Source organism: Alternaria incomplexa (assembly GCF_024043165.1).
Source record: "Alternaria incomplexa strain BMP 0042 chromosome Unknown scaffold_1, whole genome shotgun sequence".
In the NCBI taxonomy this organism is placed as follows: domain Eukaryota; kingdom Fungi; phylum Ascomycota; class Dothideomycetes; order Pleosporales; family Pleosporaceae; genus Alternaria; species Alternaria incomplexa.
The window spans coordinates 1-134,602 of NW_026249850.1; the positions used below are offsets into that span (position 1 = coordinate 1).

Here is a 134,602-nt window from a genome sequence, read left to right on the forward strand (position 1 = left end):
CGAGAGCGAGGAGGACCCTGTTGCAGGCCACCACTAGAGGCGAGGCAGACGGAGGAGAAGCTATAGTGCTGGGCAGGATGCACACGAGACGGAAGACGAAGAAGAAGTTGCGCATAACAACAGGGCCAAGGAGGAGAGTGCTTATAACAATAAGGAAGATAACGTTACACCCCCTCTTTATACTAGCCGCGTCTCTAACAACAATTGCAAAGCAAAGGTAGCACGCAAGAAGAAACAGGCGGCAGTTACAGCAAAGCGGAGAGAAGAACGCGGGCTTGTAGCTCTAAAACCAAATGCTGCTGCTGCTAAGCAGCTAGCGTATTATGCAATAAGCGACAGTAACGTGCCTAATATCGCCTAGATTCTAGGGCAGAGGATAGGCTAGCTTAACTTCTTTTGTACTGCGCGGCTCCCCTACGTCACTGCTATAACAATGCTTCGCAATGCCTAGCAGCTTAGCAGCCCTACAGCAAGACGCGATGCAACGCAGTTTATGCAGAACTAGTAACAATTAGGTCAACTAGTTTGTATTGCCTTGCCATTAAACACAGCAGGTCAGACAAGGTCTCTCTTTAACCTTATCTAAGACGCAGTAACGCAGGCCGAAAACGTAAAGTCCACCGCAGCTATTGTTGTTCAATAGGGTTTAGCTAGCATTAGTTAGAGATACTAGCAGACAGTTAACATGCTAGAGAAAGCGGATCTTCGAAAGGGCTAGGGTAAAAGCTAGCAAGAGGGAGAGGGCCATGTGCGTGCCTAAGCCAAGCAGATCCTCTAGGAACAAGAACAACCTTCTGGTACGTGGGTAGCGTACAACAACTAGCTAAAGCGATCTCGTTAATAGTACGAAGCCGCTTAGGTGCTAGGTTGGGGCTGTCTCTTGCTTATGCCGGCAGATACAGTAACATTCTGTTAGGTAGAGCAGACGCTGCGAGTCGCGGAGTAGACAGTATAGCTACAACTTATGCAGCGTGTTAATGCGCCTACAGTGCAGCTTAGCCGCGAGTTTAATGCCTGGTTAGGTCCTAGTAGTCTTAGCGGCGGCCTAATTCTATGCGCAGAGCGATCTAGCATAGAGGCAAGTCAAGCCTTGCGCATCTATGCGATTCCTAACTCGGACAAGAAGAGCAATAAGAGCAACGAGTTAGAAAACGTTAAGAAGGTCGATTTAGCAGTAGCAGCCAAGGACAAGCGCTAGCTAACTCTACTAGAGCTTAGATGCTGCAGAACAAAAGACTACGTTAAACCTGCTCGTTGCGATAAGGACCTATTACCGTGAAGTACAATGCAAATAGAAAGAGTAGTAAGTAGATAGAATTGTAATCAAATAAGTACCATCTCTTGTCTATCCTAACTTAACAAGTGTCTTCTTCGTAGCTCTCTTTCCCTCCAACTCCTAGCATCCCTTAGAAGCAGCCTCCTTATCTGCCTTTTGCTATTCGCATGCTACACTAGCAGCGAAGCAGTTTGTACAGGTTAGAGCACTAAGACCTAGGCCCTCAAGCAGATTCTTAGCGCTAATATTCCGACACTTATCTATAAGCCGCGCGCTACTCCGAAGACAGCCGTCGCATACCGCACCGTTACTAGAAAGGTAGCTTGTGCGGCTTGCGGTTGCCAACACAGCCGTAAGCGCCTTAAAGTTAATCCCGCTGCTTTAGGCTAGGTTATACTAGGTAAGAAGCCATCTAAATGTCGGCAGGTTAGGTTAAGAAGTGTAGATAAGATTGGCGTTAGTGCAGATAGGGTTAGTAAGGTAGGACTTAATTGTCTCGCAGGCGAAGAACTCAGAGGCTAGGCTTAGAAAGGTAGACGGGTTAATGCAGTTGGCGGCCTTGAAGATAATAGCGCAGGCGCGGGGAGTAATGCGGACACTAAAGAGGTAAGTCTCCACTTTATGCCTTGTTAGCTGTTGTAGATATAGCGCGTGAGGTAATGCGTACAGAACTTAACAAATTAACTAAGAGACAAGTCGTTCGCGAAGAACGCCTTGATCTAATCGTCGCTAGGGAGGGACGTAGAGGCGGACATAGTACTTAGAAAGAGTAGTCAAAAGGTGTGTAGTAGCTAACCAATTCTCTAGTAGTTAGATAAAGAAAGAGCTAAGGTAACAAAGGACGTCTAGCTTTATATACGTACTATCCCCTCGTTAATAATCGCACGTGTAGCCTTTACCGTAGGTTGTTCTACCACCGCCTTCTTCGCTATAGATATCTCCACCCGTCTGACGCCCGGGTTAGCTGCTGCCTTTACCTTAACAGTTAACTCAGCAACAGGGAGACAATCAACTCGCCTTCGCCGCAGATATCTCTAGCAACCTAGCGCTCTAATTAGCCGTCGCCTTTACATCTAAATCTGCTAGATCTGCACGCGGAGGCTAGCGGGACTTGCCGCGCGACTTTACCTTAACAATCAATCCACCTTTACAGCAACAATTAACTCGCCTTCGCCGCGAATATCTCTAACAACGTAGCACTCTGCTTAGCTGCCGCCTTTACAACGCAATTAGCTAGATGCGCACGTAAAGGCTAACCGCGCGACTTTACCGTGATAATCAACCTAGCGTTACAGCAACAACGAGCTCAGCGTTACCGCAACAATTAACTCACCTTTGCCGCAAAGATCTCTAGCAACCTAGCGCTCTAATTAACTGCTGCCTTTACACCTAGATCGGCTAGATCCGCATAGGAAGGCCTACGTTTGCGCGACTTTACCTTAACAGTCAACTCCGCGTTATAGCACGAACGAGCTTAGCGTCGCAGCAAGAACTAAGTCGCCTTCGCCGCAGACGTGTCTATCCTCCTAGCGCTGCAATTAGCTGCTGCCTTTACATCTAGATCTGCTAGATCCGCACGTGAAGGCTGGCGGGGCTTACTGCGCGACTTTACCTTAACAATCAACCTACCTTTACAGCGACAAGCAACTCGGCGTTACCGCAACAATCAGCTCAGCGTCACCGCGACAGTCAACTTACCTTCGCCGCAGGCATCTCCGGCAACCTAGCGCTCTAATTAGCTGCCGCCTTTACATCTAGATCTGCTAGATCCGCATGTAAAGTTCTGCGGGACTTGCCGCGCGACGTCGCTGCGGTCATTTCAACTTCACTGCAGATATCTTGCTTAATCTAACGCTCGGATTAGCTGCTGCCTTCACTGCAGATTGTTCTACTTTACTATTCTTCTTATTCAAGTAGCTCGTGCTTCTCTAGGTATATATTAGCGCCTTTCTGCTGCTCCTTTGTTGCAACTTTACAACTTCTCTACATCAACACAATTCCAGCACACTTCTCTTACTATGGCATACCTCTCTAACGCCTTAACCTCTAGAACTCTATCCACTAATAGTGTCCAAGGCCTACACTATAAGCTAATTAGTAAGGTTAGCCTCAGTGTATGTACCTTTACGTCGCTGCTTTACTAACACGCAACAAGCTAACTCTGTCTCTAGGACGCAATTAACTTTGATATGCCAACTCCCGCCGAACTCCGCTCCCTCCCTTCCCTGCCTAATACTACGCTTCCCGACAACTACAACCGCACCCCCGGCAAGTTTATCTTCGCTAATTCTGCGCGCACCTACCCTATCGTCTACAACAATAAGGAAGGCATGCTCGTTAGCAAGTTAGAGAATAGCGATCGCATCTAGGCTTACATTAATCGCGCCTACGGCAACAAGGTCCTCTATAATCGCCCTTAACGCGCATTTATCTTGTTCCAAGCTGTTAGTAGTAGTAGCGTAGTTCGGTGTCTTTCTAGTCTTAAGCAGGTTAATAAGTAGGATAGATACATCGCGGGCGAGTGCGAGGGCCTAGTTCTGCGCTAGCGTTTTGTGTATAATTCCCTTGTTTAAGAGCTTTAGGCGGAGGCGGAGTAGAGGCTTTAAGAACTTACAGGTAGCAGCACCTTGCGGTAGATAGCATAACTTTAAGATCTAATTCTCCCTCTTTCTTTCCCACCTCTTTTGTGTCGACCGGCCTAAACATCGTAACAGTGCCGTGTCTGTGCGTACGATAAGCCAGTTCGCTAAATAAGCTACCCCACTAACACTACTACCCTATACAAAACGCGTTATAACTCCACGACCATAGACCCGATTAAGAAAGCAATTAAAGATATCAAATCGCGTAGCAAGGCGCATCTTTTAGCTATCGCGAAGTTGCAAAAAGATACAATATAGACCGGACGACGCTCGCTCAAAGACACCGAGGTTAAACGCGGCTATATAGGCTCAAACGCCTCTCTCTACATCTACAACAAGAGACGGAGCTTATACAATACATTACGACACTTACTAAGAGACGTTTACCACCTACGAGGCTTATAATACGTCGATTTGCGTTCTTCTTAGCTAGTAGAGACGTCTCGTCACGCGTTGGACTACTAGGATAAACCGCAAACGTTACAAGGCAGACTTAGAAGCAAAGTATAGGTTGTACTTTAAGCTGTTACACAATAAGATAAAGGATTACAATATAGAGCCCTCTAATATCTTTAATATAGACGAGAAGGGCTTCCAAATTAGTACGCTTAGGCGTTCAAAACGGGCCTTCGACAGGGCAATATATAATTAAAAAGAGGTTACTTTAGCCCTCTAGGATAGCAATACTTAATAGGTAATAGTTCTAGCCTGTATTTTCTTAGACAGTACAGCGTTGTCGCTATCTCTTATCTTCTAGTCGACCGCGGGAGCCCTACAATCCTTATAGGCTAAGGCAATTAATCTATTAAAGCACTCCGTCTTTCTCTCCTTGTCTTCTTTAGGCTAGACCAATAACAATAAGGGCTTGTCTAGTTAAAGGAGGTGTTTAACAGGGAGACCAGACAGCACGCTCGCTCTAGGTACTAATTACTCCTCCTTAACAGCTATAGATCCTATCTTACTATAGACTTTATTAATTATTGCAACGACAACAAGATTCTATTAGCTATATTTCCCCCTCGTTCAACCTACACGCTTTAACCTCTAGATATAGCGTTATTTAAACCTCTTTCGACTTTCTACTTAACAGAGCTTTTAAACTACCTTCAGAACAGCTAAGGCATCCTTCTAGTAACAAAAGGAGACTTCTTTCCGCTCTTCTAGAGGTCTTAGACGGCTGCCTTCAAGCCTTAAGCTATTAAGAGAGCGTTTAAAGTGACAGAGATCTACCTACCCAATCCTGAAGTTATACTCAGCCGGTTTAGTTAGGGGGACTCTAGTTCAGACAAGAGCTCTACTTCTGTACTTAGCGGTGAGGATTAGGTTAAATTAGAGAGTCTTATACGTCGTGCAGTAAAAGATTAAAGCGATAAGAACGTTAAAAAGCTTAGCCGAAGTTTACACCACATCTTAGCCTAGGCAAGTATCCTTAAGAGCAAGTTAAGGGGCCTAAGAGCTGCTTTAAACGTTAGAAAGAGACAGAAGAAGAAGTTCTACACTCTACAACTCAACAAGCCTTATAAGTATTACGGTGGCGCTGTCTTCTAGTCTCCTCGTAAGGTCCGTTAGGCTCGGGACGATAAGGCAGCTTAATAACACTAACAACAACTTAAACAAGTACAGAAAGCCGAGAGGGTATACCTTAAGAAGTAGGCAAGACTCTACAAGCTTTAGGTAGCTAAAGAAAAGCGTATTAAGAAAGAGAGACTTAAGAAGGTAAGAGAGAAGAAGAGAGCTGCGAAAGAGGCTAAAAAGAAAGCTAAAAAAGCAGCTCGCGACTCTTAAAAAGCTATACAACAGCTCTAAAACAGCAAGCGTAAGGCCTTACAAAGCTCTACTTAAAAGCAGAAGCGTTAGAAGCGTGGCGTTGTTAACCTATCTTATGTACAAGGTAAGGTGCCTGCACTAGCCGTCCCGACTCAGACAACCCGCTACAGGCGTACAACTAAGTTACTAAGTAAATATAAGTAGCGCAACTTTATCGCAATAATATAATTACTACAACCTTATAAAATCTCGTAATAATAGCTATTATAGGTGGCTCTACAGCCTTATTTATGCAATCGTCTAATGTTAGTAGAGTAGCTTATCTAGCGAACTAGCTCATCGTACGCACAAACACAGTAGTCAAAAGTTACAAGCTCTAACTTCAGCAAGAAACGTCAAGTCTCTCCAGCCAAAGTTCACGCACAAATATCTTAACAACAGTGCTAGCTGCAGGTATTCTAAAGAATGCACTAGATTTGCAGCGTTATCTTGCATCTTCTAGGTAAGTTTTAGTACATTGCAATACTGTTAAAGCCCGCAGATTATGCGCACGGATTATGCCCTCTAGATTTCCTTTCTTAGTTAGCGAACTCTAACGCGATACCAAATCGGGCGCGGATTGTGCATAATCCGTCGCCTTATATTGGTTAGAGTACTGTTATAGTAACTACTGTAGTTTCTCTAACACCTAAACGTGCGCACAAACGCTAGGTACTTATTAAGCACCTAGATTTTATTAATTAGCTAGCTAGAGCCTAAGCGCCGCGCGCATAGGCTCTGCCTATATTTCCTTACTGCCTAAACATTCTGCTGCTGTTTCCTTACGCAACGTCTTGTATTACGCCTAAGTACTGTACGTAGCATAACGATTAAGCTTCTAAAGTAAGCTCTGAATTTACTACTCGTAGCCTCTCGTGACACGTAGAGTCGTATAAGAGACGTTGTAGGTAGCTGTAGCGCGTCGCAATAAGAGAGTCGCGTCTTGTTTAATAGCCTAAAGCGTAGTCTGTATTCTAGCTTCCTTTAGTAGTTCTATCTAGTGTAGTTGATTATGTATTATAGGGTAGAGGTAGTTTTGGTGGGGTCTTAGCACAGGTGGACCGCGAAGCATGCTGGACCGCGAAGCATGCACCTACGTTAGTTAGAATAATTTTAATCGCTATTTTAGATTAAAATAGGCGATATTAGGTATCTAATATTGCTTCTAGACCTACTAATATCGCACCTGCTGCCGCTAATATTAGTCTTGCACCTAGCAATATTGTACCTAGGCCTGCTAATATTGCACTGCGGGTTACTAATATCGCACCCTAACATTGCTGCGCACGTACCAGAATTTGCACAATAATGGTCCGTTATTCTCTATCCTAATAAAGTTAGCCTTATCGCTCTTACTAAAATTTGCTTAGGGCCTGTAGCCCTAAGACGTCCTCTAGGGTAGGGCATAGGGAAGCAAGATGCACGTCACCTCGCCCATGAACTCCGCCTAAGAAGTCGCGCTCATCGACTACCACATGTTCTCCGCGACTATCGACTTTCCTCTCCGCAATGGGCATTGCATCGAGATTAGCACGTCGAAGCAGAGAGTTGCTGCGGGCGGTGGACTGGGGAAACTGCATTGGAAGGGCACGGGTATGGAGGTTGCGGGCGCGGCGTCGTGGGAGTTGAGGGATGGGACGAGTCTTGTTATGGTTGCGCAGGTTGATCACGCACAGGCGAACGGATGGGTTATGCTTTGGAAGGAGGGGCTGGATTCGCAGACGGTGGAGGAGCTTGTTGTTGTGGGTGTTGCGCAGATTGAGGGGTATAAGAGCATGATTAGGCAGAGTAAGACGTCCGCGGTCGGGGTTGTGGCGAACAAATAGGCGGGTGACTTGTTGTCTGGGTAGAAGGGTCGCTTAGTGTTCTCTACTGTCGCGTTGACGAAGCGAAAAGGTGACGATGGAGTGACTGGACTCTAGGAGATGTGCGATCCAATTCACTATATACATGTGCATCATCTCTACTGTTACCGTAGCGGCAGAGACTTGTCCTCGGCGACCTCGCCTGCATCCTTCACCGGCACCGCCTCCGGGCTCGCAGCGGGCGTCAACCACGCCGCAGGCGCATCACTTTGCGCTGCCTTCTTCGCATCCTTCACCCTCTTGTTGACGAACCCCGGTTCAGGGCTCGCCCATTCGTAGCCAAAGCCATCACCGAGCACCTCTTGGACCCCCTCGGCGAGGATCTGCACTGCCTTCCTGCGGTTCCTGCTCCACTCCCACGCGCGGTACCACCGGCCTGCTTGAACCGCAGTCTCCTTGCCGCCCTCCAATCCATCGAGAATAGATCGCCAAACGAGCATTGTCTTCTCCAACTCGGGTGCGCGCGAGACACCGATGACACTGACACCCAGCTTGGAGCCACCGACGTCGTCGATGGACTCGTGGGTCCAGGGCACGCCCGATGCGGGATCTCCGCGGGATCCACACAGCGCGCCAGCAGATATCCATGTCTCGAGCGCGAAGCGGATGGCGATAACCTCGATGCGCTCGCCGTAGTCGTCGCAGAAGTGGCTCGCTTTGCGCACTGCCTCGCGGAGAGAAGATGGGGCAGGGTGCCAGTCTCCGAGGCCACCAACGGGTATGCCGTCGTGTCGGAGGAGGCCCATACCAAGGATGGAGGCGTTCGGGACGACGTCGACGCCTGCATTCTTCAGGCGCAAGATGCCGCGCGGGCCGGCGAGCGACTGGTTCTGGAGCGTGAAGTTGGCGTAGGACTGCACCGCATCGAGTGGCTCGCCGGTCTCGCGGAGGATGAGCTCAGCCATGTCGCCCAGCACGTCCAGTGGGTATCCACAGATACCAATATACCGAACTGTGCCCTCTTTGTCCCTAAGGCGGCGGAGTTCCTTGACTGCTTCCAAAACCTCCGCCGGGCTCACGAACTCGACGTCGTGGCAGTATACCATGTCCAGGTATTCAGTGTGTAGTCTCTCCAAACTCCTGTTGACGCTCTGGCGCACCCACTCCTTGCTGTAGTCGAACTCTTCGCTCCCTGTCCGCCCGACCTTGGTCAGGATCATGTATGAGTTGCGCGGGAACGTCTCCCGAACGAATGGTGTCGCAAGCGCATCGCCGAGCAGTTGTTCGGATGGGCCGTAGTAAGGCGAGGTATCGAAAGCGCGAATGCCGTGTGTGAGCGCCGAGGTCACGAGACCAGTTGTGTCGAGCGCGAAGGGGTCGGTGTTGTACTGGGAGTTGAACGTGGCCGTACCGAAGACGAGGGGAGGGAGGATGGACGACAGCGGGGTGCGCCGGCCATTGGCGAAGGAGTATGGAATAGGCTTCTGGCGCGTGGGCAGACTGCTGACAGTCGAGGGGTGTTCGATGGGCGTTGTCGCCATGGTCGCGACTGTGTGGGCTGCTGAGCAGGCTATTGGCGGGCCGAGTACCGTCGCGTCGCTGCTGCGATGTCTATAGCGGGGTGTTCGCTTCGCGGGAGGATGCAAGCGATGCGCGCGAAGCAGGATGACGAGTCGAGGTAGGGATCTCGTATGTTGTCTTTGCAGTCGTAAAGTTGAGTATGCAAAACGTGGAAGAAGGAAAACAGTCGGCAGCCCGCGGTTTAGGCTCGCGCATGCCACGCTCCGAAAGCGTGAAATCTATGCCTCACCATCCACCGTTTCGGTTGTGGTAAGGCGCCGCACCGCGATGGCAGGAACAGATGGACTAACGGTCGACCCGCATGACGCCATCTGCATCTGGAACGCGTTTCCTGGCGCTGGGACGGCGGTAATTGGTCGAGATGGAAAAGTCGAAAGGATGATTCATGGATGTTGTGTGATCAAAGAAGGGTCCACCGCTCAAAAAAGACCCTGCCTCGGCCGCCAATCTTGATTAGTGCCGAAGCATCGGGCGCGCATCTCAACATGCGAACGCCGACACACTACTCCCGCCGGGCTTGGAGAGCTGACATGTCCGCTAGGTCGCTGCCTGGGCCGTTGCAGCGCCGTCACAAGTTTTGATGCGAGCTGCCTGCTGACTGCAGATACTGATACGGAGACGCTAGCGCAAGACATTCCGCAGCTAATCGGGCCACCATGCCTCCACAAAATGGTGCAAGCATGCGGCAGGGATGAACATCGCGGACTTCCTTTCCTGTCTTCGACAACTTCGAATTGCGGCCTTGATGTTGCGCATCCGACGCTGTTCCCTACTCCTTTGCTCCGGTGTGAGCAGGACGCTGCAATCCTCCACCTCCGTCACGTGAATGTACCCCGCCATCCCTTTTGTGCCTGATTACGTATGCAGGCAGCGGCCGCCGTCACAACGCAATGGCTGCTCTCGCGCCGTGTTCTTTCCTATCGCCGCGTTTTCATTACAATTTTTCGATGCAACTTCATGCGAAAACTGCGAGACACTTTCGCGACAGCGAATAGGCGTCACGGCGAGTCTTCATTGTTGCCTGGAGAGGCGCGCAGATGTTCGACGTCGCTGAACGGTACATGAACAAGGAGTTGAATGACTGAGTTGTACACAGGTTCCTGATGTGCGAAGGAGCTTGTCTAGTAACTCCCAGGGCTACACCGGATTCGGCCTGGGGTATGGTCTTCAAAAGTGACTAGCTCCTTCGTAGCCTGCTGCTGGCTGCTATGGCTGTCTGGTCTCGCTGTTCATCCACAACACAGGCTTCCAAGGTTGGGTCGGCGAAACGACACTGCGTCGACGTCTTCAAATCATGGTGGCGGTGATGTTGCGCATCTGTGCATTAATTCATCTACATCTATTGTGCGCGAAATGCTGTACAGGCCGTTCTATGTTATGGGCAGGTCGCCACTCGCGGATCGGTACCGTCACGACGCCGCTATGCAATGCTCGTCAGCCTTGGTACACCCACCACGCGGCACAGGGCATCTTTTCGCTACTTGCATTGGCCTCAGGCAACATCGGCGCTCACGGTGGCTCGCTTCTCATTACTGCATAAGGTGTCGAATACATGGATGGAAGCAGGCTGAGCAAGCCAACAGGGTTTCATTGGATAGCACTCACTTGTTCAGCTGTGATGATCGAAGGCATTTGCATTGATTGCAGAACAGGTGCGTACGTTGCAGCAACGGGGAACTATAAGATGTTGTCTTGTTTGGCTTCTTGGTCAGATTCGTCGTCCACATGCTCACTTTATCCTGGTGGTGCTGGTTGTCTTACTTCGAGTTTGTCAACCCCATATATTACAGACATCGCCTTCTGAAAAAGAGCGCTTAACTTTGCGCAGCCTGTTTTCTGCCTTTAGCCCCCACATTTGTATTCACGATGCTCAAAATCACGTTCAAATCACCTCGTCCACCGGACATGGCCCAGCCCGCCATGCTGGTCTATGATCTATCCGATGCCCAAATGCCGCATCAACTAGCCCAGTGCGACCGTGGAACTGGGTCTCTTCCAGCTTTAGGAAGTCTGTCGTCAGAGGAGGAGTTGTTCAGTACAAGTGATCATGCAAACAAGTTGACCCTGGGCGCAGAACATGGCGCAAAGCCTATTGAGGACGAGTCTCCAACTACGAAGCGAATCGATCAACTGGACACAAGGTTACTGAGCATAGTAGAGAGACTGAATAGTATGGAGGCACGATTGACCGGCATTGAGCGCACTGCAAACAGAAGCGACGCTGTAGCAGCCCAGGTCCAGGAGGTTCAAGAAGAGGTGGTCAGGATCCAGGGTAATATCAACGAAGCCTATGACAACGGCGGAACTTTTCCAGACCGCTCTACTGAACCCACGGCCTTGAACATTACGAAGTATGATGCGGACAATGCCGAGATTGTGACATCCCTCTCACCTACGATCGCAGCGTCCGAGTGTCCATCTTGTCGAAGTCTTGCAGCTGAGCGAAGCTCGACGACTCTAAAGCTTGAGGAAAGCCTGGAACACGGATGTCAACTGTGCGCATTGCTTTTCGAAATTGCACGAGCATATGTCACAAGTTCATATCGCCCAGAACCGGAAGTTGACGAAGTTGTGGTGCAGAACAAAAGCGCAAGTCTTCCTACGGTGTACGTATCGAATAGACCCAGTGGTTGGATTTACGGTACATGCTACCTCGACATCTTTGAAGGTACGGACTGATTCGACATGGCACTGAACAAACAGCAACTAATTGTCGGATGCAGATCCTCTTGACCAACTACCACGATATCCGATCCTCGCACACTCAAAGAGTCTCCCGGCTCCTCCTAGGGATCCCAACATTGGTTCCGAGGGCTTCTTGTGTAATATACCTACGTGGATCAAGAAATGCGCGCAAGACCACCCGGAATGCGCGGTACAAGGCACGACGTATCTGCCAAAACGAGTACTGGATCTAGCGCCTCTACGCGAAGGGCAAGACCTCATTCTCCACGAGCCTGAATCACAGGCTGGCGATTACATCTGCTTAAGCCACTGTTGGGGCGACAGTCAACCAGTACGAACAATGTCCGCGACGCTTGCAGAATTCAAGACTGGGATACCACTTACTACATTACCACAGACATTCTGTGATGCCATCACCGTAGCGCAGTATCTAGACATTCGGTATCTCTGGATCGACTCATTGTGCATAATTCAGGATGATCTGGATGACTGGGAGGTGCAGGCAGCTCAAATGGCCGACATTTATGGCAGAGCATTTCTCACGATTGCAGGAACTAGTGCAGCGAATGCGAACGCGGGTCTATTCGCGAAAAACTCCAAATTAGAGCTGAGATGCGCACGACGTCAGCCGCTATCGGGCGATCCATCCTTATCGCTGATCTACCGTGAAGCCACAACTCATACACAGCTAAGACTATCGAGCGTGGAGGCTAGGAACAAGTTTCATGATGAGAACACAGAAGATGAAGCTGCGGCCAACGACGATTCTATTCCATATCCTCTACTCAGCCGATCGTGGACTTTCCAGGAACATCTCTTGAGCCCGCGCATTGCTCAATTCACGCATAAGGAGATTGTCTGGGAATGCTCTCGCGAAACGTGGTGCTGTTGTACTACGGGAAACCATCTGCTGCACGGAAGAAAGCACTTTGCGGCAGCTTTACTCTCGCCGGGTCGCGCGGTACCAGACAACCCGTCTAATAACCCTGATCTTCCGAATTCGTATCAGGTGTGGTATGATCTTGTTGTCCGTTATACATCCAAGAAACTGGCTTATGACGAAGATCGCCTCACAGCTCTGTCCGGCCTCGCGCAACGAGCGCAGTATATTCTGGGCTCTACATACCTTGCTGGGCTATGGTCAGGAGATCTTCTTGCAGGCCTTTGCTGGTACTCTGCCAATCGCTCCACTTCTAGCGATTCAAGCGGTTGGTGGATTGCTCAAGGCTCCCATTTGGAAGGAGGTGACATGGAACATGCGCCATTGCTGGCTCGTCGGCCCATTCAATACCGTGCGCCTTCATGGTCGTGGGCGTCAGTCGAAGGCGGTATCGCCTGGTTAGAATCTGTTCCACAAGCCGGCAACTTCATTGTGCGTGGGTATGACTGCGTTGCGGCAAGCCAGGAACCGACAGGTCGTGTCAAGAGCGGGTACTTGGATGTGGAATGCAAGGTAGTGGAATGCCAGTATGACGGTTTCTTTCACGGCGCACACTACAGAGTTGGACGAGATCAAGCATGGGCGATCTTCGATGCGGATTTACCGTTCCAGTCTGCGCCGTACAATACGGTGCTTCCTGTTGGTGGAAAGGTTCACTGCATAGTCATTGGCGACACAAGCCAGATATACCGGTCTTCGTATGATCGAGACTACGCTGTCTTGATACTAAGAAAAAGTCAGGCTAGCCCGGAATTATTCGAAAGGGTCGGACTATGTAGAAACTCGTCATCGGATTTGTGGAAGAAGCTGTTCGAGACTGCATCGTGGCGGCGCCTGATGATTGTGTAGAAATCACGGGAACTGTTTGCCTAATGACGGATATGAAAAGTAGCCAGTAGCACACGTTCCAATCACGACCCATTATTTTTCAGTACCTCCGCTCGATGCTTGGTTTCACCCAATGCGGCCCCTCTGCGCACGTCTTTCCAAAGTTCCAAGTGTCCATATTCGACCTATCCCAGCCACTAACGTACTTCCTGTCCTCTGGGTCATGATGACCATCCGGCTGCTTCGCACGACCAATATACAATGCCTTGGCAAAGTAGCAATGTCGCCCATGCCAGGTGTACTGCATACATTCGTCGTGTTCAGTACACCCAACTCTGCAAGCATCGAGGCTCGTATGGACCGTGGAGTTATCTGGGAGCTGAAACCCCGCGTCGAAGGCTGCGTCCCAGTTCTCGCGCTGCGGGTATTCGCCTTGCAAGGCGGAGAGCAGGGCGCGGTATAACAGGTTGCGATAGCGCATAGGAAGGTTACTCTTCGCTTTCCATTCGTTCTCCCATGACCAAAGGTCTTTGTAGAGATCTGGATCGGTTTTGTGTAGGCTGATGACGGGCTCGCACCAGTGGTCTTTACCAAAGGGAATGTTTTCGAGTCTATGGGGGCTGAACATGGGCCATAGACCGCTGACATCGATCCCGGCTTTGTCGTGCAGCGCCCACCCTAGTATGCTGTCGCCACAACAATCGGCCCTGATGTCTTCTTTGTATTCTGTGGTGAGACGAGGACCCTTGAGACCGAAGGCGTTGCGATGGCGATCAACGAGTCGATGCGCAGCGGCTTGGGAAAGTATGAAGCCGGCGCCTCCGTACGCGAACCACACTTGTTTCTTCACGTTAGGCTGCGCGTCAGAATGGTACGTTCGTCCGGGCGAAGGCGATCCAAAATAGTAAGGCAGCGAGCTATTGTAGTTCTCCAAAAGACGGAAGACATTGTCCCAGAAGATGTATGTATCGCTCTCCAGGAAGACGTACCACTCAGCCGCCTTGTTGTGATCAATCGCTTTTTGCACTTCCGGTAGGAATTTATACTTGTCAAGCCTCCAACCTTCATGACCCTGTTGTAGCTTCGTGCCCTGGCGACTTGCGTTCTTCTGCGTCTCGTAAACGACGTAGTCCTCTGATTTCAGGTATGTGTTCGGTGGCAAGTCTGCGAGAACGTCGATAGTTCGGTGGTCGCGACCATAGGTATGATTGCCATCTGAGACGATCAAAACATTGGAGATGCACTTTATGACTGTTGAGAGCTGAGCATCCGTTCGTGATTTGTCGTCTGCTGATCCGGTCTTTAGGATGACCTGAACCTTCGAGAGCAGATGCACTGGGAAGAGAGCGCATTCGTCTGTGGAGCCGTCTCTCCATTCAGAGTATTTTATCTGTTTGAACTGTGTCGTAGTGTTCCAGGTCCAGAAGTCCAGCCCATTGTCGCCTTGCCAGTTGGCTCCATGCGGTAGCGGCGCGAATGGCTTTGGGTGGAAGGCTTGCTTCCCTAGGATATCGCTCGGTAGAGATTCGATGTAAGCCCAGTCGAGGAGGACGCAGAAATTGACTCCGATGGCTATGCCAATGACAGCGAACAGCAGCCGAAGGGTGCGCCCGGTGGCGAAAGACCTGACACTGGGTAAGACGCGGTGTGAGCCTGTAAGCATAATGGAGATTGTGTGTAGGCGTCGCGTCACAAGACTCTACGTCATTTCGAGTTCGTCCAAAGCAAAGATACGCCAGGAATCTGGCACTGGATGTGCGAACGTCGAAAGATCGCAGCGCGTATGGGTGCACATGCTTGTCGCACTGCTGGCCCGGGAGATTCGATAGCGACACCATGACATCTTAGGCGCCCTTCTTGGGGTGGTCGCCTTAACTGACACCCCTTCCAGCAGGATTGCGCCGCGAGACAGGGTGGTGTCAGTTAGCGAGGTTTGCCCGTTGTGATAACGACGATGCCGCCACCCGCGCCTACCTAGGTAGCTCATCGGGCCCGGGCAAGCAGCCCTCCGTGTCTCCGTCGCAGCTTTCCCCCTTCTCACACATGGGCTCGTACAGCCGAAGAGTCGCCATTGTTGTCGATTGATCATTTTGGCAGGATGCGCAACGGAGTTCCTTATCGCAAGTAGCGGATCAAAATTATTGCGTAACCACGTCGGGTGCGGGGCGTAGGGCGAATGCAGACGCTTCGTGGCTGAGCAGATGCCGCCAGGTAACCACAATATTGTAGCAGTGCACAAGCCGGCCTGGTCAAAGACGGGTCAGTACTCCGTGTAGAAATTGCGCGAAGATTGTACCTAGGTGTTAGGAGCTAATTATCTTAGGCAGATTGCGCGTATACTGTAGCACGGATAGCAGTCTCCGTTCGTGACCTTGAGAGGCTCAGCCGTTGTCGCTTCGCCCATGTCGCTTCAATACTAGCGCTAGGCAACAGCGCCTGGGAATATCGTGCTTGCAGGTGGGCGCAAGCCTGTTGCTTCTCTCCACATTTCTCAACTATCGGACAAGAGGCAACGATGAAACGGAGGAGCAGCCTACGCTTTCAGATTTAATCGCCGCTCTCCATACTGATGATTGAAACCATGTCTGGTCCAAAGCAATCGAACGGACTCAGGATCATGCGCGCCCCGAACATGAGACGCGGCGGTGTATGGGATGCTCTAGATAACGAAGATCCCAGAGCATGTATCATCCTGCCCGAGGGCCATGAAAAGCGCGTCAACTTTGAGGAGTCGAAGCTTTGGATACGTGATTGCATCTCGACGCACACCGAATGCAAAACCCCAGCACGGACCGCGTTGATAGATCTGAGAGTGCTGGATTGTCATAACAGAGTCATCGTTGCAGCTCCAAAAGATTGCGCATACGTCGCACTCTCGTATGTTTGGGGCAAGCACACAGCGGAAGATACTCCACAATTTCCTCGGCTACCGGACAAACTCCCTCGTACCGTTGAGGACAGCATCGAGGCTACGATAAGGCTCGGTTATCGGTACCTATGGATTGACAGACATGTATGATTCATAGTATCACGCTTTATACAATCGCTGATCAAGACAGTGTATCGACCAGAACGATGGTGCAGCCCAGCGACACCAGATTAATCAGATGGGAAATATCTATTCAGGAGCACAAGTGACTATCATTGCGACCGCTGGAGCAGACGCAAATTACGGGCTCCCAGGAGTAACCTGTGACTACAAGAATCCTTTGTCTTACTCACAACTTGAGCATGACTCTAGCGGACATTTCCGGAGGCGTATCGTTGAATCCGTGCTGAAGTCTGTCTGGTACACGAGAGGCTGGACGTATCAGGAAGGATATTTGTCAAGACGGCGAATGTACTTCACACATTACTGCGTGTTGTATTTGTGCGATAATTATCGCCAGAATGAGGAAGACTTTCACGCGATCTTTGCTTCACTGCGGAACACAGCCACGACGCCAGATCTTTGGGACATGGAGCAGATGATGTACGATTACACGGGACGTCATCTAACAAACGATCATGATGCGCTCAACGCTATCATTGGCGCTCTCGAAGCGCAGAATGCTGATCACATCTGGGGTGTGAATATTGCCATAGAAGACTCCAGCACATTCTTTTTCCTACATTGGACACATTCCTCACCTGCTACTCGACGCAAGGAATTTCCTAGTTGGTCACCTATTGGTTGGTGTGGGCAGGTGCATTATCGCGACGGACGTCCTAGCCTCTCACATACCTGTTCAGTGGAAGTCTGGCTCGACGGCAGTCATGCTGCGATCTCCCAAAATGTCGGAAAATTGCGCTTACAACACTACATGCATGGGGCAGACAACTCCAAGTTCTTGAAACTAACGACTTTGGTAGTGAAGCTTGAGTTCATCCAACTTGAACGCCGTCCTGCTGGACTTTACGTTAAGGTGCCCTATAGTCCAACGCTCGATGTCTTTATCCTCCCATTCTGGGATAATAATCAAGCGATCAAACCGGCTTCGGTTGATGGAAGGATTGAACTACCTTGTGTTGTGGTTTTGGAGCCTGATCATCGCATGTTCATGGAGCAGGACATAAGATTTGAGGAGCAACTGCAGATAATGATTTTGCGTCAATACGGAGACCATTACGAGCGTATCGGGTGTTTTACTTGGAATGATGACAGAAGTGTACATGGATTCGCCCAAGACAAACAAGGATGCATGCATCCGCGAAGTCGGCTACGTTCACCTGAACACGGCGATGGTAGGTACTGGCTAAGGCATGGTGTTATGACCACTTTCCTTTTAGGCTAGTCGAGCAAAAAACGGCATGAAGGAACAAGGATACATGCAACGCATATCGATCCGAAAACGCAGACGCCGACTCATCATCATGTTTCTATCCCGCGGCTTTAGAAGTCGTTCTTCAGTGACACGACACTCGAACTGCGCAGCAAGCTCTACATGACTTGTCATCGTTACGCGAACTCCACGCACAACAATCTAATTATACTTTCTGCCAGTGCATCTTCATCATCCCAACTAGTAACTTCAGCTCCGGAACTGTCGCAACGAAGTTCGCAACGTATTATACGTACCTGCAGAAGAATGAGGAAGCTGAATATGCATCCAAACCTCATTATCGGTGGGCAAAGCAAGCATGAGGTCATCTGCAACCAGTTAGCGCGAGACGCGGTTTGAGCGAGCAATACAAGTACGTACGAGTGCCGCAGTATAACACGTCCTGATGCTTCTCGCGCGCATATTCAAACCTTGGGGTCTGTCCGTATCCGTCATGGCCGTCGATCCACCACAGGCCCTTGGGTGAATAGTCATCGCCGTATCCGCCCTCAACAACGGCCATAATCCACTCTCGACTGACCAGGCGACCGCCTACCAACTTGGAGACCGCGGCATTCTTCAGCTCGCCCATGTGCGCTGGGGTTGCACTCTTTACATTGCCGTCGGTGTCCTCACGGTCGGGCTCAGGACGGTCGGCGATGAAGCGGCCGTTGACTTCAATAATGAATGCGTTAGGAAGGTCGGACTTGCGCATATTGTGACAATTTTTACGAGGCTGTAATAGATCCGCAGTGGAAGGGTTCGACAAGGCCTGGAAGCTGGAATTCGGGACGTTACAAGAGCAGTCTTAAGTCTTTCTTTTACTCACACTTTGGCCGCTCGTACTGTTGCTCGATGTTAAATTTGTTGCTCTATATGATGCGCCCTGTGCTGCGGGAAATCTGCCAGTCTGGAAAGTCTCACACGTCACTTGACTGCTCTTAGCCGTTCTACTCCGCCGATAGGTACATAAGTCTTGGTGTAGTAACAGTGCATACCAAGACTTGTCGCGGATTTGGAAATAGTACTACCTTTCCACATATCCACAAAGCATTGTGGTATTTAAAGAAGCCTAGTGCCTGCGGTACGCAGGTACAAAGGCGCCGTGTGCGTCGTCGACTCGGTATATGTTAGAGCTATCGAGATGGTTAGCTCGGAATGGACTAAAGCCACGACAAGCACATCTGCGCACATGCTCGGGTTGGGCCGCGATAAACTGGTGGTATGTGCGTATCCCACAAGCGATCGAGTTAGAAGACGCTGAAGTCGTCGCGTGATGCAAATGCGCGGCGCACCCCGCTTCCTAAGCTGCGAGCCCTTTCCTTTGTTCGTGCGCGCCCACCGTTACCGCACATGTCACAGAGAACGAACACTTGTTGCGCAACGGGGATGTATCACTGCTTGCGTTCATCATTCATCGTGAGCTCGGTCACAATCCCTAACATTTTTGGCTTCTAGCCCAGCGACTACTATCGCTTTTTCCTTGCTCATCCTTAATCTGACACCACAATAGTTATAGGCCATGCTTTATTATTTGGGCTCGATTCTTACGGCCGTATCACCTTCCATTCGAAAGCCCGGGGGACAGAGTACTGCCGGTGCGCGTCCTACTATTGTCAGCACAACCATATCAATCGAACATTTAGATAACCTTGAGTAATAGCATCTGTCTTACCAACGTCCAACAATGAAGGAATTAGCTTCATTCCATCATGTCCCGAACTCCCACTCAGGCGAGGTCCTGCGCAGAAGTTAATCAAGCACTCTCAAAAGGAAGCGGAGAGCTGTTTTTGACGTAGCTATAGTGTAACTAACCGTCCGAAAACATCGTAAGAGGATTCGTGGTTCCTCCCGGTTGATACGGCTGCAGTATATCGGACCGTGAAGTCCAGTACAGATCGGAAGGCTTCGAATTGCGCGACTCATCTATCAGACGACCCAAAAAGAGGACGTTAGGTTTAGAACCAGTACACAAGAAGCCGCCGAAGAGGTTAATTAGCGCGGCATCGTTACGACCCCCCAAGGCGACCGCCAGCTTCTTATCGCGATCTTCGAGCTCACGAGCAGACGATGGTGCAGTGACGAATTTACAGTCCACTTCGACCAGGAAGCTTTGGCTTAGGCTTTCGTTTGACATGTTGGTGTGCTGAGGGGGTCGCTGGGAAGGAACGGAAGGCCAGGGATGTTACACTGCTCTTAAGTGTTCCGTGGAGTTGTCCTTACATTTCTTATTATGCCATGAGTTGTGCAGCTAAAAGATCCCAGCTTTTGGAAGGGCGTCAAGGATAGCATTATACGGTATGGGGAAACGGAAATCACCGTGACGGAATGGCTTCGTGGGCTAAAAGAAGAACGGTGACCGAATGCTTAGAAGATCTTTTGGACAAGGCAGGGAGGGTTAAAGAACATTGGGGTTGAAGATTAAAGTAGAGCTATCTTTAAGATGTTAAATAATATGTATAGTAAGTTAAGGAACATTATAAGCTTCTACAAAAAGATATCTGAATAAACTACGTGTTATGAATAAATAGTAATAATTTAATACTTTGTTGCTTCGCTTACGTAAGAGCATCATAGCTAAACTTACACGACTAAGCTTCAGTCTACTAGTCTGCTCCGATCAAGCCCTCGTATTCTTGGCGTAACTAACCATCTTGCCAGTGTGCGTCTCAGCTCATCTCTAGCAGCCGGCTTCGTTAGATAGTCGTCCATACCTGCATCCCAACACCTCTCTCTATCGCCCTTGATTGCGCTAGCGGTCAACGCAATGATCGGCAGCTCCCGTACTTGCTCGTTGAACAAAGTCTTGTCGTTGCGGATGCGCCGCGTGGCCTCATATCCGTCGACAATTGGCATCATGCAGTCCATTAGTATGGCATCGGGCCGAAGTTCTGTCGACTCCTTGCAAAGGAAATCGAGTGCCTCTTGGCCGTTCCATACGGCTGAGACGACAAAGCCTAGCTTTTTCAATGCGATGGAGATCACTTTCCGGTTGATGGGATTGTCCTCCACGAGTAAGATGTGGTTGCCGATCCCTGGTGTGTTCGTGATTGCGAAGGAGTCGAACGTCAAGCCGTCCGTACCATCGGGAGGACTGAGGTGGCGAGCCTTCTTGGTGTTCGCGTTCTCTTCAGGATTCTGTATCTTTGCCCGGCCAGGTAAAGCGGTCGATATGAGTAGACCATGACTTGGCCCATGGTAGATCTGGAAAGGGATCTTGCAAGTTGCGGTGGTGCTTTCTGCATGAACGGATTCCAGCCCGATGTGCCCACCCATAAGCTCAACTAATTGTCGGCAAATTGCCAAGCCCAGCCCAGTGCCGCCATAGAGTCTTGCTGTTGAGCCATCGGCCTGGCTGAACGGTTTGAAGAGTTGTTTGATCGCTTCTTCCGAAATGCCTACTCCGCTGTCCTTCACAACGAATTTGAGGATAACTTGGTTGTCCTTCTTTCCGGCCTCGTGAACGCTAAGTGCAATGTGACCCTCCTGTGTGAACTTGAGACTATTTCCAATCAAGTTGGTGAGAATCTGGCGCAACCTCCAGGGATCTCCCAGGAAGAGTGCATCAGGCTTGAGATCGCACCTAAAGTTCAGAGACAGGCCTCGTTCCCTTGCCTGAAGTCGCAATGGGATAAGTGTGTCGCTAATGAGCTTGTAAGGCGAGAAGGGTATTTGCTCAATATCCATGTGACCAGATTCCATCTTGCTGAAGTCCAGCACATCGTTGATGAGAGTGAGGAGAAATTTTGCGCTCTCTTCAATGGAGTTGCTGAATTCCAATTGTTCTTCATTGAGCCCACAATCAGAAAGGTGCTCACTCAGACCAATGATTCCGGATATTGGAGTACGGATTTCGTGAGACATCTAGGTAATCATCAGCTTGAGTCGCGGATTCGTTCAGAGCGTGACCTACATTTGCGAGAAATCTACTCTTCAAATTGCTGGCATCGAGCGCGGCTTTCTCTTTGGCGACGAGTCTCTTGTTCTCCGTCAGTAGGACAGACCGCGCCTTTTCTTCGGTGATGTCAAATGTGAGAGCTAGTGCAGCCTGCACAACATCCTCACTTGTTGCGCTCCCATCCACGCATGGAGGGACATGTTCTGCAACAAAACGAGTCCGGAAATAACGATCATCTTCCCAATGTTCCACGATCGGACTGAAGGTGCGTCCCTTGAGAACTCCTTGGATAGTATGAACCAATTCTTGGTCTGGGTTGCGATATGTCTCTTCCGGTGATTCAATGTACGGTATATCTTGTTCTCCTCTGGTACTTTCCAAAAGTTTTACGACCCTACTAGGGTCCCACTTTAAGCGCCCCTCGCATATATACATTTGATTGGTCTTGTCGATTCCCCACAACATAACATCCGTTTGCGCGAAAAGTGTGATGATTGACTGCCGTCGTATGTCTGCCTTAAGCCGAGCAACGACCCATTCGTGAATGTCCATCATGGACACGTACCAGCGAAGGACCTTTCCTTTGGCATCTCGATATGGTTCGGCGCGTATCAAAAACCAGCAGAAGGTTCCGTCTGAGGCCCTCCGGTAACGAGCTTGATGCGTCCAATGCGAGCGTTCATGCTGGATAACATCAGCCCAGGCCGATGTCATTTCCTGGACATCATCGGGAAACATTGTGGATATCCATCCGCTTCCTAAACTCTGTTCTTCATTCAACCCTGAGAACGAATACCAAGACTTGGATAATTTGACAACTTGCCCATCTTTGTCCATTGTTGCGATAATGTGAGGAATGATAGCGTAGGCGACGTCCGATGTATCAGTTTTGTCTGAGGTATCATTGCTATCCAAGGAATGATAATCATTTTGTCGTTCGAAAGCATTGATTGGGTCTTTCTTTGCAGCTGGTGAAGCCGGCGCTGTTTGATGTGGCAAGGACGTCCGGTTGAAGGTGATCAAGAAGACGCCGTCAAGATCGGACGATAACCAGTGAACAGATGCTCGGGCTCTGACTACACTGGTAGCGTCATCGGAGTCGTTGGCGCTAGGTATGCCCGCTTGTGAGGAATACCGGGTAACGTATACATTGCTTTCGATGATTGCTTGTTGCTCAGCTTCATCGTCCCAAAAGTTATCGGCGTTTTGACAGTAATCTGTCGTAGAAACGTATCCGCGGATACTTTGTCTATTGGCAGCACCTGATTCGCTAATATCGATGGCAGCAGCTAGAATAGAACTCCAGGTCCACAGAACTGGTAAAGCACCAGGCAATGGAATCTGTGCAAGATCGGCAATATTTTCGCCAAGCAACGAGCCTTCTGTGGCAAAAGACGCGTCTTGTCGCAAGGGCGACAGGAGTCGGACGCTGCCTTCGTTTGCAGCGACGACGGTGCCGGAGCGGTTGAGTATCAGCGCTGGCGTGATCTGATGCGCAAGAATCGCCTGGGCATCAGGCATATCGCGCGCCATCTTGGGAGAGATAGACAACAAACTAGCAGACTGAGGTAATCTGGTGGTGGTGTTGATAACCGCGAAGGTGGTTATTAGGTGCAACACGTGCTGTGGTACGAGCTCTTACGTGGGGCCGTCGGAAGCGTTGCCCTAGCGAATAAGGATAGGAACTCAAGAAAGGGTCTAAAATTACCCCGAACAAGTCGCTCATCTCCACGCGCAGATTAACCACTGTGGTGTAGTAATCGGTCACATGATTAGGGGGAAAATAAGTACTCCGAACCCCTTTCGGGAGAAAGGGCAGCATCTTCAGACAAGAATACAACGCCGATTACCTACCGCTCTTCGCTTTGCCTTCTGCCGCGCCGATTGTGGGTCGAATACCTCCTGCCTCTGCCCGACAACTAGTTATGCTACAATAAATACCCTCATTCGTTATATTGGCCGTATGTCTCCACTCAGGCATCGTGCGTTACCCGACCGCGAAAAGCAGTCGTCATACCCGAATACACCTAGGTACCAGCAGTAGAGCAACACATACGAATAGTTACGCTCTCTAGTAAAACGCATATGCGCATGTGTTCGGGTCAAGCTGCGATAAACTGGTGGCTGATGCTGTCTGTCGTGAACGGAGTCGTGACCAAGGCGCCATGCTTGAAGCTCATGGAGATGACGGGCTCGACCGAACAAGCCCTGGTAATCAATACCACGAGATCTCCGGGAGTGACACGATTGCTAGCCAGCTGCGAGATCGAAGAGCTGTGAAGTTGAAGGCAGTAGAAGTTACGTGATGCATGTGCGTTATCGCGACGACCCCGGCGTTCGGGTTATCCTGCTCTATCGCTTCTCGAATTGCATCATCCGTGGATGCTCTTTCCTTTATTCTTGCGCCCAAACCTGTATCAGCGGATATTGCACAACGACATCTTCATGATTTAGTTCATCCCATAACGTAAACGATCTCCCAATGCACATCTTCATGCGTCAGCTATTCCAGCTGATCCCAGTGCGAAAGAAAGGCGCAAGTTGTGCGACCATCCAGCTCAACTAGCTCTACACACGAACAAGACCAGGATTCCTTGCCCGATTCAAGGCTTTACGGAGAGGAGAACTAAACAACAGCCTGAGTACCGAAAGGATTGAATCCTCAACCCATTTCAGCCCCAGCATGCACGAATCCAGCGTGGCACCCAAACACCATCTCGCAGCCACTACCCCTTCGTCTCTAGCCGATGCAGCGTCGTCCCAGGTCCTGCCCAAATTAGTCAACAGCCATAAACCAATTCTCTAACGAAGGGTTACTTACCAATAATCATCGTAGGAGGACAGGCGTACAACCGCGTCTGACTATCCTCGTCAAGTAGTGCACCAAGCGGGAACTCTACACCAAAGTCAGCCAGAAGGCCATCTCACCATATGCTCAGCACCGCCAACATACCAAAAGACCCAAGCTGCACGTCCTCCCCCTCCCCCGTATACTGAACAGACTTCACCTTATCAAACTGCTCAGCCCAGTACAAAGGCATAGGCTCAAACTTATCTTCCTCGAGCATCCAACGGCCTAGAACGAGCAAAGTTACACCGGAGCTACAGAGCAAGAGTCCATTCTGTAGCGTGAAGATTGCCGCTTGGTCGCGGTCTCCCATAGTAGCCGGGTGCCTTTCCTCTCGCTTGGCCACGAGATTGGCGGTCTCGGTATCAGATAGTTTACTGAGGAATTGACCGTTGAGTTCGATAAGGAATCGGCGGGTTAGGTTTGTGTTTGCCATGTTTGTGATCTTCTGGGGAATGGTGGGTGGGGATCGAGAGGGAAGAGAGAAGGCGATGCCTAGCTCTTGGTGTCCACGAAGGCTCTATGTATCTTACCTTGGTCGTACAAGATATGAGACTATGAGATTATCGCTTATACCCTATTCTGTGATGGCGTAGCACATGTGACTTCAACGGGCTCATGGAGCTGTCGCCGTTCAAAAACGAAGAAGGGTGCGCCTTTGTTGTATACGTGGTAAACACCATGCAAGCCAAGGTAGAGACATATCAGCGGCCTATCTCACGGAAGCCATCATCATTAGTTCAGCAAACTGAACCCATTCGTACGGACACAAGAACTTCAACCCGAGCTTCTCCGAATTAAGGCATTAAATTTGGATTGGTATCACCTATATACATCCCCTGTATACACCCTCTCACACCACCTTCTCTACAACTTCGCAAACACAGTCGGCACAGCCCCACCCATCTCAACAAGCGTACTTTTGTTCCTGACCCAAGCCTCAAGACCCTTCTTGCCATTCTCCACACCAACACCGCTCTGTTTCCAGCCACCGACGCTCATCTCAGCCGGGCTCTCACCCCAGGTGTTCACCCATGTAATACCCGCTTCGAGCTGAGCGATGACCTTGTGTGCGAGGTTGAGGTCCTTGGTGAAGACACCCGCCGCAAGACCGACATCGGTGTTGTTGGCGCGTTGGACGACTTCCTCGACGGTCTTGTATGTGAGAATGGACATGACGGGGCCGAAGATTTCTTCGCGCACGATCTTCATGTCGTCGGTGCAGTTTGTGAAGACGGTGGGTTGGACCCAGTAGCCGTTCTGGTACGCTTTGTCGCTGTGCGATGAGACCCATGATGGGGTTTCAGGGCCTCCGCATAGCATCTTCGCCTTGTCGTTGTCGCGGCCGTGCTTGATATACTGTATGACCTTCTCGTAGTGCGGCTTCGATACCAGCGGGCCGAAGTTGGTGGCCATGTCGTGGAGGTTGCCTGGGCGAATGTATTGCATCTTCTCCAGTAATCGCTTCTCGAATTCCGATCTCATTGCTTCAGGGATGAAGACTCGTGTGCCGTTGGTGCAGACCTGTCCTGTTGAGAAGAAGTTGGCTAGCATTGCGCCGTCAACTGCCTGGTCCACGTCCGCGTCTGGGAGGATAACGCATGCCGACTTGCCGCCCAACTCCATTGTCACGTACTTCATCTCGCCGGATGCGCTGCCTGCGACCTTCTTGCCTGTCGAGACCTGTCCGGTGAAGCTGACCTTGGCGATGCCGGAGTGCTTGGTCAGGTATGCGCCGACTTCACCGCCGCCCTGGACGACGTTGAACACACCCGGCGGTACTCCAGCTTCAGCGTAAATGTCCGCTAGTACGGTAGAGTGCAGTGGTGTGAACTCTGAAGGCTTGTAGACCATGCAGTTGCCGGCTGCCAGACAGGGCGCAGACTTCCACAGCGCGATCTGAATGGGGTAGTTCCACGCGCCGATGCCCGCACATACGCCCAGCGAGTTCTTAGTTGTGTACACCCATGCGTCTGGTCGCAATTGTGCGGTCTCGCCGTTCATGCCACCTCCGCCTACGAGGTTCGCAAAGTATTCGAGGACATCGGCGCCGGTGACTACGTCTACCGTCGAGGTCTCGGAGAAGGGCTTGCCGGTGTCGCTGGTCTCGATGCGGGCGAGCTCGTCATTGCGTGCGCGGAGCAGGGCAGCCGCTCGTTGAAGAATGCGCGCGCGCTCGATGGGTGGTGTCGCGGACCATGCGGGGAAGGCCCGTTGCGCCGAGGCTATCGCAGCGTCAATGCCAGCGTTGGAGGTTGTGTGGATGTTTGCGACGGGTTGGGCGGTCGCGGGGTCAATCGTCTGGAAGGTGGAAGTGGATGAGCCTGATTGAAGCTTGCCGTCGTAGTAGGCGGATCGGGGCGCATATGGGAGAGACATGGTGGGTGGCTTGTTGGCGCAATGGAAAAGCCTAAGGTTGCTTCTGGTGTTGACGCGGAGTCGCAAGAGTTTGGTCGCCACGATGGTCACGATGAGCGAAATGTACCGGGGAAATCTTTATGCACAGTTTGATCTGCGCGTGTCAGCCAAGTGGTCAAGATTGGCGCGGTGATGTAACGTGAACGAACATTTGTATGGGCGATAGCGGATGCAGCTGTTGCGCCTCTACTTCCTTTCACGATCAGTAATCCTTCGGAACGTCGCCGAGGGATACGTCAGCTGAGGGATATGCAAGGGGTGCGAGCAAGATAGAGAAAGCAGCAGCGCTCGCTTTTCAGCGGGATGGCGTTGTTTCCTGTCGCTGCTGCTGTCTGGCACAAAAACGTCGCTCCGATGGCTGCCGCCCTCACCGCCCGGAGATCGGGGAAGGTGCGGCATCGACCGACAGGGATGACCAGCTCGGAAGCTGCAGCCCAGCGGGGTCGCGCTAGTCCCAACGCGCCCATCACATCATCGGACGCTTTTACGACGTCTTTTTTTCTTTCGCTGGCAACCATGGGTGACATATCCACGTCGTCGCCAGCACCATTATAGTCGTTGTCGGACGCAATTGATCAATCACACTTACTCCCTCTCTGCAGCGTGTTATTTGCCATCACTTCGGCCCATCGCCTCTCCTTCCTCGCACCCGTCGCAACATCGCTCATCCTGAGGCGTTGGGTGAGCACGTGCACGCGTCCGGTCCAACCGTAAACGGCCCTATTTAGCACAGTCTTATCTGGAAGGCGAACGACACATCTTGCAGCGGCGCACGACTCTCCATTCCCCAGCCTCATCGTCAGCTCACTTTGCTGCTCCGACCTTCTGCCGACCGCCCGATCGCGACGCCCGGCCCATCTAGACAACATCGTCTCCTTCGAGCGATAGTCCGCCTGGATATATAAGCTTGCTCCGGACGTGAAAAGCTCTCTTTAGCAGAAGTATATTCTCGCCATCACCCACCCAAAGCTCACCACCCACACGCAACAATGGCTTTCGAGACCGTGACCTCCATCCCCAAGGATGCCGAGTATAACTTTGTCATAGTCGGAGGAGGCACAGCGGGCTGTGTCATCGCCTCGCGACTCACCGAATATCTCCCCAACAAGAAGGTCCTCTTGATTGAGGCCGGCCCAAGCGACTTCATGGACGACCGTGTGCTGCTGCTCAAGGACTGGCTCAACCTTCTCGGAGGAGAGCTCGACTACGACTACGGCACCACCGAACAGCCCAATGGCAACTCCCACATCCGACACTCACGTGCAAAGGTCCTCGGTGGCTGCTCATCACACAACACCCTCATCTCCTTCAGGCCGTTTGAGTACGACTGCAAGCGATGGGAAGCCCAGGGCTGCAAGGGCTGGAGCTTCAAGACCTTCATGCGCGTGCTTGACAACCTGCGCAACACCGTCCAGCCTGTCCATGAGAAGCACCGCAACCAGCTCTGCCTCGACTGGATCGACTCGTGCTCAACCGCCATGGACATTCCCGTGATCCACGACTTCAACCACGAAATCAAGACCAAGGGTGCCCTCAAGCCCTCCGTCGGTTTCTTCTCCGTATCATACAACCCCGACGATGGCCGCCGGAGCAGCGCTAGTGTCGCCTACATCCACCCCATCCTCCGCGGCGAGGAGAAGCGCGACAACTTGACTGTTCTCACCAACGCGTGGGTCAGCAAGGTCAACGTCAAGGGCGACAAGGTTACCGGCATCGACCTCGCGCTCCAAAGCGGCGAGAAGTTCACCCTCAACCCCAAGTGCGAGACCATCCTCTGCGCGGGCGCCGTCGATACCCCGCGACTGATGCTCCTCTCCGGTCTTGGTCCCAAGCAACAACTATCTGACCTCGGCATCCCTGTCGTAAAAGACATCCCCGGTGTTGGTGAGAACTTGCTAGATCACCCCGAGAGCATCATCCTCTGGGAACTCAACAAGCCCGTACCCGCAAACCAGACCACCATGGACTCTGACGCTGGTATCTTCCTGCGCCGCGAGATTCCCAACGCTGCAGGTGGTGACGGTGACATTGCCGACATCATGGCTCATTGCTACCAAATCCCATTCTGCCTGAACACCGCTCGGTAAGCCCAACAACCCCACATTTCCGCGCTGCAACTAACATGATCACCAGCATGGGTTACGACTCCCCCATCGACGCATTCTGCATGACGCCCAACATCCCCCGTCCCCGCTCCCGCGGCCGCATCTACCTCACCTCCGCCGACCCCACCGTCAAACCCGCGCTCGACTTCCGCTACTTCACCGACCCCGAAGGCTACGACGCAGCTACCATCGTCGCTGGTCTCAAGGCTGCCCGCGAAATCGCCAAGCAAGCACCTTTCTCCAACTGGATCAAGCGCGAAGTCGCCCCAGGCCCGAAGGTCGTCACCGACGAAGAGCTGTCCGAGTACGGTCGCCGCGTCGCACACACTGTATACCACCCCGCTGGCACAACCAAGATGGGTGATGTAACAAAGGACGACATGGCTGTTGTGGACCCCGAGTTGAAGATTCGCGGTCTCAAGAGCGTCAGGATTGCGGATGCGGGATGTTTCCCCGAGATGCCCACCATCAACCCCATGTTGACTGTGCTCGGTATCGGTGAGCGCGCTGCCGAGCTGATTGCGCAAGAGTGGGGCTGGAAGGGTCTCCAGAAGGAGAGGTTGTAGATGCGCATTTCAAGAGAAGTGTGTTTGGTGGGTAGATATGTGTTGGTAAGATGGTAAGATAGATGTGAGTTGATAACATAATGAGTGACGACTTTGAACGGTCACCCCAATGCGACAATACCCTTTGCAGCAAGATATCATATATGGATTCGTAAGTGAGTCAAGTGCATGTGTGTGTAGACTGGAGAGGAGACGAGTGTTTGTGACCGTCCGACTTGAGCATAGCGATTAAGAGTAAATACGACTATGTGCATCAGCGTCGATGATGAAGAAGCCGATTTGGCGTGATCTATGGACCCAGCGGCGACTAGTCTTAAATCACGAAGGAGGCCATATCATACTTCGCCTTGCTTCTCCGATACTCGTCAGGTAGTGGTAGCACGCATAGATCCCTGCCCACCAGCTTCAGGCAAAGGCTACTGCTTTGGGCACACCCGTCGCAAGCCTTCTCTTTGCTTCCGCGGAAATACCCAGGTTCGTACGAAGCCCGTCCATTGACGGCGTTGATACAGGCGCCAAAGGGATAACGCCCACTGTCGTTGGCATCATCAAGGCGTTCTTCCAACTCGTCCCAATCGTCAAAATGACCGTAGTCCTCCATTATCCTGGCATGTAGTTTCCGAGCCCACACAGCTTTCACGCTCGCAAGCATTTGCCAATCATGTCCCCCGGACGGAAGCGGAGCCCATACACCAACTTCATGCAGGACTTCTTCAACTCGGATCCCGCGCATCCCGGGGAATTGTACAGACAGGACACCTTTCTTATCGGCATTCGAGTGGTTAAGTACACAGGTTGCCTTTCTCTTCCGCTTCGTACTCTTTAGCGCTAGGCTGGGTACTTTTGTTTGCGGCAATTTCGAAGAACGCGACGATCCCTCAGACGGGATGTTGATGGGGTCTAAGATTTATTAGCATACTCGTTCTAACTCCGCGGCCCATTGAGAAGACCTACTTTGTGTATTAGCACCAACAACGGCGGTGTCTTGTTGCTTGGCCATGAAGTCAAGAATCGTGCACGTCAGAGCTTCACGTGATTCTTGTCCGACACAGCTCAATAATGCGTCTTCATTTACGCGAGACAACTGTTCCGTGCTGAGCTGTTGGATAACTATCGAGCGAGCGGCGGCGAGATCTGGCTTGCCGGAAAGAGCGAGCAGCGCTTTGTAGTGGGACTCGGTCATTTTGGCATTTACATTTGGGGATCGTAGGACGGAGGTTCTGTGGGAGTCACCACGCATATATAGTGCCCGGGAAGTTGCAGCAATTTTGGTCCGGCATATGTATAGGTGTAACCGGTTATGTGATCTGTAGCTCACGAGTCCCCCTGGACGGTCGCTTCGATCAGTCTTGCTAGATTGCGCGCCAATTATGTTGAGTTTGTAGGAGATAGACACTGTCTAAGATTGGCGGCCCCGCAATAATTTCCATGGGCCACAATAGTCACGTGCGTGCGAATTTGTAGTCTTGAAGTGGTTGGTGAGAGCCTGCGACAAAACAGAACGCGTAGATATTTTAGCGGGGCGATGAAAGTGAGCAAGTGATGTTTTTTCAATATGAGGTAGGTCAGATTCAATACCGATATTTCATATCGTTAGCTGACTTTTCATACGCGAGGTGGAGGAGATATCTTGTTTAAGTTATGTACTTTCTTTCTCGGTAGGAATCCCGTTGTGTAGTCATGGATCCGGTACTCAACTTCTGCGTACGCCAACGGCCATGGGCGACAAGAATAACTGATGCGGACACGATATATATATCGTAGCCCGTAGACCAAGCCTCTTAAGGTCGGGGTTCGCGTATTCCACTTCAACCTTGCGGTCTGGTTGCCAGAATTCCATGCCAACAGCCGGATAGCAGCTTCATACACGCCAGCGGGGTTTTTTTGGGATACGATAGTCGGCCTGCGCAGCATCTCTGTCACGCTTCCACTTGCTGCAGTGGGCCTCAACGCGACGGCCAGCTTGATGTTTGGCCCTAGACACTCTGGATGCTTGTCGGCCTCGCTTGAGACTTGACCTGGTGGACAGTGATTCTATCGTTGACGGGCCCGGCGTTGGAGCAATCTCCCTGTTATCTACTGTGAGATCCATCTCAGTATAGGTTACGGTAGTCTGGGGATAGTTACATTGTCGTACGTTTGGATCTCATCACGGCAATCCCATTGTCTTCGTCTAGCTCCTCCGTCTTCATCACGACCTCAAACTCCCCATCGGCTTCCTCATCCTTCACCGCGACTCCATCCTCTTCATATACATCATGCGCAAGCTTCGAGTGCGAATCCCTGGAGATGACATCGAGCATGGCTAGCGTAATTTCCTCCAATCCTTCTCTTTCGAACTCGTATTTCACGCCTTGGATGACTACACGCGACAGCTGGTTATCGCTGAGTTTACTGAGTATGCCTTGCGGCGCCTGTTGGCGTCTCCATGGTCGTGGAACCGCGCGAGTACGGCTTTGAGATCGCTATCGTAGTACGACATGGTGAGTGGGAAATGAATGAAAGAGTCTTATTGTGTTGTTGTTTGCTACACAGCGTGAGGCCAACGTGTTCCCTGCGACGTCCGGTGGGTAACCAAGAAACAAGCGATGGCCCACGAAGGCGCAGTCGACGATAGTTGGCGTCACCAGCTTCCAATCCCAGCCAGACTGCGGCTGCGGTGAGTCGGGTCGTTTGTTATTGTGCGTGTTCGTTCCGCGAAACGTTTTCCCCAATGCTGTGTGACCGCCATGCAACTGCGCCGGGACTAAGCGGACGCGTGAGGACGTGACACATCATCCGCGGCATGGTATTACGTGCTAGAAGGCGGTGTCGAACCGCTGAGAGAGGTTTGGAAAACGATCCCGAAAGCAAATGCGACAGCCGTCATGAGCCTGGCGCGAACAATGTAGTGTGGTGCAGTAGCACTCAAGGTCGTGGTGGCTGCTGCTCCTAGCTCGTCCGAATTTGGGCATGAACTTGGCCAAGCATTAGGCTGCTGACATTGCCCACGCCCCGCGCGCATCCAGCGCTTACATGCGACTAACAGGATGTTGAAGAGCTTGCATCGACCGTTGAGACCTCTACCAGATCACAGTTGAGTTGAGTCGATTCAAGATCATATCGCGCGATATTCAAAGTCGCTGCACGTGGATGACGTCATGCAGGACACTAGGACCAGTGCTAGCATAGCGGCCCGTCAATGTTGGGAGTGCTTCAAACGCCGCCTGGCATGCGATCGCACCCTGCCGCTATGCAGGAAATGTACCAAGACGGGTAAGGAATGCCCAGGATATAACGACCAGAAGCCGTTGCAATGGGTGGAACCAGGGCACGTGACGATTCGTCCGAAGAAGAAGAAGAAGGAATGCCGGCCACCAACATCCGCCATCAGAACGGCCAACTCCGCGAGACTCGCACCCGCCATCCCAAATGGACCAGTTGCGGATCCCGGGGAATCCAGAGACGCAAGTCTACCAGAGCTCCTCGGACAAGGAGGGTGCTCGTGGCTGGTCTCCGAAGAGCTTCAGCTTACCCCAGAGGCGATCGAATTGTCGAAGAGCCAACTTGCCAACTTATCGGTGGAAGAAGACAAGCCAGCATGGTGGCGCGACCTTGATATCGAGGAGCAGGTAGACCCCATTGAGCTAACAATTGCAAAGGCCGGAGCGGGCTGTGGGGTGGGCGAACGCATCATGTGCATTGGCAACAAAGACCAGATCAAGGAAGTAGTAGAAAGAGGCCAGCACTGGGAAGCCGCACTACTTCTGCAGTCGAATCAGAGGCCTCTTGCAAAGATACAGAGACTGCTGCAGATCATGGAGATGAACAGACTTCCATCTTACGATTTCTTGTCGGATGAGACACACGATGTGGTACAAGCCGTCAATTACTGTATGTACGCATGCCCCGACGAGAGGCATACCTGTACTAAGTCCGATAGTTAACACTAGGATTTACCCGGATATCCAAGAGACGGACTGCCTAGCACCCAATCCAGCAGTGGTTCATTTCCCAGTATGGGCGTTGCATATACTGGCTCCGGCAATGCACTATACGACTGTCTGCCTGAGTCTCAACTACTACTTGACCTCGTCGCCGCTGGGCAAAGACCGAGCTGTCATTGCGGTAAATCGCCTCAAGATATACCATTATCGAGGCCTTGCTATACGCGCTCTCAACGAGAATGTCGCGAGAAAGGAAACGCGCAGTAGTGATCAAACAATCGCCAGCATTCTCATGTTTCTGGCAATGGAGGTATACTTTGACACATCTGACACATCTGACACGTGCGGGTCCAAGAGGCTGATTGTTCTCTTAGGTACATAGCTCGACAGATGTCGACTGGAGGTCGCATGCAGATGGTATGAAGCGACTGATAGATATGCGTGGTGGCTTTGGATCACTACGACGCACAGTGCCTCACATGACATCAGCGCTAGTGATCTTCGTGCTGTTGGTGTAGTTCGACCGCTTTGATGACTTTGGCTAACGACATGCAGCATCGTAACCTTTTCGAACAGTCTCGGTCCAGCAGCACATCAGATCAGTATCACTGAGCCATTCGAACAGCATATCGAGGAAGTAGAGAAGGTGTATAGCCTTATCCTCCCTTACACACTGTGCCCGTCGACGCTCTTCATTGAGATCATCCGCATCAACCGCCTCCGTCAGGAGCTCAGCATCATGCCCATCATGAAAACGCATCAGCACGCTGAACATGCAGGAAGCATTCTTTCCCGCATCGAATCCTTCGTCCCAAGAGAATGGGCGCAGTCGAGAGCTCAAGAGGGTGACTGGCAGCTGATCGCATCGATTTGGCAGTCTGCAATCGCACTCTACTGCATAATGTCGTTGCAAGCTTTTGACATTCTTCCCTGTACCAGAGAGTTAGATACCATGCGAATTCCACATCGCGATCGTCTGTCCAAGGATCTGAAGGCTGCCACACCATCAAAACAGCTCAAGAAGATCTCAACATTTCCACTTTGTGTGCTTGGCGTGGAAGCAGGCTATCACGTTCAGCAAAGCACTCAGATCTGGATTGAACGGCACTTGGCGGACGATGCCCGCCTTCTTGGCAGTAACAGCCCTTTGAAGGCGCGAGAAGTGCTCCGACGATACTGGACGCGGAAGAAACCCGGTTGGAATGAGTGCTTTGATGAGCCGTGAGTGTTTCATTCCGGATGTTTTCAGAGAGATAGACTAATGAAATTGATTGGCAGGTTCACAACTCTTGTGCCAGCGGGTGTCTGCTGATCGGCCTGGCGAATCGATGCAGTCCCGAAGTCCATGCATCGGCCGACTGATGCATGGTTTCGTTGACTGGTTAGGCGGGTACTGAATCTAGTTTGAATGAATCACCGATCATTGCGTACTTCAATGCTTCCCAACACCGGATTCCGCCACATTCGATGGGTCACCGAGATGCCGAAGTGCATGCGCACTTCTCTCGTTTCGGCAGTAAGGCAGCAAGCTGCCTACCTGCAAGGAACTTGAGCGCCATGAGGTGCTGGCCAATGCGGTCACCGCCATTACTTCTCCTCAACCGTGGCTGTTCTTCTTGGCCATCCCGACTTCCTAAAAGGGTTAGCGCTTATGTTAGGCGACCTTTAGGCTATACCGAAAGGGAGAGAACCCGGAAGGTGACCATCCATCAGGAAGAAAGCTTGGCCATTTGGCAGTCCGTTTCGGTGTAGTTACGCAGCACAGAGCTTATATCGTGTACGCGAATCAGATTAGCCACGTCTGCGCCCTACGTTCATTCTTGCTGGCTAATGCCGCCTATCAGTTACTACTGGCGATAGTGCTCATGAATTCGATGGCATTATGGCTTCGTGGATCACGTCTGATAATGAGGAGGACTTGGTTCTGATGCGGCCCCCATGACTAGCACCACGCGAAAGACGCCTCACCCTGTTCTATTGCATCTGCGAGGCTGACCAGGTAGAATCGTAGGATCGAAGAAACATGTATATCTTGCGATGAACTTTCAAGCCGCAGCTGGACACCACCAACAGCCCTCGCAACCACCGGACCGAGATGTTCTCAAAGTCGACCTTTTGCCTCGCGTTAAACGCATGCCTGAACCTCGTTGCGACAGCGTCACAAGCATTTTCTAAACATACCGAGCACCCTGAGAATTCCGACAAAGTCGCTATCAACTGGACAGATGCGTCCAGCGTTCTGGGCAGACCCGACACCTATCTCGGAAAGCTGGCTGTACCCCTCGACTATACGCTGCCCCAATCGAAGAATGACACGCTCACCCTCAACATCCTGAAAGTCAAAGCGACAAAAGAGCCAAAACTAGGAAGTGTGTTGACAAACTGGGGTGGCCCAGGCTTGCCTGCAACAGACTGGCTTTTGCAACAAGCTAATTATGTCCTTGCGTAAGTCGCTGCTTGTCATAGAAGCGCTTCAATCACAAGCTAACAACTCTTCTCGTGCAGCATGACAGGTGGACAATACGACATCATCGGTCCCGACCCCAGAGGCACTGGTACTACAATGCCCGTAGCTTGCTACAACGACGAGATGGAACGGATGATTGCGACCTTGCGAACACCCACGAGGACCAACTCTTCTGATATTGCGTTGGGCGCTGTCTGGTCTTACACCAAGCAGTACGCGGCGCGCTGTTTCCAGAACGAGGCGGTGAATGGGTCATTGATGAGCACGGCGTTCGTTGCCAGAGACTTCATGAAGGTTGTCGATGCTCTGACTGTGGAAGGCGAGGATGGTCTTCTCCGGTACTGGGGTGAGTTGAAGATGATGTCTGGTATTCAGAAGGATCGGCTAATAGACTTTAGGGATATCGTATGGCACGTATCTCGGTCAAGTCCTGGCTGCTATGTTTCCCGATAAGGTCGAACGAATGATGCTGGATGGTGTTCTCAACCCGCTCGAGTATCAGCAAGGATGGTACGTAGCTTCCTCCAGATGACTGCGAAACGGGCTAACCGAGCATCAGGGAGACCAGTCCAGCTAAATCCGCACCAGTTGCCTTGGGACAGTTTACCAAACAGTGCATCGATGCTGGCCCCTCCTGTCTTCTCTTTCGCCCCAACATTTCTTCCGACTCGTTGTACGACCAAATCCTACACCTGAGCGAAGATGCCAAACGCGAGCCAATCGTTATGGGCCCGAACGTCACAACGGATATCGTCACCTACGAGAAGGTCGCCGAGGCTAGTGACACCGCTCTGCGCATGGGTCTGGCGTCCGGCTCCAACTTAGCTGGCTATCTCAACAGCATCATGATCCGCGAGACCCCGGAATACAACCACACCCAGTACCTGATCAACCGCTCCTTCATCGTACAGGATACAGCGATCAATGCAGACAACACCCAGCTCATCCGCTGCTCCGATGCCATGTTTCGTGCCGACGAGCTCGCCGATATCAAGGAACGCGTCCAGCACATAATGGAGTTGGGTGATTGGGACAGCGATTACATCATCGGCTCGTATATCATGTGCTCTCTTTGGAAGGTTGAGGCAAAAGAACGGTACGAAGGCGACTTTAAAGCGAGGACGAAGAACCCCGTGTTGCTAATCGGTTCGCCGTATGACGTCCGCACTCCGATTTCTGGGGCTTATGCGGCGAACAAGACGCTCGAAGGAAGTGTTGTGCTTCAGCACGATGGTCTCGGGGTAAGTTGAAGAGCATTTCTTGGCTTCATGGACGGGCTTGGCTTCATGGACGGGTGTAATGTATTCGGGAGAGAACATCGCTAACGACATTGGTAGCACACGGTTATGTACAGCCCCGGGACCTGTGCCATTACCGCAACTGCTGCGTATTTCGTGAACGGGACTATGCCGGAAGAAGGGACGGTGTGCGAGCAAGACTTTGGCATCTTCTCTGGCAAAAGTCTGAAAGATACTCTCAATCTTCTTGGTTAGCCTTAGTCTTCCACAGCTTGGATTGTGAGACTTCGTGGGGGCATTGTCGAGACACTAGAGGAGGTGAAGGTTGATTCGTCGATGAAAATTGGATGGTGTGTTCGGAAGCTCATGGTGGGTGGTTGCTTCGGCATGAACGCTGGATGAACATTTCGTAGCTGCCTGTAGATCTTCTCGATGTGGCTCATGTCTACCGCGCTGCTCTTCTCTCTCGCTCCTCGATATGCATTGTGAGACGCTTGATGTGCCGCATGTGACTACTCATTGGGAGATAGAGAAGCTCGAAATACCCCATGTTCTACGTGCATTCTTCTCCCCAGATTTGAAGAGGACTCCGTTAAGTCTGACATATGCGCCGAGCGAGATCGAAGTCTGGCCTGCGCGAAACTTATCGTGCAATGGAAATATGCACAGCTTGGGGCCCATGGTGTCCAGAATGACTCTAACACATAGACGCATCCGGCCATTGCAATGGTCACAAGCCCTGTCCTTGTCTCCTTCGGCTGAAGTGTACTTTGATGCGCCTGTGCCGCGGTACAGATAGTGGCAGACACACATTCCCCTCTGCATGAAGCGTTCTGCATCCCTCACTATTGACCGATACATTGTCGATATTTTAGGATGCGACATGTAGACTCGATTGAATACTGCGTGGATAACTCTACCGTCCCCAGTTGATATGTCATGAAGAGGTAGCCAGGCGCCACCTCCGAAGCTGTTTGGAGCCCATACGCCTATCCTGAGTCTGGGATCTGGCTCGGTTGCGGAGGCTGCGGGAAATGTAATGAAGTTCACGTCCGTCGCAGGATTTTGGTCCGTGTACAGCACCACTTGTGGCGCTACTGTATTGCTTTCTTCTTCATCTTTGACGGAATCTTCTAGATCGATGACTGTCGGAGGTATCGCGGGGCGATAGTCGTATGGATGTATGCCGTTATCCGCTTCCCACATGTCACTCTCGTAATCGTCCTCGTTCTTGTCATCGTTCTCGTCATCACGTAAGTCGATGGTGTCCAACGATGAGCCATCAATCGGTTCATTTTTGAGTGCCTTACGAGCAGGTTCCTGCCGCTCGCTATTTGTATCATTAGTAGCGCGCTTTCGCTTGGCCAACGAAGGGGTTGCTGCGGTTACTAGTGTCGCGTCCTTCCGAGCTGCGACAGGGGCAGGACCCAGGACTTCTGTGGTGATGCGTATTAGCTGGCGCCTCATATACCCGTGATTGCATGTTTACCAGTCTTTGGAACTGTCATTGGCTCGACGTTCGGATTCTCTTTGAGGATGTTGAGCATCGCGCAGACCAAGCGCTCTCGTACCTTTCGGTTCGTACATCCGGTTATCCCTTCGACGGCAACGATTTCCAGCTCTTCCCAGTTCAGGTTATCAATGAGCCTTAGGCGCGCATCAGCAAACGCTTCATTACCGGACAGCGCAAGAAGCGCCTCCAAATACGAGCTCGTCATCGTGTAGATGCGCGCACGTTAGTGTTGCTGTGGTGCGAGGTGAGTAGCCGGCACCGGATGTTTGTTGATGACGCCGGGCGGCATTCCCCGGCGGAGCTAAGGACTAGCGCATCGTCTGAAGCTCGGACCGACGAACACCAAACCTTGAAGGTCTGCGAATCCGCTTCATGCCCAGCATTCTTCCCACATACACTATTGCATCGCACAGCCTCTCCACAACAATGTCAAGAGCAAACTCGTGCATCTCCACAGGGCTTATGTGACATCCAGTAAGGCCAACAGCTGTGGAAATCCACTGCATCATGCAGCAGACGGTAGCATTATCGTTACTTACACGTGTAATCCATCTCTCCTCCACGTCACCCCTCTTCAGGAGGACAAAAGCCCCGAACACCTTACTTGACCGCGCAATCAAAGCAAACGACTGGGAGTCTATATCGCGTTAGCATCTTTACAACTTCCGGCTTGAGACCAACGTAGACTCTAGCATACTTGCTCAGCTTCTTTCTCGCCGCCTGCCTCCTTCGCCATTATCCTCCAACGACCCAAGCAGCGATGTGATACAGCGTCCCGCATTCACGGAGCACCTCAGGTAGCGGAAAGACGCAAAGCTTTTCACCAGAGCTATCAGCTACGACTCGTACGCAGGGGCGTTTTGTGCGAATGCAAGTATCGCAAGCCCTATGCGTGTTCCCATGAGCCTTCTCGAAAGCGGAACGATGGTTGCCTTTCTGCCAGACGACCATGTTGACGCATTTCGCTCCGTCCTTATAGCGTGCTGCGTTCCTAGCCATCGCTCCGTATGTAGCTCGTTTGGTGTCGTTGAATGCGAAGTACGTCAAGAATTTGGCATGGATACTGATACCGACATCGAGACTGCCGAGCGACTGCCAATCTTCGAGCCCGACATCGTCCGGAATCCACGCACCTATCCTTAAAACGGGTATATCGAAGGTTGTGGGGCGTATGTCGATGACATTGATGTTGGCGCTGGCGTCTGCAGGGGTCTCATCTTGTAGGCCGGGGCCATTTTTCGCGCCCATACCCTCCCAGTCTTCATCGTCATCTTCTTCTCCATTGAACAAGTTGCTGATACCGTCATTGGTCGCGTTGAGCGTGACCGCTTTAAGAAGTCGGACGCCAAAGGGATCTGCATTTTCCGCGGCCTTCCTTTTGGTTTGGATCCTCTGCGATGATATGCCAGATATGGTGGATAGAGTGGGATTGTAAGCTTCGTGAGCGTGTGCAGGTTGAGGTTGCATAGGATGCTGGGAGTCTGTGATAGTATTGATCAGTAAGCGGTTCTTACCAGCCTTTGGCTTCTTACTATTGTTTCTGACCGTCAACTCAGACGTCGCTCTCTGCTCTGCATCGATGTGATCAAGCATTTGGTTAGTTAATTGCTCAAGGGCTTTGCGTTTGGTGCAGCGCTTTGAGCCGTCCTGGAGTAGAGTACGGAGTTCATCGTCGCTGAGACTTTGAACGAGCTTCGAGCGCGCGTCGGCGAACGCATTACCGGAGAAGGCGAGCAGCGGTTCGAGGTACGATTTCGCCATATCTTGATTGTTGAGCGTCTCAAATGCAGAATGGGATATGTCGCAGTGCGAGCGAGGGAAATTTCGATTTGTTGACATCCAGGCAGATACGATACGCTAGCGCCAGAAACGGAAATACGTCAGAGCAAACGGGAGCACCACCACGAGCACACACGGCGTTAGAGGCTGTCTAAATGCTGAGATCCCATGGTATATATTCTGCGAACTGCGACACAACATCTAGCCATGCGAGGCCGATTCCTGGCATCCCCGCCGCCATCACCACCCCAGATTCGGCTGCGCGACAAAGTCATACACAAACACCTGCTCGAGCAACGGGTCCGTCTCATTCTTCCGCGATATCAGCTTCAATCCTTCTACAACGACGGATACGTCACATACCTTCAGCTTATCGTGCGTCGGATCTTTATCGAACACCTGTCTCGAGGCTTCATCCTACTCATTGTCAGCACTCGTGATGCGGTCGCGTCACCATCTATTCCACACCTTGAAGACTACAACGAAACCCAAGTCCCACACACTCTCCCGCTTCACATTGGTTAAGTTCAATGGCGTATTCAGCGGCCTCCCTCCCTTCGGCCCTTCGACCAGTAGCTCCGGGTGCTCAGCATAGAGCGCGAGAAAAGCGGATGCGCGATCGCCTTTTTGCTCCGCGGTGACGTTGGGGTGGAAGCGAAATGTCGCTATGCGCGTTACCGGGGATGTATCGGTAGAGTTGGGCGTTGAACTGGACATTGTGAAGGAAGAAGCAAGGCTGAAGAGGGCGGCAAAGGCCGTGAGGAGGCGGGAGTGAAGTTGCATTGTGCTGAGGTAAAAGCGGCGGGGTATGCGCTTTAAGCAATGTAAGACGGAACAATGCTGTGCGACTTCAACCAGGGCGTAACACCATAGATGAGGAAAGTCGTTGTGCATGCAGTCGGTCGCGATACTCACCGCGTATTAGTGCGCTAAACTTTAATCTGACCTGCATGCGGAGGTGGGGATACTCGGGCGGAGAGCCGAAGTCACCACATCACGTTTGCATCGACGCACGCTGAATGAACTTTGGAGTTTCATTATGATATCACTTTTTGTATACATGCAATAAACACCACCAAGACGTCTTAGTTTTAATCGCGATAACACATGAAACGACAAAGAGAAGAATGAGACACGAGTAAACAGCTGGCCAGCAATTGCCAAATAACAGAACGTCCGGACATGGCGCCAGATACAGAAAAACAGATGAAAGAACTGTAGGGCAAGCCCTTTGGACTTGCGCTCAGTGCGACAGCGATAAGAGCCCTGTGAACTTCCAGTCGACTCAAGCCCGCTCGACGTTGAGGGTCGGTGAGGGGTGGCAGATGAGCCAAGCCACTTTTGTGGCCTTGGTCTCATCGCAGCTGGGTGATGGAAGCACTTTTGTGTTCCAAACATCTCCAGCTAGTATCCACCAAGTGTCTTGGTGGTCGATGGCTGATGAGGCAAGACCTCAGGCCTTGCGCTCATCCCGACCGGCGGTTCAAGCCTCTCTGGGTCTGTCACTCATCTCGGTCGTCAGCTGTCAAGTCCCTCTGGACGGATTCAGCTGAGCCAGTGCAGTAGGTATGACCCCGATGGGCGCGCTTCTCTGGGCGCGGCGGTGGGGTAGTAGAGGTGAGCTCTTTGAGCTTGCACCTGGTCGACTGGGTGGTGAAGTCTCTCTGGACTTTTGACCAGCTCGATCGGCGGCCGTCACTGTCATTTGACATGATCGGCTGGAAGTGTTGTCGGGATAGCTTGGATGGACGCGCGCTTCGGGCGCGGAGGTAGATGGGAAAAGCTCTTTTGGCTTTCGTTTGGAAGGGAGGCCGTCCTAACACGGCGAAGATGTTTCGAGCAATAGAAGCCTCTTGGACTTCGATGCATGCGACTTGTTGGTTGATGAATTGGCCACCGCTGGTCTGGTATCTCTGTTGGGAGATCCGCCCGGCGACTGGTGAAGATAGCCTGATAATTGCGCTTTCTAGATCTGGCGACGACGAAGCACTGAGGTACGACGCTGAGCGCTACTGCGCTTTTGGTCCTTTGCATCCTCATTGTGGCGAGCCTCGCGCTGTTTCGCGACCACTTCCTTGGTCACGAACTTCTTGTTGCGACCCTGGCGCTCTACTTGCTCTACTTCGTCTGCGAGGCTGGCAGAGCGACGACGCTTAACACCAAGAGAGGAGGTGGAAGATGGCGTAGGAGATGGAGCTGGAGGAGCTGACGGGGCGGAAGCTGACGGGGCTGACGAGCCGGCAGCAGTTGTTCTAGCCTGGGATAGTCGAGCGGAGCGACGCGGGTTGATCTCGACTCGTCCGGACGTCTGTGAGGTCGCTGAACCGGGAGGGCTCAGGAAAGATTGACTGCCAAAGCGGCTGCGGGAGAACGAGTTGGGGAAACCTTGGGTCTGGCTGAACGGGCTCTGCGACCGACCCAGAGTCTGCTGCGACTCACCAAGGTACGTGGTGTCAGGTGTTTCCTGGAACTCATTCTTGACACCTGAAACCGAAGATTGGACGCCCGAGGACTTGGACGAGCCGACGGAGCTCTGGAAGCCGGAGGCGTCGTCCTCGACCTTGATTGCGGGTGCGGAGGATGGTATGTGCTTGACAGCAGGGCGGGTCTGCTTGATAGCGCCGAGGTTGACAGAAGTGAAGGAGACGGCGTCGGGGTCCATCTCTTCGAAAGCGTTGAGGGTGCGCTTGACGCTCGTGGTCGTGGCATTTTCGGACTTGACGGCGAGAGCGGGCGCAGGCTTGGGAGCGACCTCAACCTTGACGGGAGGCTCTTTCGCGAGCTTAACCGAGTTCTGGATCTCGGCCTGTGCAGACTGGTCTTTCTCGACCTTGGTCGGCGTCTTCACAGCTGCGACTGACTTCTCTTTCAGAGGCCAGCCCTGAAGCAGCGAGTTCACGCTGACGGGCATCGGCGGTTGCAACATGGACGGCGAGACTGGATCGTTCCACGGAACGTCCATGAAAGACTCGTTGATGTTGCGAGGCTTGCCGAACCGCGAGAAGGTGTCGAGATTCGATCGATGAAGCGTCTTCGCGGGTGCTTTCGAAGTTGCGCCCTGGTCCTTGAGCTGAACTCTCCTGTCGCGAAGGCGAGCACTGTTGTCCAGGTCCGCTTGGAGGTTGGGACGCTTCGGATCGTGGGGGAGCGAGTAGGGCTCAAGCTTCTCGTCCAAGAACTGCTTGAGCTCTTGGGAGCAGCTGGGCGGCAGCGTGACGCCGTGGTTCTTGATGATGTCCTTGATTCCGTGGAAAAGGTCGACGGGCCTCTGCTTCAGCAAGTAGGCTCCTATGCGATGTCAGTAATTGAGGTATCCGGTAAGTGGCGCGGACGCGGATGTACTTACCGGTGACGGGACGCATCTTGAGCGCGGCCTGCTGGTTGCTGGAAGGGGTGGAAGACATCGTATGAGTGGACTTGAAAGAGTGTGAAGTAGATGGATGTTGACGAAGAATGGTGGTTGGTAGTGTGCTTTGGAATGCGAGCGGCTGTGATAATGCGCAGAGTGCAGGTAGCGGGTGGTATATAAAGACTGATGGTCTGAGCTGTCGCGTTGCTTTGTAAGAAGCGGGGCGTCGCGGTCTTATCTTGAACTGGTGTTGTGATTGCCTAGACGCAAGTATTCACTATGTGGTTATGGGTCGCAAGCACAATGTGAAGCGCGATGTCGGCGCAAGCGACGCCGGAAGCAATGAATGTGTCGCAATCTCTCTAAATCGCGCATCCAAGCACTTCATTGCGGAAGTACCCCTCTTTGTATCGCCGGGTGGGTCATAGAGGTGACGATGCGCGCAGTCACGTGTTGTGACATTCACTGCGACGTTACCACGTTTGGTGTTCAAACCCGCAACCGACGTAGCAAACCCGTCGCGCTGCTTCCCCATCTACAAAATACACCTACGGAAAGGTCAGCGCAATACCTCGTGCTATCGGCGCAGCCTCAGTATACTGACCTACCACATCCCCGTATATTCAAAGCATGTACCAACTTTTTAGTCCCGTATCCATGGTTCTGCGATCAGAACGAAAAATTGTGAAGTCGTTTTGGCGATGCGCATTCTGCTCGTTCGCACGCCAGCTCTCTTCCTCCATCTTCTCGCAGGGTCGCCATCACGGTAAGGCAGTGAGGTTGGCGCAGGCGTTCGCACTTCCCTATTCCGATTGAATCGCGCGTTGAAGTTCTCGCATTCACCACATACGGCAACCACCACCTCGTCCACCACGATACGAAGTGCAGTCACCCACCTCCTCTGTACACTCCGCACACCATCTTCGCGTTCCGTTGGTACATTATCGCGCAACTGTAGTCAGCAATCTTATAATAATATTACACCACTTAGAGTAGTCACAGCACTCATTGTATACCTCAACATCCAAGATGGTCGACAAGATCGGGCGCTCACGCAAAGCTGTAGGCAGCAACGACCCTCCCGGAAAGGGCGATAGCGCTCCGAGAGGCCGCCAACAACGCGAGGCCTCCTTACATACATCACAATACTACAGCGCTCACGACGGGTTTGAAGATGCGCCCATGCTATCAGCACTAAGCGCTTCACAACAGCGCGATTTTGAAGAGGCGCAAGCGGAACCAGAGCCACGAGCTCGTCCGGCCAACATCCGCACCAGCACCGCCACTGAGTCGCAAATCGGTGCCGACGAAGACGAAACCCCCTTCCAGTCAGCATCCGCTTCTTCGTCCTCTTCATCAAGCTGGGAAGACCTCCCATCGTCCCAAACCACTTCCCTTCCGACCGCCACGCCCTTTCCCGGCACCTGGCCTGCCGCCCTCCACGACACCAGCGCCGCGCTGTCCGAGGTCTCCACTGCGACCCTCTCCTTCGCCAGCGCCATCGCATCCTCGGGCTTAGGCCGCGCATCGTGGAGTATCGGCGCAGCAACTCTTTCCTCCACCAACCGCGCGGCCCTATCTTTCACCGCCTGGGGCATGGAGAAGACAGGAGTCATGCCGAATGAGCTTCCTCGGCCGATGAGGAGGTGGATCCAAGGGAAAGAAGACAGGGACCGAAGGAGAAGACAGGCTGAGCAGAGAAGGAGAGAGAGGAGAAGAAGGGAACGAGATGGACAGGTGCTCACTGGAGGAGTGGATGAGGAAGGGGGTTATGTGCTAGCGACGCATGATATGGATGGAACGCTGAACTTCGAGGGTAGGGGGCCTGTGGATATGCGCGAAGAAATAGGTGAACAGGAAGGCGAGGAGGGATTCGCGGCGGGAGGACCAAAAGAGATCGAGGAGCGGGGGGCCGAACATGGAGACGATGGCCTTATGCGAGTGTCTGAGTTTGATGATGATGAAGACTTGTAAGAGAAGGTGGTAGATAGACGAAGAAGGATGCGACGTAAATGTAACCATGACACTATATAATGAAGCCTGCTGACACTGCGTCATGCGCCTAGAACGAGATCGCTCGTACAAGACCCCATGTCACCTATTCTGTCCCCCATCCCAACTATGCCACAGATCTACAAATTAACAAACTTCGCAGCATTGCACTGCGTGTCACTCGCAATCGGCTTCCCGTTCAATGCAATCTTGAGATGTCCCTCCCAAGTACCCCCATGGTCCATCTTAAAGCAAGCGGCATCATACCCATTTGCCTGCATCCACTTGAGTTCGCGCTCAACCGCGTTCCTAATTGTCTTCGTCTCCGAAGTGGTATCGCACTTCGGGCCCGAGGTAGTTGCGTAGTACTGCCACACAGCGCCGTCGACGTTGCCAGAAATCACGGAGCAGCTGTTGACATCGGATTGGCCTTTGATGTAGACGGCGAGGTAGTTGGCGATGGAAACGATGGCGAGCGTGGCAGTTCCGCCGTTGCTGACGAAGCCGGCGGCGACTTCGATGTCGGTGCGGCGGTCGAGAGGGGCGGCGATGTCCCTGGAGTCGAGCAGGGCGTAGCTAGAGCTTTCATGTCAGTGGATTGCAACAACCGATGTATGTCAAAGGGAGAAACGATGACTTACTCTTTCTCGGGGGCACCGATAGCAAGAGACTCTGCAGCTCCGAGCAAGCAGAAGATGTGGGCGAGTTGAAAGCGCATTGTGAAGAAGTGAGGTATATCGAGAGGGGTGTCTTGGCTGTGTATTGTGACTTGAGAGGAACTGTTGTGATGGGTTGATAGCCTTCATTTAGACGCTTCAACTTTTTATATACATCGCAAAATGAACACGACCTACCTCAGGCCTGCGCGTTACCTCCTCCTCTCGGAGACGATCATGCCCTCAACAGCCGTTTCTGCCTCGTCGGCCTGAGCTTGATGAGGCCTCCAGACAGACTGCTCGCCTTGATCACAAATTGAGAGATGAAGTTTGATGGACGGCGACGTGAATCCTTGTCGCAGCGCTGTGTGAAAGGACCGAGATAGATGATCGCAGGATGCCTGATGTACGATGCAAGAAAGTAATCAAGTGTCGCAGTCAAAATAAGCGCGCATCTACAAAGCTTATGCCGATCTTGATCAGTCTTGGTTTCAAGATCCGGAGGGTCGGTCGGCGCAAACGTATGGTTCTTTTACGGACCGATCCGGAACGCCTTAGATACACAGCCTCGTGCGGCTATGTGCAACGACTAAACATGGAACGCCTGAGCATTACTGACGTAGATAGTCTACCGGAAAGGGCTATTTTTGAGAAGCTTAGCTTTGCGGGGGCTAAGATCGCTGAAACGACAAGGCAAGATGGGGTCCAACATCGTGATTCGGCCCGCCGCACGGACTGAGGAAGGAACGCCTTGGAGACGGCGAAGTGCAACACCATGATCGACCTTGTATAGACGCTGATCCAAGGAGGGCGCCTTACACATACAGCGCTGTGCGGCGGTATACACGGGATGAAAACAAGATAGCATCGGTTCACTTGCTCGCGGAGACACGCATCATGCCTCTATCTAGTGTACTAGGGTCACGTCGCAAGGCGTTTCTCTCCAACCTCGTTGTCATCAGGCGTGCATCGAGACAATTTGTGCTCGACTATCACTATGTCAATGATCGAAACGACTTACCATATGCGAATATATATATACCGGACAAGACACCCAGATCTATCACACCATCCTCAATACTCAAGCATCACTACTCTACTCTACTCTTAACTCTTACAACAAACTCCAACACCTCCTCCTACTACCCACCATGCGTTTCTCAACCATCGCCGCTACCGCTCTCTGCCTCGGCTACAATGCCATGGCCATTTCTCTTCCCGAGCGAGAGGTGGCCGCGCTGCCAATCTCAGAAGAGGAGGCACAGTCCAGGTACGATAAAGAAGCCCCTTCCGAAGCATTTCCAATCCCATACTAACAGTTCACTCCAGCGACCTCGCCAAACGACTCTCTATCGAAGAGCAGGTCGCTATCCTGGGCGCAGGCGCCGTGGTCGCGCTCAACGTGAACGCAATCGCGACCTATGTTTCCAACCTCATGAAGGCACAGAGCGATGCCAACACTTGTGGCGTTATCTCCGGCACTGTTGATGGGTACGTCTTCTATCTCGCCCCTCCCTCCCTGTCCTCCTGCCTTCTATCCTCATCATATCTCAGCCGCTGACGTATCACCCCCGCAGAGTAAACTACCAATACCACGCCGCCACCACCGGCAAAAACTGCGACACAACCGCCGAAGTCAAAACCATGAAAGACGCTGTGTCACGCGGTCTGGAATTCATGAGTACGCACAACATCAACCAGGCGTGCTTTAACATGCAGCACGGCGGCACATGGAGGGGATTGCTGCAGCTGGCGAGTGGGGATAGGCAGATTATCAATGGCAAGTGCGATAGTGTCACGTACACTTTGACTGTTACTTAGATTGATTGGATAGCGGGGGATAAAGAAAGGGAATGGGTATGGTGTAAGGACGAGTAGGGAAGGGCTAGGGTAGATAGGTGTAAGATTGAGTTTTATGTTGACACCGTGTTTTGAATCTTTCTACCTGTTTTAATTGTTCATCTTTCCTTCGATGCATGTGCGTCACTTCGTCCGTTTGCACTATCCTCATCTGCGCAATTCCACCGCTAGCTCCGTTGCGCCGCGCCACGCAGTCAACAACAACACCGCTCTTTCTTCTCTCCACCTTCCACCCTACATTGCCTTCCTTCGCGTTGCTCGCCATGTCGACCATCGACGCCTACCTCAAGGCCTTGCTCACGCTTTCCGAAAACGAGCAGCTCGCTACCGCCCGCCAGAACCTCCTCCAAGGCCTCACCGACGACGACCTTTCGGAACTACTCAAGAAAGCAGTGGGAAGAGAATTTGCGCGCGGAGGCTTGGAGCATATCATCTCGCTTATCTTGGATGTCACCGCTAGGGACCAGGCCCCAGTGTGTGTCTCACGCGACACCTGGCGCCAAGATGGAGCAGGTGCAAGAAAACGTCATTCAGCAGCAATGTGAGTGCCCAAAACAAATTTTGTAGATTTGAACTGACTATGAACAAGCTCTGAGCGAGATCATGGTGATCAACGATATTACAGCATCAGGCAGACCAGCAACACCAGCAACACCAGCCGCGTCGGTAGCAGGCAAGCGACCACTTCCACCGTCTCCCGGCGTTGTGGTCAGCAAACGTTCCAGACCCAATACCTCATTTCTGCACCCATCCAACCGGGTCCTCTCGCCGATAATACAATACGTTGCTCCTATGAACGAAGCTGATACCTTTCAACTTTGACTCATTCCATAAGAAAACCCGGAATGATGCAGAGGTGACCTCTCTAGACTATCGGGTGCGTTCTTGAGCAGGTTTCGGATCGATGAAGGAAAACCTACCCTCGATGTATACATACACTTTCAAATTGCATTCCGAAGCTCCAAGAGACGCTGTAGCCTTCTGGTTCACGTTTCGGTGGATGGATGTGTAAATAAAACTCATGATCAACACGTTTCTTCATGCATCGAGAGCCGAAAGAAAGTTAGTGGCACCGCGGCGGTATCTCTTACTTTCCTGCTACTGTGAACAACGTGAACATGTGCAAGGTTTCAGATCAGGATCGATGATCAAGTAAAGGTATCCCCGTCTCCGCGTCTCTCACCTACCGTCCTCACGCAATCCACACCCTATCTTTATATACTGCCTTCCATCTATCTTCTCTTCTTCTTTCCTACGTCATACTCTCATCTATATACTACTACCACTCTCTCCTTCTACACTGCCACCCAAAAACCCAGTCTAGCTGCTCACACCATCATGTCAACCGCCAAAGGTTACCACAATGCGCTCTTAGCCCTCTCTGGCAACCCCGTCTTTGCCGCCGCACGAGACACTCTTCTCGCGAGCATCAGCGACAACGAACTGCTCGACGTTATTACCTACGGGCTCAAGACTGGTTCTCCTAGAGAAACTCTCAATGCCATCGCGACACGACTACTTGATGGGCTTGCAAGGGCTCGAAACGCCGACGACGCGGCAGCACCGGTAGAAGGCAAACATGGCGGCGATGATGGTGGTGATGATGATGAAGACAGCGGCGGCGGTGGTGGCGTCCGCAAGAGTGGTCGAGGTGGTAAACCTAAAGCGCAGGAAGTCAAGAGTAAGTTAAACTCTGATATGAAGACTGTAACTAACATGCAGAAAGTAGTAACACCCAGAAAGCGTGCACCGCCTAAACCAGCTCAGACCCCAACATCGCAAGGAACCCCATCATCAACTACAAACAAGATAAGAACGGGAGACTGCCTCATGCAAGATGGAAAGAAGAGAAGGAACGCAAGTCCAGAGCCAATGGATGATGACGAAGATTTCTTCAAGGCAGAGAGTGTGGAAGAGGAGGAAGTAGCGAAGGTTCCCGCAAAGAAAGTAATCAAGAAGCCTTCCACCGAAGCTCCGGCGACCAAGAGCAAGACCACGGCATCTTCTAGTACCACCAAAGAAACCGACAGCAACGTGAACACCAGCTCCGAAGACGATGCCATGTGGAAAGAGATACAGAAGCTCTCCGTGATCAGGGATCTGCAACTCGTCAACAGCAAGGACACCGATGGCAAACAAAAGAATGGCGATGGGAAGCAAGCCAATGCCAGAGTCGTGACTTCAAGCATTAACAAGCCTATCCGGATCCCCGATGTCGAAGTCCGCTTCATGATGCCTCACATGTCATCTATTCCCTCCAATGCCTATCGAGGAACGATGGACGTCTTCCCACTCTCATTCGTCAAAGAGTTTGTTCGCAATTTTAACAGAGACTACCTCGTGGGCGAAAAGAAAAGAACCGCGTTCCGCGACATGATCGACCAGAAGTTTCCACATGGTAGTTGTGTACACTGCGTCCTGAATCCGGGGAACGCTCAAGGATGCCACTGTTCGGTCAGCGCCTACAGTCCAAATCGGAAAAATGTTTGCGATGCTTGTCTAGGAGAGACAACACTGTATGCCAGATCAGAAGAGTGGGCCAATCATGACAAGGGTCCTGGAGCTATGAAAATCGTGCTGACGGTATATCCGAACCCTCAGGGTTTACGTAGCGGGATAGATTGGCGGAATATGCGCTTCTGGGTAGGAACTCGGGGTCATATCTGTGATGGACTAAAGTCAGCGGAGACTTGAGCGTTTTTCTGGTGTATGTGGCGACTGCGTTTCTTGATTGCGTGTCGGCGACAAGCCGATGTGGTTCCAAGATCGGAAGACAGCGGCTGCTGAGAAAAGTATGGTCATTCTTCGGGCGGTTTCTATTGCGTTCCATCTTTACGCGGCTTCCATCACCCCTCCCCCAAAAGCGAATAGGCGTTCCCAACTTGTGGCTTCGCCTGCATCCTCTGCTCAGCCTTCTTCTTCTTCCTCTCCCCTTCCCTCATCTGCCTCTTCTTCTTCTTATTCGACACCTGCTCGCTTGGTACTTCCACACCAGCAGATCTATATATCTCTTCAATCAATTCCTTCAACTTGTCATGTTCAGCCAGGATGCGCTTTGTCTGTCCCGGAACACCCATGACCTCAGGTATCGAGGGGAAGTCGGACATGTGATTGGCGATCTTGGACATGTTCTCGCGCAGCTGGGCGTCTTCGACATCTTGTCGATCATCGACGTCTACTATAAGATCAGGTACCATTGTCGCTTCCCCGACTTTAATCATCTGGAGTAGCATGCGTAACGAGTAGATAGCGGCATGTAATCGCGCCGTGAGGTGTACGAAGGCCCAACTGTTATCAAAATCGCAGTTCAGCACTCGTTGGACGAGGACAATGGGAGGCGGGGTGTTCAGTTCGTTGAGAACTAGACTGAGACCGAAGAGCGACCATAGAAGCTCTCGACTGACAGACTTCACATCACCCCATTCTTTCAGGCTGCCCATCTGTCTCTCCAGGTCCTCCACGGGGTTTTTCTCGAAGAGTCTCGAATCCACTTTGATCTCTTGGATCGTGATACCTTGCGCCTTCCTTCTGTGCTCTTGTACGTAAATGATTTCTTTCTTTGCTAGTAGATCGTAGGCTATTTTACGTATATCGTGGCCGACGTTCCATGCTGATGCTTGAGTAGGGTCTTCTATCAACAGAGGCAAGTACACCTGCGGGTATTCGAAATAGTGCAAGGCTTGATGTGCGTACTCGGATATCCGGACATCGATCTGAGGCAAATCTACCAAGTCCGGCTCATTCAGGTAAGCTGGTGTTGCGACCCTCGCGACGTATCGGCTGGCGAATTCAATGTATCGCGTGGACGCCTGGTCTACGTTCTGGGCTTGATGAGCTAGGAGCTTCGCACTATCTTGTGGGTTCTCGATAAGTGTATACGCGAATGTCGCTAGACTCGCTACTTGTAACTGTTTCCGAATCTCGTTCGGTGAGTACGCCTTGATGCCAGTCGCTACGTCCGCATCGTGGAGAAACACTATCAGTGTATCTACTGAGTAGTCATACAAGACAAGATCGGTGTCACTTGTAAAGATGATGTGTCGCAAATGTTCTTTGGCATGCGATGCGCACCAGTCGTCTGCTTCTCCCGGTACCGTCCGGGTCTTTGAGGCAAAAGGCGAACCTAGTAACGCTTCTTGTAGTGCAGGCGCAAGGAAGGCGTATGAGATGGACCCTAGGTATGTGGGAACAGGACAGGAAACGGTAGCATAGCTGTTGCGAAATTGCTGCACTCGTCTGTTGTTAGACTCGGTCCTGGATAGTCGCTCGGCTCGCTTTGAAGTAGGCAAGGCTCCATCGAAGTAGATGGCAGACCTGAGAACGTGCGATCAGCAATGGACGGCATAAGCTCACATCAGCACTCGCATAACGTGCATAGAACGGTCACGGTCAAGTGCAATCAAGCAACTTTCCCATATTGAATCCGCGATAAGTGAAGTTTTCGCAACCCCTGCAGCAATGGCGGTGAAGTGAAGAACATATGTGCGCACCTTATTGGCTTGCTGTGGTGGTTCCGTGTCCGGGCGCTGAAAAGCAACTGTGGTTTACTCACACCTTGATGTTGCTATTCTCCAACGAGGTCAGCCAGCGGAGTGCTTCAGCGACGATGTCTGCATAAGACGGGATTCGGATGGCGCTAGCGGCTGAAGCGAGGGCCAATTTGTGAGCGTAGTAGGCGAGCGCAGGACCGTCTATCACGGCAGAGTAGCCGTCTAGCTGTTCGGAGGAAAGTCGCGTCGCATAGGGTTCGAGACGCCTAGCGAGGCCTTGGATGCCCATGTTCACCAGGTGGTTGAGGGTGTTGGGAAGGAAGTTGTGTTCTAGTCGAGACGGAAGGAACTGTGGTATGCACACGGCCAGGGTACCCCCGCAAAGGGTCTGGGGCGAAGCGAGGCGGGGAGTGGTCAGTTGGAGGTGTTGTGCAGTGTCTCGGCCTCAGATGCAGGGCTAGCGCATGGGCGCAGCAGTGTTGGGACGTTGACGAGAAAAAGTCCTCGATGATAGCCAGCGTGGCGTTGGTCTTTCCGCTGATGAGCTAGCGCCGGCGTCATCCCGCGTGGTGGGGGAAGCTGGGCCCCTCACCAGCTCAAAAGTTGCCAGCTGCCACATCGCCCGACTCTCCAATTGCCTCATCTTTCTCTCACAGAGCTCGAAGAACACACACAGTCAATATGAGCGTCCGAACCGTTGAATTGAAGCCTTTCCAGGACCAGAAGCCCGGAACGTAAGTTGATACACCCGAATGAGCTGGGGAGGGCTGATGAAGCTATGGCGTTGGTGGATGATAGCTGACATTGATTGCTACAGTTCTGGTCTCCGCAAGAAGGTCAAGGTCTTCCAGCAGGAGCACTACTCAGAGTCCTTCGTTGCCAGCATCCTCCAGTCCATCCCTGAGGGCGTCGAGGGCGCATTCCTCGTCGTTGGTGGTGATGGCCGTTACTGGAACCCAGAGGTCACCCAGACCATTGCTAAGATGAGCGCTGCCTATGGCGTCAAGAAGCTCCTCATCGGCCAGAATGGCATCATGAGCACACCCGCTGCCAGTCACATTATCCGGATACGCAAGGCGACGGGTGGTATCCTCCTAACTGCCAGCCACAACCCCGGTGGTAAGTCCTCCACTACGCATACACTCCTCCTACCTAACACAACCAGGCCCCGATGAGGACTTCGGTATGAAGTACAACCTTGCCAACGGTGCCCCGGCCCCCGAGAGCGTCACCAACAAGATCTACGAAACCTCCAAGACCCTCAGCTCGTACAAGATCGCCGACATCCCTGACATCGACCTCAGCACCATCGGTACACAAAAGTACGGAAACCTCGAGGTTGAGATCGTCCACTCCACTGAGGACTACCTCAAGATGCTCAAGGACATCTTCGACTTTGACCTCATCAAGTCGTTCCTGAAGGAGCACTCCGACTTCAAGGTCCTCTTCGATGGCCTGAGCGGTGTAACTGGTTCCTACGGTGTCGACATCTTCGAGAAGGAGCTCGGCATCCCCAACAGCACACAAAACTGCGTCCCCAAGCCCGACTTTGGTGGCCACCACCCCGACCCCAACCTTGTCTACGCCAAGTCGCTGGTCGACGCCGTTGACAAGAACGGAATCCAATTCGGTGCTGCCAGCGACGGCGACGGTGACCGAAACATGATCTACGGCGCAAACTCTTTCGTCTCGCCCGGTGACAGCTTAGCCATCATCGCACACCACGCCGAGCTCATCCCATACTTCAAGAAGCAGGGCATCTACGGTCTTGCCCGTAGTATGCCAACCTCTGGCGCCATTGACCTTGTCGCTAAGAAGAAGGGTGTCGAGTGCTACGAGGTGCCCACCGGCTGGAAGTTCTTCTGCGGTCTCTTCGACTCTGACAAGATGAACATCTGCGGTGAGGAGAGTTTTGGAACCGGCAGCAACCACATCCGTGAGAAGGATGGTCTGTGGGCTGTCGTTGCCTGGTTGAACATCTTGGCTGGTGTCGGACAGCAGACTGGTACCACACCCAGCATTGCGTCGATCCAAAAGGACTTCTGGACGACCTACGGCCGCACATTCTTCACCCGCTACGACTACGAGGGCTGCGAGACCGAGGGCGCTAACAAGGTCACCGCTCACATGAAGGAGCTTATCACCACCAAGAAGGACGAGTTCATCGGCTCCACCGTCGCTGGTCGCAAGGTGCTTGAGGCCGACGACTTCTCCTACACCGACCTCGACGGTAGCGTCAGCAAGAACCAGGGTATCTTCGTCAAGTTCGACGACGGTAGCCGCATCGTCGTTCGTCTGTCCGGCACAGGCAGCAGCGGCGCCACCATTCGTCTCTACATCGAGAAGCACACCAGCGACGAGTCGACATACGACATGGACGCGCAGGACTACCTCAAGGACAACGTCAAGCTCGCGACGGATCTCCTCAAGCTCCAGGAGTACGTTGGCCGCACCGAGCCCGATGTCAAGACCTAAGCGCGTTATTGGAACGGGGAACGCGTAGATGTAATAAGCATGATTAGACGAAATGTACACGAGATATCACAATAGTATCATAGCACCAATAAATGGAATAGCATGGTTCACTGCCCCGTGGCGATAATGTTGTTCGTCATGACCGCTTTGTGTTTGGGCGGGTGTGTGGCTTAGCTCCGACGTCATTGCCCAATCTAAACATGCTCCGTCCGCAGCGTCTCCATAACAGCCCTCTGGTCCCCACTGCGAAGGTCCCTAGTCTTCGACAACCCCCGCCTTTCACACATCCCTACACGCGCGTCTACACCTGTCGACGCTTTCTTGTCACTTCTCTCACCTCTTCAGATCATCCCTAGCACACGTGCATCGCAATCATGGCTGAGAAAGAAGGATCGGCAGTGCCACCCCAGGCCAGAGGCTCATGGACGAGCTTCCTCAAGGTACGTAATTATCCCAGCATCCTCACGTGTCTAGAGATATTCGCGCATAGCGAATAGGCTCGTACCTTCAGGAATTATGGTGGTTCGACTCGAACATGGCATTTGACTGATACACGATAGTCCATCGCGTCCTTCAATGGCGACCTGTCCACGATGACGGCGCCTGCCTTCATTCTCTCCACAAAGTCCCTCACCGAGTTCTCGTACGTCTCAGTCATTACCACCGCCTAGAAGACAACCCTAACCCACAACAGCTCATACTGGACCGAACACCCCTCCGTCTTCGTCGCACCGGCCGCCGAGAAGGACCCTGCCAAGCGGGCCATGCTGGTGCTGAAGTGGTTCCTGAGCACACTGAAGCAGCAGTACGCCAGTCGGTCGGAAAAGCTGGGTAGCGAGAAGAAGCCTCTGAACCCCTTCCTGGGCGAGCTCTTCCTGGGCAAGTGGGAGGACCAGGCAGGCATAACACAGCTCGTCAGCGAGCAAGTCAGGTACGCGCACACACGCGTTTGCGATGGCTAAGCCTGTCGTAAGCATGCCACGCGTATAGTACGGAAGAGCTAATGCAATGCGCGCAGTCATCATCCACCCGTCACGGCTTACTCCATCTGGAACGACCAACACGGCGTCCGGCTAGAGGGCTACAACGCGCAGAAAGCGTCCTTTAAGACGACCATCAACGTCAAGGTGAGTAGTCTGGAATCTATTGTGTACACTACTAAGATTTCACAGCAAATCGGACATGCCATGCTCCACCTCGACAACTACAACGAAAGCTACCTCATCACCCTCCCCGCCCTCCACATCGAAGGCCTCATCACAGGCTCCCCCTACGTCGAGCTCAACAGCAGCACCTACATCCAATCCTCCACCGGCTACACCGCGCGCATCGACTACAGCGGCAAGGGCTGGGTCTCTGGAAAGAAGAACTCGTTCACCGCCGTGCTATACCCTGAGGGCAAGGAGAAGGAAGCCATCTACAAGGCCGACGGCCAGTGGACCGACTCGTTCCAGATTAAGGATGCCAAGACCAAGGCCGTCGTGGACACATTCGACCACAAGTCCACAAAGACAACGCCCCTCACCGTCGCCGCCATCGAGCAACAAGACGACTTCGAGACACGGCGCGCGTGGAAGAAAGTGTCAGATGCGATTAACAGTGGCAACATGGACCTGACAAGCGCGGAGAAGACCATCATCGAGACCCGCCAGCGCGAGATGCGACAACAGGAGAAGGACGCTGGGAAGGAATGGGAGCGCAAGTTCTTCTCAAGAGCACCAAAGTACCCGTTGTTTGAGCAGCTGGCCAAGAAGATCGGTGAGGGTATCAACGATGGGCAGACGAATGGTGTGTGGAACTTTGACAAGCAGAAGGCGGATGCGGCGAAGAGTCCGTTCCATCCGGATGTTGTGCCGCCGATTTATGAGAGAAAGTGAGACAGGACCTCTTCCAGCACACACGTGGTGTCTCTTCGATCGTAAGGGATGAGTATAATAATGCTGTTCGGCACACTAGAATCAAACGGAAGCCGGTCGGGCTTGAGACAAAATCGCAGTACACGGGGACCAGCGACTCGTGGAGAATCATGCTATTTGAGCCATGACGGAAACGGCGCAATAGCCTGACGAGGATCTCTTTCATTGCTACAAGTAGTTCTAGTATAACGAGGGACGGAAACACATGAGTCTCGCATTGTTGAAGTTTGACCCTAATTTACATGTTGGTGATGATACAGATACGTTTACACATGCACTGGCGGAGTTTGACTGCTGGTTCAGCTATCGTGACGCGTCTTTTGAATCCGTCCTTTTATCGTTCCCATGTCGCTGCCAGCATTGTCGGAAGATTTCCATCTACACATAACGTTAGATTTGTTGTCTGAACATGACCTTACTTCTTTTGGTGATTCCTCGGCTTCTGCAAGTCCAGACGCCAGAAGCAACAACGCTGGTTGACAAAACTTACCTCCTGCTTACACGCCCGCCAGTCTTTCTTTTCGTAGTAACAATCCGTCAATTTTGTGTTCTCGTCTGCGCAGCCTGTGCTGTAGATACGCTTGTCCCTGGTTGTTCTCGTTAGTCTACCGAGCTTCTATTCGCTTTTCAACTTCTGCTCCTCGCTTCCCCGGATCTCCGCATCTACGCAAACCGAAAAGCTGGAATTTCTGTACGCACCAGTCATCGGGTTCATCGTCAATCAACAACTGCGCTGCTGCTGCGCGGGATTTGTCTTCGTTTGACATACTTCAAAGAGTTGGATAGAGGAATTGAGACGTGTGGTGTGAAGATATCGAGTCGCGGAAACTTGCGCAGGGTCTTGTCATTGAGAGAGTTGATTTGAGCACGGTCGGCCAATCTCGGTCCGCACTGCTACTAAACGTCACCTTCAGTCAGCATACGAAAGCCACATCGCATATCAATATCGCAAACATCATGGCGAGCAAAAAGATGAATGTACTGGTATACTCCGGTACGGGCTTTTCAAACTTCCACACACACCCCCACCAAGATGACTAAACCAGCCCAGGCAACGGAAGCACCACAGAGTCCGTCCGCCACTGTCTCTACACTCTACGTCGGCTTCTCTCCCCCTCATACGCCGTCATCCCCGTGACAGGCGATACTCTGATCAAAGAACCCTGGTTCAGTTCCTGCGCTCTACTCGTCTTTCCCGGTGGCGCCGATCTAGGCTACTGCCGCACGCTTAACGGCGAAGGGAACCGCCGGATTAGTCGGTATGTAAACGCCGGTGGTTCTTACCTTGGTTTCTGCGCCGGAGGGTATTACGGTAGCAGTAGATGTGAATTCGAAGTCAACGACCCCAAAATGGCTGTTGAAGGAGAGAGGGAATTAGGTTTCTTTCCTGGGACATGTAGGGGGCTGGCGTTTGAGGGGTTCAAGTATGCGAGTGAAGCTGGGGCGAGGGCAGCGGAGATTAAGATTGAGAAAGGTGCTTTTGAGGGTGTTGATGAGGGGGTAGGCGATGTGTTCAAGAGCTACTATAATGGTGGGGGTGTTTTCGTTGATGCAAAGAAGCTGGAGAGTAGGGGAGTGCAGATCTTGGCGAGTTATACGGAGGACTTGCATGTTGAGAGTGGGGAGGGGAAGGCCGCGGTTGTGTATCGGAAGGTTGGTGAGGGGCATGCGGTTGTTACTGGGCCGCATCCTGAGTACGTTTGCGTCGATCCATGTAACACGTTCTTACTAACATACCGTAGATTCGCGCCCCAAAACTTGAGCAAGATCCCCAGCTTACCTTCGTATGCTTCCGTCATCAGCGACATCGCAGCCACAGATGCCACTCGACTTGACTTCATGCGCTTAATCCTCCGCAAACTTGGGCTGCAGGTCAATGAGCAGGAACAAGCGGTACCGTCCCTTTCCCGTCTGCATCTCACCGCTCATAACCTACCAGACGTCGCTGACCTCGTCGCTACGTGGAGTGAAATCATCACTGTAGTTGATGGCGATGAGTATATTAAGGGCGAGAACGATGTGTTTCGCATCGAGAAGGAGGGTAGTGCATGGAGCGTCAAGGAGTTGAAGAGGGCTGTTAGCGCTGTGTCGGAGAAGCTGCCTACTCTTGCTTCTGTTACGAACAGTAGCAAAGAGGGTGTTGAAGAACAAACTCAAGAAAAGGAGGACGATAACAAGAAGAAACCCAAAACACCAGAGGAGGAGATACAGGAATGTGTCGCGTACACCTCCGCCACCTCCCCCGACCAAATCGTATCCTACGAGAAGATCGTGAAGGTCATAATGCCTCACGAGAAGGCTTTGCCATCAGCTGAAGAGACGAAATTCCACCACGAATCCTTCTACGCAAACCTCCACCACTACCACACCAAGCTCCGCAACCCGAACGCTTCCTTCGGCAAACACCTCATCTACGGCGAAGTCGTAACATCCACCAACACGCTCCTCGAGAAGAACCCGTCCCTCCTCCGCAGCCTACCGAACGGCTTCACCATAACAGCAACCACGCAAATCGCGGGTCGCGGAAGGGGAAACAACGTCTGGATCGCTCCACCCGGCGCATTGATGTTCAGCACCGTTCTCCACCATTCCTTCACACTAAGCCAATCCGCACCCGTAGTTTTCATCCAATACCTCGCCGCGCTAGCCATCGTCCAAGGCATACAAAACTACGCGCCCGGCTACGAAAAGATTTCCGTGAAGCTGAAGTGGCCAAACGATATCTACGCTCAACTACCTGGCTCGTCCAACAATCCCGTTGTGAAGATTGGCGGGATACTGGTGAATAGCAGTTATTCGGGGAGTACGTATGATGTAGTCACAGGGATTGGGCTGAATCTGAGTAACGCGTTACCAACCACAAGTCTCAACCTCCTCGCCAAGTCTCTAAACCCGCCGCTTAAGGACTTCACGCCGGAGAAACTCCTAGCGAGCATACTTGCGCACTTTGAAACTCTCTACTCCACGTTCACGCAATCGGGCTTCACACGTGATATGGAGGAGTTTTATTATGCGAATTGGTTGCATACGGATCAGCTTGTTACGCTGGAGAGTGTGGATGGGGTGGAGACCGGGACGAAGGCGAGGATAAAGGGGATTACGCGTGATTGGGGGCTCTTGCTGGCGGAGGAGGTGAGGGAGGTGGATGGGAGGGGGACGGGCAGGGTGGTGCAGGTGCAGAGTGATGGGAATAGCTTTGATTTTTTTAGGGGGTTGGTTAGGCGGAAGGTCTGATGTGTGGTAAGTGAGGAGGTTGGATGGAGATGTACATGAGCAAGAGACGCGCTCTAGACATTTCGTCCTTCAGAGTACGCTCTGGCTACACTTGTTAAGTTTAGTACAATCTTCGTACGAACTTACCAACTGTCTTTTCTAGGTTGTTCGAATGGTAATGTCATGTAAGAACTTAACAGTACAGACAAAGTTTAAGATCAACAATTAGCCGTAGTATGTGATGTACGGCACGTTGGAAACCCGAACGCCGCTTTCGGCCTGAACAGCACGCGACCACCGACTTCTAGCTAGGACATCCACGCCGACCATCCATCGCCACAAACTTGTTCACGATGTCGATCCAGCCACAACTTGGAGCTGCGGCGCTATATGAGCACGCTGTTACGCGTCCGCATAAAGTCATGGATATGCTGTAACGAATCTCGAAGGGCATCAACATCCGCGACGGACGTTCGGCCGAACGATTGAGTACAAGTACAACGAGCAAGTGCTTGAAAGCGTTGCGCTACTACATGATCATAACAACCACTTCTCGGCTATAACTTTGAACCATCATCACCGCTATTAGGAGAGCACACCATATTTCGCCCGTCATGGCTTCATCAACCTCCCAACCGCAAGCAGACACCCTAATCCGCGCCGGCACAATCGAAACACTCCAACCCGGCATGCCACCACAGCGCTCTATAGCCCTCCTCTCTGGCCGCATCATCGCACTCTCCGAGGACCCAGCCGGCCTAGACGACTTCATCGGCAGGGAGACCCAAATCATCGACGTACCAGACTCCACAGTCCTCCCCGCATTCACAGATACGCATACCCATCTCATTCTCGCTGGTCTGACCTATTTCGACGTCCCAGTCAATGACGTAAAGAGCCTAGATGAGCTGTTTGCAAGATTGAAGAAGCGGGCGAGCGAGACGAAAGAGGGGGAGTGGATTTGTACGGCGACGGATTGGTTGGAGTATAATATCAAGGAGCAGAGACTGCCGACGTTGAAGGAACTCGATGCAGTGTCTACCAAACATCCCATCATGGTTATGCGCGGTGGACATAACGTCGTCGTCAACTCAGTCGTTGCGAACCTGCTGAACGTAACATCCGACACGCCATCACCACCCGGCGGCCTCATCGGAAAAGAAGCAGACGGAAGTCTATCCGGTCTCTTCCAAGACTCAGCCACCGTCCCCATCCTCAAACTAAAACCCTCCACAACCCTCCCAGAACGAATCGCAGGACTAGAAGCCGCATCCGCAGCCTACGCCGCAACAGGCACATCCAGCGTCCGCGACTGCTACGTCCCGCTCCCGGACCTAGACGCCCTCATCGCCACGCACTCCGCCGGAAAACTTGCCGTGCGCGTCCACGCCCTGATACCCGCCGTAGGCATGACCACCGCCTCCCAAGTCGAATCCCTCCTCTCCGCCATGGAATCATACCGGCATATGCAAACAGACCCCTACCTCTCCGTCTGGGGCGTCAAGTTGATGGTCGACGGCGGCATGGAAGCAGGCGCTGTATCTGAACCTTTCCTGGAGATACCCCCCGGCCGCGAAAAAGACGCAAATTGCAATTGCTGCGGGTTGCCTAGTTACCACGGTATGCTCACGTGGGAGAAACCCGCCCTCATCGAGGCCATGACCGCAGTCGTACGTCGAGGCTGGAAAATAGGAACACATGCGTATGGCGACCGGGCAGTGAAATTGGTGTTGGATGTGTACGAGGAACTCATGCATCGCTTTCCTTACTTACAGCCTGGAACACTGGTTATGGAACATGGGGGTTTGGTGTCGCCGAGTGAGCAGAAACGTGCTGTGGGGTTGGGTATTGCGACAACGATTCAACATCCGCTTCTCCATAATGCGGCGGGGATACAGGAGGTATACTGGGGCCGCGATCGCGTATCTCGCACTTTCCCCGCGCGGACGTGGCTGGATGCTGGGGCGCTGATAGCTGGCGGGAGTGACTATCCTGTTGGTAGTTTTGCGGCTATGCGGTCGGTCTGGGGGATGGCGAGCCGTGAGACTGTGAATGGGGTGACGGGGGTTGAGCATGCGATTACCGTGGAGGAAGCGGTTGCGTTGCATACTACTAAAGCTGCGGAATTACTGAGGGAGGAGGGGGAGAGGGGACGGCTTTTACCGGGGTTTGTGGCGGATTTGGCAGTTTGGGGGGTTAATCCGCTTAAGGTGGATGACTTGGAGGTGCTGAAAGACATGATGCCTAATCATATCTCTGTGGGGAAGAAGTTTGTAGCACTTTAGTGTGCGTGCGTGATAGAGAAGTGAGAAATATAGCTGTCGAGCGCTCGTAAGCCCATGGACATATATGATTCTGGTATCTATAATCTCGAAGAATGATACGACGCCCATCTAGATGCCGCTATATAAACACAATGAAATTCGTCATCCACCTCTTACTACCTAGCAAAGTAATCCCTCGCCCCATCCCTACTAGGACTATACGGCGTATACTGCTGTTGCCCATGCCCAACACCCATAGGTGCAGCCCCACTAACCAACCTCCCCTGATCCCCTCCTCCAATCTCATACGGACTCTCTCTACTATCCACGCCCCTCAAATCCAAGCTAGGACTAGGACTGTACTCGCGCAACGCACTGGGTGTCTGATGGTACCCTTGTGGGTACAAAACGCCCGGATCATCTCGCATCGTCCTCTCAGAATCACGACTTGTACTCCTCCCGCGATCACTATTATTAGTGGAGTTATCGCGGCCCCAATGACTCCCCGGTGTATCAGGCCTCCCCACCGTACTACCGCCATACAAACTGCCCTCGCCGCCGTGTTCATCGCTAAACTCAGGTCTGTTTTTATAATTCTCAAAGTCCATATTCGATTCCGACACGAATTCAAAGGGGCCGGTTCCACCACCGCTGGTGATGTTGGCTGAGGCGGCGGTTTTACCAGGGTGTTCTTTGGACATGCGTTTCATGGTGTAGACGTCAGAGAAGGCGGCGGTGTCGCCAATGTCGCCGTCGAGGCGGCCGCGGTAGACTTCGGCGAGGAGGTGTTTGGATTTTTCGTGCACCATGGGGACGGTGAGCTTTTGGTATAGGGCTGGGTGGCTAGAAGGTAACGTCAGTAAATCGTGTTTGTCTTTGTAGAATGTAGATGCCTTACCCGAATCGCACGGCAACGCGATCTCTTCGGCGCGATTCCTTGTCGATTGGGGTTGGGGCTTCGGTACCCTTGGCGCGTGTGCCTTGGGTGTAGTACTTGAGCGAGTGGTCGAAGGCGTTCTTGCAGTAGAATTTGAAGGCGATCAAGCCGAGAGGGAGAGGGGCCATGGCGGCTAGCATGGTCCATTTGTGTTCGTAACCACGGGCTACGACCAGCAGTGCAACGATGCAGTTGGAGAAGAAAGTGCCAACGAGCATGCGGTTGAAGAGTACACGCCAGAAGGCGCCACCAGATTCGTTCTTGGTGCAGAAGACGTACCTAATCATATGTCAGCGGGGTATTTGAGGGTTTTGGAGTTAAGACTCACATCAGAAGATACTTCTTCATCCAGCTATCGAGTGTAAAGTAAATCGCCACAATAACCAGCGTAATCGGCTGCAACGGCGCAAAACACAGCGCAACCGTCGAGTAAAACAAAAAGTAATTGTAGTAACTCGCATAGTCAAACGGCGGCGGCGCAGTCCGACTGATCAGCTCCCTAGGCGTCGGGTTCAAGAACTTGCGCGAGAAACTTCCCCACGCCAGATTGACCGCCTGAGCTAGATCGATAGCAGCGCCCAAGTTACGCTGGACGAGCCAGGTAACCCAAAAGGGCGAGACTTCGCATAGGGTACGCATGGTCGTGTCGAAGAACTTGATTTGGCGTAGGATATCCATGAAGGGAACGTGTTCCTGGGTCGCGAGATTGACAATCATGACAATCATACCGAAGACGGCGCTGAAGAGCGAGAAGACGAACAGGTTATTAAAGACGAAGAAGGCGTATAATTGTGCTGTGACATGGCGCTCTCGGGAGGTCTTGGTCGTGTCTCCGGCCTTGATGGACAAGCGACGGAAGATGATGGGCAGGAAGTAGTAGAAGAGCGAGGTAAGTGCCGGAGCTGCGAGACCTTGGACGACGGCCCAGAAATCGGCGTGGGCGGCTAGTTCGGTCTGGAAGGTAGGCCACACAAAACCTAGGTTGGAGAGCTTGGACAGGAAGACGGCGATCAGGGCGTTAGGGATGAAGTACAGGAGCGTAAGCAGGGTGATCCAGAAGTTGTTCACGGTCCTCCTCCATCGTCGCGTCTTGGGGTCAAGGGTAAGGTTTTTCCAGATGATATCCTTTGGCTTGGGTGCAAGTCGGACGGTGGTGCCTTTGACGTGCTTGCTGCGGGCTGCGAAGGCGACCATGTGCGCAGAGTCGATACTCTCGTAGCTAGCGAATCCGTACGATAGAGCATCGCGCTTGTCGATCGTCTCCCGGACCTCCTTGATCTTGCTCTCCAGTCGCTGGATGCGCGCTGTGAGGTAGTCAATTGCATCCACCTTTTGCGCCTTATCGGTGAACTCTGGGTCTTTCTTCGAGGGAGTACATAACGGTCGCTCGGCGGGTAACTTGTTTGGGTTCTTCAGGTATTTCGCCAATATCTTCTCCAGCTCAATAACGGCTTCTTCGTGTGCCTCGATGAGATCTGGGATATCCTTCACGTTGCGTCCGATGGATGCGCGGGGCACCTCTGGCGTAGTCTTCAAGCTATCCGTAACCTCGACGATGCCCTGGTCACTGCGAAAGCTACGGTCGATATCCGTAACCATCAACGTCCGCGCGTGCAGACTATTCTGGTAGTCTGGATGCTCGAGGTACTGGCGTCTCATCCTGTGTACAGCGCGGTACATCCACCACAAGAAACCGCAAACGATGATGTCGATAAGGTATGCCAGCACGACGAAAGCCCAGAAAACCTGACCGAATAGATCTCTAGGTGTCATCAGGAAGATGATCTTGCCGCTCATATCTCCGTCGAAATTCTTCTGGAATTCCACCGACTTGATGACGTTGACGGGAACGATAACCGCACAGCCAACGATGGCGAGTACGACAAACATGTTCCTGCACATGCGTGCAAAACGCAGGAAGATGGTCGCATCCAGTCCAATCTTCTCAACATATTCGGGTTCGTTTGTCTTGAACACGGGCTTGTACCACGCGAACAGGGATTTGTCGAGAGGCGGCGGTCGGTGTTTCTCGTCGGTGTGTCGGAGACGGGGCGCGTAAACGATAGTATTAAAAGGGCGTAGTAGAAGGAAAAGTATGAAAATGGCGGCGGTGATGCCGAAGGATGTGCCGATAGCGACGAGGACGGAGTCTTGGGATACCTGGGGGTGTTAGTATTGTATGCGATAGATTAGGGCTGCATGTACCGAAGCGCCCAGGGCATTTTCTGTCATCAACTGCTCGAACTTCTGCTCTATGCTCAGGTCCCGCCGGAGCAGCACGTTCGGTACTGTGGATGCCATAGCGAGTGACGGGTGTAACGTGTAGCGAAGGTGTGGTAGCGAGTGTGGTAGCACGTGTGATGGGTACACGTGGTATTGGGGGTCGATCTCGGGTCCGAGAGCTCAGCGCATGTCTTCCTCGTGTTCCCCTCTCTCTCACTGAGATCTGAGTATGATCTGCTGTATCGTAAAGATCGCCGTTGGTCGTATTCGGGTTTATTCGGCGGCCTGCTCTTCACAAGGAAAGATAACAAGTGGGTATACGCGCAAAGCAGAAAGAGTGTACAAAGCAAGTGTAAGGAAAGCCAAGAGTGAAGCAAGCAACTGCAGCAGTAAGCAGTAACGGCAGTGAGAGAGAGTTCAGAGCTACGAGCAGTGCCTCGCGTCCCTTGCCCGTGAGAGCGGATGGAAAAGGGCCGTCGATCCCTGTCGTGCCCTGTCAAGATGTCGGCGCTAGAGGGAGCTGTGACGCCTCGCTAGAGCCAGACCCTAGCCGCCTTCCCCCAGGCACGCCCAGCCATTGGCTGTCCCAACGCGCCGTTTTAACGCCGGGTACGCGGCTCTGCCATGGCATCTCTGGCGGGTGGTTTTTATTTTTGGCCTGAAGGGCCTGGCCAGCTGCTCTAAGATTTTCCAGAGAGATCGCCCCTTAGTGAGCCCGGAGTAGTTTGCGGAGAGCGGGAGAATGAAGCTGCACTATGCTTTTGCACTGCCACCCGCTCACGCAAGTTCGATCAAGTTTGTACCAAGTGACGCGGTAGGTAACGCGATGCATAACTCGACGAATGAGATACGGAAATGTGGCGGTGCGCAGGCGGCTCTTCGGATTTGATGAGGCTTGTCCAGTCCACTCTCGTTTCAAATATGCATGTTTCGGACGATATGAAATGGGCCACGTTTATGCTTGGAGATGGATCGTGGGATGCGAGGAGTTTTATTGGGTGCCGATGATCCGTGTACTCGGTGCTGCCGAGATCCTAGCCAGCGGTGAAATGCGATGTGTGTCTGAAGTGGGGAAGATGGAAGGAACACCGAGCCATCTTGGAGATACTCTGCTTTGCGATGCCATGAATTTGTTCCTCAGGGAGTGTCTCGCCAGTACTGGCGCTGAGAGGCCCCGTCAAGACCAAATCGGACAAGATGATGATAACGCGCTTACATCCCACCATCACCACGACCCTCATCAATCTGCCCACCAATCTACCCAGCAATCCATCCGAGAAGCCTAACATCTTGTCCAAAAACATTCCTTCTCACCGCACTCTAACAACAAAAGCCACATCCAGATATCAGCGTCCTCTCCCATCATAACCAAGAGCAAACGTGACTTTCAGTCCCGTGGTAACAAACCAGGCACCTGCCACCGAAATCAACAGCAATTCCACAAGTTACCCGATTCGGACATGCCCGCAAAACCAAATACAGCACAACAACACCGACAAAGCTCAAATCGCACTGAACAGATGCTTCAGAAATCACACGTTACATCTTGACCGTCAGATTGACCCTACCGTGATCTTTAAACGGAAATCTTGTAGTCATTTTTTCTCGGAGAGAGGAAGGATGGTGGGTTTAAAACAGCCATCAAGGCACACATCCAATCAGCCAAACAATTAATCAATACCACCATCACACAATCACACCCCAAACTTGAACAAATCAGTGAATTTCGCTTTTATCCCACCTGATCTACCCTTGCTAGCAATCATATCCCCTTCATTGACTCATCCATCCATCCCTCCGTCCCAATAATAAAACTCGCCTCCAGCCTCTACTATATGCAGGCTGAGTTCAATAGAGGCGTACAGGCGATGCAAGAGCATGAGAATCCATGTGCCCAGGACGATTATCACCAACAGCTCTATTCCCACAAACAACTCCTAGTTGCTACCCGCAGCCTTCACAAGCTCACTAACCTTCCTCGCAAGGTCATCAGCCTCAGCCCTCGTCTCAGCTTCAGCGTAAACGCGGACGGCGTCTTCTGTCCCACTAGCGCGGGCAAATGAACGACCTTGGCGGACTTTCTGCACTTCCTTGTCGATTTGCGACTGGAGACCCTCTGGGCTGGTGAGTTTGCGTTCGGCGTCTGTGGTCTTGAAGATGGTGCGGTCGTTGACGAGGACTTTGAGGAGGCGGTTGGGCAGGTCGCTGTAGGTTGAGAGCCATTCCTGGCAGCCCCAGTGCTTGTGTGCGAGGACGACTTCGACGAGGAGGAAGTCGGAGAGGGCGTCGCCGACGGACTGGTTGATGAGGTTGATGCAGGCGCGCAGGACGTCGAGGGCTTCCTTCTCGCCGGGGTTGCGGGGCTCGTGCTTCTCGATTGTGTCGAGGGTGTCGTGCGAGAAGATGACGGTGCCGTGGCCGTTGGCTTCGAAGTAGACGCCGATATCTAGCTTTTCGGCTGCGTGGTGCAGGTACTTCACACCGGTAGGTGTGCAGTCGACCTTGAGCTTGAGGTTGTCTTCGACGTACTTCGTGGCGGCGCCGTTGGCGTAGGCGGTTTGCACAACTCCGATCTTGAGCTTGTCTGCCAGTCCACTTTGACGGACGGTGTCGCCGAGGAAGGAAGCCACGAGAGTCGCGATGCGGTCACCGTCGAGTAATCGGAACACGTTCTTCTCATCTTTGAAGTAGTATACTACGCGGTCAGCGTCACCATCGAGTGAGCAGCATCGATCGCCAGGTCCAGCCTTGGACGAAGGGGGCGCCCGCTGGTTGGTCTTGACGTAGTCTGCACCGCACTGTTCTCGAATTAGCAAAGTTCCAGTACTTGTAGATATGTTTGCTTACGTCGACGTTCAGGCTCTCGGGCTTGATAACGTTGTCGTTGATGACGGAGATCTCAAGGCCGCCTTCTTCCTTGGTGGGAAGGTACTTGATGAGCTCGTTCAGCTTCGGGCCACCGACGCCATTGGCACCGTCGACTGTAAGACTACCAGAAGGCTTCTTTCCACGCAGCGCGGTCTTGAATGCTGCACCGAACTTCTCGTAGTAGCCCTTCTCGGTAGGCGTACCGTAGGCATCCTTAGTACCTTCGGTGTTCAAGCACCTAACCATGTAGTGTAATTGTGGCGTGGTAAGGAAGCCGTAGTCTTTGACTTCAGCACCGGCGCTGTTCAAGCCATCGATGAGGCATCCGAGAAGCCTTGAACCAGAGGCTCTTGTGTCGCGGGCTACGACAACGCGTGCGGGCGTGTTGAGGTCGATCTTATTCTGGGCAGCGATTTCGCGGTAGTATTTGGAGACGTCTTCGGGGGTGGCCTTGTTCGCCATCTCGGTGCTGATGACCTCCCACTCCTCTTGCAGCATGTTGCCCTAGAAATTAGTTAGCCCAGTCTTCCTTCATATTGGAAAAAGACATGTACCATTGGTTCGACGAGCTTTACGCCATTGTCTTGAGGAGGATTATGCGAAGCGGTGATCATGACACCGATCCATTTTCCCTTGAGCGCCCGCGACCGCAGCGCCGCAATGAGACCAACGCGAGTGAGGACGGAGTCGAGAACATCACTGTTATGGTAAGCGTAGTTCGGGAGTTTTGTGCGTGACGAGGGTTGGCGTTCGGGGTAGTGGTGGAAGATCCGCCAGCTGCGACGCGCGCGCGGAGGTACTCGATAGCTGGCATCGCAGCCATCTATCGTATGAACGTAGGGGATGGCTTACGCTTTTGTTCGGAACTAGACTCTCTGTTAGCATCTCAATGCTTCAATCTCTCAAATCATGGTCTCCTGAACTTACACCAGCAGTACCGTATGTGTACTTAAGGCCCTCGGGCGCAGGGTGCTTTTGCGCAGCGTCGGCGATGGGGTCGGACATGATGTGTGTGTGGTTTGTCTAAGTGAGGGATGTGAGAAATGAGATGTAACGGTCTGAATAGAACGGGTGGTGTAAAATAATGGTTCAATTGAAGTAAGAAAAGACGTAGAATGTTCGGCGTTGTAGCAAGCTCAGCTATGAGGCTCTCACGACCCCGCCGGCGGACACACGCTAGCAGGGATGCTGAACGCAGGGATGACGATGCAGGACCGACGATGATGATGCGTGCCTGGCTAACCACGTTTTTACCAGCTTCATCCTATTAATAGAGAGGACAGCGCAGGAATTCGCCCCCTTCTCGACCAAATTATAAGGCTGCTCAAACCTAGTCATCTGTAAGACTACTATCCGACGTCACATTCTTACGGTGCTATGGCTAGATGCATCTTCTGAGGTGGTGGGATGTCGCAATTGCGGGGTTTTGTGACACTGGTACGAGGCGGCGGCCTTGACCGCTCCTCTTACAACGTTGCCACAACGTTCGGTGTTCCGGTGTACTGGGTGGGGATCGTCCGACACTACCCGTCAACGTCGAACTACGTAGAACGTTGCCTACATTTTCTGAGGCATGTTGTCAATTCTGTCAGCATCTTGACATTGTGCTGTGTTGCAAACAAACAAGATAGAGTAATCGAGTCTGGGCGGTTCAACAAATATCGTAGCTAATAGTGTGTTGTTAACAACAATATCACATCACATCATGTATTCAAAGCACATCTGAGTTTCATCATGGCACATCTCTCAGCGACTAGATTACCTCCACTTGGCATCCATCAACCACAAGAGGAAGAGACTAGACTAGACCGACAACTCGTCTCTCATCTACTAAAGAAACAAGCATGAGAGAACAGAGACTCAGCACGAGTGGGCCGACAACTGATTGCCAAAAGAAAAGAATGGAACAGTCCAACAGAAAGAGAGGAGACCGATCAACATCTCAGAACCCCTGCGGTCCCAATCCAGGAAACCTGCCTCCAAACCCACCAGCAAGAACGCTGTGGCCAGGAACAGGACTGCCAATCTCGCCCAAGCTCGAAGGAGGAGCCTGTATCGCACCATCACTAAACTTGATATGCGACAACCTGCCACTGGCATCTTCTTTGTACTCCAGACTACCGCCGCCATTGGTATGCGTAACATCGAGGATATCGCACGCCTCCTTGATCTCATCGACCGAGACAGCAGGATCCATAGCACCGCGTGAAGCCTCGACTTGGCGATGTACTTCCGACGCATCGACGTAGCCGTCTGCGTCGGAGGCGCGAGGAGCGAGGGTCTTGCATGCGGCGCAGATGGTACGGCGGAGCCAGACTATGCGCTGCTCGTTTGCGTTGCGTTCGAGGGGTCGCGTGGTGTTCATGGAAAAGGGGCTGTTGAAGATGTTGGAAGTTGGCGAGTTGCCCCAGTTGGCTCCGGAGTGAAAGCCCTGTAGGGGTGGTGTGCCCCAGATGCTGCCGCCGCCTGGTGCTCCGAACGATCCATACTGCGAACCGGGTATGTCTGCGAAGCCGAATGATGGCGCTCTCACTGAGCCGTGTTGTTGCATGCTTGGGCGGCGATCGGGTAATTCTGGAATGTCGTCATCGTCGTCCAGCAGCGCTTTACTACCTAGGTGATTCGCCAGTTCGTCTACATCAGCGCCCTGTTGTCCATTTTCATCGCCAGCCTTCACGCTTGAAGGGCGCTTGATAGGCGTTGGCCGTTGGATGGGTTGTGCTTGAGGACCAGTGATGGGACTCTCGTTTGAGAGACGTTCGAACGACCCCGAGCCCTGTCGCGAGTGCGTCGGCATACCTATCGGAAAGGCGGATGGCATTGGCGCAGTGAAGCCTGGAGGTGCTGGGAAGCCTGGGGGTCCTTCCATCGGGAAACCACGGCCAATTGGAAGTGCACCTGGTGTGTGCATGCCGGGAGGTGGGAATCCACGGAAGCTCTGGGGCGCTGGTTGAGGAAAGAACGGTATGTTTGGACGTGGTCCCATCATTCCAGGCATCATCGATCCATGGCCAGGGAAGCCGTTCAGCCCTGGAGGCATATTCATACCCAGTCCTGGCGGCCCTTGCATACCTGGCGGTGGTCCCATAGGAGGCATCGGAGACGATGGCTGCCCATGCGGAGTTCCTAAGCCTTGCTGTTGAATTGGCGGTTTCGTCAAAATCGACCTTGGTATCGACTGGTTTGGCAGCTGGGAGGTTGGGGATGTCGACTTGCTTGTTCCTAGAGTAGCATGGGGAGTCTTTGGCGATGAGCCGTGAGAGGTCTGGTGCGATGTTTGGCGCGGTCGGTTCGGGGTTGGAGCCTTCGGTACAGCTGGTGTGACCTGGGGCGATGGTATTCCCGTAGACGAATTTTGCTTTAGCAATTGAGGAGGCAGCGCAACTGCCACTGGCTGTGAGGCCTTTTTCGCACCAGCAATAGCGTTGTGGGCAGCTGCAGCGGCGGCTTGGTCCTCCTTGCGTGTTTGGCCTTTGGTCTTCGAGTCCCGTTCCTTGCGGTCCTTGTCCTCCTGCGCCTTCTTCTCTTTCGCTTCTCTCTCCCTCGCTTCCCGCTCTTCACGTTCCTTTCGTTTCGCCTCGTCTTTGGCCTTTTTCTCGAGGGCTTTCTGTTCGCGTGCTTTCCTCTCTGCCTCCTGTTGCCGCTCGCGCTCTTCCTGCTGTCGTTTCAGACGCTCGGCCTCCTTGCGCTGCTTCTCCTCCTCCTGGGCTTTACGTTCCGCCTCTTTCTTCTTGCGCTGCTCTTCTCGCTTCTTCCGCTGTTCCTCTAGTCGCTTCTCCTCCGCAGCCTTGGCTTCGGCTTCCTTGGCTGCTCGTTCGGCTTCCTTGCGAGCCTCCTGTTCGGCCTTCAGCTGCCGTTGCTTGTCCTTCTTCTCCTTGCGCTTCTGGGCTTCTTTTGCTTTCTTTGCCTCTTTCGCATCTTTCCTCACATCTTCCTCTGCTAGTTCTTCGAGTAACTTTTGCTGTCGTTCCGCAGCCACCTTTTCTCGATACGCCTGGAGTACTCTCTGCTCAAACATTCGCGCTGCGAAGATCTGGAACATTCGCCGGCCTTCCTCCATCCGTTGCTCCTCGGTCATAGCGCCCTGGGCGGGGTTAGTTGCAGATAGATAGTCCAGCCTAGAATACGCACTTCCTCATCCTCCTCGTCCTCCTCGTAGTCGTCGTCGTCGTACTCTTCCTCGTCTTCGCCCTCTTCGTCGTAGTCGTCTTCGTCGGGCGGAGGAGCGCTGTGACTGTGGCCGCTATAGGATCGGTGCTGGGCGCCGGGGTGAGCCTGGACTTGAGCATCTTCTTCCCGTTGCATCCTACGCTCGGCGAGCTGCTCCATCATCTCGATGAACTTCTTCCCATCGTTCTTGAGCAAATCGTCAGCAACCGTAAGTATGCCACCTAAAAGGATGAATCAGCATGCTCCCAGCACGGGTAGGGGGCGGGCATACCTTTGACCTGCAGACTGCTGCCAAACTGGAGGAAGTCTGAGGGCTCGGGCGGCGGCAGACTACGCTCGCCTGAGCTGTAGCCGCCTTCTGACGAGATCTCGCTGTCGTATTCGGAGTCTTCCTCCTCTTCCTCGCCCGAGTCGTACTCTTCTTCGTCGTCGTCGTAGGAGCCGGGCGGGGGGTGGGGGTTCAGCATGGGGCGCGGGTGGTGAGGAGCACTGGACGCATAACCATAATTAGCCTCGGGAATGAAACTACCGACGTCTTGCTGGTGGTGCGCGTACTGCTCGAGTTCTTCGTAATATGCATCATATAGAACCTCCAGCTCCTCCTCGATGGCGGTGCGCTTCCGCCCGCAGACGGTGCAGCTGCACGAGTGCTTCTGCTGCTCCTTCATCTTGCGCAGAACCGCCTCCTTTTCGATCTTGACGAGCGACTTGCGCTCGTCCTCGCCAAGGGACAGCCAGAACTCGCGTATGCGGTCCCGCTCGTCCTGCATCGTCGTGTTCCATATGCGGTCGCCGCGGGCGCCGGAGCGCGCGACCGAGTGGGCAGGCGACATTTGGTGGGCGGGTGCGGGGCTGAGGCGTGATGCGACATGCTGGGTGTAGGCCAGCGGAGGGGGTGCGGAGGGCGCCTTCTTCTTCCGCCGCGTCTTCTTGCCCGCGGCGCTGCGCATTGGGGCGTGGCCGTAGCCCTGCGGGTAGTCGCCGTTTGTGCCGTATGCGTGCTCGTACTCCTCGTCCGAGTAGTACTCCCCCTCGTCGTACGCCGCCTCGTCCAGCTCCGGGTCGGCGTACTGCTGCTGGCCGGGCGGCCCTCGGGCAGGCGACACGCCATTCCGCGCGGGCGCAGGCGCAGGCGGCTCCTGTGCGGCTCGCTTGGCGGCCTCCTTCTCGCGTCGCTTCTGCTTCTTGCGGTTGACGGCGGTCGGGGTGGCATCGTGGGCGTGCGTCGCAGTGCCGTTGGGCGGCAGTTGAGCCGGGGCGGGCCCGCGTGTTCCCTGGGCCATGGGGGGAGTGTGTGTATGTCGCGGTGTCCTGCTGCACGGCTGTTAGAGCGCGGGTCTGGGGAGTCGAGTGGGTGATAGCTCGGGCGATGGCGCGGGAGGGCTAGCGTACGGCCACCGGGGAGCAAAAGTGCGAGGTGGAGGTGGAGGAATTGGAGGGGCGTCACGCACACCAGGGCAGTTGCGAGTGCGAGTGTTCGAGTATGCGGGGGGTGTCGCTGGAATCACGCAGTCGTCTCTGGGTCGTGTGCTCGGGCTGCTAGCACATGCCGCGCTGTCGTAGCCTCTTGTTGATGGTCGACGGCCCATTGTGGTACCGACGTTGCGATTCGCACTGCCGCAGGTGCCACGTCTTGGCGTCTTCTGGAACGGAAGGAACTGGGCGAGAGGCTGTGCAAGTGCTCCGCGACGGCCATTCATTCGTATCTCAACACACTCGCTCTCGCACACCGCACCCTTAACACGCCAGCGTCCCCCGTCCCCCAGCCCAGCCGTCTGTGGCTTTAGCTCGTGCTCGTCTCCGCTGCGATCGTCCCCCAAGCTTCATTCTTAAACACCGGCCCGTCCACTTCATTACTGCACCACCGCTTTTTGCTACTCTCCCATTGCACCCGTTGCTGTCGCAGGCCACACCCGTTGCTTTCGCCTTCACCTCGACACCCACCCGCCGACACTCACTCCACCGACACTCACCATCCCTCCGCTGGTAGTCTGTTGCTTGTCTCCGCCCCGGCGCGCCATTGACATCTCGCTCGTCGCGAGCCATAACATCGCCAATCACCATTGTTGGGCCCGAGATCACGTCGTCGCGCCATTACACTCGCATTACCCCGACAACACCCTCGCGCACACAAGGCTACTTCGCTGTATCCTTCCGCCTGCGCACCACCTCTCTCCCACGACCGCAACCGCGAACGCGCTCCATCGGCCAATAACCCGACCCAGCATCTCCGGACAAGACTCCCGCTGAGTGCGGCATTTCCCCAAACACACCCCCACAATGGCCCAGCAGCAGCAGAATGGCGAGCCTGTAATGCGCAGGTACGTTTGATCTTCACTTTCTGGACCCTGGTCAAAACTTATCTCATGTCGATCTCTCACGACCGTTTTCTTACGCGCGCAATTGCTTTTCCCAACGTTATTTCCTTCCGTCCGACTCTACTTTGACGACATGAATTCTGCATTTTCCAGCAATTTCACTGTCAAAAGATCTCACTGCACCTCTCCCTTCCCAATGGTACGATCAAGACCTGGAGCTGAGACACCCCGGTTTTGCGCCATAGCTTGCATTGGCGCACCCGGTCCAACGACACGACCGACTAAAAATAGGCCACCCTACATGTCCCCCATGTCCACTTTTTATCGACTCGCGCTCAATTCTTCCTCTTTTCGGTCATGCACTGCACTTCATCCTCTTGTTTGCGCCGACATCCACTCTCGGTCACGCCGACGCTGTCACACCATGCACCCTTCACCCACACAACATGCTGATCTTGTGCCTTTAGGAAGTTGGTCATTATTGGCGACGGTGCTTGCGGCAAGACTAGTCTTCTGAGCGTCTTCACTCTCGGATATTTTCCAACAGTACGTCCAATACATCGACCGATAGGCCGTCCCCAATATCCTAACCTGTCATAGCGCTACGTCCCAACCGTCTTCGAAAACTACGTCACCGACTGTAGAGTGGACGGCAAGTCCGTGCAACTCGCGCTATGGGATACAGCCGGCCAAGAAGACTACGAGCGCCTCCGTCCCCTCGCCTACTCCAAAGCGCACGTCATCCTAATCGGCTTCAGCGTCGACTCCCCCGACTCTCTCGATAACGTCAAGCACAAGTGGGCAGAGGAGGCCCGCGAACGCTGTCCCACCGTCCCCATCATCCTCGTCGGCCTGAAAAAAGATCTCCGCGATGACCCTCTCGCACAGGAAGAAATGCGCAAGAAGAGCTTGAGGTTTACTACACCGAAACAAGGCGCCGACATGAAGGATATGATTGGCGCGAGGAAATACCTCGAATGTAGTTCCCTGACAGGGGATGGCGTGGATGATGTTTTCGAAGCGGCGACCAGGGCGGCGCTGCTGAGTGTGGATAAGAAGGAGAATCCAGGGTGTGGATGCGTTGTTCTATGAGACTTCGAAGAGGAGTTTCCCTGCATCTTACATCTTCTTCTTATCTTCATATCACACAACTGCATTGGGCGGAGTCACGACAAACTGGAGTTGGTACGATATATTTGGGGCCTTCAATTTTCGATTCTTCTTCTTCCTTTCTTCTGTATGGGCGATTTGCTGTTTGAGCGCTTATAACTGCATTACACACAACTTTTTTTGTTTTTGATTGAGCTGGAAAGAGAAAAGACTGGCTTCTGATGCCGAGTTCAGAGCGAGGAGGAAACATACGTTAGTCGGGCTCTAGCTATCTACTCGAAGATGTTGGCTTAATGATTGACGAGAAAGCGCCATCATCATCCACTCATTCGGCTCCTTTGGCAATTAGTTGTATATTCTTGGGCAATGACCGGCACGCTCAGTAGCTAGAAGGCAGTAATCTTCCACGAGACATTACATGCATCCTTTTGTCATCTCTGAGAAACGTAACGCAATAATGTACACGTGATGCCAATAACGACATCGACCGCCTTTTTGCTATACACATATGATACACACGACTCCCCATCGCTGCACCCCGACCCAACACATTCATCCCAAACCGAATCTCTAATCCCTCGTCCACGCATGATTCCACCCATCCCTCGCCGGAAAATCCGTTTGAACCCTCCCATACTCCACCGGCACACTCCCCCAAATCCCCCTCTTGAGCATCGCACTACGATACAACCTGCCCACCTCCCTGCCCTTCGTTCCCAAACGACTCGGATCCGCGCCCCGCCCACCAGCCTCCTCCTCTTTGACAAGATTGCCGTTGTTGTCCATGAGGCGCAGGTGTTCGCACGCTGACCGCATGGCCATGTATTGTCGTTCCAACTCGCGTTCTTCAGCCCAGCGACGCTTGCGCAGGAAGAGCAGCCATGCGCGATGGATTGTCCAGTGCCGGAGGGAGCGGTTGCGGGAGAAGTGGAGGGGGCGCGGGGTTAGGGGGTGGGAGAGGTGGTAGCGGATGTTTGCTGTGGGGGGTGTTAGCGACGCTGTTGTGGTGATGGGAGGGTGGGTGGATTGGGTTACACGAGGGAGCGTTGATGGGGATATAGGGAGGGGGGGAGACGTACTTATCCTAGGATCATTTCCCGGTCCCTTTTTACTCCTCTTCTGCATATTCGGTGTCGATGAGAAGGCTGATTGTTGCGACTTTTGCTGCTGCTGCGGGCATGTCCATTGTGCGGTTCTTTGCCAGATGTTTATGGATTGTGAGATTTGGGTGGGTTTGTAGGGCCGGAACACCGGTCGAAATGCTGAGAGGTTCATTGTGGATGTTGTGTGAGGCGCAATGGCGGGGGCAAGGCGGAGGTGGCTTGTTGGTGTTGGTGATGATGGTCGGACTGGAAATTCGCGATGCGCGGGAAGACCCTTGTTCGCCAAGAGGAGCTAGTGCGTTGGGGAAGGACGACTCGAACTCGAGTTACACATCACTGAGCAACAACAACAATGATTTCTCGACGAGCGCGGCCATGCACAGAGAATCAGAATATCGAGCATTCGGCTCTACATGACAGGATCGTTGTGATCTGTATGTCAATGTCACTAATGACAATTGCCTGCACATGTGTCCTTAGCTTCCATAATACGCCCGACACTCGATGAAATTTGAACGAGGCCGGTAAACTGAAGTCCTTTCGGAGACCAGCACCTAGAATCTCGTCTTGAGAACCACTTTAGATGTCCCTAGTGTTGGGAACATGACAGTTGCTTTCGGTTCAAGGGCTCCCAAGGCCCGCCTCGATAACTTCGACTGTTCATATGATCGCGAATGAAGTAGGCCTCGAATCAGTCATTTTCTTCCTTACAATTCAGCTGCTCAGTATCAGTAGATAAGTGTACTTCCAAGAAGGCTCGTCTAGGTATGAGGATGTTGGTCTGGTCGAACGCACCTGCCTCATGTACAACAGCCGAGTAAACTTGCATCGCGTTGTTATGCCACTGACGACACAAAACTTACTACTAGCTTCTCGTAGCTTTATGTACGCACAATTAGTAACTACTGTCGCGCAAGTCCTATATTGTTGGACTTTTAGCTCTGTCTTCCTCTATTTTCTTACCTGCGACTGCATTGGACGATCGATGACTGCTAGGCAGAGATCTGGTGGGTGTCAAAACTTCCTCTATAGGACATCCGCTGACCAGAAGACGATAGTACCAGCATGTTGTGGCATAGTGACGGCTGATACGATAAAACTGCTTCTGTAGAGGAAGGCGGTCAAAAGTGATAGCTGTGGAGTCGGTGAGGTCATCTAGCACCCATGAAGTCATCCACTCCCCTCATCCTCGTCCTCCTCACTCTCTTCACCGTCATACCCCCCGCTCTCGCCAGCGACGCACGTGGCCGCAAGTGCTCTCCCGGTGAACCAGATCGCTGCAGCAGAGAGGACGACTACACCCTTTCATACTGCACCAATGAAGGATTTTGGGAATCGTATATTGTGTGCTCTTGCGGCAAGTGTATAGATGGGGAATGTGTTTATCCTCCCGGGTACAACGACGACCCAAAGAGAGGGTGTGATTGAATTGGTGAGTGCGCGTCTGAAAGACAGGTTTGTGGGATTGGGCAGGATGTAGATGGAGTGAGCTGACGAATGGGGGTTTAGGAGCGGTAAGCTTGTTGAGTGTTTTGGTTATAGAGGACGCGGTGATATAAGTGGTATTACTGGTATAATCTTGGGAGACTAATATACGGATGTCTACATGGCTGGGCATATAGCATGTTGGGGTATGCGTTGGTTTACTCAAACTCGATAAGAACGAGCCGATCTGGTTTCTGGAGCGCGTAGTCCGACATCGGCTGGAAACTGTATCGAAGACGTCAAAGCAAAGCAAGCGTCGAAAAGAAGAGCTCAGTCCTCTCCAGACGTTTTAGACTTATCGAGACGCAATGAAGGAGGACGAATATCTTCTCAGTTTGATATTATAACCCTGGATATCATTTTCAACAAAATAATCCATGTCATCAAAGCCTGGTTGCGGGACTTTGGGGCCTTAAATCCTGGCTTGATTCCTGGATCCAAAGTCAGTCTTAAATCTATTCGAGACATCGCAATGGCATCTGCAGTCTTGTCTTCAGCAGACAAGAAACCGCAAATATGGAACGTCCTCCATCACATCATCAGTCGCGTCGGCAACATGTGTTACTTGCGCGCAGAGGCCCATCGCGGTACTATAAAACTGCAGCCCCGCAGCCCGGCATACAAAGGCCAGTTTCTTCCTACTGCTACTGTCTTTGGTGGCCCGAACTCGCCCGAGGTTCCTGAGGACTGGCAGAACAAGTGGGATGTCGTCGCTGTTAAAGGCGCATACGACTACCATGTCTCCACTTCGGCGCTTTTGACATCAGAGCAGAGAGCTGCAGATAAAGAGCGCAATGACTTCTTGAAAAAGCTTATTACTATCACGTACCCAGACTCTAACCATGAGACAAGTTATCGGGATCTCGGAATAGATTTCAGGGATGTCGTGCCACGAAAGTCGTGAAAAGGCATAGTGGTTTATTCAACGCGAACCTCATTTTGAGCGTATCGCGTGTATTGATGGAGGTCTTCCTGTGTGTATGTCGTCTTTCCTCTGCTAGTATATGTAGATTCAACGGATTTAATAGTTTCGGCGTCGCAGTCACGCTCGAGGTGGACTGTGTAGACAAACAAGAAGTAAAAGGCGGTTAGTGTTACTCGAGTGGGGCAAGCGGGTCAACTCGAACGCAAAGACTCTGTACCTCCATGGCATCCTTGTCCCTAGTCGTATCTTCCCTAAGGAGCTACCCATCTCTCCTCTAATCTGAGGCGCTGAGCATTGGAGTCGAGCTCTCTCCTGACACTTGATCATCTGAGTTGGTGTTGCTAAACTTCTTGAGTACAGAAGAGGGATCCGGGGGTCATGTACCAACGATTTTGAAAGACAAAACTACTACTTTCCTTCGGACGAGCACTGCCAAGGCTAACAAAATTCGAGAAGTAAGACTCTCTCTTTGATCGATGATTGTCCTTTGCTTTTTTCTTTTTCTTCGCAAAAAAAGCTATGTAATCGTCAGAGAAACCCTCCGAGAGAAACCTGAATAAGCATACATCAAGCGGCGGTAACGTATGTGACTGAGTGCGCGCATGGAGTGCATGGGAATGGAACAGAATTCGTGCGCCCAGTGCGCACGACAGCGATGTGCAGCCATCGTCTGCCTGCTTTGAATGCACTTCGGAGCTCTCAGCCGACAATGAGGAGGGGTTATGATTACAGACTAATCACTGACTGGCCACCGTACACTGCTAGTAACTGCAGTGTAAGAGAGCACACCCGGAGATGGTGGTTGGTGAGCAGATTTGCGATTGTATAGCACGCATGTCGTTGTGACTGGTGGCATGCAGCTCCAGACTACATGTGGAGGCGCCGGGCAATCTCCTCATTATTCTTTCTGAAATCCTTCGAGGTTGCATGTTGTCATGCAATTGCGTATCCTGCACACCGCCGGAAGGCAAGCCCGTACCACTCTGGAGGACACATTTTGCCCTAGGGCGGCGCTAGGTTCGCCGATCCTTCCTTTCGGCAAAACGTTCCGAGCCGCTAAGTCCCTAACTCGCCGTAAACGCGTCCTTTACTTTATGCAGCATTTTCATTGCATGCAAAGACAAGGAGTGCGGAGAGAGCAAATGCGCAGTATGACGAAGTGGGAGAAATTGATTGCTTCGATGCGACCCTCCGAAAATGAAGGCTCCACGCATCATGTCGCATGTGAGCAACCTACGCTCTCTCCATGATGAGCAACTCAAACTTCTACGCCTCCCAGTCGACTTTTGACACTACATTCAGCAACAAGTTGTATCTGGAACAGCCGAGCAGCCCCCACCTCGTGGACACCTGCTCACAGCTGGACGAGTCTTCCTGGGCTTTGTCGGACACCTTTTTCGACAAGGCTGTTGCATGCTATGACCTTCCGAACGAACTCTTACCCAGGTCCTCAGAGGTCTCAACAACTGCCTTTGCCACTGCGGATGCGAGCTCGATCCAGGCTCTTTCGCCTGATTACGTGTCTCGACGACAGGCTACACCAACGCCCTCTTCCTGCAGCGATAGGTCATCAGATGTTTCGTTCTGCGCTCCAAAGTGCGAGTCTCCCTCACAGATTTCTGCTGATGTAGGGACGACACCCAAGCGCCAGATAAGAAAACCAGGCCAGCCCAAACTCGATCCGATCGCACAAAGCGCATCAGGCGCATCAACGAAAGGCCAATGCACCACTAGCATACCACACAAAATAGTCGAGCGGAAGTACCGTGAAGGCTTGAAAGCGCAGCTGGAGAGACTGCGAAGAGCAGTGCCAGCGCTGCTGCAGAGCGGTGATCTGGACGGCACTAGCCAACCAAAACCAAGTAAATCTATGGTGATTGCCGCCGCCATCAATCACATCGAGATGGTCACGCTGGAGCGCGACATGTTGCAGAACGAGAACAACGAGATCAGCAAGTACAAAAAAGAGAATACCAGTTCGAAGGGCAGACGATGGTCAAAGAGAAGACGAGTGGATCCTGATTCTGGGTCAGCCGTTTCTTGAGTGTTGTAGCGAGCTGCGACTCCAAGACTGTGCCCGACGATGTGGGCACAATGTTATCTCAGGGAAGTGTGTCGTCTACACATGTTGAGACTGATAGACAAATGACATATCTTACTAGACGCTCCATGACCTGCCTGATTCTTTCCAGAACTCTTAGAGCTGTCGCGTCTACCGGGTCGTTGAAGGATGCAGAGAATCTACCGTCAGGCTCGGCGTAACGACCATATTGAGGATGTTTGGAAGGAGGACTGCACGGAACATGTCTGCATCGGTTCAGACGGACTGGCAGCCGACCTTGTCTGTATTTACAATACCGGGGTGTCACCGGTTCCTTTTCTTTCTTAGCGTCACCACACCTCTCATCCTGCCAGCGGGAGACCCAAGCGCTGGAGATCACTGATAAGAAACTCGGCAGGCGAATGCAGACGTGCCAAAAATAACCACCCTTCCAGCAACAGTGGGCTGACATCGAGACCTAACGCCAGGCCTTGGAACGACGGATTTCACCGCCACCTTCCCTTTTACTATCTGTTTTTGAGCAAGGGCTTGACTGCGCAATCCTCAGTACTGCTTTTGCAAACCTTGCCTGTGTACTGTAGTTTATTCATGTAGCTTTGGCATTCTAGCTCTAGTATGCCCAAAAATGTTTTACAGGGTTTCAGTCTCTTCAGAGTGGCCTGACATGTGTCCACCTTGGATGTTCTCTCACGTACGTTCAAGTTGAAGAGCACTTCGCGTTCAGCAAGATCTCGCACCACATCACGTTTTACGCATCAGCAGGCATGTTACTAAGCTATTTAATACATTCTTGCACTGATAGTTTCCAGTACATCACCTGATATCTTGCCAGTTCACCAGCCGACTGCTTAACAGATTAAACAAAAGGAACAACACCAACATACAATCAAGGCCAACAAGATCGCCCAGCTTTCTTTAACGCTCTCGAAATATGTCCTATCGGAGCGATGTTTTGCACCACTCTGCCTCAATTCGCTCTGACAACGGCCTCTGGTCGCGTAGATCTCGACCAGACCTATCGCATAATTACGCAACCTCTCCGAAAGCCGATCTACGCGAAACTACCAACATGTACTATCTCGAGATAGAACTTCCAGGCATAGGCGGGCCGCGCGATATCGAAACGCACTGGCTAGATGAGAGTACTTTGCAGATCAAAGCGACAATTCACAAAACAAACCCAGAAGCGGTGTGGTGCGACGATAAATCCGACGACAAGCTTCATCAGCAAATCACTCATGCCGGAGCCACAGAAAACAAGTTCGACGAGCAGGTTAGCTCCAAGCAGAATATCCTAGGTCAGAGGCGGGGACGCCAGGGGAGTCATGTGGCGCCGATAATGAAGTTTTGGCTCAACGAGCGTACAACTGGCGTCTTCATGCGCAACGTTTGTTTTGCAGCCGCTGTAGACATAGATAGCGTCCAAGCAAGGCTTAGCGAGGGACTATTGATGATCATGGTGCCGAAGAGGGATGCAGTGGCCCTCGAAGCGAAGGAGATCTTTATCGAAAGCGCATAGCCTGTCTGAACAGCGAAAAGTGGGCTCCGAGTGCGTTTCTGTCTAGATTGAGACAACGTTGTTGGTATCACACAACTATCATGTCAGTTCATACCCGAATTCATCCGAACAAGAGACAATCAACATATGTGCGAGTTTATAGAAGGGTTCTCAGCTTCGTAGTAGGATGTGTCCGTCTCACGCAACATTCTCCCTTACCTCCACTGCTTGTCGGCTACTCATCATCGGTGCCTTCTTCGCTTTTCGAAAAGCACTAATTGAACCGGAGTCAGAGGCTTCTACTGTTCCCAGCTGGTTCTGAGGCGGAAAGATGCGATGTTTTCAGCTTGTACGACCTCATTTTCGACTTCAGCTCGCGTCACGAAGGCTCTGTTGTGTGAAACTCTGTCCTGCGCGCTTGTAGAAACCGACCCTTCTGCACTTTCAGGACCCATCGTGTCTGCCAACCCTTTTGCAGCTGTTAATAGCACATAAGCTAACCTTGCATGTGCTTTGCGTCTATTGATGAGCGGCAAGACAAGTTAGACGTGGACAAAGATGTGTCGAGAAGGTATCGATGAAGTCTTTATGAATTTACTAAGACTATACCACAGAGCCAGCATTAGCATTGCATAGTAACTTTGCGACGTGTCAATCCAGAGAAGCAAGGGACAGGTGGAAGAGAGCCTCTTGATTAACACCGAGGATACAAATACGCCAAGGGAAGCCGCAGGAACTACAAACAAAAGGGAAGGCGCAGGACTCGTCCGTCCACTGCGTGACTATGGCAACAGCGGAGTTCTATCGCTGTATCTTGATTCGTCGTTCACTTGCTACTCAATTTCTCCACATCGTCCCGCCAAGCAGCTCGTTTCCTTCTCGGAGCCTGTCCCTCTCAAGCTCGATCTTTGCAATATACTCGACCGCGCACGACAGCACCATCGCTTTGCTCGGCTTCGGCCGCCCGATTACAGCGCCCTCTTCGCTCTGCGACAACGTCGGAACAGCGCGTCTCAGTCTCCCCAGATCCGAGTTCAACCCCTGGCGGTACTTGCGCTCAACCTGATTGTGCGGCTGACGTGGCGCACCATGGCTTTGCTTTGAAGAGAAGGTGTTGATAGATGGGCCTGGCTTCGCGCCAGGAAGGTTGCGGTTGAGCGTTGGACGGCCGCGTTTACGCCGGGCTTGTCGTGGAGCCGACTCCTTGTCTGGCGAAGTCGCTTCGCTCGAGGTCTTGCGCTCGGATATCGAACAGGACAAGGATGGAGATGCAAGGGCTGTGATGCTGTCGGTACTGAGAGGTGAAGCAGAGTAAAGTCCGGCGTTGGACGCGCTAGGCATGTCCAGGTCGAACGTGGAAACTGCGTCGAAACTAGATGCGCAACCTTGCCCGAATTCGTCAAGTGGCTGTCTGGGGTAGTTCGCTAAGCAATAATCCCAGCCCGCGGGGTATTCGACGGACGGGTGAGATTGTTCAGAATAGGCAGAATTAAGAAAGTTTTCTAGCGATTGGTCGGGCAGGGCAATGTACAAGCCGATAGGGTAGGCTTGGTCGAATGAGTCTTGCCAGTAACAGGAATCGTCGATGGGCGAGTAATCAGCATCGGCGGCCACAGGTTTGGCAGAGAAATCTGAGTACATGGTGATCTGACTGTGAGAAGCACAGTGAAGTGAATCAGTGATGGTATCGAGTCGCACGGTTGCTGAACAACGGTGTAGACTCCAAGGACAGGTAACGTGGCCGTGTTCAAGCTCGAGGATGCGGGCTTCACACTAGAGGAAGGTAGAAACGGATAAGAATGGCACAAGTATTGCGTGTGGTGCTCCTGCGATGCATTAGTCTATGTCGAGATGCCTTCATATACCCACCTGGCAGCTTTCGCGTACGCTTACTGCCTTCTAGGCTCCACTCACAGCCTACAGCAACAGCCCACGACGACGGTAATCGAAAGATAGTGGGCTGTTAACGGCACCGCCAACGTTGGACCAGAGGTCTAGCATCGCCGATGAGCAGTTGCTGCTATTGACCTGTAACGTCGCAGTATCGTGACATGCCCGACATCCCAGCAAATTTCTGTCCTCGTACCTCACTGCATGCGCCCCAGCGGTTATGTGTAGATATGCTTTGGGCCTAGGTCTAAAGTGCGGCTGTGTAGTATTCATCGTACAGCTCTGGAGCTGGAGCCCTGGAGCCATCGACAAGATGCAGAACGTGGTTTCTCCGGGGAAAACAGTGTACGCGCAATCCTTCGAGCAGGTTTTTGCGGTCCATACTGTTCCAAAGCTTATCTGAGCTGCAAAATGCCGGATATCTAGGATTGCTTGTCCTTCCTCTCGAAGTGCAAAGCCTAGCGCAATGCGCTGTTCTCAGCAGAAGAGACCCTTTCTAAACCGGCGACCACCGCCGGCGCTCTGACACTTCATCGAATACTGGAAGGGCGTCACGACTATACGTGCAAGACACTGGTCCTATCTGCAAAATCCACGAGCTCACGACAGTACGTTTTCCCGCGCGTCGTCACTGTAGCGTTACCTGAGCATAAACTCGGATTTTTTCCAGCACTTCACAGCGACAAGACGAAGAGGCATCATAATTATGTCCAATCGGCATCATTTCCCGATACCTTGGCATGCATGGTTCAGTCAGCGCCTTCACATTACCTAAATGACATCATTTGCCCTGCATACTACGAAACGCCAAGCTAGGGCTAGGTGAGCCCGCTCCATAATTTTGTATACGGGAACAGATGAGTTCGATCTCCTTCGATCCAGACGTTCTCTTCTGTCGGCTCTGTAGCGGCAGATAGGGACTGGATACATTGCTTGTCAAATCAAGCCTTCGGTAACACCGCAGCGACTAGCTACAGTTGTTCTGAAGTATTGGGGGGATGTGTCAGATTGTTCCTGCCAGCCCCGTGCACATCAGACCCTCTTTGTGCACTCTACTTTGATTTCTACCCCGCATGCCTTTCTTGCAGAGCTCAGCTTGCACTCCTGTCAGCCTCCTGCACTTCAATACCTTGTCGATAAGGCACCAGTGCTAGGCCCTAACACAACGGGGAAGGACCGAGAAAAACGGCATACCCCGCGATCAGGAAGCGAGACGTACCCAGGCGGAATTGGAGCGGGGGCATCCGGCGCATCGCCACCATAGGTATTATTCGAGCACGACAGTTTGAGTCCAGAAGCATTGGCAGGATCTCTTGACACATCGATACAAGGCGACAAACAGCCTGAGATTTCTTGTAATCGACACTCACCATTCACTTCGGAGCGCGTCGCGACATCCTTGCGCGCAAAATGCGGCTTGTGGAACTCAAAAGGACGAAGCGTCTAGCCGTCTCTCATCCAGAGATCAGCCGGGATGGCCGTCCTGTCGCGCGATCTGCACCAGCCGCGCGCAACGCTACTGCACCACAACTATGGCGCATCGATATCCCCCGCGCTTGATCACTAGCTAGGTTGGATGTGCACCTTTCTGCAATACTTTTCACACTGTTCTAAAGCAGTGCTGTCCCAAGATATTTGCTTGTGGCAGATCTCGAGATCCCGACATGCAGGCTGTAGACGAGATTGTGGGCGATTTCCAGTTCTGTGTTGTCGGCGGACCTACCTGGTCTATTGCCATGCAGTGACCGTAATGCGCACTTCCGCACTGGCGTGGTGTGACCTCACCCCATAGACTAGCGCCGATTCGAACACTTCCGCACAAAAGACATCATGCCATAGCCTGACTTAATATGATCCTAGAACGGGCAGACGACGGAGGATGCTATAAGATGGTACTTGATTGACGAAGTATCCTTCGCAACGCCAGGACTAATAATCGATACCTCAAGCATATTGGCCCAGTTTACCACTACCTCCTAGCACTGGCATGACACAAATACGCGACAGCAGCTTGGAAGGTACGGACGCAATTCGCTCAGACAATCTCCCTTTGGCCTCTCCGGGTGCCTTTCTATATACTGGAGCCCGCCGAGATATAGTAGGACTCGGCTCGATACCTACTCTCGACCTTACTTTAAAAGATAGGCCCAGCAACATAGCCATTTTAAAAGATGCCAACTGTTCGCAAGAAGGTAGAAGAAACATCAAGCTCATAACAAGCGGCTTCCGCTCATACATCATAGGAGGCAGAGTCAGAAAAGCCCCTTGGCTGTCACCGCACACGGCAGAACAGCAAAAGCGCATGTGGCATCATTCATCCCTAGCTATGGGGGAGAAACAAGTTGCTGATGAATGGGGTTTCAAGAGCACAAACGTTTCCAGATCGCAGTCGCCTCACGACACTGCTGAGCCACGAAGCACCAAAGATGGTAGAGGGAATGAGGAGGGTGGGGAGCCTCCAAGCCGTACCTATCTGGAAGATGGAAGAACAAAGTGAAGTAGCGCATATCTTAGTGTAATTTCTTGTGTATAAGGCGATGGTTGCAAAGTTACACAATATTACTATGATGTGATAATTCTACTGACCTTTGGCAGCGTCAAAGGTGAGTGCCTTCCAAAGATTCAGCACTATGGCTAGCAGGCCAAGGAGTGTAATTAATGTCCATGTCTAATACGGCTCCTATCAGGATAGAATCTGCGTAGTACTGCAGGAAACGGCATTTGCATCTACCCTTAGATAATCTTTCCTGTTGCTAGGTGTTCGCTGGTCCGTTCTCGCTGCGCAGACCTGCGCGTCTTTGCCGCCCATTCCCGGTCGATTGTACTTGTAACAAGAATGAATCCCTCTGTCTGCAAATCTTCCATCAAAGGCATCGGCAATGCATTCTTACTAGCTAAGCTAGAGTGCGTGTGTTGGATTGCTGTAGCCTAACAACCAAGCATAGGCAATTTTACTCTATGACGGTCTGCAGAATGTGATAGGGCAGTTGCTCAACTCTTCCCGAGCGCCCAGCTCGCAGTCCGTGGGTGTTTGATATCGTGTCGATTGTGACTGTGAGCACCTCCCCGCCCTGTCCTTCTGCATAGACGACCACATCATCTCCATGCTTCCACCCGTCGCAGCCGTTATTGACGTCGTACACGGAGAAGAAGTCGGTTTCGTAGCCTTCTCTGGTGAGGGCCATCTTGGCTTCTTTCTTTGCGACGTTTAGGTCGGTGCAAGTAGCGGGGACGGTGACATGGAAGAATTGTTCGGCCGGGTCTCTCGGGTCGAACAGGGTACGCTTGACGACGTAGAGATTGTCGCTAGCCATCGCAAAACTAGGGATGATTTCGATGCAGTTGTGAGGAGTGGTTTAATTTCTAGTATTAAGATACTTCAACAGAGAGGCCGATTAGGACGTTGCTACATAGCTTGATTTGGTACCCATTCTGTCACGCGAGGTTGCGCCATGTCAGCACAGGTGGTGTGATTACTCTTTTGTGCGTCTCGCATGTGTCTCTCTACATGTCGAAATGCACAGCTCGGTCCTAGGGAAGTTGGCTAGCGCGTCGGTAAGCGTTACCATATGAACCGAGATAAGCATACCAAAACTGCCTGTATTCGTTTTCCAGCTAGTGGCGTGATGGTGTAGAGGTAGATAAAACGCGAAGGTGGCGATTCACTGCGACAAGAGTGTATGATTTTGGGAACGTCAGATGCGACCATCAACGCAGTTTCGATATCTGATCAACCTTGTTCATTGCTAGAAAGAACCCTGCCGCTCCAAGTATAGACCTCGTACAGGAGCTGCCTCAATCATCTTAGGAAAGCAGATCCCTCTTTGCTCCAAGGGACCTCTTGCCTAGCCTGCGTATTCTGAGGTGTTCGTTCTAGAAGAAATCTCTCCAAGCGATAACAAGACAAGTCCTCTGCATAGCTCGCTCAGCAATTGTATAAAAGGAGACCTTGGCAGGATACTTGCTCATACAACATCTACTACAACCTCCGCACGAACACCAATATGCCTCGGTCTAGAAACATGATCAAAACGTTAAGCGAACTGAGTCAACCTAAAGCTATGCTCACCGAGCTGCTTGACACTTGGCTCGTCTACCCGGATATGAGGGTAGGTGCGTGGACTCAGGATCGTCTTATGCTCGTCGAGCAACGGATCCATAGAGAGCATCGCCTCCACGGCGATGCCGAAACAGCTGCATCTATTGCAACAAATCTCATCTCTACTTGATCTATGAGAGAGAGTAAACTAGGTGGGATCACGATGAGGACTCAAGGGCGCTAGAAAGAGGAAGGAAGCCGTTAAACCACATTAATTTCGAAATTCCCAGCCAGATTATCAAGGTATTGACTCGAAAGCTTGTAGAACACTACTTGTACATTCTTTTTGTAATAATCCCGTTACGCTGGATCGTAATTGGTTAAATAAAGTCCGACAGGCACAGCGGATGCGTTCTGAGGAAGCCGATCATCGACCCGAGAGCAAGGGATCGTCGCGCCCTGTGGGGGCCTTTGACCATCGAGCGAGGGATAACTTTTACTCAGGAGTCCTCTCGCTGTACATCTCGATACTGTCGCACGACGTTTGCATAGCCTGGTGTGCCTGGTGATGCGACCGAAAACTGCTACGGAGCCTAACAAAGTCCTGACACTAGCAGTAGGTACGGCATTGAGTACGGCCAAGCCGGCTGCCAATTCTGACCGGACTTGAACGGCGAGTAACGACGTTGCAACATGCTCACTCCCTGCTTCGACGCGAAGACCCTAACCGAGATGTTCACATAAGTGGGGCTACAAGCTTACCCCTCATAATTTGTCTGCCGGTTGTTGGGACATGACCTAGGCTCGCATGAGGTCAGGCCACAACATCACACATTTACTGTTGCTCAAGGATCGACTCCAGAGAAGACTGCTCCTCCCATGCCACGGGGGTTCTTGGCTAAGGCTTGGGTAACGTACCACTCGCAGTTGCACTATGGTAATGCTAGAGTCTAGGCGTGGTTCGTGGTGCTTGGCCTTTGAGACAGCTAGAATGCGTGGTCTCTAGTCTACCAAACAAACGTCAGTATAGCTGGGACAGACTCTTGGCTTGGAACTACAACAGATGGCTGTGCCTTGAACACATTGCGTGCAACAGATAATCCCGACAAGAAAACATGCAGCGACTCGACATAGGGCAGGTTCATAATGGCGCTACAGATGGTGGAGATAGGGTCTTCGAGTATAGCGTTCGATTTTGCGATTTGTTCTCCAGGATACAAATCAGATTGTGGGACTGGAGCGACGAGGCTGCTGCCGAGCTGGAGGACTTGGACTGTCAACCCGGCCTGTACCATACCTCTTGGGACAAGTTACTCACACGACCTAACCGAGATCAATTAACTGTTAACCCTGAAGGGGTCGATACTCACGGCACCGACGCATTCCGGAAAATAAGGACAAATCTGGCAGACCGTGTCGACACCCCGAACACCATAACTGTCGATTTGGAGCCAGGACTGGGCCACGGGATTTTGGCTCTGACAGTGGAGTTTCGGCTGAGGAGCGATGGTCACAAAATCATGATCGAAACCTGCAGCGTGAGAAGTGCCCAAGAGAAATGTAGCGGGGACGACGCAGCAAGGCATGCTCTTGAAGAAATGACCAAGGAGGTGGAGGAGAGAGAGGAACAACTGAGAGCTCGGGAAGCTAGCATTCGTCTGGGATACATGAAGCTGTTGGGGATGGCAAAAGTGATGGAGCGCATTCTTGGATCACTCAATGGTCAACGGGCCACGCAACTGGATTAGCTATTAAATAGACGCTACATGCTTGCCAGCCTTGAGGCGCGGCTGATTTGTCACGCCTCTTGTTGGGGCAGCCTCCAAAACCTACCTACTTTGTTGTCTTTTCTGATTCATAACAAGACTGGTGCCTCCCTTTGCTATACGCGTTCGTGTTAACCTGCTATAGCTTCTCTACAAATCTTCAGCATTATCTGCTGCAGTCTGTCCGCTTTATAGGTACTCCGGTCTGTCTTAGTGACAAGCTCGTTCGCTTCTCTACCGGCTTTTAGGTTAAGGATCGCAGTATTTCTCTAGCCTAGGTTTTTATTATCTACCTTGTTAGCGACTCTATAACTATAAGCTATATCTGAGATTTTTCTAGTCTAATGATACGTTGTTACGTTAAGGTATTGTAAGGTAGGTAGAGTTTTAATAGAGTCTTAGCAAAAGCTAGCTACTCGCTATGCACCTACGTTATCTTAGCTTCTTATACCTCTCTTAATTTACATAGCGTTAACAAGGTCGCTAGCGTCTTGTGAACTAACTTTCCTGCCCTGCCTGCCAGCCCTGTTGTCGCCCTGCCCGCTGCTTGTTCATCAATTGGCCGGACGACAGCTAGAGACTGGAGTATGATCGACATCCCTACCTGTTCGTACGAACGATGTGTGCAATCCAGTATTTGCACACGCCATGGTCCAATCGGATGATTCTGCCAAACTACTCCTACGCGTGCCGGGCCGATCGTGCATCTTGCACAGCGGGCCGATGCTTCCGCTTGGTGTCACATACAGCCTTGTTTGTCCACGCTCGCATGCGTGGCGTGGTACAAACCTACGTGTTACGCTCTTAGCCAATAAAACCTCCTGCACGTAGGCGCGCGTCGATGCAACATGTAGACTGCGAGAAGAAGGCGTTCAATAGTATGCCTTGGCCGCCATCCTCTTGGTCTCTCGGTACTCCATTAACGCAACACTGAAGAGCTACCTGCGACTCCCGCATTCCATTCGATACTTTTGCGCAAGAGCCATTGCGAACTCAAAAGTTCATCTTCTCCAGGACCCCGATCCCTGGTCAAAACCAGCCCTCAGGCATCGCAAACATTTCATCCCCACCGGGCACTCTTCTCTCGACTACTATCCGTAGCAATGGATGTTTGCAAGGACCTCACGCAGTATATGCAGACTCTACAACAGCATAAACGCGTTCTCCAAGATGCTCAGAAGAAGAAGGGCCAGCGCCCCCGCGACCGCAAAGACAGAGACACAATGCTGTTAGAATTCATGATGGCGTCGATGTCCATGGCAGCTCGGAGTACAAAGCAAACTGCACACGCGTCGTTCGTTCCCCCAGCATACCCACCCTGCGTCACCTCTCTCGATGACTTGAAGTCTATCACGCTTGATGATCTGAGGCTTGAGACGCACCATCGCGGTCGCTATCTTCTGTTGCGCGCAATCACTTTGCCATATCGTATGACTGGGATTCTAGTGCTGGCTGAGGATGCATGCGGGGACGCCACTCTGTTGCAACTATACCAGCAGGAAGATGAGACGATCCGCCCAGCAACTGATATCGTCGGCGAAGGTTCGATTTTCATCATCAAGGAGCCGTTCTTCAAGCTCACGGCGTCTGGTGATTACAGTGTGCGAGTCGATCATCTTTCCGATATCGCATATCTCACCAGTGAGGATACTAGAGTACCCTCGTCATGGCGGCCGAGATTGCGGGAGTTGGAAGGATCAGCGGATTCTTTGAAGCTTGAGGGGAACATACTCCTAGGGAAAGGGAAGTTCTGGGAAGCTATCGATAAGTGAGTGCGACGGTCGAAGTCCGTGTGACTGCGCTAACGTTCATGCCAGATATACGACCGCTCTGACACAATCGACCTCACTTCACGAGAAGAAAGTCATCAAGCGAAACAGGTCACTAGCATTCCTCAAAACCAAGCAATACGACGCCGCGTTCACCGACACTGGCTTCCAGACCTTCAGTGAAGAACCTTCGGAGAAAGCACTCTTTCGCGCAGCGGAGGCACTATACCACCTCGCTCGCTATGACGAGTGCCGCCAAGTTCTCGAACAGCTCTGCAACATCTTCCCAGCCAACAAAGAAGCAGCGGCTACGCTTACTCGTGCCCAACGTCGATGCACTGAGTCTAGCACCGGCGAATTCGATTTCAAGCTTCTCCAAGCCGAAGCAAAGAAGTATCAACCTCCCCATCTTGATCATGCTACATACGTGGGCCCGTTGCAAGTTCGCAAAGTCAAAGGTAAAGGTCGCGGCTTGTTTGTAACCAAGTCTGTTCAGGTAGGAGATTTGCTACTGTGTGAGAAGGCTTTCAGCCATGCTCATGTCGATGAAGAGGGGGGGAGCAACGCAGGCATGAAACTCTTGATGAACGTGGAGACTATGAAAGGCTTCATGGGCGGCCAGGCTGACCTCCTCCGGATGATCACACAAAAGCTGTTCAAGAATGCCTCGACGGCCTCTGCTTTCACCGACCTGCATCACGGCGACTACGAAGCAGTTGATGCGAAATTCGTTGATGGACAGCCGATAGTAGATACGTAAGTGCGCCCTAACCCCGCAGTCAAACGACTTTGCAGACTGACGCAATCCTCTTCAAGCTTCCTCGTCGAACGAACAATGTCTCTCAACGTCTTTGGCTGCCCTGTCACGTCGCTCAAGAGCCACAAAGACCTCAAAGCCAACAAGGCTTCGGAGGAAAAGGAATTTCATTCCTGCGGTATCTGGATCAAGGCCTCATACATCAATCACAGCTGCCTCGGTAACGTCCGCCGATCGTTCATCGGAGATATGATGATCGTGCGCGCAGCGGAATATCTAGAGGCCGGCACAGAACTGTCGTTCCCATACGAGGCTCCCGATGGAGTCTACACTTCGAAGCCTGGCCAGAAATTTGAGAGCTGGGGGTTTGTCTGCAACTGTGCGTTGTGCGAAGACATCAAGGCCACGAAATCGGCCGTAGTGACGCAGCGGCGAAGCTTGTTGGACCAGATGAATCGACTATGCAAATCATCGTCGACAGGAAACGCCCTAACGAAGAAATTCGAACGCTCGCTTAAGGCATCGAACGAGACGTACGTCCGACCCGCCGAAGACGTTCCGCGACTCCTACTGTGGGACCCGCAGCTGCTGCTGACCCGAATCTACATGCAACAGCCTGATCTTGCCAAGGGGTTGGAATCGATGGGTAAGATCCTCCAGAGCCTAGGCTTTACCTTTACTGGGCTCGATCGCACGCCTTCAGCTTTCGTAGTCACGAGGTGGGGTCATATAGTGGACCATCTAGTGGAGGCCTTTCTACATGCACGATCGGCATTTGAGCAGTCGAAGTTGGGGGACAAGGCGAAACAGGCGGACCAATATGCACGGGTGGTGTACCGGGTGGTAGTTGGTGAAGATACGTCGTTTGATAAGACGTATCCCAGGTCTTCGTAGGTGGTCGAAGAAGCGAAGTGCATGCGTTGTAGACTACGCGCGATTAGTTAGTGATCTCTGCAACATGATCTACCTCCGTTGTATGTGTCACACAAATTGTATGTTCAATGATCCACTACCATGCAACCCAGTCTCTGCTTCCTGTCACTTTCCGCTGCTCAAACCAATTTACCACCTCCAGTTGATACCCTCGCAGCCGCTCCGCCGTTTCCCCACTCACATCCCCAAGCACCGCCCCAGGATATGCTCCAACAGGAAAACACTCCACAACGCCCTCCACAGTCCAATACGGAAGACTTTCCCTCCCTGTCTCTTGCCTCGCATACATATACACCTCCACCAAACAAACATCATGTCGCAGAACCCGACGAAACCGCCAACCCAGCCAACCATCCTCCTCCGCCCTCCACGAGTCAAACCCAACACGAAACCCACAACCCCGCTGCAACAACAGCATATGCGAAGCAGTGATAGAAGTGAATTTGTGATTCCGCGGATCGCGTGGCAGGAGCTGATGGGTAAGCATCTCATCCTGAACAGTAAAGGACTTGCATAGGGCGAGGCGGAAAGTCTGTAATTTCGGCATGCCAAGAAAGGTCCATCGGAGAAGCCTGGTTGTCCTGCTGGGGCCCCAGTGTGGACTTAGGGTAAGATGGCGTATACAGAATGTGGCGTGTTGGACGTGACGGAACGCGGTTTTGATGCGGGCGCGCGTGGTGATTTCGTTCTCCTGCCGAACTTTTACCTAGCTTGTGAAATGCATTTTTGTCACGCGGTTCATGATAGTAATGGACACGAATAGCGCCTTCTTTTGCAGTTGGTCTTGTTCTAGCATCTCGTTGTGGAGACGAGTACATTCTGCTAGGACGCCGGGCTCAGGCGCGTTGTGGAATGTCACTTTGATGACGTCGAAGGTAGCGTAACGGGTATCAGTGTACCCCTGGGTGTTCCAGAGCCAGTCGATTTGTAGGTCACGAGGGATCTTGTCGTGGGTGGTGTTTCGGAGTTCGCGTGGAAGGGATAGGAGTTTGGATGGGGTCTTGTTCTTTGCATTGCGAGGTAGGCAGTTGCCCATCTTGACTAACGTAGGGAGGTAATGTTGGTCTAGGGTGAAGTTCCGGATAAACAGTGCTCGACCCAGAAGTGCGAGGGGTAACTTCTATTTAGACTTTGCTGTCGAATGGTTTGTTCAGATGCTTGCCTCCTATGTGCTGTTAGTCAATCCGACGTCACACAATGCTCGCCGAATGTGGAAATACAACAAAATATCATTCAGGTCCAATCCGGAGGGTAAGACCCCGCCAGTTCAAAAACACCAGCCCAATCCCAACATAGGTATAGTATCAGAAAATCCTCGTCCAAACTCTTCATCACCTTACAACCCCTCCCTGAACACACTCCTCCGACTCTCCGTCGGGCTGTTCTCTACACTATCCACACTGCCCGCTTTCTTGTGCTTGCTTACACTGGGCATGGTGGCCGTAGCACCACCCCGATAACTCGTATCCGCATCGAGCACCGGCCTGGGACTCACACCCCTCAGACTCGCCGCATTATCGTCGCCAAACGGATTCCTCCCACTCTGCGCATCGAGATGTTCGTCGTAGGAATCGCGTGTGCGGCTGCGTCCGCGACTTGGCTCGACATTGTTATACGGCGTAGGATTCGCATACGGATTCGCAGTCTGCCCGCCATGGGTAGACGCCGGTTCATGAAGCCCAAGTTCCTGCTCTTCATAGTATGCCTCGTCGCCCACGCGCGAACTCCACGCCTCATCAGGATCAAGACGACTTCCCGCGCCGCGGCCACCGCCGACGCCGCGCCCGCCGCTGTAGCCGGCATCTTCGTAGCCGCTACCCGTTGTGTACCGGTTGTTTCTGTTTTTGAACTTGCGCACTTGGGTGTCGAACCAGCCTTTGATGCCGGTGGGCGCGGGACCAGGGTAGTTTGAGGTTGCGCCAGCGTCAGAGGAGCGGCTGAAGGCTACCATTGGGTTCATGGAGGGTGGAGGTAGGCCATTGCGGGAGGCGTTCCATCGGGCGTAGAAGTACCATCCGAAGTAGGAGAAGGAGAGGAGGAGCAGCAGGATGATGATGAAGACTAGCCAGCCGTTCATGGTTGCGGTGGTCGTGTGGGTTGTTGTGGGGAGGGCTTAGGGTCGCATGTGCGGTTTGCTGGTGGTGGGCGCGATTGCGCGGATCCGATGGGTTTGCTGTCGCTGATGCAGACGGTCGTGTCTCTCTGGGCAGGAGGCGATGGGCCTGATGGTGTCCCGACAGGCGTGGAATGCGACGTCGGCTGGCTGCGCCGCAATGTCAATTTGTTGGTGTAGCTGACAGGCGCGGCTGAGTTCCTCCAGCCCAGGCGGCTGCGTAGTATCGCCAAGTGATGACGTAACCCTTGCTGACGCCGCTGCCCGAATCTAACAACTGTTAAATTGACGGAGAAATCCTTTGCGATCTTAACAGTGATAGGAAGTAATGTTTAACCCCTATCGTCAAAATGTGTTCCGACGGAAAAGTTTCAGATTGATGCGTGCTTTTCGTCTCACGACGAGGCCGTTATTGAACATGACGCACGCGGACTAGCGCCGACCGTAACGAAAAATGGGGCAGGTGGGATTGCGCGATTGGGCTGCCAGCCTATCACGCCTATCTCCACACCATGGCGTGGGTGACATTGCATCTCGTGGGAACTGGACGTCTGTCCCTCGGATCAACTTCCGGTCATATTTGGACTGATCATCATCTTACTCATTTGCGATCGCACTACAGTAAAAAGTCCGGCCGAGTCATTGTTTACACTAGGCTGCCATCATGAACAGATCTGGCGGGGACGATCAGCATCGCAAGATCGTGTTCACGACTCAAAGCGTCCATGGCGAGTCAGAGGCTGTTTTGACATTACAAGAGCACAAAGATCCTACGAGGCCACCTTTCTTGATTAGTTTATCAACAAGACCTCGCGATAAACAACCACCGTTCTCCCCACCCGAAAAGCGCGAGACCCATGTTATCATCTCGAGTGGCTCAGGTCATGGACTCGCGGATGAGTTCTACTCCAGCGCCGTCCGCCCGATCCTCGAAAGCATACATGGAAACAAAGGCGTCGAAGAGTTGAAAGTACATACCACGGAATCGCCAACCAGCATCTTGGAACTCACCGACGCCGTCCTGTTTCCAGCCGCCAATCAAGGAAAACCAATGCGCATCATCCTCCTCTCAGGCGACGGCGGCATCGTAGATCTCGTAAATGGTCTCTCATCCAGAACACCAAACCCACAGACCTACATCCCCCCACAAGTCGTGATCCTCCCTCTCGGCACAGCAAACGCGCTCTACCACTCCATCAACGCAGGCGGATACGACACATGGGGTCTCACCACCCTGACATCATGGCAAGCAAAGCCCCTCCCCACATTCACAGCGACCTTCTCCCCCGGCGCCCGCCTCCTCATCGACGAAGGCCAACAAGAGCAAGAACTACCCAAAGACGCACAGGGCAACGGCATTCTCAACGGCGCAGTGGTAGCCTCCTGGGGCATGCACGCCACGCTCGTCGGCGACAGCGACACAACCGAGTACCGCAAGCACGGCGTCGAGCGCTTCAAGATGGCCGCGAAAGAAGCTTTGTACCCAGCCGATGGCTCACCACCACATCCGTACAAAGGCAAAGTCTCTGTTCTCCAAGAAAAAGATCGTTGGACCACTCTACCAGAAGAAGAACACATGTACATCCTCGCAACCATGGTATCGCATCTCGAGAAACCATTCTGCATCTCCCCTGCTACTAAACCGCTAGACGGGAGTATGCACCTTGTTCATTTTACCCCGAGGAGTGGCGATGAGGTCATGGGTATCATGAATAAGGCGTATGATGGGGGTAAGCATGTTGGGGATGGGGATGTGAGGTATGAGAGTATTGATGGGTTGAGGATTGAGTTCGAGGGGAAGGAGGAGGACGGGAGGTGGAGGAGGATATGTGTTGATGGGAAGATTGTAAGGTTGGAGAAGGATGGGTGGGTTGAGGTTAGGAGGGTGAAGGAGGGGGGTGGGAAGGGGGTGTTGGATGTTGTTGTTGTTTAGGGTGGTGTTGTTGCGATTGAGGGGAGGGATGGTCGGTTGATATCATTTGGATGGATGACTTTATGAGTGCGCGACTGTGTCCGTCGTCATTGTGTTATCTGCTGCAAGCCACTCTGTATGGGAATCGCAAGACATCATCTCATTGAGTACAGCCCACACAAACCCGCCCCGTCCCCTTCACTTCTGCAACCCCCCGCATACGCTCTCACTTCACTTCCGTCCGCAATACCGCCACCCCTCACCCCTCACCCTCACCCCCAGATCCACCCCCATATATCGATCACTCCTTACTCATGTATATATATCTTCTAATTTCTAAAACTACCCATCGAACGCGACTGCGGCCGCAGAGCAGTTTGGTCCCCCCGCCGTCTCCCCTTCACTAGGCCCCCCGCAGTTATCTCCCCTTCACTGGGCCCCCCGTTAAGACAACAGCCGAGTTCGAAACTCTGGTCGTTCCTCACTTTTTTGCCAATTTTTTGAACTTGGTCCGCAGGTGAATAACGTGTCGCTACACCCTACCCCGCCCCTTCACTCACGTCGCTCTTCTTGCCTTGCTGTGCGTCGACTGCCTTCGGCTTCTACTTGGGTTATCCACTCTTGCGGAAGGTCTAGTATGCTCTTCACCATTCCGTCCTGCTCTTTCTCTGTCAACATGCGCCTGCTAACGTTGAGGAAATGCGCCTTGAATGTGTGCCATAATTCAGTGTCAGCATGTGTATGGCCGTAGGCAAAAGGTCGAGGGAAGTACGGGTCGTTGCGCCAGAAAGCGTGGACTGCTTGGGCGATACCACTTGCGTCTTGACTCATGGTACGTACGCAGTCGTAGTCCAGCATCCAGATGACGAGCTCTTGATCTAGCAGTGTGAAGATGGGCGTTGACGAGTTTCGTCTGTACTCTTCTTGGGCGGTAGCTGGCGCGAGCACAAACTCCACGTCGTTAGCATCGACCTCAGCCTTCCAGTAACAATACGCGAGCGCCTCGGCCAGGGTCTTCGCGATGACAACAGGATCCAGACCTAGCTCTTCCATTTGATCGACGCAAAGACCATAGTTGCGCAGGTTGAAGAACATGCCAGGCGGGCGTCCTTCTGGTCTCCGTTTGCCCGTGTACACTCGAATAAGGCAATCTTCATTCTTCTTGCTCGTCCTCGTAGCCTCCTTCAGCGTCTCGCGACAATATCTGTCGATAAGCATCTCGCGGATAGGCAGTCCTACAGCAGGTATCCTCTCCTGCTTGTAGCTCCTGCTCAGCTCTTCACCTGGAGGTAAGCAAGTGAAATTGTTATCCCACCAGCCATCATCAGCCTCCAAGACCTCGTAAGACTGCGGTATGCGCACAGGAAGCGTATTTGTGGTGTCTGCTGCGATAATTCGTCGATGCATAGTGTAGTCGTTTAAGACGGAGCGGTTTGTATGCATGAGTTCGCGTTTGATGACCCAGGTATTGGCTCCGCGGATCCAGATGCTGCCGCAGCATCCTCGGCCTATTTCACGGAAGGGGCCTCTGGGGTTGGGGCGTGTTGTGTTCATGTTTGTGGGTGTGTGGTTGAATTGTGAAGGTGCGTGGATGGTGGGCTTTATACTCGCCTGTGACTCACACAGACGCCGTGTGGGCGTCCCCGTTGTATTGGAGTTGAGTAGCCATCCTATGGTTCACGATGGGTTGTACCTAGGTAGACGAATTACGAGCCACGTGATACCAATCCTCGGGCGAAATTCAAGCTGGTAGGACTGGGACTGCTGCGTCTCGTCCACAGCGAGCCTTGTCCGGTGAGCTTAGTGTAGCGTGACAGTCCTTGCGCATAGCCGAGCATGGCGTCGTTGAAGGGTTGTGTTGTCGTGGTTTGTCCTACGAGAGGCGCATGGCATGAACCACGGTCGAGGTTGCGGTAGCTCCTGCCTTGGAGCCAAACAAGCGTCAGGGTCATCAGGGTCTCGACAAAGGCAGGAACAAAACTCTGCGACTCGCTCCGAGATGTTTCACCTCCTACACTCACCATCTTCGTTCTCACCCATTCGCATCGTTTCCATCTTCTTTTTTGTAGCCAGATCGTTCGAGTGGACACCTCGGAACGTTTCGAATGGCACTAGAACACGCTCCCTTGGTTTACTGGCAGAATGGTACCAGTCGCATTCATGCACCGTCCTGCTTTCATCGACCTTCGGTCGCATGTCGATAAGGGATCTGTTCTTAGCTGCTACAAGTACCACCGAACAGGCTACCACGATCGTCAAAAGGAAGTACACTCTTGACTCTTTATCAATGCGAGCAACTGCGCTTTCACGAGAACGACAACCCGCGACTGTTGAACCCTTGGCTACACTCCCATACTTGTCGGCATCCAGGGGCTCCGCGGGGTCGAGGAGATTTGTTGCCTCAGGTCTTGTTGTTTCCGAAACATGATTATGCCGTCACGTCGAGGATCTCAATCTCTCCCATCGCAACTTCGAACGGTCCATCGCCGCTGCGAACGTGGCATCTCACTAGAGGAACGACAGTAGGATTATTTGTCCTAGGCTCAGCCACATGGATGCTAGTCGTCGCGTCCGCCCAGGAGCACAACTTGGCGCGGTCACGCTACGCCTTCGGATGGCCACGATTCCGGCGTTAGGCAAAAGCAAAGAAAAGCACCAAGGACATCAGCACTGGCGTCGCGGCATGTGTCGAGCTCTGGCTTGGTGATTCGAAGCCATGTACGGCTTGCGACGGTGAGAGCTGATGAAGTTCAGATTTCCTGCCCCCACCAGCAGCACCTGCATGGAGCTGACAGTTGCCGGCGACCAGCTGCAAGCCTATAATTAGGCTGATCCACAGCGGGCGCCAACCGCCCTACAGGGCCGCAATGATGAAAGCGATCGAAAGCAGACCGCATTGTCAAGCAAACCGCGCTCGCAAGTCATTAATCGCATCAACTGCAGCAGGGTAGCAGAAAAAGAAGATTACTCGTGCATCTTGGGTGTTTCTGACATCACATGCACGTGCATGACGCGTTTCGTCACGGCGATCTTGGGCTGACGACCCGGCCACGGCTCAGCGCCTGCAAACCTACTTACACAAGCAGGGGTACCGTCAGCAACGTCCTTATTACTACCCACCTTTGCCGTCGTGGCGCAGCCTCTTCTTTCAAATCGCAACCTCGAGCAATTGACGCAGAAATCTCACACCTACATCGGCCCTACTCGACACTGATCGCCCACCATGAACATGATGCGCAAGAAGACGCAGTATGTGCAAATCACACCAATACCGTCGTTCATACCGCGCCAGCTCGCAATCGACTTCCTCCACAGCCACGGCGAGATCATCGAGCTGAACCCCCTCGTCACCGGCCACGAGCCCATCAAAGCACCGCGCGACGCTCCCGCAGACGAATACTACTCAACATGGTACGAGATATCGCAGCGCATACAGTACATACCCGGCATTGGCAAGATGGGCAGCGGCGCAATCAAGTTCCGCGGTGTCTTCCACGACCTGCCGTTTGGGCTCCAGACACACACCTACGCGCCTGCGAATGTCGACCTGCGCCAGAAGTGGCATATTGGCGGCAACCAGATTGGCGAGCCACCTGAGCCGAAAGAGCTGGGCTCTTCTGCGCCACCAGAGGGCCTTTACATTCGCCAGGATGTAGAGATCAAATGCAACGTCGCCATGATGAACTTTGTAAAGAAGGAAATGAAGGCAGCTTGCACGATCATGATCGAGCGGTTGGTCAAGAAGGCGGAGCTGCTAGACTCGGGCGCACTCCAGGCGATGATGGAGAATGGGCGCATGAAGACGGTCAACCCAGCTGATCGCTCTACTTACGGTCACACGCCACCACAACCATCGCCGACCCAACCCTACCAGATGCCCATGTCACCGCACAGGCAAAGCCAACAATGGGCGCAGCCCGCGCAGCAGCCCGGCCCTCCTGTCCCACCAAAGCAGCTCCTAGGCACGAATGACGTTGTCATGGAACTACCGGGCGACTTCTACCACCCTCAACCGTCTCCATCCCACCTCTCCCCTCACGATAACCGCGCGTCCTCTGCCTCCGAGCCATCGCAATACTCGCCAAACCCGCAAGATGCACGCTGGTCGACCGCATCGCACAGCACCGCCAGCTCACGCCCCAGCTCGTATGCGCCATCAGAGGGCATGAAATCGCCAGGGCTAGAACAAAAGGCATTCGCAGCCGAGCTGCCAACGATGGAAGAGACAAAGGAAGAGCACAACAGCCACCAGAGGCGGCCAAGCGGCCAGCAGGGCCAACAGGCATATGCATACAACCCACAGGACTACGCGCGGGCGCCCGGGCAACAGCAGTATGCCAACCCGCCCTACCCGGTATATGGGCCACGGTAATTGACGAATGTTACACTTTGGTGTTTTCTTGAATGTACACGCGCAGTAATGTTTTTAAGAGTTTGGTGTCCGTAAGGCAGGGCGGCTGTTTCTCTAGCTCTTATCATGATTTACGACTTTTTGCGGAATGCTTTTCAGATATCCCCTTCCGTTGAGTAATGCAATCATATTATTTCTATGTCTACGAACTTGTCACCAAGGATCAACTGTTCAGTGCTGTGTAGCGTCTCGGTATCCAGGGTATCAAATCTTGACTAGACGCGAATCGCCAGAAAGTCCCCAGATACTGTTCGGTGCTGAACACATCCGCCATCTTCTCGCCATTTGTGATACTTCACTATACTTGCGTTGGGATTGGGATGGTGATTTGACTGAGGTGTATTACCTCGTGATTGAGATGTTGAATGATACCTCGTTGTAATTCATACCCGGCAGACAGTGCGTGGTGCTATGTCGCTATGATTAGTGCTGACATGAACCCATGGAAATATGTCTATGTTGCTCTTATATCTCTTCTCTGGCGTCCACCCATACTTAGAGGTACTCTCAGACTGACCGAGAATCAAGGTTCTATTCTTCATACTCGCTTGCTCATATCGACTCACACTCCTCGCTAGTTAAATTGCAGCTGTTTCGTTGTAGATGCCTTTTCATATAATTCTCACTAGAATCCGACTTTACGTCAAGTACCTTCCAACGACATCGCTGTCCACCCTGCAGATTCCTTGATAATGATTTCCAGCTATTATGAAAGGAGTGACCAGTGACCGAGAAGGTGCCGCGATAAGCAACGGTGACTAATATCCAAGAACGGAATACATCGTACACTCCCGTTCGTCTGTTAAGAAGACAGACAACGACTGAAATACTAGCGTAGACTGCAGGATAAGGTTCAACGTCTCTCTTTCGCTCTAGTATGTTTCAATCCATAGCTTGCGTAAAGCTTAGGTCCTACAATACATGTTCATGTCTTATCCCATAGGGTCGATCGTGTCACCCCTAGCGTTTCGCAGTACATATCCACATCAACTGGCCTCAACAGCACCGAAGGAAAGCTTGTACGTGATACAAGAACCATAATGTAATCAGTCTGACGTCACAACATAACAACAGACCCTCGCGGCTACGCTGCGTGACTACGCTCATGGCCCGTGCGTCAATACACGGTCACGTAGACTTGCTACTGCCACCTGACAGAAGCTCCACCTCATCCACAATAAACCAGCTTGATACCTCTGAATTGATCTTGGCTAACCTGCCGTACCATCTACACTGACTCTCGCAGACATGTCACGGCAACCCAACATGCGAGACCGGCCAGCACAACCAGGTCCGTACGGTCCACACAACCCTCCACCGCCTCCGTCCGAGCCCCCACCGAGGGGACCCAGAGAACGCGAAGACCGGGGTAGAGGTGGTGACGATTTGGATGGCGAGAGGATGCAAGGTCGACGCCGTCCGGAGCTAGCCGTACGAAAACGAGATTACGCACGGGCGGAAGAAGAATTGCGAATGAGACAGCGAGATCGTGACCGTAGTCGTTCGCCTGCCCGGCGTCTAGATCCGCGAGATGAGCAAGATTGGCGTGGTGAGCGAGCCCGGTATCGCGAGCGGTCACCGCTGCGTCGGGAGACTGTGGACGTGGAGCCGCAGCGAGACGACCGGAAGCCAGAGAAGGCAGAGTACCAGCGGTGCTTTGCTTGTAACAAGAAAGGTTGGTTGTATACTTGCAGATTCCAAACTCTTCTTTGCTAAGACTATCAAGGGCATAGGGTTGCTGATTGCCCAGCTGCCTTCACCGATAAGAAGGGTTGCTTTCGATGTGGAGAGCAAGGGCATATTGCTCGTGCTTGCAAGGTCCGAGTCGGCCAGATCAAGACTGATGCTGAGGTGGCTGCGGACGAGGCCAAGGCTATGGCCGGCCGATACGGTGACCGCGATGACGATAGGCATTGGTCGCCCAGGCAGGATGCTGCCTTCCGAAGCAGTCGCACGAGAGATACCAGCCGACTGGAAGCTCACATCCAGCAAGCGTACGGCCAAGATCAAGATGCGCAGCAACACCATCAGGAGCACTTCAGTGAGGCGCCTTCGCGTCCAGAGTACTCCGTCGAGGACGAAGTGGACTGGGATGACGACGCTTTAGAGACGGCCCACGTTGCCCCCGCGGTGAGAATGAGTACCGGTCGGAAGATGCCACAGCCTGAGGAGCCGTACCGCCACCAGGAGGTCCCAGAATCCCATTCTACAACCGCTCAGCATGCGCCAGTTCAGTCCACGCACCGGAGACCCAGCCAAACACCCAGCACGGCAAAATCTGCCAAAGAGCCCAAGCTAGGACTTCCACACCTCCAGAATCCAGAGAACGGGGAGTTTCCGCCGACAGTGCACGACCTTCGCGGCTACGACTACCGCATCTTCGCCACATATGCCGCCAAACCTAAAGCCCAGCGTTTCGTCAACGGCGCCAACGGCAAGATCGCGCCGGGCATGTATGGCTCCGAGCAACGCCACGATCTGGGACTTTGCTTCACCACCTACCTTACGAAGAAACGTTGTGAGATGGGTGTCAAGTGTCCCTGGCGCCATCACCCGCTTTCGAACACTGAAAAGGCTTGGATCATTGAGTACGGCAAGCAGAAGGGCAAGGAGTTCATTGAGAACGTGGACCGGTGGTGGGCGTTTCCTGAGGTAAGTCGTATTATGTCATGTTTTCCTTGAGCTTCACTGACTGTGATAGACACCGGTGCCGGGTACTTCTATGGAGGGCCTAGGTGACGATAAGAACTAGGTAGCCTTCCTGGTTCGAACTTGTTGAAAGGAGCTTGGCTTGTACGAGCCCTTGGGTGATATAGGGCGACAATGAGATGAGTCAGTCCAGGCGCGCTGACCCTGGTCGGAGTAGGCTATGTGAGAGCCCCGCCTCGTGTATGATACCAGCCCCGGATATCGTCGATGCCTTGAAGACCAATGAGCATCATGTTAGCAAACGCATCAAGGTCATCAGGCTGCGCACCCCTCAAGACATCCGTGAAGTCCAGCTCCTTGATAACAAAGTGACTCTTGCTATTCCACGCCATGGCAAAGTCAAAAGCGCTCGTTGCCTTCCACAAGTGCGCAGAAAGCATGACGCGGTTCTTCAAAGAGAGCTCTTTGGCGCAAGACCTCATCTGCCCGCTCAGCAGGGTGTATATGACGGTTACGTGGAAAGCTACCAATGCTGTACGTCTGGCTGACTCACGGAAGATGTACGATTGCCAGGCTGACCGAGCGGCTGTACTGGGATAGAGTGGAAGGGTAGCGGGAAGCTCGGGATCCTCTGCTGCGATGGGTAGAAGGACGACACCCACATTTTCCAGATGCGGTATCAAGGCGTCGGCCCGGGAGTAAAGTCGCATGTCACCGCCAAAGATGAGCATGATCTCATACAACATCAGAGCCTGTGTGCGAGCTAGAACCTCGATGGGCGGTGTTGGTATAGCAGTGGTTATGAGCTCTTCCGCGCGACTGGTGATGAACCGTGTGACGTGCTCAGCATTGTTGTCGTTCATGGTAACATAAAGGGCACATGCAGCGTGTGCGTCCTGTAATGATCTTGGCATGTGGTCTTCGTAAAGCAAAGGGTGAGCCCATGGTGTGCAACATTGCTCTACCATCATCTTTGGCGCGAGTTTGACGAGCTCGATTGAGTACTCCACTCTGGACTTTGCGAAGGGTGACAGGTGTCTTGCTGAGAAGGGCTGGCTCACTGGCGTATAAGACTTTTGTAAAGTCATCTGATCTCCTTGATGAGCTGGCGTGTTGAGCATGTCCGTAAGTGCGTCGAGAGACTCTGTTGCGGTGCAGAAGTCGAAGTCTAAGAGCTCTGCGGTGGGGTTGGCTGGCATGCCAGGTAGGTCGAAGTCGAAAGCAACACAGCCATCATCAATCTCTGGCATCTCTGTTGGCGCATTGGATGAGCTCAAGTCAATAGGTGTTGCAGATGAGTCGTTTTGCGGAATCGCGGCCTGCGACCGAGGCTGTGGAGGGTAGACGCATGGCAAGTGCTGCCTCGCGCATCGTGCACAATGAGGCTGCTCGAGACCGCATCTTCGTTTTGCCTTTGCGCACTCTGAGCACGACTTCTGCCTACCTTGTGAGTTGGTGGTGCGTGAACGATCTGGTGGCATGATGGACGCGTCTGTTGCTGGCGAGGAAGGAGGTGAGGCTTGCCGCGCCGCCGCCGATCTTGGCCTGCCTCATCGTTAGTCAGCGCTAGTGGGTCGCCCTGTCCCCCGGGGCCGGCTCGGACGACTCCTGAACTCCTCACAATCGACGTCACATACTGGGCGAACCTTTCAGCCCATCCTTCTCGTTCTGTGCCACTCGGGCTTCGTTTCCATCGTTTCGCGCTCATGGATAGACCACACCAGCGATTCCGTTCACGAACGATACAGACTCGCGATTGTGTACGCGCAAGCATCAGGGATGAAGAATTACTATGTTTTCGCACAGCGTGAACTGCGTTGACTCAGACATCGGGATGTTTGTACAGGTCAGAAAGATGGTTGACGTGTCCTTTTGCAAGCTTCGCACAGTAGTTGTCAACATGCAGCATAAGGTATCTCCTACGTAACGAGGCTTTTGAGAACCTAATTGTTTCCAGCATTGACGCAGAATCATCCTTTACCAGGCTATCATCAAACCCTATGTTCTAGTTTACGCTTTCGACTCCAAAGTCGCTGGATACATGTTTTCGGTCTTTCTCGCCCTCAGCTCTGCTTCTCTATCAAAAGCTTGTTCACCACGACATCCTGCAACCTCTGGTGTCTGGCAAATGCAAAATGCCACGAAGAGTGGTTCAAGGCCTTGCCAAGTCATTCGTTCACCTCTTCAATCCCCTCTCCGTGTCCACGGTACCAGCTCTTAAACCTATATACCACGTAGGCTGCGGCCACCATGCCCCAGAAGACGGCTTCGGACGCGGCTTGCTTCGCGATCTCGGATGCAGACTTTGGTGTAGGTAAAATTCGTGGTACCAGAGCGCGTTCATGGCGACTCTCCCGATGATTTTGCACAGCCGCGAACAAGATTACCGACACAGTCGATATGGCCCAGACACCCCCGAATATGATTACTGCGCCGTATCCGCCCATCATCGCACTGGTGCACGTCGCGAAAAACGAACCCGCGACAACGCTGCCAATACCCGCATGCACGGCCGCGGCTGCGCTCCCTAGAACACGTCAGTATTCAATGTCCACGATATATTCTCCGAGATGACGTACCTGCAACGATCCCAGCTGGGCCAAAGCCCGTGGCCGAGAGCGCTATCGCTGTGATTGCAAGCGCAACGAGAGGCACTACGATCAGCGCAGTCTTCCACGGATTCAGTCTGATCCAGTGGCCGATTGCCTTTGCTGTGCCAATGAACCCAAGCTCTTTGACCATCTCGACAGCATCGAATGCAGCGTCTCTAGCTTGTGCGGCTAGAAGGGCGGCCCTGTCTGCGGCGCATCTCCACAGGCTGTTGATGCCCGCGATCCATGTCGCGCGGAGATCGCGGTCTGCGGAGGGAGTTCGTAGCCTCTCCGCGTCGTCTTCAGCATCTTCCGCTGCTGGCACAGGCTCAGCATCGTCGTCAATCTCGTCTTCGGGATCTCCGTGTTCGGGTGTGGTCGCGTCTTCCGTCTCGTTTTCGTGGGACGCCTCGTGCTCAGTCTCTGGCTGATATCGCGGGACCGGTTGGGTTCCAGTGGCCGTGCGTGTAGTTCGCAACCTCGCAAACAACATTCGCTTCAAGAAGAATTCCGCCATGTCGTATATGCGGCCAATGGCAATGGAGTTCAGGAGATATGTGGCACTATGCTGCCAGCATAGGGCTTTCTACGATGGCGCTAGCGGGTGGCGATAGCTCAAGTCATCTCACCGTGAGTCCGAATCGGGAAGCAGCGAGCAAGTTCTCACTTCACCCCTCGTATCAACGGAGCAAAACAAATCGTTGAGCTACAGCCTACATGCCGTCACCGCAAATATTTGGGGACAGGAACGATCTATGGCAGGCCATATGGCATACACACGTCGATAACATAACTCATAGGTACTTCGCGGATGCCAACCACAATACATCAACTTCGAGCATAATCGCCATCCCATTACTCATCCATAGGCAGACGGCCTGTCTCTTCGGCGATGAGCTTGTCGACCTCGTCTTGGATGAAAGCACGATGTATCGCTCTGGCCTCCTCCAACTCGCGCATCAACCTTTCTCGCTCCCACAAAGTCCAAGCCGCCAGATCGGAGCACGTCTTTTCCGCCTTTGCGCGAGCCTCCTTCACCGACCTCAGCTCCTGCCTCAGTCTCGCATTTTGCTCCAAAACAAGCTCAAACGCCTCCTTGGTGATGCGTTCGCAACCGGGTGCGGGAGTTGAAGAATCTGGTTGGAACATGGAGGGTGTAGCGGGGCATTGTGGAACAGGGAAAGTCTCGGCTGTTAAGTATGGATCGTTACTGGCGCTGCTGATCGAATTCAACCAGTCGTTCACCTGATTGACACCATCCCCGTGATATGCGGGACGAAATGCGAGACTGATGGTGCGCTCGGGATCCTGGAGGCTCGCATGACCGGAGAAGGTGGTTTGGTAGTGTTGCTGTTGCTGCTATCTTTTGGTCAGTGTTGTTGTTGTGGTACGACGAGGTATCAGTGAAAGACTTACATGGACAGCAGTCTCTTCCCCATCGTCCTCCATCCTATCGGTATCAACATGGCTTGGCTCCATGCCTACGCACTGGCTTCTTCCAAGATGATAGCGGTGTTTGTAGGGGCTCGGATATCGCGACTACGTCAGCAAAGGCGCGGTGAAGGCGGAGACGCGTCGGTGACTGCGGACTATACTCACGTGCTTGCTGAGTGAGCGCCTGAGCTAGCGTTTACTAGCGCACTTCTCTGTATATTTCAGCCCCGCCTCCCTCTCCCATCTTTCCTCTCGCTACCTGTGTTGACTTGATCTGACTCCACGCATAAAGCATCAGCTTACCGCACGAGCTGACGAGGACTCCACGGCCGACTGGGAGAGGGCAGATTCGAAACCAAGCTCTTCACGATCGGGATTCTAGACGTCGCAAGCCTCCATCCGGTGAGCTGTGGCTATAGGTGTCTCCTTCTAGAAGTGCGAGGGGATCCCGCCGCGAACCAAACAAACAAGCCTTTGCGTGAACGACTCGGCGTCCTGTGTTGTACCTCAAGGCATTCACGGCCCACCGACATCCTCTCATCAGTACGTTGTTTCTCCCCACCTTACTCATGTCGTGAGATGTATGTGTTAACGTTACGTCGTAGTCCTTCCCGCTGCCATGTCCCTCAGCAGTCTCAGAGGTCGCCCGCCCACGCAGTTCCTACCCCCGGCTGGCGCCTACTACTACCAATTCGACATCATCGCACTATTCGGCCCGGATTTACCTAGAATGGGTCTCTGTAGTCACTGTCTACAGCCTGGGTGCGGGTCTTCCGAAGATCCTAGCGGATGCGTGAACGCGTGTGGCATGTGTGGATGTAAGGACCAGCACGCGAAGGGGGTAAGTTGTCCTTGCTGCCATAGAGATCTCATCACTAACTTGTTATAGCTCTGCACTATTGCCTACTGCTCGTACAAGTGGCGCAAAGACCACGGATGTACTCCAGACCCAGATGACATGATTGCGCTACGTCCCGGAATGAACCAGATCGCATATCTTCATGGTCTGGGGATTATACAGACTATGTCTCATGTCTCCATGGACGTCTTGCCGGAGATGGACAATACTGATGTCAAGGAATACTACGCCGACCATACAATACGGTACAGTCATCGCCTCCGCGTCCGCACTCCCATCCTGTGGAGCCACGAGAACGGGTATAGGAGCGCCGCTATGACAGTCAAGGCCAACCCCAATGAGGCGGTAGCAGCTCCCGCCAACGGCGTCGAAACTCGTCTTCTAGATCTCCAAGCACACGATCTGCCCTTCATCGGCTCCCCTCTCGCTAGAGCCATCCGTCAAGTCACCGAAGAGCCTTCTTCGCACCCGGCAATGACAATCCCGGGTCTTTGGCTCCAGCCACAAGCTCCGCCAGACAACAACATGCAGCTCCGGATCGTCCCTCCCGCCAACACCATCACCGTACCTTCTTCATCCTCGTCGGAAAACCCCCGCTATCCTGCTCTGTCCCCTACGGCTAGCCTACAACTGCACTACGAGAAGCTGCTGCATGAGCGCGACCAGCGAGAGCTTCAATACATTGATGAGAGCAAGGACAAGGACAGGATGATCAGAACGCTCAAGGCCAAGCTTGGATGGTCTTTGGACTAGATACCGGTAAATGGGTCGTGCATTGGGCGACACGACGCTTGATGATGTACTAGGCGGTATATAGTAACGCAACGGGAAATAACTGATGACTTGGTATATTTGGAATTCAGGACAACAGGTCCGAAGCCTACATCGACGCCAGGTCGCCTATCTCGTATGCTTCCATGTTGATGTAGGCTGCACGCCTGTCCAGTGTTTTTCTTGGTTGACGTGGTCCAAAGCATTTCTACGATACTAGATAATCCTGCATACAGTTCAGCACTGCACATCTTCTGCTTCCAGTGATGCTGTTTTCTAGTCTCATACATGCTGAACACATATCTAGACCAGATTTCGTGGTAAAGAGGAGCGCGTCAGGTGATGTCACAGCCACGTGATGCCATGTCAGTCGTGCCTACCTATCTGGGTACGTAGGTGAGAGCAACACGCCAAGCCGAGACGCGTCGTTGTCAACAAACCGCCAAACACTTGACTTACCCATGCACACAGACTTCACCCACGCCCAAACATCGCGATGGCCAATGTCTACTTGATGCAGGCCTTGTACGCCCCCAAGCCGCCTCTGCCCACGCCTAGTCCTGGTGTTTCTCAGCTCGACGATAGCGTGCAGCGACGACAAAGTCAGTCTGCAACGCCCGAGCAGGCAATACATGGTGAGCGCCTCAGAATGATGGAACGTGAAGGTGAGAACCCCAAGGACCCGTTTACAGCCTGGCTAACCAGAGAAGAACCGCCCGAGCCCGACTCGCAAGTCACTGAGCGCTGGAAACCGACCGGCGCCAACGTCCAGCCAGTCCGTATCAAAAGCGAACCCTCGCACTCCGAAGCTGCGGACAGGTTTCTACAATCGCTTCCGTCCTTTCCCAGCAGCATCGCTGTCACGCCTTCTTCGCCCTCATCGATGTCACTGCCAGATGGCCTCACGTACCCAATTGAGCGATACCTACCCCCAGCGGGATCATACTACGACCAGAACGCTCTCCTCCACGTCTTTGGCCCGATCTTCTTCAAATACAAACCCTGCATGATCTGTTGGACCTGTCACCCCGCCGCAGGCTATTCAACCACGTCTTGCGGGAAGGTATGCAAGGTCTGCGGAACCCGCCGCCACCCCGACGAGGTAAGAAATGTCCCTGATATCCGGTAGCAATGCTAACATCGGTGGTAGAGCTGTTCCCTGCTCTACTGTAATAGAGACTGGTATCGTCAGCAGGAGATTCCATGCGGTCCAGAAACCGTTCGAGATCGACAAATTCGTCCCGACAAACAAGAGCTCGCTATCCTCTCTTATATCGGTGTCATGTATCTTGCACGCGGTCCAAACAACACTGTTCTTGTAAACCCAATGCATCCGATCGTCCAGGACTTCTACAAAGATAAGCCAAGGTCGAAGGCAATGATGCGGAAGATATTTGAGGCGGACCCGAGGCATCGCTCGACGTCCATTCCATCGCGCAGTGGACCAAAGCTCGTGGCGAACGCCCCTCAGCAGCAACCGCTTCCGCCGCCGATGGGCCCATACACCATGCCGATAAGATCCGTGGACAACAGCCTCGACCCGCGTCTCCAGGGTCGCTCCTCCCATGGCGCGCCTGTCGGATTGCCACTTTCGCATCCTGAAACCGCAAGCAGCAACAGCGAGACCCCAACTGACCCAGAAGACATCGAGAAGAAGCTTCAGGACCAGGAGGTCGAGAATCTGAACTTGAGAATGCAGGCAGTTGTAAAGGATCGTGAGATTCGGAAGCTGAGGGCGGAGCTCGAGCAGCTGCGCGCTCAAGCTGCTGACACTGGTGGCGCATACTAGACCATCAGCAAGTGGCCTCGTTCGTAGGACACTGCGCGCGGATGGAATGATGATGAGCCTGAGAGGATGTGCGTGTATGTATAGGAAGGCAAATGTACCCAGTCACTTGAGACTGCATGGGTATCAAAATGGAAGTTTGTAACATGTCAAAGCGATGTAAACTTCTGGATGATTTATTGACATGGAACGTGATGTTGTGAGGCGCGCCGGTGCGGCGAATTGCGAAAGTGGAAATGGGATGACTAATCTAGCGGCAAACCTCCATCCCCGATCTTCCGACGACGCGTCTTCCTCACTTTTTCCACACGTTCGTCCAGCCACGAATCGCATCGCATCGCAGCAGCCACGCATTTCCACAACCACGCACGTCCACATCGTTTCCTGATCTCATTCCCCCAACGGGCTTCACATTGATAGCGACGACGACTACATGAACTCCGAATGAGTTATGGCAGGTAGCTGGTGGCGACTGCAGCTTGATCATGGTTCGGTTTGCGCATCAGGTCTGCGTAGGCGGCGCAAGTTTGTGTGAATGTCTCGATCGTCGCCTAAACTGCCAAAGGCCCACACGCCCCGCAAATTACGATACACTCACGTTATATTGCTTACATTTCTAGAGTTTTCCATCGTGTGACACAGGACATGTACACCCTTCTGGGACTGGCCCCTCGGGGCTTTACCAGCTTGCTCCAACGGATCCGTAGCCGGGTGAGTGACCATTAACGAGGTCGCTCACGTGGGCGAGCATCTATCAGCGCACGATTTCTTCTTTTTGCCCTTTCTTTTTTTGCTTCTTCTTTTTGGCAGAGGCGCATTCACTGCAGACTCCTGCACGTCGGCTTCACGCGCGCGCGATTACACCTTCTTGGCGTCTTTCTCCACAGACAAGTAGTCTTCCATCTTCGTTAAGCTGTCGAAATTAGTCCCTTTTTTCGCTCTTTCAATTACTGCAACACACAGATCGTCGTTGCGAAGTACAGCAGTTCTAGCGGACGTATCACGCCTGTACACCTTGGTCACGGTGCAGGTATCATAAATGTCTGGTGGTGATACAGTAGATGTTCAATTTCGCTCTAAGAGTGTCGTCGCGAAAGTTAGTCTGCAGCTATCCTACTCGCGAAAGCGGGAGCATATCGCCTCAGATGCTGCTCATTCCTCCAATCCATTGCCCTCGTCAATCACTGCTCAGGCCCTGGGGCGCTTCGTGCCCGTTGAAACCCCGTCATCCGTCAACTCAGCAATGCGAGCGTCTTTCGCAACCAACTCGATGCGAGCTTGCCGAAGTTCCGCAACTAGGCGCTTGTTCTCGGCCTCCAGATATCGGATCAGCTCAGACTGGGGCGATGAGTCTTGTCCAGACGCGCTCGCTTCAACATCGCCACCGCCAGACTCGTGTGTCACTGGCTGATCGACAATCGGTGCGATTTCACCAAGTACCCCATCCTCTTCGTCTACCACGCGTCGAGCCATAAGCCTGGGATCACGACTGGAATCCACGCTGTGGTTGGAGCCCCTGTTGCTGGGCTTGAAGCCGTATACCGGCTCTTGCGCTTCCTGCACTTCTTCCGGCACATGCGAAACAATGCCCTCAGGATTTGAAGGCCCTTCAACGCTTGGCCTTGACCGCTTTTGACCCTTGCCTGACTTGGGCCAGACAGTCCTTCCCGGTGTATATAGTGGCATCGAGGTCGTGCGGTAGAGCTCGCGTACGAGCGGATGATCTTCGTTTACGTTGACAACGTCCGTAAACTTTCGGAAGCTGTGCACGATTCCGGCTTTGACGAGGTATACGAGTTCGCCAACACCGGGGCGGATGCGCTGTGTCTTGATCACCTTGTGACCCCGGGCCTTCCACCACGACATCCTCGCATATATCTGACCACATGTCTGCCCCGGATGGTCATAAGTTCCGCAAACTCGACACTTCCTCTTGCACTTCTTGTGGTTGTCTTTATGTTTAGGCCCCCAGCAAACAATACACACGCGGATCTCGCCGTTGGCGTACACGTCGAACATGGCTTCGCCGAAGGTGCTTTCGAGAATGAACTCGTCGTAGTACGGTCCGGATGGCGGCAGGCAATTTACTATCGGGCACTTCAGAGCCTTCACCGGGCTAATTGGCATGAAGACACCGGGCTTCGTGTCCACTCGCACACTGAACGTTTCCAATTCACGCTTGGTAGGAAGATCGTCTGCGAATACAATGTCAGCTAAGCTAGTCAAGAGAGGAAACACAAGTGACCCTGGCGCATATGAGGTCGTCGCGCAGCGTCGTGCAGCCACCTCAGACTGCTTGAAGGGTATCGCGCTCGCTCATGACGTCGGCGTCGGTCACCCGAAAGTACGACGTATACTTATACTTACATTCTACACCACCATCTGTCCGCCTTGTTGTTTCCAAGGGTGCGTTCCGTTGTGGATCAGGATCACTATCGCGGCGGCCATACACGGAAGTGATGTTGCGCTGATCCGACATCGCGTCGATACTGGACGAAAGAGGTCGCGGCTTGATCGTGGGAAGATGGAGTGTGGGCGCTGTTCGATGCGACAGGTGCGGTCGAAGATGGGTGGGAGGTGTTGGGCAATGTGCGACTATGGCGCGAGATTTTCATATCACGGCTTAGCGTCACGCGCAGAAACTTTCGACCTGTCTCTTTCACTATCTGATCAACTTCGAGACGATGCAGGTCAGGAAACTGGTCGAGCGATCGGACGAAGCCGCCGCACTTCCGTCACCAAGATTGGGTCGCAACGAGAGCCTGACAAGGGCTACATCAAGGAGAAGACATTGCGACGTGTGGCCCGACAGCCACACCAAAACCAGGTTGTGCAAGTCATTACTTCGACGTCTATGGAAAGCTGTGGTCACTGTCGGTGAATACAGGAGTACCGACATGTGATCTTTCGAAAGGATCTCGGTCTTGCGACTACAAGGATGCGCATAATGACGGTCCGCCTGCCACCATCATACAGACTTCCAGTTGGGGCCCCGGCATCACATGGGCACATACGCTTATTTCGAGACATGGGCCATGTGCTAGGCTCAGCAAGAGTCTGGACCGCATATTTATCTCTCACCGTTGTTCTAGCCACCTGGGCAATGTCCGCATCCATACTGCGTATTGGCTTCGTGCCCGCTCTGAGTACATATCCCAAGTCACTGGCGAATGACGCACTAACGCCAAGGGGATCGGGCTAGACCCTCCGCACCGTCTCTGCCTGGGCCCTCCAAACGCAGCTCCGACTTTCTGTCTCGTCGCCTAAGCCACCCCCACCAACACGTCAAGTCGCCTTTTGGACGTTGGATATGGCGCCGCGTAACCAGCCAGACGGGCCATCGGCAGTCCTCACCCCAGAACGATCGGACGACGAGATCTTTCTCGACAGATTTGCGGACAGTCCTGGCGGAGGCACACAGCTTTACCACTTCTTCGGCGCTTTTCCCCTCGTTCCTTACTTTCCCTCTGAGCAAGAAGTCGAGCGGTTCGCTCATCATCAAGTCAACGCAATATTTACGGCCTTCGAGAGCGTACGCTATATCCTAGAACGTCACGAGGATACGATCCGGGAGAGATGGTACAAGAAGAGTACTGCAAAGAAGAGGAAGCTTCTTCTTGCGGGTCGGCCGGGCATGGAGAGCGAGCATCGGCCTGATTTAGCCGCCATGGCTGCCATCGCAGCACGGTCCACGACACCCGTTGGTCAGGAACCTGGTGAGGCCTTGGTTCGCGTAGCGATTGCGACGAACAGCGAAGCTTGCACGCTCCCATATCTCAACATAGAGGACCTTGTGCGACCTGGAACCTTTCTGACATTAGTAAGTTCGCGCGGCCATAACCCCGTTAGTTCATTCAGTCACACAGAATTCCTTCACTCTCCGATAGCTCGATGGCCAGACGTAATACTAGAGCCCTATCTGCCCACGTCGACAATGGAGTTCTCGGGACGACATACAAGAAGCACATACGGTCGAATGAAGCAATGGAAGAACAAGAATGACGCCTCACAATTGATATACAAGGGCAGGGGTGTTCACCCAGGACACGGACTACAAATCTTGGGTATACAGGAGATACTCTACACGTTCTTGCACAGGTGTTGTGTTCTTCTAGTAAGGGATATCTTGTCTGATGAAACGACACGGATAGGCGGATACCCTGTCATACAGCGACCCCAGGCTTTGATCGACAGCACGGCCAATCACACGAGCCGTGCCGAGGTCTCCTTGATGGCTCCATACACTGTTCCGACCCGGTTAGATCTTGGTCGGTTACGCGTCCTTGTCGACGCTAAGGTCGGTGAACTCGAGGATCATATCTGGGCGTTGCGAGAAGACCCTGGCTATTTCCATGAGGTGTTCGATGACAACAAGGCTCATCGCATGGAGTACCTCAAGTCTACCGACGGCAACGTCAACGCCATACTGAAGGAACCTCCCCACGCTATGATCGGCTCTTTAATTCGCAATTTGATCATCGACGCCTACCTGCCTTTGTATTACTGGCATGAGTGCCTGCGTCTTGTAAAACATTTGCAGTCCACAGCAGCTCGAACGGACTTTAAGCTCTCCGCCGATCAAGATTTGCCTCCAGAATACCACATGAACTTTCTCAGATTATGGACGATGCTTTTCGCGTTACACACAGACTTCCACGAAAACTTTCGGCAACGAGTTCCTGGCACGCCAGCCATGAGACGTTATGTCATCAAGACCTATGCGGATCCGAACGGTGGACTCTGCAATTTTGAGATTGACTCATCGAAAGCGAACGAGGATGCGACCACTACCCGCTTCTTGGTGGCCTTACACCGGATCTGGCACCTGAAGGACCCGCCTAAAGTCGGCTTCATTGCTGAATTGGATGAGATCGAGAGGATGGTCCTCAAGGAGCCTTCTGTCAAGACGCTGTTATCACCATACGTATGGTCAGACTTCTCGCAACTGTCAGTTTCATCGGAATGTATTCAACAGATTCGATCGTATCAGCCTTGGGCAACGCGAATCGAACACGATCTTGAGCTTCTCAAGCCGGAGCTCATGATGTACTCCTATCAATTCGGCATGAAATGGGGTCCGGTTCTACATCAGTCTCGTTTCAACAGCCTTACATTGGCACGCCTCGCAGATCCCTCAGATGGGAAATTCCGTTATCCAGTCACTGATAAACCAAGTCGCGAGAAGACGGATGCTTTACGTCTTGCAGAAGAGCATCTCGATGCGTTCTGGATAGCTGCTGACGCGTTTTGCAAGAAGCTGACAGGAACAAGTTTCCCCGGTCTTCTGGCGCACGATCTCACCCACGGACGCACTCTTCGCCGCACTGCGCCCTGGGCTGAACCAATTCAACAGCGCAAGCAGGAAATATTTCCCGAACACATCACAGATCGGCTCTCCTCCGAGACCTTTCGTGTTACAAACACCATCAGTGGCGAACAGAACGTATCTTTGCCCCTGGTCAAGGAGAAGATCAAGACTCGCCGCATCGACAACTCCGTCACCCTCGCCAATGCCCATCAACATCAAACTGACGCGGTCATTGAATTACCAACGCCAAAGTTGACGGTCGATAGGCGCTCTTATCTAGTCTTCAGGGCCCTGTTCTTCTCTCCTTCCGCACGAGATGTACCAGGTGAAGTAGCCTGGAAGGACTTCGTTCAGGCTATGGTCCAGCGCGGCTTCGAAGCAGAGAAACTCCATGGGTCTGCGTGGAGATTCACACCGGCTCTAAATACAGAGCGTGCGATCCAGTTCCATGCTCCCCACGGCGCGCTAAGCAAACTTCCTTTGACGTGGGCGAGGCGATATGGCAGGAGGCTCGAAAGAGAGTATGGGTGGACGGGCGAGATGTTTACTCTTGCCTAGACTTGCCAGCGCGCATTGGATTGACGTTTGGCTGTCTGAATGACACGCATGATACAGCGCTGAAGCTGCGTTTGGGATTTGGATTGACTAGATGGCTCAGCGATAACTACCCGTTGGACGACATGAGATGCGATGTCACGATGAGGAACAGATGAGCGGTCGGGACGACTTCATATGCAGCAACAGCAAGAAAGGTACTAGCATACATGCTCCACACCAAGTAGTCAAACTCGATGGCCATCAATACCACATGCCAAATACGTTCTGTTCCTCCCAATTCCTGTCAACCCGGAAGCTACATGTTTGCTTCAGCTTGACGCTATGTCTCCACACTCCCATAACATCCTTCCTTCAAACTCCACTCAGCAGACAAAGAGCAGTTTTCGTTCAAACCAATGCTTTGCCAAAGACCTTGCCCTCTCGTCTTGCCCCTTCACATACCCTCCTTATCCCCATCTCCACTAGCCAACGCTTTCCTATGGCGCTCCCGTTGGCGAATCTCGGCGAGTATGCGTTGTCTGTGTCTCGGTTTGATCTGGTTGTAGATGGCCAAGGCTGCGATGTCATCGTCGTTATACAACCGCAGGACCAACCTATTGCGCTTCGTCAAGGACCATTTCTTCTTCTTCAAGTTGCGCTTGGCGCGCGGGTAGTCTCGCGTGACGAAGTCCAAGTTAAGGAGTGGCCAGATCGCGACGGCTTTGACGATCGCTGCAACGGCCTTGTGCTCGTCCCATCTGGTGTAGTTGTTGCCTGTAACTTCCGCGGCTTTGGGCATGGCCGTCGTGATGAAGTGTTCGAAGCGCGCAAGGTGGTCTTTATCCGGGATGGACTGCTTCGGAGGGTCTGGTTCGTTTGAATCGGGGTAATCGTCACTGTACTCGTATTAGTGAGCCTGTTCGGCCTGAGGAGCGATGGTCGCTTTCAAGTCAGTGTCCGGAAGAGATGCGGTCTCCGCCTTGATGAAGGGCATGAGCTCGGCATTTGAGGCATCAAGTGCAGCTTCGAGAGGACCGTATAACGCATCCAACTGGAAGTCACTAAATGCCAAGCTTTGCTCCGGGAGAGGAGATCGCGGGAAAGTCATCGTGTCTGACACAGAGCGAGAGCTTAATGTCGACGTTAAGAGAGATCTCGTCTGTGGCATCCAACAAGGCAACGTAGACTAGCGCGCTTGGCGCCCAAACAGAATCCTCCAAGTTTTACCATGCGTTGCCATGAACACAACAATCACGTGATTACGCGCGACGCTAAGCGCACAGTCCGCGCCTTCCTGTCCTTCTGCCCTGCGATGACAGATCTGCTCGGCGCCTTCTCCAGTGATCAAATAGTGAGTGCAAGATCGGAATCCATGAAAATATCTACTGACATATAGCAGATGTATCCGTACATGAATCCCAATCCTCAGCATTGGTACCCGTATCCCAATGGGCCGCAACCTCAATATCCACCTGTACACTATACAACTGTACCAACCCAACAGCCACCGCCGCCTCTACCGTAGTACCCATATCAACAGCCCCAATACTTTCCACCGCAACAGCCTCTTGCTCCACCTCCACAGTATACTCCCCAAGTACAACAATACACGGTACCACCAGTACCCTACGCTGCGCATCCGCCTCAGTGGTATCCACATCAGTGGCATCATCCACACCCGCAAGTCTTCGTACCGCCCCAACAGTACTATCAACCGCAGCAAACATGCTATCCATTGCCACAACAATACGGCCCGCTGCCTCAGCCGGCTTACCCTCCGCAGCCACAACCGCATCACCTTCCTTCACACAATGCACCAGATGACGTACCTTCTCGGCCTCTACCACAGTCTGACGCCACAATAGTAGCGCCTGCACAGTGCGCGCCTGTATCTCCCCAAAGACAGATGACTCGGAGTCCGTCAGAATCCTCAACCCGCGGTTCTTCTCGGCAATTTGACTTCGACGAAGATTACCAAACGAGCAGCGATGTATCTAGATCATCTTCACCAGAGAGAGGCTTTGACAACTCCTCGCCGACGGAGACTTACATCGCCTCCCTAACTGACATTGCTTCACCGGATCTTTCGACTGTCTCTTTTGGAAGCCTTCTCGATACGGAAGGTACATCATTAGCAGTCCTACACTGGGAGGCCTGGATGGCGGCTCTGGCTCGCGCGAAGAAGGTCGCAGACGAATCCACCGTGCCGGAAGGGGAGATCCCCACGATTCCACCTCCTTGCGACAAGTTCTTCGACCCTATGCCCTGGAAGACTTGTCATCGAAGACTACGGCGCCATCATATTTATCCCGACAACGAAGACGGATCACGGAACTACGGGATGCTTTGGGCAGAACTCTATCTTTGCAGCAAGTCGAATCAGTTTGGACTCTGTTGGTATACATTTGGTACTCCAGACAGGTGTACACTTGGCGCAGCTTGTAGATGGGAACACTATCTACCCTGGAGAAAGCTTCGTTTTCTCATTACCAGTGGACGAGTCTCTGTCGAACTCGCTCGCCAGATGATGGCAAACTTGAAGTCGGGTGAAGATTCGGATCAACGCCCAAAGGCCATAGACAACATGGAAGCTATCATCGTAGGGCTTGGTGAGCGCCTTCAACCCAAGGTTTTACTCAGCCGGCGTGGCTCAAACGCATGGTCATGGGAAGATGTCTACTCAGCCCGTGCTGTCGCGGCTTGATTTCTTTGTCTTCTTGATGCGCTAATCCAGATTTGTCGTGTCGCAGCATTTTGCTATGCAACTGTCCGATAGCCAATCATCTTACTGTCTTAGTGTGCGTTCTTTCAAAGGTCTTGCATTCCATGAAGGCCGTACTGCTTGTACTACGGTTTTCGACTTTCTCCTTTACTGTCAAAGTACTCATGTTTCTTTTGCTATTACGTACATTTTCGAACCCCGCGTAAAGCAAAGCCGCCTGATCTTCCTCCGCTTTGGCTCTACCTTGGGTACAGTATCACTCAATTCTTCGCATTCTTTCGTTCTCGTTCATGTCTCAATATGTGATGTTGTCTGGCGTTTCAGTTCGCTGCCTATGTAGTCGCGGATAGGTTGGCTTCGCATCCTGATGGTGTGCGACATCTTCGCCATTTTGTCATCCACTGCTTTGCAAAAGTCCTGTTGTGGTTAGTCTACCGCTGTTCTTAGAATGAGATACTTTATATTCTAAAAGATGAAGTTTCTCGTTCGCAAAGTTGTAAATGTACATGCAGTGGGCGCGCGTTCGCGATAGCGATCACTACACTGCAGTCACCCAGCAGTTCAATCATGATGATACTAGTTCTCATTGCGCTTGTTTATCTTCTGTTCAACCTAAAACCGTCACTAAAACTTCAAAAATTCTGTGCCAGTGCTTATCTGTGTTTCAAGACTCGGTGAGAGTTTGCTCGCAGCGTCGAAGGCCATAGTAAACTAATCTCAGTGAAACCTCTAATACTTGAAGCTACTTGGAGCCACCTGATGGACATCACGATTAAAACACCCGTGATATTCCGTCAGGTGTCAACTAATGCAGACTCGACTCATGCATTCTCTACATGTCTGGCGGGCCAACATGGGATGGTCCAAATGGGTATAGCGACGCGCCACGCTAGACGCACGGTTTTCGCACAGTCAGTAAACACTCGTCGAGCATTCCTACTCTCGTTCTTTTCACACACGCGAGAACATAAGACACGATGGCTAATAAAGCCAAATACAAAACCTTCCTCAAAAGAAAGAACCGGAAAGGTGGAAGTAACATCGAAGACGCAGAGTCTAAAAAGAACAACCAAAAACGACACCCCAACCACTTTGGGAAGCCAGGTATGAGACACACTTTAGAGCCACATCTGAAAAGACATTGAGAGCTCACAAATGTCAGAACCTGAAGTACGCAGCGCATATAATCCCGACCGCGACCCATTCAAAGATGATTACATCGACAACACATGTGCCAAAGGCAACCACTTCCGCTTTTACACCAACGACGGCGAATGCTACTATAGTGTTGCTATCATAAACAGCTCCACCGAGACCGCCCCGGAAGCGGAGCCGGAGAGTGAGATCCAGATGCTCAAGACTCTTTATTCCGCGTCACGGAAGGCGGGAAAGGAACTAGCAAAGGGCAGATTTCTATCGCTAGAGCAGCCCCCATGGCGCACATTCCTTCCTCCAAGGAAACCGGAGCATGACTACGGCCTCACACCCGAGGGAAGATCACTTCACGGCAGGCTGTCGCCTTGGCTTTATCTTTGCGACCACACGTGCGACTTGGGCTTGTGCGATATCACCTTCCGCCTACCCTCTGCTTGTCCGCTCGGTGCTACCTGCCGCTGGAAGCACGAGATCGACTGGGATGATCTGAGCTTCCTCATTACCAGCGGCCGTCTCAGCGTCCGGCGTACTCGTACGATGCTCGCGAACTGGAAGTCATCCGCCACACCATCTGAAGACGTCGGTACTTGGTATCGCATGCACGCCATCATCAGGCGGTTGCAATACCTTGAGAAACCTGCTAGGATTGGTTACATATACCCGTATCTATTCCCCGGCTCCGACTCTCACGCGCTCTTCGAGAGGCTGATTGACGGATAGCGCGTAGCTCACTCCATTTCTGTAAGATCTTTGCATTGCGCAATGATCTTTAGGTGTCTGAGAGTCGTCATCGTGCGATCTAATAACTGCCCTGATCATGCGATGCGCCGGATATAGAGTCATTGCCTAGAACATATCGGTATTGCGCTTTGTCACTTATGGACGGAGCCGCTGCTTGGTGTCAACCAGTCTCGTACTCTAGTCCGGGGTGCAGGCGATCCGCTGTGCTCGCATAGCTTGATCATGGACACAATGGACGATGGGGAGGAAGAGATGGGGTGTACGAACAAGATTACATCAAGATCATCGCCGTGCGACGTCTACGGCGACCATCCCAGCATGTAACCCATCGTAAAGTACACCACTAGCAGTATCACGCCCTAGTACATTCCATTCTCTCTTTACATGTCCTTGTTCACATTGTGCTATCTATCCCGTGGGTCGTACACGATGCCAGCAAGCGCCACACAATTATACCATTCCGATCTGTACACGCGTTCGGCATCGTCACCGCCAACATCTGTGATGTGGAACAGCAACATGATATCCCACTTCTCCTTGAAGATAGTAACCTTATCGACAGTCTTGTGACCAAGTCCCTTCCTATGCTGTATGAGGAGGTAAGCGACCCCGGAACCATTCGGTGAGCCTAATAATGCATTGAACTCCACTGAGCCTGCGCAGTATGTTGTCCCCGGCCATTCTTTTACAACAAGTCTGCCCTGTAACATTAGATAGGTAACGGCAAAGCGCGTGACATCGGTGAGGACGTTGTGTCGAAGTACGTAACGTAGGTTTGACGTCTCGTTGGCTTTCGACAGCCATTGGAGATACGCTACATCCGACCAGTGTTTCAATTTGGGGATAAGTGAGTAGCATCGTCCGCACTCTTCAGTCATGGCTCGGGCTGTGTAGTTGTCATACGCCACTATAATTCCATCCGAGGTATTAATGACTTGGCAAAACAACGCCTCTGTTGCTGCACAGGCTTGACCATCCACCGCTTTCGGGTTCTCGCGTTGGTGGCCGACGCAAAAATTGGGTCCTTCATTCTCATCAAATTCCCCATTTAGTCCAATGAGCCACAGAATGTCGCAGAACCATTCCTTTGCGGTATCTGGGTACGTAAATTCGTCCTCTTCGTACCCCCATTTTTGGAGATCTTGCACAGCTGTGAATACACTTTCAGTCGATTCTGATGGTTCTGCGATCATCAGTCTAGATAGTTCGGCGCCTTTTACAACGAGCTTCTCGAACTTTTTGCTGATGCGCCACCAGTCAACTTGCTTCGCATCGTTCGAGCTACCCGTGTCTACTTTTAGCGACGCCGCAAGCTCCTCAAACGGTGATAAATTTGGATGTGCGGCTGGAGCTGGGCTCAAATCTTCCACCGGACGGGTTTGAGGATTTGACGTCATCTTTTGAAGGAGTCTGTGAAACATGTCGGGATGAAACTGAGGTGGCGCTCGGGTGTAGTGAGTAGAACTGGCATACTGGAGCGATTGTATACCAAGTGGACGCTGTGATGAGTGACATTGTTCACAGACAGCTGTGAAATACGTGTTGTCAACATAGTCAGTACATGAGACTCACCGTAAACCACCGACTTTGTACTCTACGCATTTCACGGGCGCGAATGGATTGGAAAACGACATGCGTTTGCACCTTTCCCCATCTCTTCCCGCTGGCTGCACAGCGCGCGTTCAGTTCGGTCTGGATAAATGATATTGACATTTAAGCGACGCACGTTACTGTCTCGAAGCTCTTCCGGTTTTGACTAAAGATTCCGGTGATGGAAGTGCTGTCGTGGAGAGGTCTGATCGCGCACGTCGTTCCAGGACTCTTCCTACACGCAAAGTGGTGTTGAGGATCAACTGAGCCACTGCGCAGTGTCGCATTCGGCTGATGGTAATGATCTTTGATAGGAAGTAGTCGTTCCAGCTTGCTTGACGGACGATCTCAAATCTGCGTGTTATCGAAGTTTCGGGGTCGGAAGTGCCGACGCCATGCCCTGGAAGGGACTAGGCGCACTTAGACCAAGGTTGCCATCTTCCCGATGTTCCGACGACACGTCTTCATCACCCTTCTCCCTCCTTAAATCTTCCGCATCGTCACCTTTCACCGCCACATTTGGGCGCACCCAATCCATACATCAGGGCGCTTACTGAATTGTTACGGTGAGTTGCGTAGTCAAAGTGTCTTCTTTGAGGTGGGGCAACCGCAGCGGTGCGGTCATAATGGTACAGATTCTACTAATTGTCATCAAGAAAACAAGAAGAGGCGCTGCCGGGAAGCCCGTAGAACGGCATCGCAGCAGCGACCTCGTGGGCTATTAGCTGGGTGGGTGACCACTAGCGAACGCTCAATTGTGAGTACTTCGATTTATGCCCTTTTTTGCTCTTTTTTGCCCTTCCTTCCTCTTTTTGCTCCTTCATTCCCCTTGTGCCAATCACAGCGAGCTATACTTCAATGTATTTTCACTAAATCTCGGTCACCTTTTCGCGTATGCCTGGAGCTATACGTCTGCGTAGAGGATGCATCTCGCGACATTATACGATGTCTTTCCTACTACATATCTCTAGTACTATCAAGGCCAACTCCGGGTTCTACTACTGTATACCTCAAACGTCCATTAGACCTTAGTCTCGTACTCGCGGCTCTCGACGTATGCATCAACGCCTCGCCTGCTTATTCGATTCGTTCGCAATACTGGACTCCACGTTCTCTACCACCTTCTCCAATTCACGAATCCGGTTCTTCGCCTCTTCAAGCTCCTTACCCTGATTTGCTAGCCTTTGTTCTAGCTTTGCCACCTTCGCATCATTCTCCGCGATTACTCCACGCAGCTGCTCAACCGTCGTCGGCGGCAACGCCTGTCCTTCCGCCACCAGGACAATATCCTCTTCCACAACCTCTTGTATAGCCCTGGGTAGCTCTTCCTGCTCCTGTTCGATGCTGACTTCGGCCCCTGTATTCGGCTTCGCGATGTGAGGAAGTGAGGAATCGACGGATGCAGTACCTGTAGTCGGTAAAGCAGTCGCCAGAACAGGCGCTGCTTCCGTCTCGTTGACGGTCTCTGTGCGTGTTGTAATCAGCTTCGCTTGTGTCTTACTCGTCTTGTCTGCCCTCGCCGGAATGGTGGCCTTCCTGAAGAGTGGTTCCGGATCATCTCGACCCTCGTAGAACTCTCGCACCAGCGGATGATCCATGTTCGGACGAATGGGCCAGGCCTTGTTCTCCTGGAGATGGATGATGCCGGCGAGAACGAGATAATCCTGCTCAGCAGCCTCGGGACGGATTTGATAGCCATGCGGAGGCATGTGTCCAAGTAACTCCCAAAGTGTCATCGGCATGTACGGAGCATGACATCCACTTCCAACATGATCACCAGTCCGACATAGCGCGCACTCCTGACGGCAATCGCGGAGGCTGTTGACGTGCTTCTGTTTCCAGCAGGAGATGCACTTGTTCGATTTGTTCATGAGATTCTTGCCGAACACCTTTTCGAACTGCATCATGTCGTAGTAAGGACCGGCCGGGGGTAGGTAGTCCTGGATCGAACGAGACAAGACTCGACAGGTTGGATGCGCGACTTCTCCACTCGTCCAGATCCATCGCGGTTGATCTCTATGACGATGTTCGAGCTCGCCAACTCGTCGGCGTTAGGCAACCGATCTATCAAACGTTGTCAGCTAGGTACGACTTGCTAAAGACTGCTGTGTCACGTACAATTGTACTTTTCGTATGAGCCGTATCCGGTCGCAGATCGTGCGGCGGGCGCCTTTTTCGCATGCATCGCCTGGCTCAACAGATGGAACGACATCCTGGTAGCGGGTTATGTGAACTGTTCAATGAACGGGTCGGAAGCAAGGCGCCTTGCAGCGTATGGAAGTTGCGCGAGAGACTGGCGGCGAGAGGACACTGGTGCGCTATCGTTGAGAGTCAAAAGCTTTTGCACCGTGCGGAAAGGTCTGCGTTAGCGAGTGCGCCCTTTCACCGCGTCATGGTTTTTGATAGAGCGCTCTTTCACTCTTTTTGAACGTCGAGAAAAGTGACCGCGGGCGTCAGGTCATAGTCAGCCAGACAGAGCAGCAGACAGACGTCAGTGCGATCAGGTACCCGTAGGAGCTAGCCCCTGTCCAGACCGTCTGGTTCGTCAGTTCAACACCGCTCTTTATTGAGACCACGCGACGATATATCAATATATGACATTCATGCATCGAGGCAACCACCCGCGGGTGTAGTCACCTTACACGAATCCCCTTCACTATCCCACTATACTTTGAAAATGTCAGGGAAGCAAGTCATGATCACCATTGACCACGGGATTGATATGGGGGATGAATACGTTCTCACATAGTCCCAGTCGCTCAATGCGCTGCCATCCCGGACCTTTGCAATCTCTCCGCAGACCTGTGGTATCAGCCGTACACACAATGAGCGGAACAGCTAGCTTTGAACAGATCACACGAGTTGGATCAATGATAACGCAAGGTGTAAACACATAAGAGAATGATATAGGTGAACGGAACGACAAAGTTCCATTGTTGCTTCTTACTCCCTCATTCTTTCTTACACCAGCCTGCGAAAACCGGTTCCCCTGAGGTCACACAACAGGGCGACGGCGGATCAGCGCAGTACATGGCGGAGGCACCTTTGTAGTTGCCGAACGCGGGACGAGAAGCACCAATAAGGTGTCACAATGGTAAAATGACAGTTGAAACATGATATGGTTCGAAGACATCTGGCCGCCCCGTACCGACCTGTATCGCCGGTAGCCTCCCAACTCAGGAGCGAATGGGATGAGTATAATGTCAGCAGGGCTGAGCTAACATGTACGTAATGGCTTTGTGGCGCTGACCCGAACCGGTACGCTGCTTCTGAGACGTTCATTGGACGACCGCAACAAGCTTTCGAAGGTTGTCATCGCAACTTCCTTGTACCAATCCATCAAAGCTGCTTTGGTACGCATGACGACCCAACATTGACATTCACGGCAATCGCGATGAGACCAGGACGCAGAAGAGGAAGAGGCTATAGAGACCGTCACGATAGCAGGGAAGCCGAAGCACATCATCTCTAGGTTGGCAGTTTTCTCTGCCGGCTCCGTACCTGAGCATTGTCACTGAGGAAATTTTCGAACAAGACGACTCAAGCGCTGTCACAGGGCTGATTCGGCGGTCGCGTAGCCAAAGTTCTGAGTTGCAGGACGCATTGGGGATCCGTCAGCCTGGCAGCGATTGGTGCACATGGCAAGCCACAAGCGGCTCCCTATACACCGCTCAATGAAGCAGCCTGCATGGAATCTGTTGTGCGACCAAGCCCATCACACCTTGCTTGATATCACCAACATCTTCGCTTCCTTTTTCTTCCGATTCGTCAGATCTCCCCATTGAGCTGCGTATGCTCAGAGCGTCGTCAAATCACAGCGCTGGCCGTTCAGCCACAGCCGCATCTGCGCCCCCATCGATAAGAGGAGGACTCGAGATCACATGACGCCATCACCGTGTGTTTATCAAGTTTGGTACCCTCCAGTCTGTATTCGTAAATCCAACGTCGGCGGTCTTCATCCACTGGATAACGATCAACCACGTCTTATGCAGTATCAACCCGCAAGAAGGCGAAGTCATGATCCGGACCCTCCGACCAATCCAGACCTCGTTCACGATGGCCGGCGGCGGAATTGGAGTTTGTCTACACCTAATGGATTCATCTTTGTGCCTTACGACGTCTCAATGAGGCTCTTCCGATACGATCAAAACGGCTCCAACCCCCACGCACCCATGGCCTTTACATCCCACACAACCCACAACTGCATACCTTCACTTACTGCATCCACTGCAAAATCATGTCTACGCTATCGATTGAAGCCATCATCGCAATAGCTGCTCTCTTCATCGCTCTACTTCCTTCGCTTGCTGTCATTTGTCATTTCAGGCGTCGCAATCAAACTAGCCATATCAACCGTCTCGACGACCAAGGTACACTGCCTTGACTATTCGTCAGATATTGAACCATTTACTAATTCTCAACCAGACATTGAGCTCGCGACTCGCTCGAATATCAACCTTCACATCATCCAGCATGTGAAGAACGCCGTCCTCCGACCCGTAATTGCACATCTCCCTACGCGATAAGCGGAACAGGCCTTAACGAACAGCGAAGATCAACAATACATCGCTCATTCCATATCGACACTATACACTCCACTACACAAGACATCACAGGCTCACGCCTATCTCTCCCATCAACTCAGTTACACACCCTTCACGCAATACACATGTAGCATAGACTAATGTAGACAATGTTACTTTGCGATATTCATTTCTAAACTCCCATCTCTACGCCAAAACACCACACCCCAACATCCTAAAAATATTCTTCCACCTCACACTCCACCACCTCCTCTCTCCCCCATCTCCCTCACCTCCCAACACACTACCCTCACTATCCCCACCACCCACACTCCCCTCACTCCCCTCACCATCCCCCTCCACACCCTCATCAACAACAACCAACTCATCAACAATACCAAACTCATCACCTCCAACACACATCCACCTCTCCTGCACCCTAACCTTCCTTCCATTCCCATGCCAAAACGGCTTCCCCCTCTTCCCCTCCCCCTTGCCTTCTCCTTCAGTTCCCTTGATACCATCCACGTCTTCGGTGCCGCTGCTCGGACGAATCCAAGGCCCAGTCACACCGAACATCGCGGCTGCTTGATGAATGCCTTCGTCCCGGTAGCCATACCACTCCCGTCCTTCTTCTATGATCGTGCACGAGGGAGGTTGCGGCTCGTTTGAGCGTGTGCTTTCCCCTGACTCCTTCGAAATCCGGCGTTGCCGTTGTTCCAAGACGAACTCAGGGAGGGGCGTGGCGAAGATGGATATGTCGTTTTGGGGTTTGTCGACTACACCGTCGCTTTCCGGTTCAATCGACTCCGCATGAGGTAGGTTGGAGGATACCGACATACTCTCCGCTTCAGATATATTCGACGCAAATTCCGGTTTGCAGACTACATTGCCAATCCCCACTTCACACACCTCCTTACGCGGTAGACTAGAGACCACCGCCATACTCGACTGTGAAGATATATTCGATGGATATTTTTGGTCGCCAAATACAAAGTCGAACATATCTTCAGATGACTCCGCAAGAGGGAGGTTGGAGATGATGGAGGTGCTGCGGCCGCGCCAGCAGTGCGATGTTGCTGTTGAGCCCATGACTACTTTGTAGTGGGTGGTGGTGGGTGGCAGTGGGATGTGTGGTGTGGTGGCTTTGTATACTCCAGGGGTGCTGGATGGGTGTGTAGATGAAGGCTTTTTGTGTGAATGTGATATTGAAATTGAAATTGAATGTGTTTGGGATGGGTGGTGTGAACTCATGCATTCTTTTCGAAACCTTTATATGAATCTGAAATTAATGAAAAGTTATGGTTCGAAGCATACCATGGTCCTGCGACAAAAGAAGGTGGATACAAGGTAATACCGAGACCACTCACGGGTAACCCAAACATCACTCACACAAGAAGATACTCGCCATTTCATCAAGTCAGCGTCCTTGCAATCTTCATTTTCGAACTGGTACCACGTTCACCCTACCCGCGCCCCACGCAACCACCGACAACAGGACACATGCAGTTAAAAAATGGTATTCCACTTTCTCATCCCACTCTTCTTCCCATCCACCTCTTACTAGATCCCACTAAGGAAGACTGATATCTCGCTTTTGACTTTTCCGTCGATGGAAACCAAGTTGCATGCGTGCAACCAACCAAACATATGCTAAGCTAAAAGAAAAACGCCGGTACCGACCCGACCCAAGAATATACACAACGAATGAAGTTACACGGGAATCAAACAACTCGAACAAAGGGGAACAAGTCTTAACGACCTGATCGCTCCTTGGTTTGCTTTCTGCGGTCCTTGATAGTTTCTGCGTTATCATTAGCAATGTTCAACACCGCACGCGACTTGTAAAACTCACTCTCGTCGTAAATCATAAACTCGTGCAGCGCACTTCCAGCCGGTACCATGGGCAGCACAGGCACCTTCTGGTCGGTAACAACCTCCAGCAGAGCCGGGCCATCAGACTCCAACAGCCACTTGAGGCTGTCCTCCAACTCCTCAGGCTTAATGCAGCGCTTAGCCTGTACACCCATGGCATCACCGAGCTTAACGAAATCGGCGTTGCGCTGGTGCGTATGCGCGAAGCGGTCAGTGTAGAAGAGGGTCTGCCATTGTGTGACCATGCCCTGCTCCTCGTTGTTGAGGATGATGATCTTGACGCCAATGTTGAACTCGGCGGCGGTTGAGAGTTCTGTCAGGGTCATGCTGAAGGAGGAGTCGCCGTCAATGTCAATGACGGTGCATTCTGGGCGGGCGACCTTGGCGCCGATGGCGGCGGGGAGACCATAGCCCATGGTTCCTAGACCACCGGATGTGATCATGGTGCGTGGGTATCGCCAGCGGTAGTGCTGGGCGCACCACATTTGATGTTGGCCGACACCGGTGGTGAGAATGGTCTCCTCCTTGCGGTGGGCTGTGAGATCAGAGAGCTTCTCCATGACGGTCTGTGGCTTGATGAGGCCGTTCTCGCCCTCCTTCTCGTAGGCCCATGGGAAACGCTCCTTCCAGGCGGCAATCTGTCCGAGCCACTCCGGTCTCTCGGGAACCTCGTTGACGAGGGGTAGGAGCTGCTTCAGGTTCGTGCCGAGATCACCCTCGACAGCCTCGGTCGCTTGCACGACCTTGTTGATGTTCTTGGGCATGATCTCGAAGTGGATGATACCACCACGACCCTCAGCCGCTGCTGCCTTTGCCGCTGGCGCGAACTTGGAGATGGCCCCAGTGATACGGTCATCGAAGCGAGCACCAAGAGCGAGAATCAAATCGGCTTCCTGCATGGCCATGTTGGCGTAGGCCGAGCCGTGCATACCGAGCATGTGGAGGGACTTGGGCTCAAGCTCGTCGTATCCTCCCAGACCTTGCAGAGTGGTGGTTACGGGAATGTTGACCTTGTCGGAGAGCTCCTTCAAGAGCTGGGGTCCGTTCTCTGTCTGGAGGATACCCTGTCCAGCGTAGATGACGGGCTTCTTCGCCATGTTGATCAAGTCGGCAGAGCGGCGGATAGAGTGGTCCAGCTGCTGCTTGCTGAGCTCGCGCGCGGCGATGGTCGCAGCGCTGACGGTGGTAGGGAGAGTGCTGCTCATGGGAATAGCTCTTTGGAGAACACTGGCAGTAACATCCTTGGGCAAGTCAACAAGCACGGGTCCTGGGCGTCCGCTTGTCGCAATCTCGAAAGCCTCGTTGATTCTCCGCGGGAGTTCCGCAACGTTCTTGACGAGGACATTCCACTTTGTGCAGGGCCTTGTAATGCCGACCATGTCAGCTTCCTGGAAAGCATCGGAGCCAATTGCGCTGGTAACGACCTGACCGCAGAAGACAACTAGGGGTGTTCCGTCCATCAGCGCATCCTGCATGGGTGTGACGACGTTGGTGGCACCTGGACCAGAGGTAACGAGCACAACACCGGGCTTTCCACTCGCGCGGGCGTAACCCTCTGCCATGTGGCCGGCGCCCTGTTCATGTCGTGGGAGAATGAAGTCGAAGTGTTTTGACTGGTAGATCGCATCGAAGACGGGGAGAATCGCACCACCTGGGTAGCCGACTGGGAGGTGTTAGTACTCAGTACTTGAAGTTTGGTGCATGCAGTTCATGTAAGCATGTAAGATGTGTCATACAGATGTGCTTGACGCCCTGGCGGAGCATCATCTCGTGGAAGATCTCTCCACCGGTCATGCCAACAAACGAGTGGTCCATTGCAGGCGAGCGGTACGGCTTCAGCGGCTGGACATCCTTGTGGTCCTCACGGTTGAAGGCGGGCGACGGTCTTGAGCGCGGTTGTGTTTGTGGGGCCGCCGCCTGGGTGCTCTGCGGTCGCTTCGCATCTTCCTGGGTGATTTTACTCGAGACGGCCTGCGCGGGTCTGCGGAAAGGTGAGACGGCGAGTCGCTGTGTGGAGGTGGAAAAGTTGCGGTTGCCCTTGAGAGCATTTACAGCTCGTGTGCGTGACTGCTGCATGGCGATTATGACGTCCACTCAGGACGAAGTATTAATAACGCACAGAGGGGAGATACAGCAAAAGCAAGAGCGACGTGGGAGAGAGAGTGGGAGGAAAGTGGAAGCTGACGGACGGTTTTGAGTCAATTGGCCGTTCGCCTTTGAGTCTTCGTCGGGCCCAGGTTCGTGGCGCATATGAAAAGTTAGTGGAGTCGTTTGGCCCCGGTGGCAGGGGTCTTGATTGGGCGATCCCCGCAATTCGAAAGAGTGCTGCCGAACATCGGAGCGCTGTGACAGCCGTCTTAGTCCACGGGAACACCATAGACACGATGCAAGTTCCCCCTGGACGAGGCCATGGCCGCGCTGCCTCGGGCGACGAGCGACGACGAAGTGCGTTGATTGCTCTTCACGTGCGACATGGGGTGACTAATCGAGAGAACAGCCGCCCTGACGCGCCGTACGACCAAGGGTCCACTCGACGCCGATGACATCGTTATAGACGAGTATGCGCCCATTTATCCAGCCGGCAGATGATACGGATACAAGACACGCGCTTACACAATGATGCAGCCCTCTCGCTGAGACTACCGCCACCCTGCCTGCGCGCGTTCGGTCGCCAGCACGGCCTCAACCTTCCCCGCAGCCGTCGTATGAGGGCCCAACACGCGGCATCGACGACATCCCCCATAAGGACTTCAGCTTCCTCCAGGACCCGCAGGCGTATCACGTTTTGCCAGTCACCAATGTCCCGCCTCCGTTCCTCAATGCACCGCATGCCCCGCCGATATCCTCGCCGATAGACACGCTTCTCCTATCAGGCCACTACCGTCTCGCCGCCATCGCCGCAGCGCGCAATCTCATCTCCGCTGCTGCAGGCGAC

General features: G+C 52.7%; 48 protein-coding genes across 48 annotated transcripts in view; 22 read left to right on the plus strand and 26 right to left on the minus strand.

Annotated features, from left to right (window-relative positions):
• Positions 1–7,693: 7,693 nt before the first annotated feature.
• J4E90_000001 (uncharacterized protein) lies at positions 7,694–9,070 on the minus strand (the record flags this gene model as incomplete). The annotated part of the gene is made up of 1 exon (XM_051429599.1): positions 7,694–9,070. The coding sequence occupies one exon, from the start codon at positions 9,068–9,070 to the stop codon at positions 7,694–7,696; it is 1,377 nt and encodes a 458-aa protein (XP_051295086.1).
• Positions 9,071–10,976: 1,906 nt separating this feature from the next.
• J4E90_000002 (uncharacterized protein) lies at positions 10,977–11,789 on the plus strand (the record flags this gene model as incomplete). The annotated part of the gene is made up of 1 exon (XM_051429600.1): positions 10,977–11,789. The coding sequence occupies one exon, from the start codon at positions 10,977–10,979 to the stop codon at positions 11,787–11,789; it is 813 nt and encodes a 270-aa protein (XP_051295087.1).
• Positions 11,790–13,663: 1,874 nt separating this feature from the next.
• On the minus strand, positions 13,664–15,226 carry J4E90_000003 (uncharacterized protein; the record flags this gene model as incomplete). Its single annotated transcript, XM_051429601.1, has 1 exon — positions 13,664–15,226. The coding sequence occupies one exon, from the start codon at positions 15,224–15,226 to the stop codon at positions 13,664–13,666; it is 1,563 nt and encodes a 520-aa protein (XP_051295088.1).
• Positions 15,227–18,030: 2,804 nt separating this feature from the next.
• On the minus strand, positions 18,031–18,579 carry J4E90_000004 (uncharacterized protein; the record flags this gene model as incomplete). The annotated part of the gene is made up of 3 exons (XM_051429602.1): positions 18,031–18,065; positions 18,122–18,193; positions 18,246–18,579. 3 exons carry the CDS (start codon positions 18,577–18,579, stop codon positions 18,031–18,033), a joined length of 441 nt encoding a protein of 146 aa, XP_051295089.1.
• Positions 18,580–20,462: 1,883 nt separating this feature from the next.
• Positions 20,463–23,295, minus strand: J4E90_000005 (uncharacterized protein; the record flags this gene model as incomplete). Its single annotated transcript, XM_051429603.1, has 2 exons — positions 20,463–21,728; positions 21,778–23,295. 2 exons carry the CDS (start codon positions 23,293–23,295, stop codon positions 20,463–20,465), a joined length of 2,784 nt encoding a protein of 927 aa, XP_051295090.1.
• Positions 23,296–24,686: 1,391 nt separating this feature from the next.
• On the minus strand, positions 24,687–25,046 carry J4E90_000006 (uncharacterized protein; the record flags this gene model as incomplete). Its single annotated transcript, XM_051429604.1, has 2 exons — positions 24,687–24,838; positions 24,869–25,046. 2 exons carry the CDS (start codon positions 25,044–25,046, stop codon positions 24,687–24,689), a joined length of 330 nt encoding a protein of 109 aa, XP_051295091.1.
• Positions 25,047–25,477: 431 nt separating this feature from the next.
• Positions 25,478–26,989, minus strand: J4E90_000007 (uncharacterized protein; the record flags this gene model as incomplete). The annotated part of the gene is made up of 1 exon (XM_051429605.1): positions 25,478–26,989. The coding sequence occupies one exon, from the start codon at positions 26,987–26,989 to the stop codon at positions 25,478–25,480; it is 1,512 nt and encodes a 503-aa protein (XP_051295092.1).
• A 1,028-nt stretch (positions 26,990–28,017) lies between these two features.
• J4E90_000008 (uncharacterized protein) lies at positions 28,018–29,699 on the plus strand (the record flags this gene model as incomplete). The annotated part of the gene is made up of 2 exons (XM_051429606.1): positions 28,018–29,111; positions 29,162–29,699. The coding sequence occupies 2 exons, from the start codon at positions 28,018–28,020 to the stop codon at positions 29,697–29,699; spliced, it is 1,632 nt and encodes a 543-aa protein (XP_051295093.1).
• A 3,295-nt stretch (positions 29,700–32,994) lies between these two features.
• Positions 32,995–34,850, plus strand: J4E90_000009 (uncharacterized protein; the record flags this gene model as incomplete). Its single annotated transcript, XM_051429607.1, has 3 exons — positions 32,995–33,118; positions 33,159–33,576; positions 34,181–34,850. The coding sequence occupies 3 exons, from the start codon at positions 32,995–32,997 to the stop codon at positions 34,848–34,850; spliced, it is 1,212 nt and encodes a 403-aa protein (XP_051295094.1).
• Positions 34,851–35,720: 870 nt separating this feature from the next.
• Positions 35,721–37,342, plus strand: J4E90_000010 (uncharacterized protein; the record flags this gene model as incomplete). Its single annotated transcript, XM_051429608.1, has 4 exons — positions 35,721–36,070; positions 36,131–36,438; positions 36,491–36,602; positions 36,652–37,342. The coding sequence occupies 4 exons, from the start codon at positions 35,721–35,723 to the stop codon at positions 37,340–37,342; spliced, it is 1,461 nt and encodes a 486-aa protein (XP_051295095.1).
• Positions 37,343–39,578: 2,236 nt separating this feature from the next.
• On the minus strand, positions 39,579–40,604 carry J4E90_000011 (uncharacterized protein; the record flags this gene model as incomplete). The annotated part of the gene is made up of 1 exon (XM_051429609.1): positions 39,579–40,604. The coding sequence occupies one exon, from the start codon at positions 40,602–40,604 to the stop codon at positions 39,579–39,581; it is 1,026 nt and encodes a 341-aa protein (XP_051295096.1).
• Positions 40,605–42,588: 1,984 nt separating this feature from the next.
• On the minus strand, positions 42,589–44,026 carry J4E90_000012 (uncharacterized protein; the record flags this gene model as incomplete). Its single annotated transcript, XM_051429610.1, has 2 exons — positions 42,589–43,910; positions 43,969–44,026. 2 exons carry the CDS (start codon positions 44,024–44,026, stop codon positions 42,589–42,591), a joined length of 1,380 nt encoding a protein of 459 aa, XP_051295097.1.
• A 974-nt stretch (positions 44,027–45,000) lies between these two features.
• J4E90_000013 (uncharacterized protein) lies at positions 45,001–45,945 on the plus strand (the record flags this gene model as incomplete). The annotated part of the gene is made up of 1 exon (XM_051429611.1): positions 45,001–45,945. One exon carries the CDS (start codon positions 45,001–45,003, stop codon positions 45,943–45,945), a length of 945 nt encoding a protein of 314 aa, XP_051295098.1.
• A 158-nt stretch (positions 45,946–46,103) lies between these two features.
• On the minus strand, positions 46,104–46,681 carry J4E90_000014 (uncharacterized protein; the record flags this gene model as incomplete). The annotated part of the gene is made up of 2 exons (XM_051429612.1): positions 46,104–46,539; positions 46,605–46,681. 2 exons carry the CDS (start codon positions 46,679–46,681, stop codon positions 46,104–46,106), a joined length of 513 nt encoding a protein of 170 aa, XP_051295099.1.
• Positions 46,682–47,770: 1,089 nt separating this feature from the next.
• On the plus strand, positions 47,771–48,440 carry J4E90_000015 (uncharacterized protein; the record flags this gene model as incomplete). The annotated part of the gene is made up of 3 exons (XM_051429613.1): positions 47,771–47,889; positions 47,949–48,110; positions 48,197–48,440. 3 exons carry the CDS (start codon positions 47,771–47,773, stop codon positions 48,438–48,440), a joined length of 525 nt encoding a protein of 174 aa, XP_051295100.1.
• A 1,183-nt stretch (positions 48,441–49,623) lies between these two features.
• On the plus strand, positions 49,624–51,173 carry J4E90_000016 (uncharacterized protein; the record flags this gene model as incomplete). Its single annotated transcript, XM_051429614.1, has 3 exons — positions 49,624–49,631; positions 49,799–50,160; positions 50,209–51,173. 3 exons carry the CDS (start codon positions 49,624–49,626, stop codon positions 51,171–51,173), a joined length of 1,335 nt encoding a protein of 444 aa, XP_051295101.1.
• A 152-nt stretch (positions 51,174–51,325) lies between these two features.
• Positions 51,326–53,258, minus strand: J4E90_000017 (uncharacterized protein; the record flags this gene model as incomplete). Its single annotated transcript, XM_051429615.1, has 3 exons — positions 51,326–52,793; positions 52,970–52,981; positions 53,032–53,258. 3 exons carry the CDS (start codon positions 53,256–53,258, stop codon positions 51,326–51,328), a joined length of 1,707 nt encoding a protein of 568 aa, XP_051295102.1.
• A 392-nt stretch (positions 53,259–53,650) lies between these two features.
• On the plus strand, positions 53,651–55,444 carry J4E90_000018 (uncharacterized protein; the record flags this gene model as incomplete). Its single annotated transcript, XM_051429616.1, has 3 exons — positions 53,651–53,703; positions 53,787–54,088; positions 54,135–55,444. The coding sequence occupies 3 exons, from the start codon at positions 53,651–53,653 to the stop codon at positions 55,442–55,444; spliced, it is 1,665 nt and encodes a 554-aa protein (XP_051295103.1).
• A 374-nt stretch (positions 55,445–55,818) lies between these two features.
• J4E90_000019 (uncharacterized protein) lies at positions 55,819–57,321 on the plus strand (the record flags this gene model as incomplete). Its single annotated transcript, XM_051429617.1, has 5 exons — positions 55,819–55,884; positions 56,005–56,087; positions 56,139–56,375; positions 56,463–56,571; positions 56,617–57,321. 5 exons carry the CDS (start codon positions 55,819–55,821, stop codon positions 57,319–57,321), a joined length of 1,200 nt encoding a protein of 399 aa, XP_051295104.1.
• Positions 57,322–57,663: 342 nt separating this feature from the next.
• J4E90_000020 (uncharacterized protein) lies at positions 57,664–58,127 on the minus strand (the record flags this gene model as incomplete). Its single annotated transcript, XM_051429618.1, has 3 exons — positions 57,664–57,738; positions 57,851–57,947; positions 58,060–58,127. The coding sequence occupies 3 exons, from the start codon at positions 58,125–58,127 to the stop codon at positions 57,664–57,666; spliced, it is 240 nt and encodes a 79-aa protein (XP_051295105.1).
• A 190-nt stretch (positions 58,128–58,317) lies between these two features.
• J4E90_000021 (uncharacterized protein) lies at positions 58,318–60,594 on the plus strand (the record flags this gene model as incomplete). The annotated part of the gene is made up of 3 exons (XM_051429619.1): positions 58,318–58,354; positions 58,412–59,054; positions 59,103–60,594. 3 exons carry the CDS (start codon positions 58,318–58,320, stop codon positions 60,592–60,594), a joined length of 2,172 nt encoding a protein of 723 aa, XP_051295106.1.
• Positions 60,595–61,187: 593 nt separating this feature from the next.
• On the plus strand, positions 61,188–62,858 carry J4E90_000022 (uncharacterized protein; the record flags this gene model as incomplete). Its single annotated transcript, XM_051429620.1, has 1 exon — positions 61,188–62,858. One exon carries the CDS (start codon positions 61,188–61,190, stop codon positions 62,856–62,858), a length of 1,671 nt encoding a protein of 556 aa, XP_051295107.1.
• Positions 62,859–63,013: 155 nt separating this feature from the next.
• On the minus strand, positions 63,014–66,075 carry J4E90_000023 (uncharacterized protein; the record flags this gene model as incomplete). Its single annotated transcript, XM_051429621.1, has 4 exons — positions 63,014–63,680; positions 63,736–64,053; positions 64,103–65,934; positions 65,980–66,075. 4 exons carry the CDS (start codon positions 66,073–66,075, stop codon positions 63,014–63,016), a joined length of 2,913 nt encoding a protein of 970 aa, XP_051295108.1.
• A 1,859-nt stretch (positions 66,076–67,934) lies between these two features.
• On the minus strand, positions 67,935–69,870 carry J4E90_000024 (uncharacterized protein; the record flags this gene model as incomplete). The annotated part of the gene is made up of 5 exons (XM_051429622.1): positions 67,935–68,795; positions 68,845–69,369; positions 69,420–69,564; positions 69,718–69,731; positions 69,793–69,870. The coding sequence occupies 5 exons, from the start codon at positions 69,868–69,870 to the stop codon at positions 67,935–67,937; spliced, it is 1,623 nt and encodes a 540-aa protein (XP_051295109.1).
• A 937-nt stretch (positions 69,871–70,807) lies between these two features.
• J4E90_000025 (uncharacterized protein) lies at positions 70,808–74,318 on the minus strand (the record flags this gene model as incomplete). Its single annotated transcript, XM_051429623.1, has 3 exons — positions 70,808–72,949; positions 72,997–73,256; positions 73,307–74,318. 3 exons carry the CDS (start codon positions 74,316–74,318, stop codon positions 70,808–70,810), a joined length of 3,414 nt encoding a protein of 1,137 aa, XP_051295110.1.
• A 997-nt stretch (positions 74,319–75,315) lies between these two features.
• RHO2 (Rho GTPase) lies at positions 75,316–76,445 on the plus strand (the record flags this gene model as incomplete). The annotated part of the gene is made up of 3 exons (XM_051429624.1): positions 75,316–75,356; positions 75,821–75,899; positions 75,954–76,445. 3 exons carry the CDS (start codon positions 75,316–75,318, stop codon positions 76,443–76,445), a joined length of 612 nt encoding a protein of 203 aa, XP_051295111.1.
• Positions 76,446–77,033: 588 nt separating this feature from the next.
• On the minus strand, positions 77,034–77,738 carry J4E90_000027 (uncharacterized protein; the record flags this gene model as incomplete). Its single annotated transcript, XM_051429625.1, has 2 exons — positions 77,034–77,440; positions 77,543–77,738. 2 exons carry the CDS (start codon positions 77,736–77,738, stop codon positions 77,034–77,036), a joined length of 603 nt encoding a protein of 200 aa, XP_051295112.1.
• Positions 77,739–79,567: 1,829 nt separating this feature from the next.
• J4E90_000028 (uncharacterized protein) lies at positions 79,568–79,955 on the plus strand (the record flags this gene model as incomplete). The annotated part of the gene is made up of 2 exons (XM_051429626.1): positions 79,568–79,574; positions 79,627–79,955. The coding sequence occupies 2 exons, from the start codon at positions 79,568–79,570 to the stop codon at positions 79,953–79,955; spliced, it is 336 nt and encodes a 111-aa protein (XP_051295113.1).
• Positions 79,956–84,373: 4,418 nt separating this feature from the next.
• J4E90_000029 (uncharacterized protein) lies at positions 84,374–85,177 on the minus strand (the record flags this gene model as incomplete). Its single annotated transcript, XM_051429627.1, has 1 exon — positions 84,374–85,177. One exon carries the CDS (start codon positions 85,175–85,177, stop codon positions 84,374–84,376), a length of 804 nt encoding a protein of 267 aa, XP_051295114.1.
• Positions 85,178–92,661: 7,484 nt separating this feature from the next.
• Positions 92,662–94,651, plus strand: J4E90_000030 (uncharacterized protein; the record flags this gene model as incomplete). Its single annotated transcript, XM_051429628.1, has 3 exons — positions 92,662–92,999; positions 93,049–93,756; positions 93,796–94,651. 3 exons carry the CDS (start codon positions 92,662–92,664, stop codon positions 94,649–94,651), a joined length of 1,902 nt encoding a protein of 633 aa, XP_051295115.1.
• Positions 94,652–96,026: 1,375 nt separating this feature from the next.
• J4E90_000031 (uncharacterized protein) lies at positions 96,027–96,767 on the minus strand (the record flags this gene model as incomplete). The annotated part of the gene is made up of 1 exon (XM_051429629.1): positions 96,027–96,767. The coding sequence occupies one exon, from the start codon at positions 96,765–96,767 to the stop codon at positions 96,027–96,029; it is 741 nt and encodes a 246-aa protein (XP_051295116.1).
• Positions 96,768–97,467: 700 nt separating this feature from the next.
• On the plus strand, positions 97,468–98,736 carry J4E90_000032 (uncharacterized protein; the record flags this gene model as incomplete). The annotated part of the gene is made up of 1 exon (XM_051429630.1): positions 97,468–98,736. One exon carries the CDS (start codon positions 97,468–97,470, stop codon positions 98,734–98,736), a length of 1,269 nt encoding a protein of 422 aa, XP_051295117.1.
• Positions 98,737–99,267: 531 nt separating this feature from the next.
• On the minus strand, positions 99,268–100,269 carry J4E90_000033 (uncharacterized protein; the record flags this gene model as incomplete). The annotated part of the gene is made up of 1 exon (XM_051429631.1): positions 99,268–100,269. The coding sequence occupies one exon, from the start codon at positions 100,267–100,269 to the stop codon at positions 99,268–99,270; it is 1,002 nt and encodes a 333-aa protein (XP_051295118.1).
• A 1,669-nt stretch (positions 100,270–101,938) lies between these two features.
• Positions 101,939–103,087, plus strand: J4E90_000034 (uncharacterized protein; the record flags this gene model as incomplete). The annotated part of the gene is made up of 1 exon (XM_051429632.1): positions 101,939–103,087. One exon carries the CDS (start codon positions 101,939–101,941, stop codon positions 103,085–103,087), a length of 1,149 nt encoding a protein of 382 aa, XP_051295119.1.
• Positions 103,088–104,374: 1,287 nt separating this feature from the next.
• Positions 104,375–105,878, plus strand: J4E90_000035 (uncharacterized protein; the record flags this gene model as incomplete). Its single annotated transcript, XM_051429633.1, is given in 4 exon segments — positions 104,375–104,801; positions 104,821–104,933; positions 104,945–105,778; positions 105,828–105,878. The coding sequence occupies 4 exon segments, from the start codon at positions 104,375–104,377 to the stop codon at positions 105,876–105,878; spliced, it is 1,425 nt and encodes a 474-aa protein (XP_051295120.1).
• Positions 105,879–105,993: 115 nt separating this feature from the next.
• J4E90_000036 (uncharacterized protein) lies at positions 105,994–107,125 on the minus strand (the record flags this gene model as incomplete). Its single annotated transcript, XM_051429634.1, has 2 exons — positions 105,994–107,027; positions 107,122–107,125. The coding sequence occupies 2 exons, from the start codon at positions 107,123–107,125 to the stop codon at positions 105,994–105,996; spliced, it is 1,038 nt and encodes a 345-aa protein (XP_051295121.1).
• Positions 107,126–108,319: 1,194 nt separating this feature from the next.
• J4E90_000037 (uncharacterized protein) lies at positions 108,320–108,883 on the minus strand (the record flags this gene model as incomplete). The annotated part of the gene is made up of 1 exon (XM_051429635.1): positions 108,320–108,883. The coding sequence occupies one exon, from the start codon at positions 108,881–108,883 to the stop codon at positions 108,320–108,322; it is 564 nt and encodes a 187-aa protein (XP_051295122.1).
• A 338-nt stretch (positions 108,884–109,221) lies between these two features.
• J4E90_000038 (uncharacterized protein) lies at positions 109,222–109,845 on the minus strand (the record flags this gene model as incomplete). Its single annotated transcript, XM_051429636.1, has 2 exons — positions 109,222–109,725; positions 109,783–109,845. 2 exons carry the CDS (start codon positions 109,843–109,845, stop codon positions 109,222–109,224), a joined length of 567 nt encoding a protein of 188 aa, XP_051295123.1.
• Positions 109,846–110,419: 574 nt separating this feature from the next.
• On the plus strand, positions 110,420–111,412 carry J4E90_000039 (uncharacterized protein; the record flags this gene model as incomplete). Its single annotated transcript, XM_051429637.1, has 2 exons — positions 110,420–110,641; positions 110,690–111,412. 2 exons carry the CDS (start codon positions 110,420–110,422, stop codon positions 111,410–111,412), a joined length of 945 nt encoding a protein of 314 aa, XP_051295124.1.
• A 514-nt stretch (positions 111,413–111,926) lies between these two features.
• J4E90_000040 (uncharacterized protein) lies at positions 111,927–113,219 on the plus strand (the record flags this gene model as incomplete). The annotated part of the gene is made up of 2 exons (XM_051429638.1): positions 111,927–112,532; positions 112,623–113,219. The coding sequence occupies 2 exons, from the start codon at positions 111,927–111,929 to the stop codon at positions 113,217–113,219; spliced, it is 1,203 nt and encodes a 400-aa protein (XP_051295125.1).
• Positions 113,220–114,404: 1,185 nt separating this feature from the next.
• J4E90_000041 (uncharacterized protein) lies at positions 114,405–115,695 on the minus strand (the record flags this gene model as incomplete). Its single annotated transcript, XM_051429639.1, has 2 exons — positions 114,405–115,531; positions 115,584–115,695. 2 exons carry the CDS (start codon positions 115,693–115,695, stop codon positions 114,405–114,407), a joined length of 1,239 nt encoding a protein of 412 aa, XP_051295126.1.
• Positions 115,696–116,526: 831 nt separating this feature from the next.
• J4E90_000042 (uncharacterized protein) lies at positions 116,527–119,082 on the plus strand (the record flags this gene model as incomplete). Its single annotated transcript, XM_051429640.1, has 1 exon — positions 116,527–119,082. One exon carries the CDS (start codon positions 116,527–116,529, stop codon positions 119,080–119,082), a length of 2,556 nt encoding a protein of 851 aa, XP_051295127.1.
• A 433-nt stretch (positions 119,083–119,515) lies between these two features.
• Positions 119,516–120,169, minus strand: J4E90_000043 (uncharacterized protein; the record flags this gene model as incomplete). Its single annotated transcript, XM_051429641.1, has 2 exons — positions 119,516–119,957; positions 120,114–120,169. 2 exons carry the CDS (start codon positions 120,167–120,169, stop codon positions 119,516–119,518), a joined length of 498 nt encoding a protein of 165 aa, XP_051295128.1.
• Positions 120,170–122,760: 2,591 nt separating this feature from the next.
• Positions 122,761–123,658, plus strand: J4E90_000044 (uncharacterized protein; the record flags this gene model as incomplete). Its single annotated transcript, XM_051429642.1, has 2 exons — positions 122,761–122,887; positions 122,946–123,658. 2 exons carry the CDS (start codon positions 122,761–122,763, stop codon positions 123,656–123,658), a joined length of 840 nt encoding a protein of 279 aa, XP_051295129.1.
• Positions 123,659–124,083: 425 nt separating this feature from the next.
• Positions 124,084–125,076, minus strand: J4E90_000045 (uncharacterized protein; the record flags this gene model as incomplete). The annotated part of the gene is made up of 1 exon (XM_051429643.1): positions 124,084–125,076. One exon carries the CDS (start codon positions 125,074–125,076, stop codon positions 124,084–124,086), a length of 993 nt encoding a protein of 330 aa, XP_051295130.1.
• A 1,254-nt stretch (positions 125,077–126,330) lies between these two features.
• J4E90_000046 (uncharacterized protein) lies at positions 126,331–127,481 on the minus strand (the record flags this gene model as incomplete). The annotated part of the gene is given in 3 exon segments (XM_051429644.1): positions 126,331–127,209; positions 127,221–127,333; positions 127,388–127,481. The coding sequence occupies 3 exon segments, from the start codon at positions 127,479–127,481 to the stop codon at positions 126,331–126,333; spliced, it is 1,086 nt and encodes a 361-aa protein (XP_051295131.1).
• Positions 127,482–131,546: 4,065 nt separating this feature from the next.
• ILV2_1 (Acetolactate synthase, mitochondrial) lies at positions 131,547–133,743 on the minus strand (the record flags this gene model as incomplete). Its single annotated transcript, XM_051429645.1, has 3 exons — positions 131,547–131,596; positions 131,648–133,330; positions 133,404–133,743. 3 exons carry the CDS (start codon positions 133,741–133,743, stop codon positions 131,547–131,549), a joined length of 2,073 nt encoding a protein of 690 aa, XP_051295132.1.
• Positions 133,744–134,051: 308 nt separating this feature from the next.
• Positions 134,052–134,602, plus strand: part of J4E90_000048 (uncharacterized protein) — a gene marked incomplete at both ends in the record, with an annotated part of 1,415 nt that continues 864 nt past the window's right edge. The window contains 3 exons of the mRNA XM_051429646.1: positions 134,052–134,112; positions 134,165–134,225; positions 134,293–134,602. The exon at positions 134,293–134,602 is cut by the window's right edge and continues 864 nt beyond it. Coding sequence (XP_051295133.1) covers positions 134,052–134,112; positions 134,165–134,225; positions 134,293–134,602 — 432 coding nt within the window. The remainder of the gene's footprint in view (positions 134,113–134,164; positions 134,226–134,292) is intronic.